Source organism: Rhynchophorus ferrugineus, unplaced genomic scaffold (assembly GCF_030347505.1).
Source record: "Rhynchophorus ferrugineus isolate W39M unplaced genomic scaffold, kcgeb_rfMv2 rfM6, whole genome shotgun sequence".
NCBI lineage: Eukaryota > Metazoa > Arthropoda > Insecta > Coleoptera > Curculionidae > Rhynchophorus > Rhynchophorus ferrugineus.
This window is the reverse complement of record NW_027472585.1, coordinates 27981548-28103443: the sequence shown is the minus strand read 5'-3', so window position 1 is coordinate 28103443 and position 121896 is coordinate 27981548. Positions and strand designations below refer to the sequence as shown.

Here is a 121896-nt window from a genome sequence, read left to right as displayed (position 1 = left end):
TTTTTAAGATAGTGCCTCTAAGACTGCAGAAAAAGTGTAGACAAATGGACTAGTGTTTGGAAAATACATCTCAATTGTTCGAAATCTGCCCATGAAAATTTTGCATTGTAGCGAAATAACAAAATTCTGATTATATCACTGAGATATAATACCCAATTCCTCAAGCAGAATCAGCGAAATACTTTGGCATCCATCTCGATGGCAGATTAAATTGGAAACATCATGTTAGACAAAAAGCATAACAGATTAGACTCACGATCAAAGAACTGTACTGGTTAATCGTAAAATACTTACAAATTTACTTAAGATCAAAGATATTGGTTTATCAGACAATTATATCGACGCATGATTAGATTAAATCATTTTTGGGAGCTCTTTATTTTTGACGTTCTTTCAGGCACCATTGCAACAAAGGAAGATCTTGCGTGATATTTTTAAATCAGGTACGAAATCAAAAAATATCAAAGAAATAAGAGACCATGGCCCTTTTGTTAACACCTATATATTTCATGTAACATTTGAGATATAGTCAGTTCCGTGTGGTATGCCAAAAAAATACATACCAAATGAGACGGGCTATACCGGGTGATCCCAAAATCATTCTCCTTATTATGTTCCCGGATATTTGGCACCGTAACGATTACTCATTAATAATAGAGGAGAACAAGGATCTCGATCCACCCGTATATCGTTACACTGATTCGAACGTTTCACTTTAAAGCTTAAATTGGATTTAATTAAACCAGTCTTTTAATCGTTTTTACTATCTCTAAATCAAGAACGCGAGGAACCGTACTGGATGCTTGTTGGACATGTTATAACCGTTTCTATCCTAACCTAATTTGTAATGTTATTTGGGTGATAGATTTATTTGTATAAATAAAAGTATTGAGCCAGAGATGTATAACTATTTTTAAGAAAAACAACAAGCATCCAATACGATTAAAGCTAAACATATATACAAGTAGGTGTGAAAAAAACTAAAAGAAGTATTTTCAGTTGACCTCGATGATTTTGTGCCCAATTTAAGGTATAACGTAAAAGGTTCTCCTTTATTTTGTTTAATATTAACATTCCATTTATATCTTAAATCTAATAGTTGTTACACTGAGTATTATTTACAGGTCTTATCTTACTACTTAAAGCATTTATGTCGCTTGATTATTTGCAAACATACAGAAAGATTATATATATGGTGTTCTTCGAATTGTTAAAAAAGGTAGAAATTGCCTTTACTACTTAAATGAGTCTCAACTCAAATTGTCTTTCTGTACATTTGCATCAATAATAATAAACAAACAACAATATATCACTGAAAAATAACAATAAATAGTTTTCAAGGTGAATCAACAATAGGATTAGCAAAGTTTCAAATGGATGATTAGGTTGTGAGGAGAGGAAATGGGGGAGTGCACAACCAAACTCATTATTGTACTAAATTTTCTTTCGAAAAAACGTTCCTCATTGAGCTGAAAAAGAGCACAAGAAACACAACCTTACAGAATGGATATAAGGTGATCCACTAATTTATATAAGATACGACAAGTATGCTTTGATGGACTTGGTACTGGTAGGTAGATCTTAAATTATTTGTACAATATGTTTTTCTATTTATATATGAAACTAAAGGAGAAAAAAACTGTTCAGTTCAGAGGATCACCCTATATATATTGTATGTACTTATTAGTCGTTTCTAAAAAAAGATGTACACATTTATACCAGACGAAAACCAACTTATTGTTTTCATCGATATAATATAATAACTTTTTCATAAATATTTCTTTTAATCACCTTTTGTCGGAATTGAGCAAACCGCATTTTAAAAACTCTCAATAAAAGTATCAACTTGTTATTAAAACTTATTCATTTTAACTGAACTGTATAAAATATAAATTATATAAACTCTCAAATGTACAGGGCCTTTATCACGTGCCGTTAAAATCAAAATCCACCGTCTTACTAGGCACCCTGTATAACAATCCCACTAAAACGTAATCGGTACCTAATAAGTTAGCTTACAGGGTTAATGCACAAAACTAACTCGATTACCCTGTATGTATGTCTTCATATACTCATTTAATACTTAAGAAAAATATATTCACAATCGATTTTTGCTTAATACTTCAAATGGAGGGGTTTCAAATTATTTTTCTCGGAGTGAAGAAATAAACCAGTCTAATTTTCTTCTTCACTCATTGTTAAAAAAGCTCTTGATTATCGAATTTATATGGATAATGACAACAGCAAACGAAAAAATGCATCTAGTTCACTAAAAGTGTAACCTACACTACGATACGGGACCAATGTCCCCTAAAAACTTAAAAACTCTTTAATTAAACCCTGTATACAAAATGGATACAGTGTATATTATATTTTTATTTTGCTTAATATCTAAAAAATTGGATGAGATATCCTACTGATGTCTTACATTCACATATGTAATTTTTACGATAAATATATCGGGTTTTGGGTATAAATAATAAATCATATAAACATAAATAATATTAATTAAAGAAACTAGTATAGCACTTTTACATAATCGATTCGAGATTCTAAAATATCAATATAAATATCTATATTTATAATATATTCAAAAATATCAAATATGGGGTTTATATTTTCAAGTCTTGATTATAAATAATCTAAACAATATATATTATTTAGTACTACTATCTATAATAAATTAACTTTTTTGCATTGTTATTTAAAACTTAACAACTAGTCATTTGATAATTTTTGATCAAAGAATATTATATAGAAAAATAATTTATCTGTATCGCCTTCGCCATTTTGCTCTGAAGTTTTCAACCCTTTCAATATAATTCAGAGTATTTTTTGATCATTCCGTATTACTTAATTTGTAGTGCATTTGAATTTCGAATCGTTATGTAAAATATATGTATGTACTACCCACTTTTTTAGTCACATAAAAATTAAATGAAGAAGAGTGTCTTTTTAGGAAAGGTCTTTTTCTTTCGATATGCTAATACCTATACGAATGTTTGTCATTTAACAGTTGATTTCTCCATTAGTTTTATCGATATATTTTATAGCATAACCACCGTTTTGTACTACTCCATTTTCGTCAATGTTGGCATATCGTTTAACCTGTTTTGGTGTCATGACAGATTTGGCGAGAGCGCTGGCATCTAGAGACACTCCTGATTTAACTGATGACGGGTCGTTTTTTAATACAAAGTTGTTGTTCTGGCCATTACTACTTGTTGCATTATCAATAGTTAGTAATTTGTCAACCTAAAATATATAAAAAATGATGATCAATTTTTAAAATATTTAAAAAAATTAAATTGCTTTTAAAAAAGAACCTTCACCGTTTTGTCACTAATATAAAAATTATATTAATATTTTTTACTCAATTTGTTTAAAGCATAACAATTTTTACAACAAACAGGTTTTTTAATTCTGAAATATAACTTACAGCCTGATTGTTTTCTTCATCTTTGCTGTTGTCAATCAAGAGAGGTTGTGTGGACTTTGAGTTGGGCATAATAAATGATGTTTCCCAGTGATCGTTTGAACTATCCGGGATTAGTTTCTCTACGGACGACGTCGATTCAATAGGATCTGGTGTGGTTGGTACGGTGTGATTAGGCACCAAATAGTCAGTGGCATTTGGTAATACCTAAGTACAGTTAATTGTTCTGATAAATAGACGTTATTGCTTGGCTACCTTCCATACTTGTAAACAGTTTTCGTTCGAATCACTAGGCCGAATCACCGTTGTGTCTCTTTCGCTTGAAACGGCTCTGTAAAACATTGGTAATGGCGCATTGATAACGTCGGGATCTTGGGAGCAGTATCCCAATCTTTCCATGATTGTAGCGAAGCTGGGTCGGTCCTCTGGTTGTGGATGCCAGCAAGATGTCATTATTCCGTATATGGGACCTTTGAATTAGGTCGGGTGATTGAGTATATTATGAAAGACAGAAAAATAATTGTCTAACCTGGGCAATTTTCAGGACGGTCCAAACGACCGCCTTGTATCACTAGATCCATTACTTCCCTGTTAGTGCAGCCAGTGTAAGGCATGAAGCCCATTTTCATGATTTCCCATAGGAGAATACCAAATGACCAAACATCTGTTTTCGAGCTGAATATTCCCTCAAGGAAAGCTTCTGGTGGCATCCATTTAACTGGAAGCATGGCTTTGCCGTCTTTCCTATAATAATCCGCCCTGAAACAAGAATAATTATGTTTATACTGGGCTCGTATAATTGGACTGCTATTGTGCTAACGTTTACCTCAGAGTGTATTAATATTAGATGATTGCATGTATTTTAATCAGCAATAATTAGTGAAAATTCGAAGTATCAATGTAAGAAATTGTTTAACAATCTAATCTGATTGGAAGATACGATACATTTTGACATTTATCTATATAAAATACCAGTTTTTTGTTTAGATTTATTGAGCTATTCAGTGAACGTAAACGCTTTTCATGGCAATCTCACAATTACTTTTTTGACATTCATTATTTTTGTTGTTTAATTTTAATAAAACAAAACCCCACTGGGAACTTTTATATAATTACGATGATGGTGCTATCATGTGGTCAATTTTGATATCGGTGACCTGAAGGACCAAACATGTTCGACTGCAAGATGTAACACATGAACTGAAAGGACCTGGGCGTAACACATAGATGGTGCTAGTTTTACTGAATTCGCCGCTTTTTCAGTGGATCAAAAACAATTTCGTATTTTAATTTTACACTGCTTCTGGATGGGAAAAATACTGTTCAAGTGAAGCAATAGCTTGAAAAGTATTATAAGAACTCCGTTCCATCAGAAACAACAGTAAAACGTTAGTTTGTTGACTTCAAACGTGATCGTAGACACACAGAGACATAAGACACCTATGATGCAGAACAAAGTGGATATCCAAATGAGATGAAAATACCAGAAAACATTACAAAATTCCACCTAATCGTTTTTAATGAAGTTGCGTGAGCTAAGATCGTAAAGATATTAAAAGAACGTGTTGGTTTTATATTACATGAGCATTACATTATGAGAAAGCTGTGTTTAAAGTGAGTGCCGCGTTTGCTCATTGTTGACCAAAAATAAAAAGGTGATGATTCTGAACAGTGTTTGGCCATGCTTACACGTTACAAACCGGATTTTTTTGCATCCATATATGACAATCGATGAAACATATATCTTTCTCCGGAATCAAAACGATCGTAATCTGAGTGGACAGTAACTGGTGAACCTCGTCCAAAGCGTCCGAAGACACAACAATCGGCTGGAAAGGTTATGGCCTCCGTATGTTGGCTATCATCGACTATCTTGATAAGGGAAATACTATCAACAGTGAATATTATATAGCGTCATTGGAGCGTTTTTGGAGCGCGGCCCGAAATTGCAATTGTCTTTATCAAGACAACGCACCGTGTCACAAGTTAATGAAAACAATCGCAAAACTAAATGAATTGAACTTCGAATTGCTCCCATATCCTACTGGCTCTTCGCAGACCTCAAAAAAATGCAAAAAAAATTCAAAAGAAAGCTATTAAAATTTCATGATATTCTATCCATAAGTTTGTAGTTCTGGTGCTAAGATCTAAAATAATTTCGTCTATTAATTTTACAATGCTTCTTGAACGGAAAAAATATCATTCAAGCGAAGCAATTTTTCTTTTGATAACATCTTTATTATTATTCACATTTAATTCACAATTAAGGCAAGTGCCAGATAAGTACATCAATATGTATTCCTCAATTATAAATTTATAACTTAAGCTATAGTTTACACTAAAGGTATACACTTTATATAAGTTCGTATGGTTTGGTTAGCTTCAATCTTCTGATTTCCTGTGCGTTGTCCAGTGGTTGTATTGCTTCCACGTTAGTATGATCTAGTAATCTTCTTTCGCGTTTTAAGACAAAATCTTGGATAACTTCGCAAATCCAATAAAATGTATTTTTCCAGGTCATCGTGCAGTTCGCTAAGCGAAGCAATAGCTTGAAAAGTTTTATAAGGACTCCGCACCATCAGAAACAAAAATAAAACGTTGGTTTGCGTAGGTTTGAAGTCAACTTGGTCGTAGAGACACCAATGATGCAGAACGCAGTGGACGTCTAAATGAGGTGGTAACACCAGAAAATATCAAAAAAAAATCCACAAAATCGTTTTGAATTATCGAAAAGTGAAGTTGCGTGAGTTAGCTAATCTCGTAAAGATATCAAAAGAATGCGTCGGGCTTATATTGCGTGAGCATTTGACTATGAGAAAGCTCTGTTCAAAGTGGGTGCCTCGTTTGCTCACCGTTGATCAAAGATAAGAACGTGTTGATGTCTCTGGGCAGTGTTTGGTCATGTTTAAATGTAACAAACAGGAATTTTTGCGTCGATCTATGACAATAGATGAAACATAGATCCATTACTTCACTCCGGAATCAAAACGATCAACAAGCGTCATCTGAGTGCACAGCAACTGGTGACAAGCCTATTTTGAGGCAAAAGATAAATCGTTCTACAAAAGTGGTATTGATATGTTAGAGGGGCGCTAGAATGATTGTGTGGCTCTTGATGGAGATTACGTTGATGAATAAAGACAATTCTGAACAAAAAACGCGTTTTCTTTGTTACGCCCGGGACTTTTCCTAATGTTTTCATAGTTTTTTATACTGTTTCAGCACTCGGTTGTTTTCATGATTTTAACCATATTCTCAACCATTGTCTGTCCTTCCAGCGCGTGTTGTATCTTTGTCATCAAATTTACCGAAACGGAACAGAAAAATGTATTTTTGAATGAAAAAAAAAGGCATTTTAAGGCATAGGGTTTTTCTCTCTTTGCTGGCTTTCGTCTTTGACGTGGGTTCAAACAAAATTGAGTGAACCATTCACAAGATTGGCAAGTAAATATTTTTAGAACGAAATGTCAGTTTTCTAATGCCATCTAACATAAAAATAGTGGAATATTTTTACTGAACCTAATATGTTTTTCAGACTATACTTCATCCGTACTGTTACAACTGGAATTACAGCGCAGATTCGTGATATTAGTGAGGAATAGGATATATCAAGAATAATAAATTACAGCTAAGATGCGACTTTCAAATATGTAGTGTTGTAGTGAGAAATTGAAAGCTTGGTTCGGCAGAGATATAAGTAAAAACCCCTCGGTTAGAAAATGATAGTTCCAAAAATAATTAAAAAATAATATTAATATTTAAATTGTACGTTACCTGTATATATCTCTAGACATTCCGAAATCAGCTATCTTTGTGACACGTCCCGGTCCTTTCGTCGTTAGTAAGCAGTTTCGGGCAGCTATATCACGATGAATAAATCTTTTCTCTTCCAAATAGCTGCACCCCCTAGCTATATCGATAGCAATCAGAACCAGGTCTTTCATGGTAACTGAACTGGGGCGATCCTAAAATAACGATAATAAATTATATACAAAAATAGCAAATAATTTTCAACATTTACTGGTTTTGGTCTGGACTCCCTGAGGAAGTTTTTCAAATCCCCTCCGGTCAGTAATTCCAAAATGATAAATTTAGGGTGTTTATCAAAGCAAACTCCAATGAAGTGGACTATGTTGGGATGATCAAATTTAGACATGATCAAAGCCTCCGTAATGAAATCATCTTCAGCTTGTTTGGTCGTCATTTCTTGAAGGGTTTTTACTGCTACTGGCATTTCCACAGTATCGCCAGGTCTTTGTCGATAAAAGCCTTGGTACACTTCACCAAAAGCACCTTGACCCAATGCCCTATATAACAGTTTCATTTAACAAGGTTTTTAATAACAATTGTTGTGTTTTTGTAACAAATAATAATTGTTAATTGTTATTATATATATATATATATATATATATATATATATATATATATATATATATATATTGTTATAATAATATATATATATATATATATATATATATATATATTGTTATAATAATATATATAAATATATATATATATATATATATATATATATATATATATATATATATATTGTTATAATAATATATATATATATATATATATATATAGAGAGAGAGAGAGAGAGAGAGGAGCTGTTGAAACTCAGTAAGAACTTGCCAACTCGTTAGAGTTTACTGCAGATTTTCGATAGGTTGGATTTTAACATTATTACAACCCTTGTTCCGCTTCTACATCTACGACGAAGCGAAATATTTGTGACCAAAGTATTGTTGTCTGAAAGAAACGATTAAAAAGGTTGAACGGTTGTTCAGAAAGGCCCACAAATGACAAATCAATACTGTTATATGAAAATGTCCGTCCGCGTGTGACTCAAGAGGTTAAAACTTATGTTGAACTGTTAAAATGAGATATAGAGCCACACCCGCCGTATTCTCTAGACACTGCTTTTTCATCATCATCATCTATTCCCTGTATCTGTTTCCGAAAGATGGGCTAACGTAGGCTTTTAATAATCTTCAACATTTTAAAGACAATGCTTCTATTTGTTTCTCACGATATATTTTTTTCAAAGGAATAGTCAGATTCGGCATATTAGAATCTCATGTGGCCATGTCAGTTAAATATTATTTGCAAAATGGCGAATACTCAGCGGCAAATTTGGAAATTTCGTTGTCAATTTGGAGTCGTTGTCAAGGAAAAAATATACATTTTTTAAATGATATTTATAATTATAATAAACTGCCTAGAATATGGGAAAAACTACGAAAATGGGTCTTCTATAGCTTTCGATGAAAAGACTAATTTAAATTCAAATATATTATTGAAATAAAGCCATATTTTCACGAAACATAGCCAGACTATATATAAAAAATGACATACGTCATTAACGTATTATGATTAACGTTCAAGGTCTTTATTCAAGCTTTTATGGAGGGTTCATTATGTTCATCAGGCATCAGCGGCATGACAAGTTATTGAAGAATATAAATTATTACATCATTGCGACAGAATGCTCATGACTTTCGGAGACAAATCCGTGAAACTATTAGGTTCTTATATAACCACCTATATCTATTGGTGAAAATGCTAAATATCAAGTATCAATTATTAAACAGATAAATTTGATGGCTTTGGCAGATAGAGAATACATTTTCGATCCTTGCCAGTAAACAGGGCCAGTAAAACTATTGATGACAGAGACAGTGACCTTTGTATGGAAAAACAAAATTGTTATTTTTACTCTCTTCCTCGAAATTATTCTATATTTTCTCATCATATATAAACCTTCCCTGAACTTCCATAATAAATTCTAGATTAAAATTAGTGAAATTGGGCCAATCGTTCTTCAGTTCACATATCACTAACTACTATTACATAATTAAATAAATACGTACTTAACCAGCCTTAGTTGATCTCGAGGTATGTGTTGCAGATCAGCAATGGTTGTAATGACACCACCAAATTCGTAAGTGGGGTTATACTGTGCCGTCATACTGCCTGAAGCTTGGCGTAATCTACTGAGCTGTAAATCAGGTACAGGACATCCTTTCCTACGTAACAGCCCGGAAACTTGTTGCTGATACCTATTATCTGAAAATACTAGTTGATTTTAAAGACTTATTAAGCATTTTTTTCTAAATGATAACTATACGACATGTCACAATATTAATGGAAAACATGGAGAAAACTTACATAGTACGAAACAGACCATTCCAAAAGCTACCGTCAGACAAAATACTGTGACAATTAATCCGACAATAAACCATGGCGGATACTGAGATTCCATTTGGACTTGGATAGCTGGAAATTACAGTGTTTGAATGCTTTAAACATACAATCATTTTTACACTCACGTATGCATGATTTCTTGTTATCGGCTAACCTCCAGGTATTTGGACATATGCAAATTGTTTCCGACATCTTTTCATCTAGAGCTAAGCACTGGTAGTCACAGTCGCATGCTTCTATGCCTGGTATTATGATGACATATCCCGAACCGGCATTGTGCCCCGTAAATGATTGGGATAAGCCCTGTTCAGTTATGTAAGGATTCACAAACGATATTCCACCATCACCGTTGGTAGAATTGGCGTTTCCACCAGCATATCCCCCACCACCTGTAACAGAATAATCGCAATCAGTGTGACATTAATAATTATCCTCCAAGACAGCACCTCCGCCATATTTGCAACCTCCGCCGCCGCCGCCAAAACCGCCATCTCCTTTTCCATCTGTTGAGTTATAACAAGCCTTTCCTCCGATACCGCCCATCATTAACGAACCTCCCATGGTTGCCTGATGAACTGAATTTGCTAAACCGGGATACATTCTCCAACCCCCTCCAGATCCGGCTAACCTGTATATTTTTAAACATTTTATAAATGTTAAATTTAAGTTATATAAATTAGGAAGCCAACAATAATAAATGCAATATCTAGTATGATCTATCGCCATCTATTGATTTCCTCTGTTATATTTTAGGGTCTCCTGTTTAGCATCTAGGGTTTATCTGAAAGGACCTACTGTCTGTGTCTTCGGTATTAAGCTTGCCATTTTTTAAATTAATTACACCTTACATTAGGTATGCTAAATACAATTTTAATTTACAAATTAATTTATTACTACTGGTCTGTTCTAACATTACTAGACAATCAATGCGATATTAATTCATCAGTATGTATTTAGCAAATTGAAATAAAACTATATTATTTAAGCAAAAGTTAAGAATACACTTATACACTAAACAAGTTCGTGTGGTTTGGTTCGCTTCAATTTTCTGATTTCTTGCGTGTTGTCTAGTAGCTCTATTGCTTCCACGTTCCTGTGATTTAGCTATCTTATTTCATGTTTTAAGGCGAAATCTTATATCGGTTCGTATGTGCACTTGATTTCGAGATCGTCATGCAGCTCTTCGTGGGTTACGCAGCGATAAGTATTGGTAATAAGTTAATCGTAGAACTTTGTTTTGGGTGCGTTAGATTACTAGTTGGTCTTATGTTTTAGTGCAATATCATATTTGCACCCATAGGACTACATTGGCTCTATGATTGACCAATACGCAAATACCGATTGACAGTTGCTTGACTTTGAGTCTAATCTGCTTTGATTTTTGTCTAAAAAGATGTTTCCAATTTTAAGCTTGCCAATGACAAGTGCCCAAAGAATGTAGCAGTGACAAGACTTAGAGACAATTTCAGAAAGAATTCGGTCTTAGCCAGTTTGGTTACTAGCGTGACTGAGATGGCTTTCCTTCTTGGATTATATACTATTTCCTAAGGAGAATCATAGTCACAACTAATTACTAACATAAATTGATTGCGTCTACCAAACCGACTGCATTGAATTTAATGCATTTGAGCATGATATTAAAACAAAAAACCTATTATATAAATAAAAAGACAATTTTTATTGTTTTTCGAGGTCGTCTCTTACCAGACATTTACATGCCCTTGTTTCAATGGTTACTTGGCAGGGCTTGCTTGACATTATCTTAATTTGTAAAATATGTTTGTGGTTTTATTTTATGAATAAGTTAATTCATATTTTAACTGCACTAATTGTTTATAAATGGATAGGAGTGAACATATATCCATAAAAATAGTCCAACAGCGTCAAGACCAATTTTTCATATCCATTTATTATAAATTAAATCTTAGACTATCGAAGATTAGACAGTTAGTAGTTGGACGGAGGTAAATCTGGAAAGTACAGCGGGTGCGATAAAACATCCCATCCAAGTGGTTTCAACACCTTTTTGATTGATGTTTCTGTATGAGACCGCAGGTTGTTATGTTACAAATTCACCTTCTCATGACTTTAAACGTCCTTTTTTTAACGTTTTTCGACTAATATGCAATTCAAATTGATCATTTGTTGCAATTAATATTAACGGTGTCTCCAGTTTTTAGCAGTTCATAATATACGACACCGATCTGGTTCTACCAGATATAGAGCATGGTGTTGCGACCAAGGCAATTTGGCGTTGCAGTCGATGGGCCGGCTACGCCAGGTAATAATCATAATTTTTTTCTAGGTATTTTCTAAATAAATCCATTGTTTATTACCCGCTTCTATTAGGTGCAGATATGCCTTCTTATCATAGCTCATGCCTGTCATTCAATTCACGTGGTACACAAATTTCCATCTTTTCGTTCTTTCATATTCAATTTTTGCGAATTATTTTCGAGCTTGTGTTGGGTCTTCATATAATAATTGCTACAATTCTGTATCTTCAAACTTTTGGCCTTATAGGGCATTCCTCGCATTGATCATTGAAATCACCGCATTTTGATTGTCGAAACCACGTTTCAGATGTTGTTCTTGTTGGAGTATGCTCGCTGACAAGTCTTTACTGGCAAACGATAAACTCCAGAACATTTTTTTAAATGAAACAAGAAAAGTATTTTGTGACACAATTACACGTACAAAACTGCACATTTGCAAGAAATTATAAACTTACAACGTTGTTATTTTGGCATACAAAATATTACATACTTATGGCTAATGAAACCTGTTACACAAACTGGAAATTAATTAGCGGTATAATATACACTCGCGAGTTTAGAATCTCGAGATTAGAAAAAACAAGCGGTATAGAATTCTCCATTTTTAATACAGTTAACTCTACTGTATGATTTCTTACTTTGATTCTGACATTTTTCCGGAATATGGTCGAACTGAAACATGTATTCCTTGTCCATGACGGCTTATATTATCGTCCATATATTTGGCCACGCCCAAGCCACCACCACCAGCAGCTACGGCGATAGGTATTTGGTGTTTGGTTCTGTTTCTCTGATAAAGCAATTTTATTTAGTAATCTTTGAATGTATCACGATATGTAACAAGATGTCTTACCATGAAAACAAAAGTACCACCTCCACCGCCTCCTCCAGTATCATTGACGTCAACTAGTAGTATATTTCGTACTTTGCTAGTAACTTTCCCAGTTTCGATAGATGAGCAATTGCTTGTATGTCCCAAAGACTAAAAATATTTAATTAAATTTGGCTTGCGTTTATTAATGAAATGAATATTTACCTTCAAGCATGCACTGTTTCCTTCTTGTCCTACTAATATAAATATTTCTTGGCCTCGTTTTAGTTCTATTACTGTCCGAACTAGAGCGCCTCTAGATGAACCCATTCCTAAGCTTCCTTTACCACCCCCTGCGCCTGCTAGTATAAATCTTGAAAAATAATAATCATTAACGTCTGTTATATTTCTGTATTTTTTATCAGTTGTACAAATATAATACAAATTTTTCTAGGCGTCCTTGTGTATTATGTATAAATAAAACTTCAGTTTTAATACAGGATTTTAAAAAGGTGTTTAGGATTTTTTAAGAATTTCAGAAAAATATTCAATTAATATTCCAAAGTTATTTTGGAACAAACTCTATAAGCATTAGTTACATTATACATTTATGTGTGTTACAGCCATGCTGGTTCATTTTCTTTTTAAAACACAAATACATTAAATTAAGCAACTGCATGTATTATGTGATATTTTTTCACTTTAAAAATCGTTCCAACCAATTTGGTCTTCGCTAGAATGGAGGTGTGAGCCGATGCGTTGTCATGGTTGAAGAGCAGTATTTTTTTCGTCAACTGAGGCTGTTTTTCTGCAATTCGGAGCCGAATCGGCCCAATAATTCGGCAGAGTACAATCCTGTGACCGTCTCCATGTAGTCGATGCAGATCACACCTTGTGAACACCAAAACTGTGATCATCATCCCTCCTTTTTGTGTATATCAGTGGATCTATGTTTTGTTGACGGTCACAACACAACTCAGAAACTCCTTTGAATAGCGCTTATACAGCATCACACACTGCCCTGAAGTGGTCTCGTGGTTGCGCTTGTTGTACAGAGTTAGAAAACGCGGCACCTTTCGCGCCGACAGCTTTCTCATGCCCACATTTTCATGCAGAATATGACCCATGTAGTCTTTTGAGATATACTGTCTCAGTTATCTTGCGCACCTTCAATCGGCGGCCTGCCAATACGAGATTGTGGACTTTTATCACGTTATCATCCGTGGTATGCCGTTTTCGACACACTTCGTGTGAGACATGGCTCATCTGAGGTGCGACTACGTTGAAACAGAAAGGTCCCCATACATTTAACCGCATTTTGATTTCAATGCGCGATTTCTCTTCCAAAAACAAGAAAATCCCTCTAAAATCCACGAACACGCCCATTTCAACACGCAGTTAAAGCAAAACTACGAGTACAAGTCGGCATTATGGCTATTAATATTGCGCTTCGGTGTCGATGTGGACAGTTCTCCTGTACTAATCCATGACCTTGACATTTCCCTACTTTTGTTTTGTTTTTATCGCATGCAAAATAATGGTTTATCAGCTGTTAGGATGTCTGAAGGATATTTGAGCGTTTCATCTGTATTTTCGTTCAAAGTCAATTGTTTTCAAACTATTTTAGTCCTCCAGGTCATTTTTTATCGACCAAAGATCCTGATGGAGCAATATGATGTGATATGATGAAGCAATATCACCATACGTTACTTAAACTGTTCTTACTATGCAGATAAATCGAAGACCATCTAATTTAACAGTTAGGTTGTGTTGTTTAACTATTGTTTATATATATACTTCACAATTTGGCCGATGATCAAATGCTTCAATATACATGCAAGAACTTAATATATTACGAGAAATTTAGACTCAAGCCAGGTTGGGTAAAACTAGGTGAACCAGGTTTATTGAAGAGAAATATGGTGGTCTCGACATTCATAATATATGATAAACTCATGATAATAAATAGGCCTGAATTTATTATAAACCAGTTTAATTAGAATCAACTAATTTTAGTATAATTGATCTGAACTGGGCCTTTGGTCAAATAAACATGCCTAAATACAGGTACATAATAATATTTGGTAGTACATAAATACACATTATTTTTGTCTAAAAAAAGCTGAATCATGTTTTTATACTTAGTTATCTCTCGTTAAATATTTAATAAAATATAATCTTACGTATAAAAACTGTCTCTAGGAACAATCCATTTCTGCACTCCACTGACGCCAGCATCATGAAGAACAGTTACATTTGTACTAGTATCCATGTAAGTCTTGCTGCAGTTTGAGTGACTGGGGCCATATCGACCTTTCGCGTTACATGTTGTAATTTTGTAATCTGAAATTTTTATAATTAACGATGTACAAATATTTGTAGAATAATATATACATGTCTTATTCTTGAAATCTTCTGCGGTTTCTTTCACAGGAGGATAATCGATCTTGGGATTCCAGTAGTTGTATCCTTGGAGCTCCTCTTCGGGAATATTGATTCCGAAACATTCCGGGCTCAATGATATGTCGTCGACAGCTAAGTCGCTTAAATATCTGTAGCCTTTTTTTGCTTCAAAACGCATAAAATATCTGTAACATTAAATGAAAAATTCATTAAAATACTTCTAATATACGTTAAGAAATTTATTTTATAAATTTTTAACAAAATTAGGTTACAAAACATAAACCGCTATTAGAATTTTTTTACATACTTATCTAATTTAGGTCGCAAGCCAGGTAAAATTCCAATTAAGTAAAAGCAGGAATTTTACCAAATATGCTTCTCACTTTATGATCACAGTATGATCAGAAACAACAACAAACCTTAGAACATAAGATCATTTGTTAATCAGCTCGTTACATATTTGGTCAAGATTTGGATCGAGATAACACAATTGAAATTCTTGACATTGAAGTGATCTTTACAAGAAACTATAAACCAAATTTTTTATTGTTGTTGTTATGATTGTTGCAACATGCTGACGATACAGCGGTTTATCATTACACGAAGGTCCAATATCAGTTACAAGAAACCTCCAAGTTCATCTTATTAAAGTTGAATCGTGGTTGAAAACGTGGCATATCAAAGAAAATGAGACAAAATCTACCCATGTGGCATTCACCCTTTGTAGAAGAATTCGTCCCTCAGTAAAAATGAGTAACTATAAATTCCCGCAAGCAGGCAACGTTAAATATCTAGGAATTCATTTTGATCGACTTTTGACTTGGAAAAGACATATAGTGACAAAACGCAAACAGCTTGGGCTTAAACTAAATCAATTGTATTGGCTGATAGGGCGTAAATTTAAATTATCATTAGATAGTAATATTTGGCTGTATAAGTCAATACTTAGGCCTATTTGGAACTATGGTATTGAACTGTGGTGTGCAACTAGTAAATATAACATAGCTATTCTTCAGAGGTTCCAGAATAAATTGTTGCGAGTCATCTTCGATGCGCATATTAAGTACCCAACAAAGTGATTCAGCGCGATATCCGCTTAGAACCCATAACTAGTATGATTCGAAGTGTTAGTGCGAAGTAGTCTGAAAGTGCATCCCAATGCACCCGCCAAACAGTTAAATGTGCGTGATGACAGTGAAGTGCGTAGGCTCAAACGAAAACTACCATACGAACTCAATAATAAACAGGTAGAGTGAGATATAATTATCTCTAGAATAAATTAGAATAGTCTTTAGAATAACTTAGGATAGATTTTAGAATAAGTTAGAATAGTATCTAGAATAAGATTTAGATTGTAAGTTTGTACATCAATTCACTTACTGAAGCGATTTTCTACATGTCAGAATAGTTATATTGTATAAAGGAACTCATATAATAATACTTGTTGCCCACGGACAGATTCCTGAAGTTCTAAGAGATTAATTTAAAAAAAAGTCTCTTGAAACTTACATTGAACTCATCAACGTCATACCATTAAGTTATTCAACGTGTGAATAGAAGTTTAATACCTGAATGTTCTGTTTGAAATTCCTCCCAATCATCATTCAGTTACTGTACAACCATTTACATAACAGGTCAATTGAAAAGTCCCCGGCCTACTATAGTAAAACAAATTTTTTTGGCAAAATTAATTTCCTTTCAACATAATTCCCTTCAAGGGTGATACACGGATTATAGTGACCCTCCAACTTTGCGATACCACTTTTAGTACGATTTGTCCTTTGCTTCAAAATAGGCCTCAGTTTCGTTCATTCGATAAAAATTTCTTCCGAGCGAGTATTTTTTGAGATCTGAGAACAGGAAATAGTCGCTGGGGGCAAGATATGGAGAATATGGTGGATAAGGAAGCAATTCTAAACCCAATTCATAGATTTTTGACACGGTGCATTGTCTTTGTGAAGCAGCATTTTCTTTATCTTCAAATGCGGTCGTTTCTCGACGATTTCGTCATTCAAATGGTCCTATAACGCTATGTAAAAGTCGCTATTGATGGTTCTTGCTTCTTCAAGGTAGTCAATGAAAATTATTCGATGCGCATCCCAAAATACAGACGCTATAATCTTGCCAGCCGACTGTTGCGTTTTCCCACGCTTTGGAGCGGGTTCATCGTGTGCAGTCCACTCGGATTACTGTCGATTGGACTTCCGAGTGAAATGATGGAGCCATGTTTCATCCACTGTCACATATCGACGCAAAAACTCGGGTTTATTATGCTTGATCATCTTCAAACACTGCTCCGAATCATCAACTCGTTGTTTTTGCTCAAAAGTGAGCTCGCGCGGCACACACTTTGCACCGAGCTTTTTCATACCCAAATATTCGTGAATTATATGATATATACTTTCAGTTGGTATCTTTAGAGTGTCTACTATTTCATTTAATTTTAATTTACGGTCATTCAAAATTATTTGGTGGATTTTTTAAATGTTTTCGTCGCCAACAACCTCTTTTGGGCGTCCACTGCGTTCACAGTCTTCGGTACTCATTTCACCACGTCTGAACTTAAAATACCAATCCTTGAAGATTCATTTTCCTTGGAGGGTGTACGGAAACTCGGCATCAAGTGTTTGCTTCAACTGTATCTTTCCCTACAAATAGTAACATTTTATCAACCAGCGAAATTCCTTTTTATCCATTTTTTTCACAATAACAGAAGTTGCTTCACTCAAAATGCTATAATTCACAAACTAATGATCCGACAGCTGTCAAATTTATACACGCATCTTTTGAGGCTTAGGGCAAACTAAAAACATATGGATTTAATTAGTAGCGCCATCTATGTGTCAGGTCGGAGACTTTTCAATTGACCTGTTAGAAAATGTACACAGCTAACGGATAACTCTGATTTTAACGTAAACAAATATTAATCGCATTTTTTATTCGGGGCCTTGATAACTGAAATACTGTTATCACAGCATGATATGTTTTTCAATTATCTAAAGAAAACGAGAATACCTAAACTTAAAAATATAACAAAATACCTGTGTTTAATATGGGGTAAAATGAAAACTCGTCTTATCCATTGATCTCCATGATCCTCCATAAAATTCCAATAAATATCAATCGTTTTATTATCCGTTAACGCTATTTCATTTACTTGTATCGAGATGGCGCTCTTGTGTTTACCAGTTTTGTGCAAATAGAAACGGATCTGAAAGATTAAATATTATGATTGAAATATTATTGATTATTAATAAATATATTGTGTTTATGATGTTAAGATTATCCAGTAAATTATTATACTTACAGCGCACGTATTGAAGTATTTCGATGATATATTACCATGTACACTAGGTGGAGGATTGAAGATGATGCTCTTCAAGACAGCTTGACTGGCAAACTGTTCCTTGAGCATGTCGACATATAAATAATTACCAGTTGAGTTCATATAAGTGTGATCGAAATTGGGGCCTGTGAAATTCTTAGGCGTGGATCCATTCCGTCTTGTCCATTGTAGAATGTTAGTGTCTGCATTGGTCCAGCCGCACCAATCATCCTCAAAAGTACAACGGGAACCGTATGGCATTAAGTCTGAAGAAAATAAAATCATTGATCTTCGTAAATACATTTCTTAGGATTTAATAATTTTCATTTGTTCCAGAAATATTTTTCTGTTTTGAAATTTAGAATTTCTAAAAACAACAATGAGATTGAATACTTCTTCTTTGTACTTCAAACTGCGGTTGGTTATTGAAGGTGATATTTAATATTATATAACGCCTTAAAATAATGGCAAATAAAACGAAATAAGGAACAAAAATAAAGACGCCAAGTGTTAGAAATAATGGGAAAGTGTTAAAAAAACAATATTAAAATGATAAAAAGCATTCAAACCAAAGTATTGTATTGATAGTAAGCATAGAAAAAATAAACTTAGAAAGGGAAGTTAAATGGGTGACCTTATAGAAAAAGAAAATATGTGACTATGTTTTGCGCTTCGAGACCACTAAAGCTAGAGGCACGCAAGTATTATAAAAACAAAAAATAATTGACCGATTTATTGTTTTTGGTTTTAAATTTTGAGTTTTTTTTTGAAAAATCTTTGGTTAGATTTCTTTTTTTCTTATTTTTACGTAATATTTTAACGAAATATGTTTTTATAACTTTATTTGTATAGCGTTTACATTGAAAATGATTTATTTAAATGTAAACTCGAGTGTTGTAAACAAAAGTGTTGTGTTCCGTGATGTGAAGGTTAAAATCATTGAGAAAAAGAGATTTAACTTTATAGGAAATTTTGGGGAAATGTTTCGCGACGTCCAACATGTAGATGTCGCTACTTTTACACTTGTGATATACCACAAATGGAAAATATTACGATGGCTACATTTGCTGATGATACTGCGATTATAGCTGTCGGAGATATTAGTGAAGAAACCTCACGAAAATTACAACAGGCAAGTGACAATATAAATAATTGGACACAAGCTTGGAAAATAAGAATTAATGAAAGTAAATCTGTACATGTGGAGTTCACCTATAAACAGACCGTACGAAAAATTGAAAAATGAATACAAGTTAGCAAATAAATTATTGTATAGGTAAGGAGTAAGGTTCTCAAACACTATATTTCTGATATTTTAATGCACCCAAATACTATCGGATTGATTACCTGCATCGAGACCTTCAGATACCCACAGTCAGCCAAGAAATCAAGAGAATTACAAGGGGGCACGAGGAAAGACTGCATTCTCATACTAATATTGAAATATTGAAACTTTTGTATACCACCAGAACAGGACACAGAATAAAAAGAAACAAACCATCTGATCTTTTGTAGTGTTGTGTAGTGATGTGCATATATTAAAAAAATGCAGCAGTGGCATGTATAAACATTATTTCACCAGAGACTGAGTTAGGGCCGATGGGTCCTCCTAGTTATATACCTAGATTTAAGTTAGCATAAAGACAAATTATAGGTTAGGCGGAAACGACCAGTACCAATGTATTAATTAAAGAATAAAAAAAAATATTTATATTTAATTGAATTTCATTTAATAATTTTATTTCAGAAAAAAATTGCTTTTTATTTAAATTACTTTGGTTAATTAAACATCACGTCAAGCCTGTCAGGTGCCAAATATTACTAATGAGCCAATTGAACGTCTTCACAGTAAAATATTTTTCTAAGAGGTTCCTATAATAGGGATTTAAATTGACCAATCAAATTATTTGAATGGTCAATTATGACATCTGGATGGCCCTCTGGATGTTGGGTAAAGCAATACTTTTCGCCAGAGTCCCCTATTGGGTGACATTTCTATTACTCTATGGTTAAAATGGTGTGCATTCTTTTCCTAAAAATCCTGCTCTAGAACCTGGTCATAAACTATTATTAATAGTGTACAAAAAACTTAAGGGAATGTCTTATGAGCTACTACATAAGTAAGGTTTGTTATTTGCATCTTGTCAGATTATGTATTGTATAGATCCAAACACTAATCATCCCAAATGTGTATTACTTTATCGGGAATGAGAATATGACCACATAAATTCAATAAGGGATGTAATAAGAATTAGAATTAAGTAGAAATATTTTTGAAAGCAATCTCACCAGGCAAAAAAGACTTTCCTATGGCTTCATGTGGCTGATAATAAAAAGTAGATCTATTACGACAATTTTATATACAATAAGTTATGGGTTCATCCGAGAGAGCCATTCATATCGACATCGAAGAGGAATATTTCTGACTATCACTTGTTCAGATTGATACAAAGAATTGAAGATTGAAGTGCGAAAATGGATCGATAATTGGATCAATGTTAAATCAATATAATTCTTTTGATACTGTATTGCCCAGGCTGTCAAAAAAATGGGGAAAAGTTATAGAAAATGATGGAAATTTTTTTGTTTAATATATATTACACTAGTTTTTCCAATAAATGTCGTATGTATATACGTATATAACGTTAATGATATATATTGGAAAATATGTAACTCATTCAAAATCCGTCAATAATAGTTTAGTATTATTTTATAGTTAGTCAATATTATACTTGTTTAAAGAAGGTATAAATAAAACTAATTTTAATTTTAGCACTATAATTTGAGTAAGTTACTTTGGGAGAGAGTATCCTGCTAATTTATACGGATCCAAAAACGCATTGGTGGAGTTTTAGCCGAATAAAATATATTTATTACCTCGATATGTGATGATGGATAAATATATATAACTAAGTTGACAGTAGTCAGTGAAAGTAACTGAAACAAATAGTTCTATAAAATGTATCGAAAATTAGGGAATCTCTAAAACAAATATATCGCTTTTGGAAAAAAATTGATGAATTTCTGAGAAAACATATTTCTTAGTTACAATGAGACTTTTCGAATGATGTGATATATAGGCAAAAACTGTATAATATTAAGTATTATTTACTAAAACAGTAGAAATATATGAATAATAGATAACTCTATCCGCAATAATAGTGAACATAAAAATACTTACGACAATTTTGTCTTTCATCATCTCCTAACGGACAATCGATGTTAAAGTCACAAACGCTTGTGGAATTTATACATTCTTTCGATCCTTTGCATTTATACTGATGTGGTGAACAAGTATCGTCGTTCTTAGCAAAACACCCGTAGAGTTGAAGATTGTCGAAAGCAACTGTAGCGTTAGGAAGTATGGTATCCGCTGGTACCACCTCTAGTAATATAGTAAAATTCGTAGTAATTTTTCCGATAGATAAATCATATTTCTTCCATCTAAAATGTAATATTACGTAAACTAATTTTTATGATGCACTAAATTGCGACTCACTTTTTAAGATTATTTCCATGTATAATATTCACCAACCATTGAGTGTGGTTGTTGAGTGTGTTAGCAGTGTCGGTAGTTTTGTCACCAACAATACGTATTTCTCCACCCTCCATGTTTTCTTGGTAAACATACAAGTTTAGTTTACAGGATGATGTTGTGGGACCTATTAAAGGACTGGTAACGTGAAATTCTGTTGATTTAAGTGGAAGCCGCAGTATCAAATAACTGCCTAGAAAACAAAAAATACATGTTAAATACAATCAGTATTAAGTCGTTACAGTCCAAAAATTAATTAATAACAATTGTACAGAGTACCTAAAAATGAAAATGATGTTATATATATATATATATATATATATATATATATATATATTTGATACAGCTTATGATATGCTTTGTTTTTCTTATCAAACTTGTATTGGAATATTTCAATATTTATTAAATAAAACATAATATGATTTTGAAATATATAATTTTCCTTTCTGTTATTTATTCGTATATAATTCAACACATTTTTTGTTTTGCACGGAATGCGCTTAATAAGTTCCCTGATTTATTTTCCATTAGTTTTGACTGGTTCTACAAAGTTGGGTGAATATTTTTTTTATTATTACTCTTAGTGGTTCCACAATCTTTCCAAAGGGCAATAAGTATTTATTATCTTTATATTATGTATACATGGGATGCAGAAAATTACTTCATTAAGTGATCTCCTGTACAAAATATTATTTTAATTAATTAGACTTATTTTAAAGCTTATTCTAAAGTGTTTATATGTCCAATAATCAGATCGGATGGTGTTGGACGTTTTAGTCTACGCACTTCACAGTCACTTTGTATATTTAGATTATTAGCATTGGGATGCACTGAGACTCTTTCGAAGTGCTTCACACAAACACATTGAGTTACACTCGTTATTGGTTCTAGAGGAATATCGCGTTGTATCACTTCATTTGGAACATAGTATGGGGAATCGACAATGGCATACAACATTTGATTTTGGAACCGTTGTGTGATGAATATATTAGAGCTGCTAGCGGTTCCCTATAGTTGGATTACATATGACCAAATGGGCTTGAGTATAGATTTATAAAATAATATCTTGTTATATAATGATAACTTGGATTTGCGCCCGATAAGTCTGGTATATCATTAGGTAGAGTTTAAGTCCAAGTTGCTTTCGTTTGGCGAACATTTTATGCAGCATTTGTTAACAATAAGGGGTAAAATATATCTGAATTATTTATTATTATAATAATAAGTTATTTTGGACCATCTGGATATAAGAATGTGCACTGAGACACCTGTTTTGAGGAAGAATAATATATGTTTTCATAAAGAGAATGTATACTGTCGCATAGTTATAAATAATTCAAAAAAACATTCAAAAATAATCAAAAAAATCATCTAGTTAAAAGTTTAAAACCGGCCACAAATATACTTGTTACATTTGTCCTTGTTTGATGTTCTTGTTAACATTTGTTAATAATGATAAATTTGGCATAATGATTCACACAGTTTCCTTTTTCAATCAAACAAAAGAGTGAAAATTATACAAACGAGAACTTAAAGGGTTCGTGCAGAAACATCATTCTAGAGCAGCAGGTAAGATTATATTAATAATGATTTGGCACTCCTATGGTTTATGTACAAAGTTTTTGCTATATATTGAATAGACTGGCCATCACTTTGAGCATTTTGGAAAGCTGAACATGTTCCTTTAAATTTTACTAACCATCTAATGACGATTCTATAGTGCGAAATCATTTATCGAATCCATAGTTCAGAGTCGAAGAACATGTCTTCTTTTCACTTGTTTTAAACACTTACAATTATTTGAAAAGTATTTAAGAAGATACTGATAATCTTATGTTCGCTTATGGTAGAGTAATATTCACTGTTATAGAGGTTGAGATTTCGGGCATTTTTCACGAGAGAGTTTTTATTCTAAAATCATGTGGCCTGACAAGAAAAAAATACCAAGTATTGACAACTGCTAGATCACCTTGTATTGTAAATATCAATTCCAAGTAAATCGAAGTAACACAGAAAATGAAAGTAGCTTATACGGATCAAGTAATATGCCTAATAAACCAAGTCTTTCCTCTTATCTAAGAGGAAATGATGAAAAGATGAAATAATACAATGAAATACCAAAATCCGGCTCTTTCGAATTCTCTGTTTTGACAATTAATCTGTATTCAAGTTTTGGCAAGTCTAGAAGCTTGATTTTTATATACGATGCGTAAAGCAGATTTTAAACAACGTTGTTCAATTAGGGTTAGTCAGTCAATGAAGTATACGATTTTTATCGTATGACCCATGTTACAATGTTTTCGATATATCTTTCAAATGAAAGGTGAACGAATTCTTGGCTCACCTTTCAGATGGAAGACACAACTAACAATTTAAAAAAATTGAAATAACAAAAAAATCGTTCAAAATCATAGAAAGCTATTTGAAAATAGGAAGAAGATAGAAATAGACAAAAAATGTAAGTTCAGAAGCCGGAGTGGTTGCGACTGGTCTTCAACACTGATGGAGACCGACAGCTTTATTTGGTGTATCCTATAGCAGCAACAGCAGCGTATTGGTATGGTTGATGATAATAATGAAGATTTTACAGATTTTATGAAACAAAGGAAAAGAAATTACTATATTTATTTGGTTTATTTGTTTATTCTTAAATTTATTTTTTGCCAATATTACATTATTCCCACTATTTTTTGGATATTTACTTAATCATAATTAGTCATTATATGATAAAAAAATGTAAAATAACAACTGAGTATTAATATAATTAATGAGAATGATGGAAGGAACGTACGAGAACTGTTACATATGTACCTTTATTGAATGTAACAAACTTAAAACGTTGTATGAAGTAATTAGACATATTACTTGTAATTAATATACTATTAGGATAGATAAGTTCCTTATTAGTCGTCCTTTCTTTTGGAATTCCTTCTATATTTTAATCCTATTAATAAAAATATATTAATTTATCAAAGAAAACTTGTATTTCGTTGTAAACTTGGTTGTTTTTCACAACACATAAATCTTTGCATGCCTTTCACCTGGAAAATAATATTTTCCTCTTAATCCTTCTTAAAATATCTTCAATTATGTGTCATCAAATCATCATATCAAAATAAACGTGATATAATATATATATATATATATATATATATATATATATATATATATATATATATATATATACACTAATATGAGCGAAACGTTTAATTTGATATGATGATTTGATACATATAACATTAACATATAATTGAAGATATTTTAAGAAGGATTAAGAAGAAAATATTATTTTCCGGGTGAAAGGCATGCAAAGATTTATGTGTTGTGATATACATGATATGTGTTATAATATATATATATATATATATATATATATATATATATATATATATATAAATCTTAAACATCTTTAATATTAAATAGTTCTCTCTTAAAATAGTCTTGTATGATGTTATGTAAATTAACATACGATGTACGATAGGAAGTGTCTCCTTTCTAAGAGATTGTGTAACATAAAGATTATTCAATAAAGCTTTATTACTTAATGACAATATAACATTGATACGTAAATTGTTGCTATTTTAAACGACCGCTCCTGTAGTAGGCTTGATAAAATGTTGAATGAAAATTTAAATGAATGGTAATTTTAAGCAAATGCAAAATGGTGACCGTGAATTTGATGATAGATTAATTAGGTTGGATTAGATATCTGATAAAAGGTACCAGATAATTACTCAGCCTTTTTCGTCTATAACCATCATGAAAATTGAAAAATGAATACAAGTTAGCAAATAAATTATTGTATAGGTAAGGAGTAAGGTTCTCAAACACTATATTTCTGATATTTTAATCACTTCAGAGTAAGATAGGACAAATAATGTATTTAAATCTCGAACAAAAGATCTCCACTATACTTTAAAAACATTAGGTTTTTAATATCATTATGTTAGTTTGAAGCTCAAAGTTCGATACCATCTTTTACAAATATCGATATTCAAAAAAAATCGGAATATATCGATATGTCGATCAAAAAAAGATCGACGAAGCATATCAATATATCAATGATATTACCATATTGACTACCAGTTATAATATTAACGCAGCTATACATACATTACAAATAGCTGTCAAAAACATTACTGATTTGACCAAGAAATCGCCCAAAAAAAAACTACTCCTGTAGGTACCTACAGAAAAATTGTAATCCCATATCTGAAGACAACAAACTACTTAGGCATGACAATGGATGAAGAAGAAACGAAGAGATCTTTGTAAGAATAATTAATCTATTTCCTCAAAATTTCTCTATCATCAAAATTTATGATGTTAGCATGTAGCAATGTTTCCGAATAAACTTAAAATTTAAATTTACAACTTTTTGCCGGCTTATAAACTCTAATTTTAGTCATTAATATTTTAAGGAACTTTTCGGAGATTTGGAAACATCCCAGTACTAGTACCAACCCAAATCATTACATTACATTCTCATCTCGTTTTAACTAGCACAAAAGAGAAGGATAAATTAATTCCACTTTTAAAACAAAATTTAACATTTTTACAAACTATAATTGGAAATATATTAAACATCATCTATAACGTGCATTGGTCGTTTTATTGGATGAGCTATGTGTGGAGTGCACCAACACTCACCGGTGTATCCATTAAGCAATAATTAAGTTTGGATCTGACATCGTATGATCTAGACTTGAAGAAAAACAATAAGTAAAATTACTCGACAGTAGTTGTCATGTATGTGTCATGCGATTTTTAAATACATATAAAGTATTATATCAATATATTTTAGCTGCTAATCATTTTATTATTCATATGAAACGTCTATATAATCGCGAAACTGTTATAAGAAATCGGTACTTACTTCATAGTATCTATAACTTTTTGATAAAAAATATGTAAAAATATTATAATTTCTATTTAGTATACAAATTAAATTTCATAAATATATGTATAAAATGTATCTGAGGTCACTGAAAAGGCCGGTTTTGAAAAAAAAAGATATTGCGACCACTAAGTCAGGTGCGTTTTCAGGGGTATTACACGTGTCCTTTAATTACATTTTTTATGTATTTGAGGAATTTTGTGGAAATTCTTTTATGAGTTGTTCTGTATATCACTGAAAAATAATGCCAGGCAATTAATACGATTTTAATTAAAATTTGCTAAAATAATAGAGATTTTCGTGTTTCCTTTGTTCTTGGAAAGCATAACATTTTGAATTGTAAACAATGCCTACTAGTACAAGGAAACTTGTACTTACCAAAAAAATACAAATCGTTAAATAAAGCATGTTCGACTATAGCCCATATCAATGCTTCTTATACTGAAGAAATGTAACTCATATACAGCGGGTAGTTGAAGAAAATAAATAGATAAAAAAGGACTCTACTGAATTCGCTAAATGACCTTGATCTTTCTGATTTTCTACAATATTAATATAATTTAAATGAAATACAATTTAGGAAAAAGTATTGTAAACAATAATTAATTCTGTCTAAGTTGGCAAAAAGTGCTATTTCACAATAACAATATATTAATATGTTGATTTTTGGCATGTTTTTTGTTAACATATTAATGATAATTGAAGATAAAGATGAAGATAAGATAAATTGAATTTACAGGTGGAAAAAAATTTAAATTAGAAATGAAATGCCTGCTAAAAAAATATTGATTTAAGATAACTTTGCGGATTATTGGGCTTATAGTTGGCAAGCAAGAAGACTAAATATACTAGAAAGTAAACCTGTGAATTTCCATAAAAATTGTTTATGAAACTCATCAAAAAGTGTCACTCCTAGTCACTGCTAGTCCATGGATCCTTGATACATGCATCACAGTTCAAGGTGTAAGGCCGCCAAAAATGAAAAAGTGGATTGAAGTTGCTGTAAATTATCATAGTCTACTACCAGAAGCTATTAGAACTATTGAAATCTGAAGTCATCAAAATTTGGAAGACCATTCCGTAGAGGGGTGCCATGGAAATTTGAATAGAAACGGTGTCATTTCGATGATCTTCAAAGGCAAACTGGAGGACGAAGGAACAGACGATACTCGAACAAAATTTTACAACTATTAGTTGTCCAGTAATATAGGCTACTACCTGAATGATGAACGAGCAAGTTTTACTTCAGTGTCTGTTTTACCTTCAGTGTCGCGTTTTACCACCGTTCAACAAGTCACCTCTTCTTTCCTTTAAATAAAATTATATTTTCAAGTAAATTAATATTTCTAAATCTTCCTACTAAACTTAAAATGGTAATAGTGGATATCACTACATAGTATAAAACAAAGTCGCCTTTTCTGTCCCTATATCCCTATGTGCGCTTAAATCTTTAAAACTACGCAACGGATTTTGATGCGGTTTTTTTCAATAGATAGAGTGATTCAAGAGGAAGGTTTATATGTATAATACATGCATAATATACTAAGACAACATTGCTAATTTTAGAGGTTTCTAACGTGATGTCGTAAATTAACCTATTTTATTGTTTACTTTTTACGTGAGAAAATGGCTTATTTACGAAGCTATTTTAAGCAATACGGCATTAATCCTTATTGAATTAAGTACCTTAAATACAGTGTGCAATTAATCAATATGGTTCCTTACAGCATGTAAATTAAACAAATATTTTCGGAGATATTACAAATTTAAAATTTGCGTTTAAAAATGTGTAATGTAATAAAAATTGTATGAATTTAGATATTCCAAAGATAGCAGGAAATATTCATAGTAAGTATAGGGGAAGAGGAATTGTTTTATTCCAAATTTAATGCGTGCAGGCCAAGGGCAGTAATGAATGAACCAAAAATACTGGATCGATTTTAATCATGTTTTCATTGAGTGACATAGGCATATATATTTTATGCCCGTGCAAAGTCGGAGCGGGCCGCTTTTTTTTTTTATATACAACAACGTTCATATTTTTTCTGTAGTGTATTTAATTTAGTATCAGCATTGCACCCCTGCAAAGCCGGGGCGGGTCGCTAGTATAAGTATATAAACAATATTTGGTAACATATATGATGTCTAACATGATGAATATAATTTTTAAACCATAAATCCTCGAATGTTTTTATGAAACCTGGCAATGGCGATTATATAGTTTGCATTTAAATGAAGTAAAGTAATAAGTCTAAGTAATAATATATTGTCATTGAGATATCGTAAAAAGATGAATGTTAGAAGGATTGGCAGATGCAAGACTTCAAATACTTGTGATAATTATGAAAAGAGAAGACTTCTGTGTAAAATTCAATTATTTAACATATTGTGTTTGGAAGAAAAAAAATATTGTGAAAGCTTAAATCGTCCAATCATTCTTTATTTTTCTAATACTTAATCATAAATACATTTTTTGAATGGCGGATGGATCAATTACAATGTACAAAAAACTATGTACATTAATAAAGCAGCTCTTGAAAACTCTAATGTTACATATCATTTACTAATTTAATAGGGCAAAAAGAATAAAATTTTGATTAATAAATAGTAAAATACTTTTGACTGTATTTATCTCATCTTGGCAACTATAGGTCTCCTTTTGATTGACCTTTCTAAGATTCTAAGTCTCTCGATGTTTCTTCCAGCTTTTTGAATGTTAAAACTTCTCTCATTGACGTTCCAACGAACCGTTAATTTAACATATTCCTGATTAACGATAGATAAAATCATTATTTTATTTAAAAAAGGTGCGATGATTTAATAGTTGATAAAGATTGATTGAGAAAATACCTGAAAAAAATTGGGGGGTCATTAATACATTCCGCCTACAATGAAATCAAATATATAAAATATAAAAATAATTCAAAATTAAACTATTCTCTACTCTCTGTTAATTGTATTATGCTCATGTTTCAATATATTTGTACAAATTTGCTTATTTATAGATGATAAATATTTAGCAACATATTAATTAAATTTTTATTAATTTATTGGGAATAATAGGAAAAAAATTCTTGAAATTGTGCTGTCAACTAATTTTCTTTTGGGATAAAAATAAACGGGAAAAACAATTGTGACGAATCGACGCAAACAATATTTCATCAGCAAGAGCTGCAAAAAGTAATTGGTGATTAATGAAAGAACTGCAGGAAATTAATTGGTCTAATTCCTTACCGAATTCTCGTTCGTTGGCATCTTGCCTTGGTCCAGAATCGTTCGCTTTTAGTTTTCCACCGGAGGTGATAAAAAATCCGGTAGCTATGTCCTTTCTCCATGTCCACTTGCAGTCGTTGTCGAAGTTGCAGTTGAATTCGGGCACATAATGTTTACCGTTGCCGAATTGGCCTCGCAGTTCTTTGATTGGATTATTCTCTTTGTTATAATCCTAGAAATATATCAAACAAATTCATTTTAGTACATATTGATATATTTTTAAGGATTATAAGTTACTGTATTTCCTATGTTATCAGTTTTTATCAATGGATTATATTGGCTCTAGTTTTATTAGCCCTTAATAAGTTTAATTTTCTTTCTGGAATTAAACAGGGAACGTAATATTTCCCTCAATTATGTTTCACTGACATTGAAAATTATTAGGTGCTTGTATGTATTTTAAATAGCTGTATCTACCATACGATATCTAAAGTAATAGTTTTCCATTTAGTATTCAGTAAATACAGCATATAAATAAATTACTTTTTCCGTATTCATTAATGTTGTTTGATCTATAGAAATGCCGTCAAAGTTCACTAAATACCTTCTCGTCAATTCCATTTGTTGACTATGACTTAAAAGTGGTGATCTTGATGTCAGTAACAAAGAAAGGTCTGGAGGATCAAAAAAGTCCGAAGGTAATGATTTGCAAGATCTATGGAGCAAGTACAGGAGTTCAAGTATTTTAGATCAGTAATGCGGAAGAGGAAAATGCCATCGACTGCTAAAATAACAATCGACCAAGCTGCAGAAGCTTTTGGATCTCTAAGATGCTGCGCGCCGAAAAGAGGAAGTATATATTACTTCCGCTTTTCGACTTTCCACGAAAAGCGGAAGTAATATAATCAAGACTATAATCCACCTCTTTCCAATGTTTATTTTATGAATCCTTCCATGTAGCTGTAAGGCTTGGACAGTGTTACAGTTTGATATTTGTAAGCTTGAAGTCCTTCGTAAGTGATACTTTGGGCAAATTCTACATGTTTCTGCCCAAAATGGTATTAGCAGCGAATTCTTCCAAAAAACACATGGATTAGTACCATACAAAATAGTCTGAAAATGGAAGCCCTAATATTAATGTTTAAAGCCAGAGCAGTTGCGGGTGATCAGCAACTGTAAAGTGAAAAGTGATTTAGAGAAAATTATTCGAAATCCTGCGGTACCAATAGCAGCATATTGATTGATTAGATTATGGATTGATAATGATGATGATGGGAGGTTTATGACGATGTGAAAATTACGTGAAAGACTAACTACTCTAATGTTTATGTTCAGTGTAAGGTTCTTCCTTGGCACCTTACAACATTCAAATCAGCTGATTAAAGCCCTACCATTCGAGGTAGGTAACTAAAATACGGCAATCCCAGTCGAGCCCCAAGGTTTTCGCAAAACCCAAATTTCCTTAAGTTAAAGCAACATCAGCAAAAAGCATTAGGTACTACCTAGACAATTTAGTTGATAAAAAAATGAGACTGAGGAGTAAATTCAAAATTAAACATAACGGTAGAACAGCTACATTTGTAAGCTTTTAACATGTAATAACTTACAGTTTTGTTATACTGTGCAAACTGATCTCGCGCTGTCTAGATAATATCACTAATGAAATTATTGAACCAATAATTTGATAACAGACAACAGCAAACGAAATGTTAACTTTATGAATCCAAAACCTATGATGTATTATATTCCAATGGGTTGGGAAATAGTAATTTCTGTTTTTTAATAGGGGACTTTGAATTCGCATATTCCAATTATCTATTCAATGAAGCCATACTATAGTGCGAGTGAAATATAACAATGAATAGAGTATGAATTCTATATATAATAGTAGTCATTTCAGTTTGATTTCGGGAAAAATACAGCACATACTCTTCGGAAATTGTAAGTGTCTTTATTTGATAAGTTTAATTCCAGACATTTCCATGATGAAAATATTCTGATACTTGGTTTTTATATGAATTAACACTGAACATCTTAATGGGCTGAATTTCTATTTGTAAAATACTGCTTACCCCTGAAATGAAAGAAAATCGAGACATTTTTTATGAATGTCTTATATCTCAACAACGAACAATATGTTAACAATGTTAACAACATCTGTAGTAACTTGGTAAAAATTGAGAGATTGACTGAAAAGTGTCTGACTAGTGTGAAACTAATTTTTTGACTGGTTGATAGATAAGTTGATAATCATAAATCCTTAGCTAATGTTTATTTCATATAGTTTGGAATATTTTTACTAACTAATCATCACTAAATCTTTCTCTATTTGACCTCAGTCATCTTCCATAATTTACTTTAACTTAATTATGAATTAATCAATCACTTTTGAGAACTAACTATTGGGTTTTCTCTATAGGTCTGTAAGGAAGTAGTTCACCCTTAATTCAAACATGCCTAACTCACTATCTGCATTTCAATAATGACCCACACTTTAATTGAATAACTCGGAGAGGAACTTCCAGAATTGTAGTTTAATAAGCTGTAATATTTCTTTTCTTCAAGCACAAGCACCATATGAGAGAAAACAAAGTATTTGCAAAAATTGAGAGAGATTGGCTGAGAAGTTTTCTGTCCGACCGGCATTTTTTCTGCTATTTACAAAACTGCCTTGATGCTGTAAAGAATGTTAATGATATAAGAGTCTTATACAAATCACCTGTTTCAGTTTTTTTTTGATACAGATATTAGAATAGAATAGAATTTTAACAATACTGAATATATTGTTAATTTATGCTTCAAAACAAGTAGGAATTACTTTCCCATTATACAGTATAACTAATATGTCCTTTAATATAAGGCAATATCTTTAAATAATTTAAATATTAATAATTTTGTCTATGAAATATGCTTGCCTGTTCAGAATTATAATCGCTGTCTGAATAATTCCTTCTCATTAGGTTGGTTCTCTCGGCTTCATCGGCATTCATTAAATTCAATTGCTTTTGATTATCTTTTTTCAGGCGAGCTGCCAAGTCAGCTATACTTCTTCCTTTGCCCACTGTTTGCCGTTTAAACCTACGAAAAATGGATGGTTTTTACGGGAGATCTCTTAATAACACTAAGGACTTACCTAATGTAATGAATATTGCTATTCGTTGGACGTTTTACAGTATCTAAATCTAAGGAGGTAGTAGCATTTTCTTGTGAATTATTTTGACAGATGCTGAGGCGTAACAAGTAGAACAGCAAATATAATAGCTGGGAATGAGTCGACGTTAAGGCGTACATCTTGGGTGGGTTAAGCCGCTTCTTAGTTGCGTCTTGATAATTTCGGTACTGTAGACATTGTGTCGGTTAAGTTTGGTCTCCTTTGTGGGTAGAAAACTGGAAAAAAGAAAAATATGTTGATTAATGTAAACACATTAATATGGTTACTTTAATATGAAAAATACACTGGTTATTCATTGTTGTATAGCCTTTCTTTTTATCGTTTGATTCTTCTAATATTTATATTTCTAAGTAGTATCTGTCTAACATATATGTAAGAAGAGTTTATGTACTTTAATTTTGTGAACATATTTAAGATATATATTTTAAACAACTCACTAGGTAAATTAGATGCGAAAGGAATTATGACTTGGGACAACAAGAAGAAAAGATGTAATAAATGGAATGCGAGTACAGAATAACTAGAATTGCTAGAATGAACTTTTCATGATTTTTGCATGTTAAAGGTTATATTAAGAATTATTTTGTTTTGAACGTTGTTAATGAATTGTTTTGTCCAATTTGGTGTTGCCAATTGATTATTGAATCATCAATTAAATCAAACAGATGTATCAGAATCACAACAACTACAGCATTCGCTAACTAAACAAAATATATTGGAATTCCACTTCGAACAACTTGGTTGTCAAATTTGATTAATCATCATCATCATTCTAGTTAGTATCCATTCATCAATTTATTCATCTATTCAAAGTGATAGATTTTCATCAGAAATTATTTATGGAATCGTATTTTATCTAAAATATATCGTAACTTAAACATGCACTAATAATTCTTCGCCATTTTCCACTTATTTTTAATCTTATCAGTTTTATTTTGTATTTTGTTAATTTATATGTGTAATTTCTTTTCATTCTGTAATATTAATGCACTTCAAGTATGTGTTGTAAAACTAAATTAAATTATGTATAACTTTTCTTAAGGAAGAGAGAAACTGCATTTGTTGTAATACTTATGGGAAGACAATGTACGATCTGATACAGAAGTCAACAATAGCGATCAATTTGTAATTGATTGCAAGACATCCAACAGTTATTGCAGAGGAACGATTCGGGCAGCTTATAAAACTCAGTAATGAAAAATCCTAACAAACACTTATTTAAATCATCGGGAGTTGACTAGTAGAATGGTAGAACAAAATAAATAAATAGAACATGAACTGTGATTTCAAAAAAAGAGATGCTTCGAAAGGACAAAACAATTCTTCATTCCGACATTGGTATGACTGTAACAGGTCAATTGAAAAGTCTCCGGCCTGAAACAAGTTTTTTACTAAGTGAACTAAGTTTTTTAGTTAGCCCTAAGCCTCAAAAGATTGAAATTGAATGAAAGAACAGACACTCTAAACATATCAACTGAACGTGTACATCATATCATTCACGAATATTTGGGTATAAGAAATCTGTGTGTAAAGTGGATGCCGCGCGAGCTCACTTTTGACCAAAAAGAATGACGAGATTCGGAGTAGTGTTTGAAGATGATCAAGCGTAATAAACCCGAGCTTCTGCGTCGATATGTGACAATGGACGAAACTCCGAATGGACTGCACACGATGAACCTACTTCAAAGCGTGAGAAAACGCAACAATCGGCTGGCAAGTTTATGGCGTCCATATTTTTGGATGCGCATGGAATAATTATCATTGACTACCTTGAAATAGGAATGATCATTAATAGGAACTATTACATAGCGTTATTGGACTTTTTGAAGAACAAAATCGCCGAAAAATGGCCGCATTTGAAAAAAAGAAAGTGCAGCTTCACCAAGATAATGCACCGTGTCACAAGTCAGTGAAAACGATGGCAAAAATCCATGAATTGGGCTTCGAACTGCTTCCGCATCCACCATATTCTCCAGATCTGGCCTCCAGCGACTATTTCCTGTTCTCAGATCTCAAAAGAATGCTTGCTGGGAAGAAATTTTTGTCAAATGAAGAGGTGATTGCCGAAACTGAGGCCTATTTTGAAGCAAAGGTCAAATCGTACTACAAAAATGGTATCGAAAAGTTGGAAGGTCACTATAATCAGTGCAGCACCTTTGAAGGGAATTTTGTTGAATAAAAAAAACTAATTTTGCGAAAAAAATATGTGTTGGTAGGCCGGGGCTTCTCCAAATCCGTCAAACTATCCTGTTAGAATTGCTAATTTACTGCTTATGGAGACTGCAAGAAATTTCTTTATTCATTGATTCTGAGGAATTTTTAGAATTCCCCAGAGAGAATAGAGATTCCTCTTGTACTTATAATAAGCAAAATAAGTTAATTATGAACAGTATAATTAGGAATTAAAATATTTCAAGAAGAGTGAGTCAAAACCAGAGTATAAAGTAGATTGAAATTGGTATGCAAACGCATCATTTAGAGGACCCAGCATTAAATCTGCTTCAAAATAGTGAGAATAAGACTAAAAATGAGATAATAAAGAAAAGAAAAATAAAATAAATGTAAAAAGGACAAGAAATATAAAATATTAAATAAGGTACTAGATAATATGGAAGGTCAGATATTTCTATTCAGATTTGGAAGATGTTTTTAATTATATTTTTTCATGTTTCTTGATGATAATCAAAATGGAGTAACAACTTGTCAACAACTTGTTAAGAAACAATTGTTAATCTAATAACTGGATATAACAAATGAATAAGTAAACATTTTCTGTTTATGTGTAAACTAGAAAAACAATGAGCAATCTTTGATTAAAACAAGTAAACAAAAATAGGTTCTCCACTTACAAAAAAAGGTCACGCTATCAATAGATACATAGAAAACAGATAGGTTCTAATATGTTTTCTATTAAACTTACTTCTTGTTAGATGATCTTTCTGTTTATATTGCAATGAGTTAACGTAAAAATAAATTAATTGAAATAATATTTCATCGCAACTTGTCGACTAGCCTTAGATAATACACATATCTTATTGGAATTTTGCCATTATTAGTACCTCGTACAGACGGGCCATATTATTTATGTAACCAGATATTTAACAGGAAGCTACCAAAGAGGTGCATTGCCCTTTCAGTTATTTTTGAACGTAAATATTTACAATCTATTAATATAATTTGATGATTTCATTTTATTCTACTTTAGTTCATAAATTACAATACATTTATCATGATATATCTGATATTTTTAGTAGATCCCATATATTTAAGAGAGTTAATTATTTAAATAAACGGGATAGTTTTCTTATTTATTTATATCTATATTATATATTATTTATATAGATAATATATAATTACCAAGAAATATGATATAGATAAATTATAAGGAATTTCATGTTTAAAAATAACAGCATTTAATAATTATCAGCAGCATTTGGTTTATTTGATATTTTGTGAACTGAAAAATATGTAATGTTTACATTTCAACAAAATACCACATGATACAGATATTTAAAGTAATTGATGATTTATCGTTCCGTTTGAGCTGCAACAGAACTAACAACTCTCGCAAAGGGTTGGCAAAACGCAAAGGGTCGAGTAAAGAGGATTACTTTGCGTATGGTACTCGCTATTGTGTAAGAACATATAGAACGGCATTGCTGATGAATTACGTAGAGGGCACCTGATGACTCATTCGTTAATCGATGCGGATGTGGTATCGGAACCGGTGGGAATGCTGAGATGTACACTTTTGGATATAAGGACCGACGCCTTGACTGGATATCATATAGTTTCTTAGAGTCTCTCGAAGAGTATCTTGCTGACGTTATTGATAGTCGATTGTTATTGTTATCACCGTTGTAACATCATGTATATTATCAAGATAGTGAGAATTATAATGTTTGTTGAATATTTGTATTTTATTTACCAAGAAATTAAAGTATTTCTTATAATTGCTGTTATTTTTGCATCATTTGATTTGTTCAACTGACGTGAGTAGATATCTTCGGCAATAGTTTCAACTGAAAGTTAGCAGTTTGTAACACATTACGTCTTGCACATTTTCAGCCATTTCGTCTGTAATTAACTTTCTCTCCATTTGGATCTTTCCTATCCTAACAAGTTAATTGAAAAGTCCCCTACCATAGTAAAATTAATTTTTTGCCAATTTTTTTTATTCAACATAATTCCCTTCAAGGGCGACACTAATTATAGCGACCTTCCAACTTTTCGATACCATTTTTGTAGTGCGATTTGTCCCTTGCTTCAAAATAGGCCTCAGTTTCGGCGATCACCTCTTCATTTGATGAAAATTTCTTTCCAGCGAGCATTTTTTTGAGAACTGAAAACAGGAAATAGTCGCTGGGGCCAGATCTGGAGAATACGGTGAACGAGAAAGCAATTCGAAGCCCAATTCATGGATTTTTGCTATCGTTTTCACTGACTTGTGACACGGTGCATTGTCTTGGTGAAGCAGCACTTTCTCTTTCTTCAAATGCGGCTATTTTTCGGTGATTTCGTCCTTCAAACGGTCGAATAACGCTATGTGATAGTCGCTGTTGATGTTCCATTCTTTCAAGTCAATAAAAATTATTCCATGCGCATCCCATAATACAAACGCCATAAACTTGCCAGCCGACTGTGCAGTTTTCCCACGCTTTGAAGCGGGTTCATCATGTGCAGTCCACTCGAATAACTGCCAATTGGCCTTTGGAGTGAAATGATGGAGCCATAATTCATCCATTGTCACATATTGACGCAAAAACTCGGGTTTATTACGATTGATCACCTTCAAACACTGCTCCGAATCATCAACTTGTTGTTATCAAAACGTCGTTGTTTTTAGTTAAAAGTGAGCTCGCGCGGCACCCACTTTGCACAGAGCTTTCTCTTACCCAAATATTCGTGAATAATATCATGTACACGTTCAGTTGATATCTTTAGTGTGTGATATTTCACTCAATTTCAATTTACGGTCATTCAAAATCATTTTGTCGATTTTTTTAATGTTTTCGTCGGTAACAACCTCTTTTGGGCGTCCACTGCGTTCATCGTCTTCGGTGCTTATTTCACAACGCCTAAACTTAGCATACCAATCCTTAATGATTGATTTAGTCCAATCAATATTTCAATTCGTTGTCTTCGAATTTTGTTGGCCTCCCGACCACTTCATCATTGACATTAAAATCGCCACTTTTAAATTGTTCAAACCAAAACCGATAATTGGGACATGATGAAGCAGCATCACCATAACATAAATTTCAATAAGTGTTTAACGGGCATCGGCAGCAGACGTCTTCAAATCAAATAACAAAAGTAATGAAAGTCAAAAATGCAATTTTGGGCGTTTCATAATGAAGAAAATAATAACATTAAACGGAAAATGGATTTTATGTTAAGAAATGTCAAAGCTATTGAATTTAACAGTTAGGTTAGGTTGTTTAGCGGTTGTCTACATTAATTATTCGTGTTGTCGCCAATACTACCAACCTCACCAAGCTGATCTATATGCAAGCACCTAGTAATAAGTTAAGTTATTTATAGTAAATTCCTTAAAATGGTTTGTTGAAGCTGATATGAATATATTTTAGTTATATATTTTTCAGGTACGTTGAGTTCATTCAACAGAAAAATATGCCAAATACAATATCTAAAATAATGTGAACAAGATAGTCGAGAATGCCGAGAGAGGAATTATTTTGTTTGTAGAGCTTAAAAGTAGCTATCAAAGAAACTTTTAAGGCGTCCGTTGGTCACAATAGCTTCAGTATAATTGCCTACCTATCTAATTGAAGAAAATAAACAATTTAAACGTTCCTATATATGACATAAAACTATTTAATATTTTACTATGTTTTTGTGATTCATTTGACTATATTACTTTAAATCCCATCTAACCTGTAATTTTAAATGACATATATTTTAACTGTTGCTTTAGCAGTCAAGCTCCTCAATAGTTAAAAATTTCGAATAAAAATAAGTTTTAAAGTTATTTAATTAGTTTAAGTTTTAAACACGATGCTTTTTTGTGATTTTTATCTTACTAATAAACCAATTTTTCTGCTTAAATTTAGAGTTCGTAAATAACGTAAATGGTTAGTACATAGTTTAAAGCTAGACGGAAGACGTCATTAAAGGGACATTAATCTTCTTAGTTTCGGTTCTGACCAAGATTGAGCGGTTGAATTGAGTGGTGAACTGAATACTGACGTCAACGAAACTCGATACAAAAAATACACCAACGTGAAAGGTCTAGTTAAATGGTAGTTAACAGTGATTTGCGATTTATGTATGTCTGTCAGTCTATAGTTGTCTATAAAAAATATAATTAATTTCTAATTAAAAATTAATCTGGTTAATTATATTTCAAGTTTATTTTTGAATAAAATAAGTCAAGTCACTCTAACTTTAACTAATGTTTTGTGTTCTTATTTAAGCGAATAAATTACCTTTCTTGTATGTATGATTGCAGTGGCGGCTCCTGATAAAAATTTTAAGGTGTTCTGCAACTTTTGCAAAAAAAGCCTACATATTTTTTATAAATTAGTTCATCCCACGTTCTTTTCTGTTCATTAAAATTGTCTATTTCGAAGATAAACTATTTTTACAAGATATTATGGAAGGAGCTATTAAAGGATTTTCGGTCATTAAATTTCTGAGAAACTTTTTGATGCGCTTTAGTATTGAGAAACACCTTTCGGCCTCTGATTTTGTTATTTGAGTTGTTACCACGTTTTCTAATAATTATCTAATCTCCTTTAACGTGTCTCCTAGATTGTTTGCTATCAAACATTTTAGAAGAGATAGTGCATCATTTAATGTTGAATAGTGATCAGTTGGTTCGATTTTTCTTTACTACAGTTGATTACAAAGGATATCTAGGTGAGGCATCACATGATGGAATAACTTAACCAAAAATTAAAGATCGGATCAATTAATGTACGACGAACAAAAGCTGCTGTACCACAGACTGTGTTGTTGGAGAATTCATCTTCTATTTCATCCAAACACTCAATAAAATTGTTTCTATTATCGTACACAACATTAATAGTCCGTATATTAAAGTGCTAAAGGGTTGGAGCGAGGTGGGGGTCCTTTTGTTTACAATTTTGTACAATGCTTCTACTGGTTGGGTGAATTATTAGAAAAGCCAGGAATGTCTTGTAGATTGCCAAAAAATACGAATACTTATTTATTTGTGGAAGCAGTTTTAATGAGCAAAATTATACTTTTTTTAAAGTAATGCTTGAACGCCTGCATGTTGGCTACTCCGCCATAATTTTGTGCGATCAGTTTGTTGGGTGAATTCTTAATTAAAGGATCCATAATACTTAAAATTATTTTACTAAAAGTTTCTGCATCACATTTCCAAAACCGGTCAGTCCGCTCACCATCGCAAACGTATCTAAAAATAACTACCAGTTGAGATTTTGCAACAACATCAATTTTCTCGTCCGCCATGATCGTAAAAAATGAAGAATTATTAATTTCCTCAATTATTAGTTCATGACAAACTTCCAGCGTATACCGTAACAGATCATTATGTATTTCTTTGGAGGTGCATTTTTTATTCTGGATTCTTGGATTCTGGGTAAGTATCGCTCTCATCATGTCCTCGAAGAGCCAATTCAAATGCTTCACAAAATTGACACATTTACACATTTTACTACTAGAATCCAATTGTGCTATAATATTAAATAACCCTAGTAATGCAAATTCCATACAATTATGGATTAAAATATGGTGTGACTCCGATTTCTGTCCAAGCCTTATCGCCACCAAAAAGTAAGCTGGGAAAACAGTACAACGCTTTTTGGTTGCACCCACAAATTCATTGATTTCTTAAATAAATGTCTCTATTAAGTTGTGTAGCTTTCCCCCCTTTTCCCCATTGTTACTATTAACTGGCCGAAAGTCGCGTAATATCGGTCTTGTTTTAGACCGTTTGGAAGAACACGCAGTGCCGCGCGAGTGTTTGAAGGAGCTCGCAGAGCACGATCGTGTGGCCCAGATATATAATAGCGATAGAGTGATACCGACGGTAGGTTATTCCACTGGTCCACGTTACTTCCGTGGCTCGCACTTCCTTTGCCGTTTTTTGTATCATTTATAACAACAAGAATTAGCGAATGCTAAGTAGGATTTCCTTTTCGGCATAATAGAAAATATTTCAGTACTTTAGTGAGATTACATAATTATTTTTTGAGAGCTTCTTTAGTTTTTTTTTGGGGGAACTCTGAAGCAATGCAGTGCTTATGCACCAGCTGTCACTGTATGCCACTGACTGAAAAACAATTGGCTTTGTGTTTGTGTTGTAACTGAATGTATCTTTTTTTGATTAGTTGCGGCTCAATATATGTAATTTGACTTGTTTACATAAACTCGTTAATAAAAATAGGCTTGGTCATCGCATAAAAAATAAAATAAAATAATATCTAGGGATCGCTTCTAATTGCAGTAGTGCGCGTCAACCATGCTTTTAAGGAACGGCTGGATTGCTTTTTATTTCAGTTCATCAATGCGGTATTGCTCCAAAGATCTATAAGTGACCTCGAGCAGTCTCAAAAAATATTGAGGCAAACCATTAACTGTTGAATAATCAATCATTTATAAATATTTGACAGCTGCTGAAATTAATCAAAAACGGGAAAATTGAAAGCAAAAAAGAAAATTTTGAGCGTTTAAATTGCTTCAGCGTTAGAGAAATAAAAGCGTGAAAGCGCTAAACATGCAGGAACCTCAACAAAATCTTAAATGTTATTCCAACCGCTGTATTCTCCATATTTTGTTTCATCTGACTACGACTACGATACGAGTTCAATAAGCGGATTATCGCTTTTTTCGCTTTTTGTCCGAAAAATGGGAAAAATTGTAACTAACCGTGAATATTTTCCAAATTTCATTTAATTTAAACTGTTCTTTATTAAAAAAGTTATAACCGTAACTTCAAAACCAATTATTTTCTGAATGCTGAACATTCTTTAACAATAAATACTGTATATACTATTGGTTAAAAAGTAAAGTTTTATTATATGTTAATACTTTCGCATTTTCCACATTAACTTTTACTGCCTCCAGTTAACAGCCACACACTAATAAAATTAGCTTTGCAGACAAGACATAAATAGAAATTAAATAAAGCAATGAAAATTACAGAATTTGCTTCGAGAATACAATAAAACTGGTACGAGGTAAAAATAAGTGTACATTGTTTTGCTTATGTAAGTGCATATTTGAAATTATTTTGCATTCCATAGTTAAACTTAGTTACAATGCCATAAATATAATAAATAATAGTTTATTATTTTGATTGTACCTTAAAGTTTTACAATATATTACATATTTTACATTCATATAATTTCATCATATCTACTTTTCGTAAACTGTTAACGGTAACAATTGTCGCTTTTATTATTTGATATAAACTGTGCAAATCATTTTACGGGAATCCTTAAATCAGATAAATTATTATAAGATTATACCGATTACAAAAAAAAATATATACATACTACTGCAAGTAGTTCTCAGGAGGAGCGATGTCTGTTGAATATAACGGATGTCCTATGCCTTTCTCTTTAAGAATTTTCGCGTTAATGTTTACGAACTTTGCCATATGCAATCGAATATTCTCCCGGTGCAAAATCAATTAATCTCAAATAACGATTACATTTGTTATTGTTATTGAATAATTAAAAGCAAAAGAAAAATACTGGGACATCAGCAAAATCGACGTTATAGCGGAGTACCTATATATTGCATAAATAATGCACCTTATCTTCTTGTCTCAAAAGTGTATGTTACATTATGAGTTACATAAATGAGAAACATCTTCAATAAATAAGCAAGCATTAGCCTAAAAAGAGACAAATTAGATGGCTTTTTGGACATTAACGAATAGGAACTTCTAGCACACTCATAATATATTCTAGAAATTGTGACGTTTGGATACTGATAAAAATGTTATGGAGGTCCAGAAAAAACCCTTTAGTTATTTATTCTTCAGACATCATAGCCAAATTGATAGCTAGTCTTCTGCAGTATTCATATTTAGCTGTAACATGATTACTACAAAAATATTTTAGTAAATACAGTTTTATACATTTACAATGCAAGTCAATTATTTCTTTTCTGGACCTACTGTATTGAACTATGGGATACTACTAACAATTCTAACATAGATATACTCCAGAGGTTCCAGAATAAAGTGTTGCGAGTCATTGTCGATGCCCCATATTACGTCTCCAACAAAATGATTCAGCGCAATATCCCCTTAGAACCCATAGCGAGTGTGATTCGAAGTACTCTGAAAGACTGTTAGTGCATCCCAATGCACTCGCAAACAGTTAAATATGCGCGATAACAGTGAAGCGCGTAGGCTCGAATGCAAACTACCATACGAGCTGATTAATAGACATATAGAGTGAGATATAATTATCTCTAGAATAAGTTAGAATAGTCTTTAGAATATGTTAGAATATATTTTAAAATAAGTTAGAACAGTCTTTAGAATAAGTTAGGATAGACTTTAGAATAAGTTCGAATAGTATCTAGAATAAGATTTAGATAATATGTTGTACAGCAGGTCACTTACTGAAGTGATCTTCTATATATCAGGATAGTTATATAACGGAAATCATATAATAACACTTATTGCCCGCGAGTAGATTATTGAAGTTCTAAGAGATTAATAAAAAATAATAAAAAATAATCTCTATTTGAATTGTTGATTGCCGAAGTCTGAAGATACATTGCAATTGGTTTTTTATATTCATGAACTGTGTGCATCTCACCTTGTGTCAGATCCCATATTAATTTTCCATTTTCTTGTAACTCTATGCTGAGCTCATATAAATATTTCATATTTTTCAGAAAACCTACCGCTAGTATTACAATCGTTTGTTATGAACTTCGTGAAAAAGTTCAAGCAACACTGTTACGTTGCTGTAAGTCAGAATATGCCGTAATTACAAAAAATATTTTTTCCGGCTTATATATATATATATATATATATATATATATATATAGGAAATGTTTAGTATATGACACTGATAAAATATATTGGGCCTACATTTGTATCTCTAATTCCCATTATTAACCCTTTTTATTTACCATCATCGCTAGAGTTCCGTAAATTAAAAGCCATACAATTTTATTTTAACATCCAACATGTCCCAATTTATTCTTGATATAAAATTGTTTTTGTAATACAACAATATGTTTTCATCCCTACACAAATTAATACTTATTTAATAATAGGTTGCTGGCCTTTGAACTTTATGCAGTAGTGCTTCTATACTGATTGAATACGCCATACTCCACTTGAAGGAAATTGATTGAAAAATTGACCCAATAAGTTTATATAGATGATATTGAAGACGACAAATTAAAAGTTTTTTTTGTGAAACAGCTTTATAATAAGGAAAAGTTATAGCTTTCAATGAATTCAAGAGATTAGAATAATGCATTATTTTTAGTAAAAAAATACCATTTAGTAATAATTTAAACATGTATATATAATTAAACTGGAAATTAGTATGTTAATAACGAAAGAACATATAAAAAAATACACAACAAACTAACCGAAACGCAATTTTGTAAAGGACAAAATTCTTGTAGGAACCTTTGAAGTGAGGTTTCCCATACTGGTTTTCCTGGAACTAATTTTAACTCTTAATTAACTTATAAACTATTAAAATTCATTTCATGTAAATATATATGTACCTAAACGTATTTACAATCTAGCCAACTTTAATCGAATCATTTTGTTAGTTAATAAACAGTATATTTTCAGAACTTGTTAATAATTAGTTAATAGAACTCTGAAATGTTTCGAGAATTAATTTTCTGGAATAACTCCGAGGCTGAAATTAGCGAAATTGGAAATGTATGGAATACACCTTTGGGAATGTAAAGAAAAAACATTTTGGAGGTGAATGTGAACTAACTATTAGAAGAAGCACTGGATATATTGAAAAAGTATAAAATTATTTTATAAAAATTTTATATCATAAAATTAACATATTAATTGAAAAGTCCCCGGTCTGACACATAGATGGAGCTACTAGAATTAAATCTATACGTTTTTTAGTTAGCCCTAACCCTCAAAAGATGCGTGTATAAATTTGACAGCTGTCGGATCATTAGTTTGAGAATTATAGCATTTTGAGTGTAGTTACTTTCGTTATTGTAAAAAAAATTGATAAAACGGAATTTCGCGTTTTGATAAAATATTGCTTTTTGAAGGGAAAAAATACAGTTGAAGAAACGGTGAACGCAGTGGATGCCGAAAAATAGGTTGTTACCGACAAAAACATGAAAAAAATCCACAAAATGATTTTGAACGACCGTAAATTGAAATTGAATGAAATAGCAGACACTCTAAAGATATCAGCTGAACGTGTACATCATATCATTCACGAATATTTGGGTATGAGAAAGCTCTGTGTAAAGTGGGTGCCGCGCGAGCTCCCTTTTGACCAAAAATAACGACGAGTTGGTTATTCGGAGCAGTGTTTGGAGATAATTAAGCGTAATAAACTCGAGTTTTTGCGTCGATATGTGACAATGGATGAAACATTACTCCATCATTTCACTCCGAAGTCCAATCGACAGTCATCCGAGTGGACCACACACGATGAACCCGCTCCAAAACGTGGGAAAACGCAACAGTCGACTGGCGTCTGTATTTTGGGATGGGCATGGAATAATTTTCATTGACTACATGGAAAAAGGAAATACCATCAACAGCGACTATTACATAGCATTATTGGACCGTTTGAAGGGCGAAATCGCCGAAAACGACCACATTTGAAGAAAAAGAAAGTGCTGCTTCGCGAAGACAATGCGTGTCACAAAGTTAGTGAAAACGATGGCAAAAATCCATGAATTTGTGTATGAGTCCATGTATGAAATCCATATTCTCCAGATCTGGCCCCCAGCGACTATTTCCTGTTCTCAAATCTCAAAAGAATGCTCGCTGGGAAGAAATTTTCGTCAAAGGAAAAGGTGATCGCCGAAACTGAGGCCTATTTTGAAGCAAAGGACAAATCGTACTTCAAAAATGATATCGGAAAGTTGGTCGCTATAATTAGTAAAAAAATGTGTTTTACTATGGTAGGCCGGGGACTTTTCAATTGACCTGTTAATCGAAAGTGAAATTAACAGTCTAAGTTAGACTGAAATCGGATCCTAGGGCGTGTCAATTTTTATTTTCTATCTAATTATGAGAATACGCAAATTATGCATGAATATGTGTTCAAAGCAATAAATCCAATGTTTGCCCTTTTTTGGATGAATATACCCAAAATCTATATCAACAGTTTAAAGCAGTTGTACCTAAAACTAGACCGTGCGTTGTTATTACCGTTAATGATATCATTTGCATTAACTTATTAAGCTTATTTTATGTCTTGTACTGACTTTGATAGCTGAATGAAGTTTATATGTAATAGGTATTTGCATATATTCTGATGATTGTTTCACTTCAAAAGGGTTTATTCATTGGTGAATTGTAATAATTTCGTAATTATTTTTATCAATATATTTTTCATAATTTTTGCAAAATGTTCCAATATTTTTCTGGTAAAATGGCGATACCCTGTTTAAAGAATGATTTTGTTTTGACAACTATACATTATCGCATTTCTTCAGGATTTCGAAACCATGTGCCAGGTAAACCATGCTACATCGATAAATGATCAGTAATCAGAAGAGCATTGCTGGTCTTTTGCGTATCAATAAGAGGTTTAATTGACGTTGGTAGACATTTACAGTAGCAATTTAATTTGGTTTTAACATTCTGTAATACGCTAGACCTTGCTGATCCCGTCATACACACAGCAATATTATGACAATGAATATTTCGCTACGGAGTCGATTTGAATGGCTCTACTTGACTAACCCTTTACTCTTTTTGCGTTTAAGATTGTGACAGTAGATTCATTTTTTATCGCTAATTAACTATGCCACAGCAAACTTCCTTTCTGGCTAACTGAATAATGGAACCCTGATATTGAAACTCATGTTCTCTTATGTTCTATCTTCCCCATTCCATGTGAACGTTTGGGCACATCAACTGCCAGGCTGAATGATGTTTCTCTGATAGTTTGAGTACGCTTCTCGTCGAATAAATCTTGCAATTTATTGTCTTGTTGGTGTTGATGTCACAGGACTACTTCACACTTCATTTTGTCTTATTATATTTTATTCTTCATAAATCTCGGCACACTTGGCGATTGGCCACAACTGCTTTAGCCTCCGATAACATATCCTCCGATAAATAGAAATATTTTCCTATTTTACAGATGTCAGACGAAACAATTTCCAAGTCTCGGAACCTTACAGGAGGATTGGCAAGATAAGCGTTCGAAAGAGGCATATTCTAGTCTTGATTGTAATATTTCCTTTCTTCTACGAGCCTCCTTTTTCTCCTCTATTACTAATCCCTAGTACTTGAACTCTTGTGCTTGCTCTAACTGGATCTCGTTTAGATTTACAATAATAGGCGATCCGTCAGGTGTCAATAATTTGATCCTTTGTTTATTGATTCTCAAGACATATGACACTTTAGTGCGTATTTATATATTTATATATATTTGTATATACTTTATATTATATATATTTTTACTATATCATAAGCGTCTGTACACACTGAATAACTCAATAATACTAAACGAAAAATTATTTTCTTATTTGGCATAAGTATAAGATATGTTAAACACATCAACCCTTAGATATCACTGATTAAAATATCTGCAAACCTAATGCTCTAATGGATGCACAATCTTTGTAAATAAGGTGAAAATAACGTAATGAAATTATGTATATGGTATATCTTTATTATATTTAACAACAATATCATAACAATCCATCTACAATATTTTTATATATCGAATTAAAAGTTTTTCTTTTAAAAAGGATTTTCTTTTCAATATAATATAATATGCTATTGTTATATGATCCCATACAGATTATTTCAATCAAATCCAACACATCATGTGTGTTTATATAAAAATTATTCATATTCTTAAATAATTAACAAATAATATTCACAATTATAGACTGCTTTGCTTTATGAAATATATTAAAGCGTTAAAAATGAAAACTTTCTATTAATATTCATTGAAATGACATATTTAAAATAACCAAATCCAGAGGTTAGACTACGTTATCGCTGTTGACGCTAAAAACTATTTGAAAAAGAATCTTACATATTCAATGTTGACAGTAAACAGTAACAAGCAAGTTGGAAAATGGATTGTAAATAGAATGTTTTGTCCTTTGACATTCCCGAAATATGGGAAAATGCAGTACAAAACCCTAAACATCGCCTTTGCGATCATCAGCAAAAGGGAGCTTGGCTTAAAAGATGTCGAAAAATATCGGCCAAAAATATCGATATTTTTTCCAAAAAATATATCATTTCTATTACTTTTATTTACTTGTTCGTCCGATTAATTATTCGTGCTGAAACTACTACTATGTTATTATGACTTTAAGTATCATAAGCAGGAAACACCGTGGTAAATTTATAGGTCGTGTCTTCACATAGTTTTCGAAATGCATTTAATATATTATTAACAACAAAAATGCATATACGCGCTGCTTGTTTCTGTTTATGATATATGACCCCAGTCGTTCGAACGACCGCAATAGAAGGGCATTAATCTTCTCGTGTGATATTTTGACTAAGATTGAACGTTTAAATTGAAAATTGCATGGTGACGTCAGTGTGGAATTTAATACAAAAGCTGACGCCAACGCGAATACTGCGGTAATTTGGTCAATGATATGTCTTCGTTGGACGTAAAAAACGATTTATATATTTAGGTGATATTAATTTCAAAATAAAAGGATTTCTTTTATCTAGGTAAATTTTTTTATTTCAATGTGATTGGATTTGGTAACCGATGGTTTGAGTCTCAACATTTTGTTATTAACAAGCCCAGGTTATTAAATATTTCTTTCAGTAAAGGCTCGTAAATAGCAGGTGAATTTAAATAATTTTTTTTATTATTTAATGATTACATTGTTACTAGTTGTTTCCCACTAACCTACAATTTGTCTTTATCATAACTTTTACATTAACTTATCGAAGGCTTGTGGTATATCTAAGAGCATGGCTGAGCATACTTTTTTACTTTCGTAGGCTTTTTCAATATCATCTGTTATTCTGTGGACCTGGTCAATTGTTGAATGCTTGTTAATAAACCCAAACTGGTGTGTTGGTATTGTGTGATATAGATCCATAAGGTTTTATTTCGTTTGGTGACTTTCCAGGTTTTGGGATCATTATAATTTCGGCCATCTTTCAAATGCCTGCGACAAAACAAGTTGAGTGAGTTTTATAATTCCCTTTCTTGGTAGTTTTTACAGTTATTCTCCTGTTATTAAATCATAACCTGGTGATTTCCTGGAATTAATGTCAGTTTTAATAACTTTGGTTAGCTCTTTCAGCATGACTAATTCAATCATCGAATTTTCAGCTTCTATCTCCGGCAAGTTATAGTCAATATTAGTTTCATTTGGTTTAAAAGTTTTTTTTCTAGATATTCCCATCTGGATCCCCATCTTGTATTTTTTGCATTGAAATCACCTCCATTTATACATTTTTTCCCCAGGTCGCTTAGAATATTCAAATAATTTTCTTTTTTTTTATTGTACCTTGAATCTAATTTAAAAATTAATTAATTATTATTCTTCTGTTGTACTTGCATCAATACGGAGGCAAAGCGAATGCAGGACAAATACATCAATATATATTTGCCAAATTAAACCATTTAAGCTTAAATTAAGAGTGACATTATATACCATACAGGATCTTGTGGTATAATTCGATTCAATCTTCTGATTTGATGCACGTTGCCTACTAACTCTCTTGCTTTCACATTTCTGTGGTTTAGTACCCTTCTATTATATTTCGAGCCAAATTTTTGTATAACTTCGTTGATCTATTCGATTTCGAGATTATCGTAGAGTTCTCCATTGGTTACGTAGCGACGAGCAATTGGTAATTAATCGAGAAGGATTGATTTGACAGCTTAGTGCAACCTTATCTGTATCTCCTTGATTTTAGGTGAGGCTAGGTACTGGTTAGTTGAAAGTACAGTTCTTTAATTTTGAGTCTGATCTGCTCTGATTTTTACTATCGAAGTAGGTGTCTCCATTTTGATTCTGATTTCGCTGATTCTGTTTCAGGAATTGGGCATCCCTGAAGTGATATAATTAGCCTTTATTAAGCTGTATGTTCCAGTCTTTAGTCTGTTTGTGGCTCTTGTTGACTGCCACTTATGCTTTTTTAATCCCTAAGTAGAGATAGGCTTGTGAATTTTACCACGATAAGTATGTTGTCGGCAAATGTTCTAGGTACTGTCCCTTTTTGTTTTTGAGATATCAGTAGTACTGAGCAGATACAGAGTGCAGAACTCCAGCAGAAATAGTTTTAAATGTTGAAAACGCCCCAAGCGAGAATAAATTTTCGTTCAAAAAGATACGACTTTAACAATTAATAAAGGCTCCACGATAACAATTTGCTCATCTTGTGGATTAGTCCGAAGTATTATATCCGGTCAAATGCTTGTGAGACACTCAAGAAGATTCTTGAGTGGTATTTCTTTTCTTCAAGTGCCTTTTCAATAACCGCTTTTCTTGGATAACATCGGAACAGGATACAGACTCAAGAAAAAAAGAAGAAAGCACAAAAGAAAAATCATCCGCGTGATATAGTTCTATTTGGGAATTTTCAGTTTGTGCTTATATGTGAAATTTATTTGCGAAACCATCAATACGTTTAGCTATAAAAAAAATTAATTTACATCATTAATTTATCATATTTCATTTAATCATCATCATTCCCTCCAGTTTATTCTTATTGCTGACTGTTTGTTGTTTGCACATTTTATATTTTGGATTGTGCATATGATGTTTTTTGTTTAATTGAATAGGTTGGACGGATTTGGATATGGATTATCCCTGTTACTGTTGGTTTCTATTTTTCCCTTAAGTGGGAATGTTTATTGCTACAGTTGCTTGGAAGAATCTAATCCTAATATATATATATATATATATATATATATATATATATATATATATATATATAACTATAGACTGCTATGTTATATAAAATAAATTAAAGCGTTAAAAATGAATACTTTCTATTAATATTCATTGAAACAATATATTTAAAATAACCAAATCCATAGGTTAGACTACGTTATCGTTGTTGACGCTAGAAATTATTCGAAAAAAAATCTTACATATTCAATGTTGACAGTAAACAGTAACAAGCAAGTCGGAAAATGGATTGTAAATAGAATGTTTTGCCCTTTGACATTCTCCAAATATGGGAAAACGCAGTACAGAAACATAAACATCGTCCTTTCGATCAACAGCAAAAGGGCGCTTAAAAGTTTTTGTTATTCGAAAACATTTTCTGGCTTTAATAAATAATGATATATTTTACGGCGTTTCTTTGCTTTAGTTTAATATCATTTTACATTATTATAGAATATTACTTGTCTGAAAAAATGAGCTTATAAATGTTATAAGAAACATTTATAACGATTTCAAAAATAAAAGTATGTTGTACATTCGAGGACCTATCAATAAGTTCCAAGAAAAAATGTAAATTGTATACGTATAATTGATAAAATATTATAAATTATTTGTCTTTAGTAAGTATAACAATTCACTAAACATATATTAAAGCTTATATTTAGTTGTATTTATCAAGTGATTATGTATTTATTGTTAATTAAATTCAGACAAAACAACTTTACAATTGATCAGGTCCATAAAATAACGGATTATTTAAAGTAAAAGTTCCTTGGAATAAAAAAATATATGCTTTGCAATTTTCCTAGAGGTAGCACAAGCCCTCGAAAAAGTTTGACACGAAGGCTTGATATATAAACTAACGAAAATAACCAACAGACCAGAACAAGATGTTGCACAACTGTGTGAGCCACACCATGGTGTATGTACACAATGAATACTTGTTATATTGCACGACCGATACGGTACTGACTGCGAAGACTATGTACTCAACGGAATGGCGTGATGAGTGGAACGACTAAGGATAGAGGATTGGTTTATGTTAGAATATATTGAAACCCTCAGTATCATTCTGTATAGCTATTCAACAAGTCACCCTTTCAATTCGTGAAATAATACAGTTTTTGAAGTATAATAAAAGTTGTTGTTGCTCATAACTCAGTTAAAACAGTTGAAACTGCCACAGTATCTTGTTTTCCTTATAAAATGTTTAACACCTAAATAGAGTGAAGCTGAGTTGATAGAAGAACATGATCCGTCGGATTCTGATTTTTTTTCTTTTCAAACTCCAGATACCTTCACTGTTTTCAAGTTATTATAGCTCCCATGTTTATGTATCTCGTGTTCCTCAGTAAATCGTTTAATTTCCTTATTGGCTTTGAGTACTCTTGGGTTTTTCCGGATGGCCCCAATTTGTATATATTATGGAGCGTTAATAATACTATGAAGGACTTTGTATTAATATGTTTGTGAATTACTTTATGAATTACCACAGTTGGCTACTAGAGCTTAACCAATATTATTCCAAAATATCCATGTACTTTCGCAAGAAATTCTTCAAAAGCCAATTGTAGCCAATTGAGGCCAATATAGAGCAATCAATCTCTCTTTTTCTGAAAGAAATTCAATACGAAATATATTTTATATCGTTTCAGGTTCTAATATTTTATTGTGTGTAATTTTATTTGGCATTTTCCTAACTCAGTCCGTAATGTGATGCATATTTATGCACATATAAGTTACAAAGTTTGTAGTATCATCAACGAATGTAACTGTTAGTTCATTTAGAATTATCACAAGTATATATCAAGTGAAATATTAGAATAGGTTGGAAATACCATATTTTTGGGATATTTTTGAAATCATATACATGAAAAAAGAAAAAACAATAAATGAGTAGTTAATAAATAATGTTCTCAATTAATAAATGGCTACATAATATTTAATCAAAATAGAACGTAGTTGCACATATACGTACTTAGTTTGGAAACATAAGATCCCAACTAAGCGTAAAAATGTAAATTATTATAATATTCCGTACCCACCAGATTTGGCCTTTGGTGGTTTTTTAAATTTCTATAATTAAAGAAATGATTTACGTTTAACATAATTTGCAGATCATTCAGAACAATATACTTTTAATTACTTGAGTTAAAATACGATAATTTTGTAGTATGATCGAATGTAACTGTTAATTTATTTAGAATTATCACAGGTATATTGGTCCAAGGATATTACTTTGTTGTATAACCGCAGTAATGGATTTTAGCTATGAATAATGGTCGCCGTATCTTAGTTTAAGGCGAATCAAAGAGAGAGAATTGGGGAATCTGGCTCATTTGTCTAGGTAATTTATTTGCTCAGTTGTATTCGATGTCATCGTGTCCCACTTTACCGAAGGCTTGGCATCTGCTCTACTGTTTTGTGTAAACAACGAATCAAAATGATACAGCATTTTAAGAGAAAAATGGATTATATAGTCGACTTTTGCGTTTAGTGGAGAATAATCGCAATTATGTTATCAATTTTGAAAACATTTTTTTGTTACAGCCTTTAATAGTCTCTGCATTACACAGAGCGATGGACGATATGTGAATTTACATATACACAGGAAAAAACGAGCTAGAAGACGAACACTCACGTCACTGAAAAATGTAAAGATATTGGAATCAGTCGGATATACTATATTATTTGGGACGCTCCTTATATAATATCTACAAAGAAAAAGGAAAAACAATAGGTGTGAGGTATTGCGCGTCGTTGTTACACTGATGTTAAGCGAATAAGTTAATAATATTCTAAATTCTAATATAATTAAAAAAATGGATACATAATCTTCAATCAAAATAGCATATAGTAATTATTCGTGCTACAAACTACTATACCAAGCATTTTAATTTCTATAATTAAAAAGAGTGATTCAATGGAAAACGAATTTGCGTTTAACTTATTCTGAAGAACTTTCAAATTCACGCTCTTTAAATTGCTTCAAAAATAGAACTAAAACGCAATAATTTTGGAAATTAAAAAATAAACTACTAAATAAGTGTTTGAACAATCTGAATTTTACCGTGGAAGGTATTCGGTCATACACAGCCTAGTTACTGAAATGACAAATTTCAAAGGTTTATTAAAAATATATTTTATTTGACGGCTTGGTGGCGCAGTGGTAAAGGCGATAGGACGGTCCTTCTACTGTTGCAATAGCCGTGGGTTCGAATCCTGCTGGGACTGGTCGTAAAGGTATGTTTGTGGTTGTTTAAAATTTGTGATTGTCCTAGGCAAGAGTGTAAAATCGGACAAGGAAAATGATCCCAGTCACGCCAGTAACCAAGCTGGGTAAAACCGGATGTCTTGTGGGATGAAAGTTGGTCACTCGCCAGTCGGTAGGCTTAATGCTGAAGACCGTGGTACGGAGCCCACGTTAAACTGTAGGTCCAGTCGAGATAAACCCCTAGTTGGTAAAAGGAGTTTAAAATATATTTATATATATATATATATATATATATATATACATATATATATATATATATATATATATATATATATATACATATATATATATATATATATATATATAAATATATATATATATGTATATATATATATATGTATATATATATATATATTATATATATATTATATATATATTATATATATATAAGGCGAAAAAGTACTATTGCATTGGTCTAAAAATACTTATCAATTTTAACACGGAATGAAAGGTATGTTAAGAGATGTAACAAGTACTGAAACCGTTCAAAAGCATGACAAAATCTAATCGTGGTGAGAACTGGTTCTTCGGGCTCTTTAGTACAATTGACTCGTGCAATATTGCCATGAAATTGTTAACCAATTTATTGTAAAGCGAAAAGCTATACTTCCTGAATGATTTCAATATAATAGAACTTATTGATACAGTGTGTCTATAAACTGTTTGTATATAGAACTTTCAAAAAAGTCAAATTCTTTCTTAAGAGATACTTGGAAGATGATGATCTCATAAGTTATATTATTTATAGTTATATTTAAATATACTATTTCACAGCAAGAGTTTATATATATAATATGATTTTCAAACATGCAATTTGTTATTGTTGGTCTCTTCTCAAAAAAATAGAGGAGGAGCAGGAGAAGAAAAAAATAGGAGCAATACATATTAAAATCCAAAAAGTAAATAGCACTAACTTAGCAAGTTACAAAGAATACATTTTTCAAACAAGTGAGTGAAGTAATGTAAGGGTGAAGCACTATAGATTGAAAATATTTATAACATTTACATGTTGTCTGAATTATGGGAAAACAAATGATGAGGACATATCGACAAAAATTGGTACAATAAATATCAATTAATATATCTTCCATCATTTCTATAACTATTTATTTCCAATCTCTCTGATAACACGCTGACACTATAATGAATGAATGATGTTGGTTTGACAAGGATTCAATAATCGATTCATGCTGCATCAATCTGAATAAGGCAGAACTTTCTATTTGAACTATAACAGTATACAATTCTTGTAACGTGTGGTTGAGCGTTGTTGAAATTCCTTTGGCAACATTACGTCCTTCAAGTTGTTCAATTGATATCGGTAGACATCTGCAGTATCATTTGCATTTAACTACTCAAAACATACTATACCTTGCTAATCAAACTATATCCAGAACAAATAGCAATGTTCAAAAGTTCGATGTGAAATTTTCACTTAATTCGTATGATAATCATTTATCCTCTATTTAGATCTTTTTCATCACATATAAATGTCTGTGAACAGTAGATTCATCAACTGCTAAGCTCTATAAAATTACTTTGAGAGTCTATCATGGCCTTTCGTCCAGTAATTTTTCAATTCATTGTCTTCTGACCTTTTTTGTTCAATCCCCATAGGTTCCTAATAATGTTTGATGTATTTCGGTAGCAGATTTCTTTCAGAAGAGTAATGAATGTCGAAAATTCAATTCAGAGCGTCTCATAATACAAATATACACCATTTGAGGAACCAAAAGCTGTGGGGTTGAATCCAAATCAGCAGTCAGATTCTTAAAATTAGTTCTAGTTTTCGAAATATTTAGTACATTTATTATTTTACTATATTTGGTTATTAACGGCCATGTATTAAATTAAAAAGTATAAATTAGAAATGAACTGAGTATTTTATATTTCTTGGAATCTGTTTAACGCGCTGGGTCTATCAGTAATCACTCAACATGTCTTCGTCTCACAATCCTTGGTATCCTCTTTTAATTTTCCCTATATCTTAGTTTCGCTCTATCTCTCCTTGTACGTCGCTCGTGTTGCTCACATTTTGTAAGAATAATCAAGATATGAATGATTTTTTTTTTATTTTTGCGTATGATAGTTTTAGAAACAACTTGTTTAAGTATAAAAAACTGATCCTTTGCGATTTGACCACGTTCATAATAAGGCTAAGTTTAAAGTCAAAAGGGGGCAACAAAACGTCCGGTGGGTTCACAAGTATTACAGAGGGCACGTTTTGTTGTCCTGACTACACCTTTCTCATATGATGATGATCTATTGCTGTCTAACAGACGCAAAAAACAGCAAAATTTCATAAATCCAGATTTCATGCCTACCAATAGACCAATAATCTGTAATGAATATGTAAATCAATTAATATTTGGAAATTAAGTAAAATTAATTTATTTCTCAGCCTTTAGATCGCCAAACATTTTTATTGATGCTCATTATATTTGTCCATAACGTTGGTATAGAAAATTAAAGTATACATTTTCACGAAGTGGCCACCTGTACAGCTTTGTTCTATACGCGTTACCAAATAATTTTGGTACTCATGTCTTATCATTGTTTACTACAGCAAAACTAAAGTATTCAAATACGTATCTTGTTAATAATTAGTGCATTTGTCGTGATTTCTTAGAGTCAGCCAATTTTTCATCTATCATGAAAGATCAATAAAAATGATATTATAAACTGAAAAATATTTAAATTATAGTAATATTTCATTTATTCACATCTATCCCTTAATTACTATACCGCACAATTACAAAGTTCAAAGTCTCTTTACTATTCTAATAAAAAAGAAAAGAACAGGTACAAGAAGAAATCACAACGAAATGTTTCATTGTGTGAATTGTTGACGTACGCTACATTTAAAACGCATTGACTGTGTTGATGAATGCGTGACATTTTATTGGTGCATTATATGTTTTGTTATTTCTTCCTATCTATGGTGCATCAACCCACACAGTATTCCGTGGGTGTTGTAAATGGCATCGCTACTTAAATTTTATTGCCTCTGGAGCTCTAAACGTTTTATTATAGTTATTTATGTGTTTACCCTTCTCATTTCGTGGTTGATTTCGTGAAATTTAATTATCGAAGTGTAACACGTAAAATTATTTTTTGAATATTTATCATGATTCCATGCAATAAAATAAGACATATACGCAAACAACTAACATATACTAACAATTTATTTAATCGAACTAACTTTTTCACTGATACTCTATTCGCTAATGGTATTTGCTATGGTACTTGCTATGGTATTTCTATGGTATTTGCTGATACAAATGTTGAGGCTTTTAGCATTCTTCATGATATAGTTCGCACTAAATGACAGTTCAGTTGAAAAGTCCCCGGCCTACCATAATAAAACACATTTTTTTAGCAAAATTAGTTTTTTTTATTCAACATAATTCCCTTCAAGGGTGATGCACTGATTATAGAGACCCTCCAACTTTTGTATACCATTTTTGTAGTACGATTTGTCCTTTGTTTCAAAATAGGCCTCAGTTTCGGCGATCACCTCTTAATTCGACGAAAATTTCTTCCCAGCGAGCATACTTTTGAGATCTGAAAACAGGAAATAGTCGCAGGGGCCAGATCTGGAGAATACGGTGGATGAGGAAGCAATTCGAAGCTCAATTAATTGATTTTTGCCATCGTTATCACTGACTTGTGACACGGTTTATTGTCTTGGTGAAGCAGCACTTTCTTTGCGCGGCATCTACTTTACACAGAACTGTCTCATATTCAAATATTCGTGAATGATATAATGCACACGTTCAGTTGATATCTCTAGAATGCTGCTATGTCATTCAGTTTCAATTTACGGTCATTCAAAATCATTTTCTGGATTTTTTAAATGTTTTCGTCAGTAACAACCTCTTTTGGACGTCCATTGTCCACACCACGTCTAAACTTACGTATACCGTAGTATACCAATCCTTGATAGTTGATTTTCCTGTGGCAGTGTCCTGAAATTCGGCATCAAGCCAATATTTTGCTTCAACTGTATTTTATCCCATCAAAAGGCAATATTTTATCAACACGCAAAATTCCTTTTTATCCATTTTTTTTCGCAATAACAAAAGTTGTTTCACTCAAAATGCTATAATTCACAAACTAATGACCCGACAGCTGTCAAATTTATATACGCATCTTTTGATGGTTAGGGCTAACTAAAAAATATATGGATTTAATTCTAGTAGCGCCATCTATGTGTTAGGCCGGGGACTTTTCAATTAGCGATATATTTTGTGAATTAGTGGAAAAAATACTAAAGTATTGATAACTAACGGATCGTCTGATATTGTAAATTTCAACGGGATTCGGTCAGAGTAAGTACAGGAGTTGAAGCTCTAGGTATTAGTAGAGGAAAAAAGTGGCATTTATAACTGTAGTAATAAGTCGGTAGAATAAAATCAGTTGAAATGGAGGAGCCTTTGTTTATCTATTATTGTCTATCTTTATTGTTAGATGATGAGTGCGAAATAGAGAAAATCTTACAACACAAACTAAAAATCCGCTCTTTTGAAATCTTACTTTGTAATCCCTTCTGCCTTCTTTATGGCTTCAAGGCTTGGACAATATTACAGTTAGCACCAACTATGAATTGATGATGATGATATACATTTAAAAACTTAAACATGAATAAAAATAACACCATTGCCAATAAGCAGTTAAATAAAACCTGTTAACTGCGAATTCGTTCGTGTTTAACAAAAGTTAGCTTTTACAGAGATAGAAGTGTTATAAGGCGTAGGTGATAACAATATTCTATCATTTTATCCAGTGATGCATTCTCAATAACACAAGTGTTATTAAGCTTTCAATTCAGTATATTTTATTTGATAATAAAATAAGCTCTAGTTGATCTAGTTATTAAAGAAGCATATTTGTAGGACTTCTTATTTAATGAAACATGCTATAGCAGTTTTGAAAGGTCTATAAAACATTCCATATGTAAAGGTAGCGTCGTTTGTTTAATTAACTAAGATTTACCGCTCTTAAAGAGATTTCAAAAGGTCATTTTTGTCATATTTTGTTTTTTACTTCCCAAAAGTGAAAAATTCGGCGCTGACCTATCAAAAATTGCACAGCAGTGATGGTAACGAGTGCTTAAGTGAAGGCCAATGGTATAATCTATCCAAAGAAGCAGTGAACTTACGTCATGAAGATGTTTAATATATTGCATGCTGCAATTTGTAAATTCGTTTAGAACCAGACAATATTTTCCTTCACATTTTATTCCAGTTGAAAAGAGATACAATGCTGTCTGATACGTTCGAACACATAAACGAATGAGCTTATAAAAGTCGTTTGGTTGTCAAATGTATACAAAATTCTTCGAAATATTAATTATAACAACTACAGGTTATAAACCAGCAAACGTAGTTGAAGGGCCGAAGCCAGATAGAACAGATTGCGTTTCTAAATAAGTTACTTCGGACAGGAACGAGATAATGGAGGCTCCTTCATGCCAGTAAAATTTGTTAAAAAGTTAAACATTTTTACTGTTCAAGTTCCAACTGGTTTTATTGAAAGTATGTTTTAAGTGTTGCAGTTGCACTGAATATTAGCACGGTCATTAAAATAACTCAAAAAATGAAAAATATAAACTTGGATTCCTAAGAGAAAAGGTCCTCATACGAAGCGGATGACGAATCAAGATCAGCTTGATGTTAGCTCTATCAGATATCAAATATATGAAATGTATGAACAGTGGGTAGTTTTTTCAATATTAACATAATTTAATACAATTATTTCAGAGGAAACTGCCTGAAAAGTATCCATCGATAGCTTAGAGCTATGAGATAAGGTCTTTGAGGCATATAGAATGGTCTAAAAGTAACCCACGAAGAGGTTTAATACAGACATTGCTTTTTAAAATTATACAATTTTTAAAAGCATATATTAAAATGAAAAAAGACTTATTATATCAATTTGTGTATTTAGACGAGACATGGATATTTCAGAAGGGTCACTTATGGCAAGAAGATAATAAAAATTATTAAGACAATAAAAGTTTATGGAAAAAGGTAAACTTTGGAATAACAATTGTTTAGATATTATTAGTAATAACATTTATTAATAATTCATTGCAGATATATTGCTCTTGAAATTGTTGAGTTAAAATTATTTTTTGAATACTTATCATGATTCCATGCAATAAAATAAAACATATACACAAACAACTAACATATACTAATAATTTATTTAACCGAACTAACTTTACTATCGAACTACTTCACTGATATTATGTTCGCTGATGGCATTTGCTATGGTATTTGCTGATACAAATGTTGAGGCTTTTAGCCTTTGAAAAGTCCCCGGCCTACCATAGTAAAACATATTTTTTTAGCAAAACTAGTTTTTTTTTTAATTCAATATAATTCCCTTCAAGGGTGATACACTGATTATAGCGACTCTCCAACTTTTCTATGCCATTTTTGTAGTACGATTCGTCTTTTGCTTCAAAATAGGCCTCAGTTTTGGCGATCACCTCTCCATTCGACGAACATTTCTTCCCAGCGAGCATACTTTTGAGATCTGATAACAGGAAATAGTCGCTGGGGGCTAGATCTGGAGAATACGGTGGATGAGGGAGCAATTCGAAGCCCAATTAATTGATTTTTGCCATCGTTTTATCGGTGTATTGTCTTGGTGAAGCAGCACTTTCTTTTTCTTCAAATGCGGCCGTTTTTCGCCGATTTCGTCTTTCAAACGATCCAATAACGCTATGTAATAGTCGCTGGTTATGATCCTTCGTTTTTCAAGGTAGTCAATGAAGATTATTAAGAAAAAAGTAAACTTTGGAATAACAATTGATTAGATATTATTAGTAATAACATTTATTAATAATTCATTGCAGATATATTGTTCTTGAAATTGTTGAGTTGGAATGGTTAATAACACCTTTGGTTTAGATGACCTTGATCAGACACATTGAAGAAAAATTGACAAAAGATCTGTACAAATCCTGCACAAATGTGAGTTAGATTGAAAATTAACTGAAATTAGCTTAGTTATTCTTGAATTAAACTTTCTGAATATGGGATTATGATTCAGGGTGATAGGAGTGGAAACAACTAAAGGCGAGTATACATTTAATATACAATAACTGTAAGAAGTTGTATTGTAGAGTGTAAAAGAGATTTATGTGCTATAGATATGTGTGTAATTGTTCAAAATTATACATGAGGATTAGGTTAGAACGTATGAGGAGAGAATGAATACTAAATGTTTTGTAGATGTGGTAAATGCATTAGAGAGTATTAAGTGATTAATTTTATCAAGAATGGTGTACATTGGTAGTAACAAAAGAAACAAAAAAAAGGGATATAAAAATTACTTGACAAGGAAACACACCAACGAAAGAACTAAACATAAAAAGGTAAATATGCTCTCTGGAAGTAAAATACATTAATTGGATATATAATTGTTAATTAGGTGGATTAGGCCTCCAGGCTATATCATTACATATAAACACCCCCTAGAACTCTACCTCGTGGGGAGAGTAAATGTAAATATAATAAAACAACTCTAACCCATAAACTATTGTGGCTGTATAATTAACTGTAGTTTAAATTATTCGATAATATATGCATTAGATGTACTATAATGTTAAAATATATTATGTTTAATAACTTTTTTTGTTTCATTACTTTATATAAACTAGAATTTTGTTATAGATCAAAGCCAAAATAAACTAAAACTCAGGGTTGATACGGCAACATTGCGACGTTTTAACGTCATAAATTGAGATGACATAGGTTCACTGCTACTTTGGATAGACTATATAATAGGTTTGCTAGTTTTTGTTGCTATTAGTTTCTAGTTTGGACCATAAAATATTTTTAAATCGTTTAGCATAAGACTTGATATCATAATAAATTCGATACTTGGGTTTCACATGAACTAACAGTGACAAATTTAATAGCTCGAGCAGCTAATTGTGAATCGCTGTTAAAACTCAACAAAATCGGGTCATTTTTGAGACTGAAAATGATGATTGACCAGATAATTGACTGATGGTGATGTTAAGTATTTGGTAAGATTGGAAAGAAATTACTTATTATGAGCTTCTTGAACCTAACCTAACTATTAATTAGATTTTTACTATCAATAATGAATGGGATTAGAGCTGAAGGTTAAAAGACAGCCAGAATAGGTCTATAGGAAAGGCGTTACGATAACACTACACCTCACACATTTTTAGTAAGTTGACAAAAATTAAGTATGACAATTTAATGCAATGACCATCGAATCCTGGCCTTTCCCTGTCCATCGATTATCATAAGTTCCGGTATACAAACCCCTTTTAATGGCGAAGTTAAGTTGGCGGTGAAGTAACTTATGAAATGATCATGGTGGATCATGGATCAGGTCATGGTTTTATGAGAAATGTATCAAAGATCATGTATGAGAACCGCACATATCTTGTTAACTAAAATTCACATGAAAAACATAAAATAAACAAAATTACTTATTATATTAATACTAAGTCAGACATATTGTGTGTGGAAAAATAGAAATACCAATGTTAAAAATACAATCCACATCCCTCTGTAAAACGGTTTGTTGTATATAGTAAATTTAGTAAAACAAATAAAATATACAAAACATTCCATCATCATAATAAATAATTTTACCTCGTTACTGCATATGGAAATTAATAATTTTTAATATTCTTGAAAGCTACTGTTAAAAACAAGGCTCAGTTCACAGTCTAATAGTTGTGCGTAATGTAATGCGGTTGCAATGCCTTCACTTTTTCAGGTTAGCTAACGAACATTTGCGGGAGTGAAAAACATTTTGCAGACTGTTTTACGTAAGTCAGTTGTATTCGGCCATTTAAACGATTTGGTAGTAAAGCTCTACTTGAAAGACGAGGTCGCCCAAATCAACCAAAATTAATTCACATACAAAGACAATACACCTTCTCAGTTATAGACAGAAAAGAGCTTAAATGTTGAAAGGGTTACCACATCAGCTAGACATTAGACTAATAGAAAATCTGAAAGCAATATTCCAAGTTCCTTCTGTTTGAAAGAAATACGTTCTTATACCGTAATTGATGTGTTGATAATATACGGCTTTTATGGAAAGGTACATATATATGAACACGAGCACCAGGGAAATGGTAAAAATGTCTAGGAAGTGATGCTCCATAATTGAATAAGCTGATATCTCATACAAGCGAAATGTTTAATTAAATATTAAAAAACAACTAAACTGAATAAAGTTGTAATAAAGTTATTAAAATTATTAAATTGCAGATAACAAAAATAATGTAACTTTATATTATAATATAATACATATATTATAATATATAATAAAATTATGATACAACAATTTATTAAACAAGAATATTAAAGTTATAAATGTTTTAAGTTAACTAAATCAGAAAGTTCTAAAATAGAATCAATACAATATATGTCTACATAATGATATAGACAAATATTGAAAATGCGTTACTGTAATTTATGATTGGATCCTGTTATGTATGTTAACACACCTATATGATGATCTCAACAAGTATGGATAATGTTTGGTTGTCGTTCTTAATTGTAACCGATGCTAAACATGTAAACAACAGTCCACGGGAAAACAATCGCTTTTGGCACAGTTATTCGAATTGAAACGAAATAAAATCATACCCTTATTATCCATTTTGTTTTCAAACAAAAAATATGTTGTATCTGTTATTCGTCGATTTACATAAAACATATACGTAAAACGATCAACGTTCATTGGGGTTTTTAGTTATATTTCTGTTATGATAATAGGCGAGTAAGATACACCTGATGGTTAAGTAAAGAATGATAATAACAATATTACAGTTTATTTGAAAGTAATTACAAAATATAGAAAATTGTGAATTTTAACAAGGTATTTACTAGTATTTTTGTGGAGATCACTGTCTTACAATAAAACAGATTAGCTAAACACTTATATGACAAAGTTAATGCTAGTACCAAGGCAGAAAAGTGTCAACATAGCAACCTTTATCTATGTCATAATATTAATAGGTATTTGGTTGACACCTATAATATGAATGACGCTATAAATATGAATACCTATATGGCAAAACAGTTGTTTTTGACACGTTTATTTAAATTAAAACAAAATGAAAACTTAATAAGTTAAATATACGCTTTATTGCAAAATAGCTTAAAGCTATATCGTACTGTGACTCCATTTTCTTTTTTTCCACGCCGTACATTATGAAACATTTGTATAGAACAATATATACAAAAAAAAATTAAATGCTCATTAAGTATTATCGAAAATCATATTTGGTAATGTTATAAAACTAAATAAAAAAGATGAATAATGATAATACACAGTAAAAAAAATTGAACCGACTTCAAAAAATAAATAAGGAACTCACTAAAAATTAAATATTATCAAACTTAGATATTTAGTACAAAAAAAAAACATTTTAAAAAAGCATGAACATATATGCATAAATAATTGTTGTAATAACTAAATAAAAATAATTAAAAACCTTATTTTAACTACTACACGTATTTTATTTTCAACTATATGATTGTATATTGTATAGAGCTAAATACCTACCTGAACCTATTTATCTATTTACAATATTATTTTAACTACTACCAACTGACTACTTTGAAGTACATGTACATATTTTGAATGTATATATTTTATTTTAAAATATTTTTTTTGTCAAAAATCAAGTCAAAAAAAGTTTGATTATTTTTTAACATTTACTAAGTTGATTATTTACTTTTTGAAGTCGGTTCAATTTTTTTGTTCAAATAAAATATTTTTTCACTTTTTGGTGTTATACATTTGTTTCAATAAATTACACAGTTATTTTATTTAATATTACAATGGATAGGCCAAGTAAAGGTGCAGCCCATATGAGGAAAAATAGGAATAAAGACAGAATGATTGAAAATAAAGAGCGCTTCAGACCCCAGAGTCCGCTACCCAGCCTAGGTGATTTGACAAATGTTGCTAACTAAACAACAAAAAGTTATCGTCACCGCCGGGATTAGTACCCACGATCTCCATTTGGGAGCTAATCGTTTTAACCATTATAGCATAGAAGAAATTGTCTACAACATTTTTACGAGGTCTTATATGCTATAGTTAGTGCTTAAAAAGCAAACTGAATGGCTTTTGCACTGAACGACTATACCTAAGTATCTGATTATTTTAGGAAAAAAATGTCGATTTAGTGGAGTCCTTATAACACTTTTCAACACATTGCTTCGCTTGAACAGTATTTTTTCGCATCAAGAAGCAGTGTAAAATTACAAGACAAAATTGTTGTTGATCCATTGTTTTGAAAATAACCCAAGTAGTGTCACTCTTAGCACAATAACTCACAAACTTATGAGTAGAATATCATGAAACTCTAACAGCTTTCTTTTGAAGGTTAGTACAAACTGCAAAAGCGTGTGTTAGGCCCGGGACTTTTCAGCCCATCTGTTATATAATAATAGCAACAAGTATTGATAATTATTTTTTTGTTTTCCTCGTTCCTTAATTGTAACCGATACTCAATATATAAAAAATATTTCATGAGGAATCAATCACTTTTAACACATTTATTGAGACTGAAACGAAACGAAAACATACCCATGCTAGCCATTTTGTTTCCAAACATTTTAAAATTACATTATGTCGTGGTCTTATTTTTAAATAGTGCTTACAGTATCTGTTGTTTTTTTTTCATTTTTATTATGATAATTAGCGAGGCATGTAAGGCGAGGAATAAAATTAAGTAAATTCAACAAACAATATAAAATATACTACGAAAAGTACGTAAAATCAATGTAATTAGGAAAAAAATAGTAATGCACAGTGTACTATATCTACTTAATGATATTGACGTGTATTGATAGTATTTGGATGTCACTCTTAATTGCAACCGATACTAAAAATATAAATAATTTTCCCAGCAAAACCGCAGTTTTTGACTCAATTATTGGAATTGAGACGAAATAAAAATATAATTGGTTAACTATTTGCTTTATTCTGAAATATTTTTAAATTATATTGTATCGGGACTCTGATTATTAAATTATGATTACAATATGCTGTATTTGTTATCCATAACTGCACAGAAAAATATTTACCAGTATAAAATAAATTAAATTTAAATGAATAACGTTCATTAAACATTGACTAAGTTTTATCAAAAATCATAGTAGAAAACACAACTGGGTTGCTTAAAATGGGTAGTAAGCATCATCCTTTGCCCTTTATTATTCGGCTAAAAGGACTAGGCGAAAGCAATGATATATACATGATGATTAATACAGCTAGCTATATATATGGACAGGTATTGATATTGTTTGGTTGTCACCTGTAATTGCGTCTGGTACTAAAAATATGAACATGCCCAGCAAAATAGTGGCTTTGGATACATTTATTTAAACTAAAACAAAATAAAAACATAACCAGTTAATGTTTATACGATTTGTTTCAAAATATTTCAAAGCATTTAATTGTACCATGGTTCCATTTTTATGTCATTCCATGCGGTATTTGTATCAAAATTCACAGCTAATGATTCTATAAAACTAAATTACTAAAAATGGTGCCAAACGTCGTGCTTTAGCTCTTCAGGTTTAACAAAAAATATACTACGAAAAGTAAGTAAAATTAATGTAATTACGAAAAAAAGTAATAATGCGCAACGTCCTATATATACTTAATGATATTGACGTGTATTGATAGTATTTGGTTGTCACTCTTACTAAAAATATAAACAATATTCCCAGCAATACCGCAGTTTTTGACACATTTATTGGAATTGAAATGAAATAAAAACATAACTGGTTAACTATTCGCTTTATTCTGAAATATATTCAAGTTATATCGTATCGGGACTCTGATTTTTAAACTATGATTACAATATGCTGTATTTGTTATCCATATCTGCACAGAAAAATATTTACCAGTGTAAAATAAATCAAATTATCGTCAATCGTTATTCATTTATAACGTTCGTTAAACAACGACTAAGTTTTATCAAAAATCATAGTAGAAAACACAACTGGGTTGCTGAAAATGGGTGGTAAGCATCATCCTTTGCCCTTTATTATTCGGCTTTATTAAAGCAATGATTGCAGGCAAGTTAAGTGTAATTTGATCAAAAGCGTCACATTCAACAACAGGAAAACATCTAATATAGGCTTGTGTTTTGAACAATACCTGTGTGTACCAATAAAGTGTCGATAGAAAACATAGATCATATGTATCTAAAGTGGCATTAATACGCATATACCTATTTTACTTTTATTATCGTAATTAGCAAGGAAAATGCAGCTAAAAAGTAACTATCAATCTTATTAATTTAAGGTAATAATAAATCATTATAACTATATAGACAATAAAGTATTGCACTTTCTTTAAAATTAATTATAAAATTAGAAAATCATAACTAATTATTTTTAACAAGGTGTCTACTTATATTTTCATAATGCGGATTACTGTATTAATATAATATAAAATAGATTAGTTAAACGCTCCATTGACAAAGTTAACTGCAAGTACCAAGACACAAAAGTGTTAATACAGCTAACTATATATAATATTGACAGGTATTGATATTGTTTGGTTGTCACCTGTGATTGCATCTGGCACTAAAAATATAAACATGCTCAGCAAAACAGTGGCTTTTGATACATTTATTTTAACTAAAACAAAATAAAAACATAACCAGTTTTAACCATATTTAATTGTACCATGGTTCCAGTTCCATTTTCTTGCTATTCCATGCGGTATTTGTATCAAAAAATGACAAACAAGACAAAAAGAACATCAAATTAAATAAACGCCCATTAAGTATTATCAAAATTCACGGCTAATAATGCCATAAAACTAAATTACCAAAAAATGGTGATAAACGTCGTCCTTTACCTCTTCAGGTTTAAAAAAAAGAGCAATGCGAAATAAAATGAAGTTAATTCAACAAACAGTATAAAATATACTATGAAAAGTACGTAAAATCAATGTAATTACGAAGAATGGGATAATACATAGTATGTTATATCTACTTAATGATATTGACGTGTATTGATAGTATTTGGTTGTCACTCCTAATTGCAACCGGCGCTAAAATATAAACAACATTCCCAGCAAAACCAGAGTTTTTGACACATTCATTGGAATTGAAATGAAATAAAAACATAACTAGTTGACTATTCGCTTTATTTTGAAATATTTTAAAGCTATATCGTATCGTGACTCTGTTTTTTAAATTATGCTTACAATATGCTGTATTTGTTGCCCATAACAGCACAGCAAAATATTTACGAGTACAAGGCTAAAATAAATCAAATTTAACAGACAAACATTCGTTAAACATCTACTACATTTTATTAAATTTCATAGTAAAAAATGCTGCAGAACCGGGTTGAAAATGGGAGGTAAGCATCATCCTTTGCCCTTTATTATTCGGTTCAAAGAACAAGGCGAAAGCATTCATTGCAGGCAAGTTAAGTGTAATTTGATCAAGAGGGTCACATTCAACAACAGGAAAATATCTAATATAGGTTTGTGTTTTGAACAATACCTGTAAGTGCCGATAGAAAACTTAGACCATACGTATCCAAAGTGGCATTTTAAATGGAGCCCTTTCCTGATCTGTTTGGAAACGGAACCGGCGAGCAAAATACTGCGACACTGGAAATCACCAGCCGACGAAATCGCGATCGCGTGTAGATATTTTTCAAATGCGAACGAACGGCCACCGTAGGTAAAAATATCGTAGTCTGGTACAACCCATACGTCGTTGTGTGCGCGTCGAATTTTGGCAAAGAACGGGGCGAGAGAGTGGGACGTGAAGCGCTATCGATTTTTCTCTTATTGTACGGATTCGGGATCCAGATTTGATGCTGGAAAATGGAAAATATCTCGAACGGCGACCGGGCACCATCTGACGGGAAGCTGTGACACCGCGGGCGCGCGACGTCAAGGATTCCGACTTAATCCGAGGGCTCCAGATGGGTTATTTTTGTCCAAATAGCATTGAGATTATTTATATCGATCAATTCTCAACTGACATGTTAATAACACTTAATATATAGATCTAAAGTATTGTTTAATATTTATTTTAAAATATAACAGTTTTGTTAAAATGATCACATAGTGAATTTCCTTAACATAGAACATATTGGGGTAGGTTTGTCCACAAACTCCTAGGGAAGGAAGAAAATAATTAGATTCCATATGTTTCTACAAATGATGTCAACGGATTTATCTGATACTTCTGCACAACATATTTACACATGTATTGTAATAGAAAAATGTTTCTATACCTATTATTTCCAATAGAGATACAAATGTAAACAACTGTTCAATTCGATGGTTATGACAGTTCTGTACATAAAATAACAGTTCTGCATTTAGTATTATTGATTTATTTAGTGTATATAGAGGTCAATTATGGAACGCTCAGTGTTTCGACATTCGTTACTCTTTTTAAAGAAATCTGCTGCCGAAGCCCATCAAATTTTTAGATAATTTATGGTTTTGCTGCTCCTTTATAATTCAATTGTCGGTTTTCTTTTCAATCATTTAAAAGTGATGATTTTGGAGTCAATGATTTTTGAGAATGAACGTGAATGACAAAGAACGTCCTAAAGGATCCACGAAGTTTTAACAACAAATTGCTAGACTGATTGAACTGAAACTCAGCTCACACTCAAAAACTCAAGAACCTTTGAACTCAAGCTTACACTCAAGAACTTTTGGAGCATAGCATGATAGAAAGCGATAGAAAGATCCAATAGAAGGAAAAATTGCTGTAACATGAATTGACTTATAGTTCCTTCTGATTACCACTTGTTCAGATCGATGTAGAATGGCTTTGCTGCCATACCGATTTCGAAATACGAAGAAGTTCGAAAAGTGATCCATGATCTTCATCCATTCTATCAAATCAAGATCATTCGTTGACACGGTACCGCTGTTGTTAGAAAGGTGGGTAGAAGATGATAAAAGTATTTTGATAAGTATATATGGTACCAATTTTACTTGATAAATTCAATATTTTAAAGTTAAAAATATATATCACAATATATGAAAACACCTAATATTTACCTCCGTAATAATTAATATCATCTCCACAATATTGAAGCATATATATAGACTCAAATTGATAAACTTACAATAAACTAGGCTGACTTATTCATCAATAAATTGCAAAAAATGAGGGAATTATTTATGAAGCCGAATTTAACATTCTCTTTACAACATACGAGTAGACAAGAAAAAAAATTGAAATTGATGTTAGCCTCAAAATTTGAGGTATGTGAAGTATTCTAAAATACTCCTGAATTAAACAAAAATTATTGAAAATAGCTAACTGTATAAAACAATTGATATTTATTAAGTTAATAAAAAATTGCAATCTTATATTTCTATTTCCATAAAAGATTTTCATATAGCGATTTTAAAAAAGGTATTTGCTACATTTCCATTTTATAGGTCGGAATATATGTTTGATATTAGATGATTTGATAAATTGCCATTACATAAAATGTGAAAAATTGTTTAGCTGATATATTCAGTAGGGTGTCAAAAGACCTTCAGTGTTTAGATTAAAGAAAACCACCTGTCCCTTACAAAGTTTAATTTGCGGTTATATAGTTTTAAACCATTATTACAATTATTCTCAATTATTAATAAATGATAAATAAATAAATATATGCAACTAAATGAAAAAAAATGTCATAAAAACAGCAAGTATATAACAAGTAAGTAACTTCAGTTACTTGAAATATATCATAAAAATATTTGTAATAGTAAAAACATCAGATTATTACTTAGTACCCCATTAGGTAGCATTCTTCAATTTTACTTACAATATTAAATGATTTTTAAGAAATTGTATTTCAGTGTATTTAAAAAAGCCTCTAGTTAATGGTTATCAATAAACGACGGCTCTCATTAACTACAAAAAAAAAAACAGCACTCGAGTGGTACGACTTCCGCATCTCCACCGAAAAATACTTGTAACGAGGTGGAAGGTGGATTATAATATTAAGCTTGTTGTTGGTGAAAGACAAAGAACATGAAGGCCAACTTTTGTATTCGTGCTCTTCCCTAGATACCACCTATTCGTTTTTGCACAGATATACAATGATGCTGAAATATAAACCATAAGTTATTTTATGTTAATTATAGCTATTATAATTCAGGGTCTCCATGTAGATTTATGAACTCATCTGATGAACAAATAAAACCCTATCAGTCTCAAGACCTCAATTTATGGAAACTGATAGTAAATCAACAATATTGATCCTATTATACAAATGATAGTAAAATACAGACATACTATTATACAAATAATCGGCTGTAAATAATAATACCAGTTTCAAGTATTCCTTTATTTCATTTTACAATATATATATATTTATCAAATAAAGAACACAACTTTAACCACAGCCCAAAAAAAAATTAAGTACAAAGTCATCTATGAAGAAATATCTTTAATTAAAAACTAAGCTTTTTAAGCTAAGCCTCTAGTTTTTAAGTACTGGGCTACTACTAGAGTCATCATAGTTCCAAACAAAAAGAGCCCACATGGCAGCGATGATGCTATACTTTCTTCAGCTAAAATCAAAATATATAGAATAACATATGAGCACCATATTTATTTCTTGTGTTGAAATGATATTGGCCGTATTAAAACAGTCTAATATATGAGGTGTTATTTCCTTGTGTGAGATGTTAATTCACTACCACAATATAGCTAGGACAGAAGTGTTTTTAATATGGATGTAATTGTGTGTGGATAAGCAAACAGCATAAATTAATTCAACCTTGGCCATCATCAAAATATATTTACCCCGATTAAAATATTATTTTTAATACGTTAATACCTCCTTTAATAATTCTTAATAATAATACATTTTTGAAATTTAAATAACAGAACAATAATCTATTAACAGTTTTAGCATATCTTTAATAAAAATATATTATTATGTTGAAATAATATTTTTAAATAAATCATCGTGCTAAATCAAAAACAGTGTGATCAAAAAATAATAAGGTTTCATTGGATTGATAATTCTTCTTGGACGTAGTGAATATATAATAGGATTTTGTTCGTTTTTTTCAGTCATGTTTAGGTTTTAATCTCCTCAATCGATGTCCTCCAAGCCGTTTGTTAACGATATCCGATGAGGTTAAATCAAAGTGATATGATGAATAATAATTCAGTTTGGAATAACAACAATTTTTTTATAAATCAATGATATTGTGAAACCTTGTGATGAAAAAATCAACCGTGATTAAAAAATCCTATAATTTCGGAAATACATGAATTGATGACAGTTTAATAAAAAAAGTGGGATTCATAGCGAACATGATGATTCTTGTGTCATACTATTTTTCGATCACAGTACATAGAGTCGGATATTTTGATAATGGGTGTACCAAATAAAGTTGCAAAAGTATAAAGAAAAGTTCACACCTGCATGGGGATCCTCATCAAAAGATAGATGGGAAAAATCTAACACAAAAACAAAATATTTAAGGACATTGATGGTTTTTACCAGTCACCAGTATTAAGACTACCAAATAATTTTAAAAAACAAATGCAAATGCTCACATGATTTTTGATGATTACTTGTATCCTCAACAGCCCAACCCATGCTCCGTTTAATTGCCATTTTCCATCTGGTGTATTTCATATCTCTCACTGAAATAAAACCAGTTTAAGATTGAAAATGAATATGATAACTTTTTGTTAAACAAAAACTTGCCATTTTCTGAGATTGATGGTACAAAAATATCATTAGGTGTAGCTTGAATTTTTTTTGCGTCCCATACCTCTACTCCTTGAGCACTACCTGCTGCTATAGCAGCACCCAGTGCTGTTGTTTCCAACATTGTAGGTCTTACTATAAAAACCTTGTTAAAATATTTTTATACACTGGCAAATAGAAAACCAACCAACTGGAATTCCACAATAATCCGCTTGCATTTGCATGAGATAATCATTGATGGTCATTCCGCCATCAACAAGTAGTTTTTTTAATGGTATTCCACAATCTAATGACATAGCCTCCAGAACATCACGTACTTGATAGCATACGCCTTCCAGTGCTGCTTTTACTAAATGCCCAGGCTTGGTTTCTTCTGTTAAACCACATATGACGCTACGGAACACAATACATGAACTTAGATATTTTATATAAAAGAAAATAATGTATTTTACCTTCTAGCATCCTTTCGCCAGTATGGGGCATACAATCCTGAAAAAGCTGGTACAAAGACTACCTCACCTGTATCTCCCACTTCCTGTGCTAACTCTCCTGATTCACTAGCATCTTTGATAATTTGTAAGTTATCTCTTAACCATCTGATAGATATACCTAATAAAACATTATTACATATTTAAACTGTTATAAGGCAGATGTAAATTGATATTTTAGTTCGACTTAATATACCTAAAAATTAAACAACCTGCAATAGCTACTGAACCCTCCAAAGCATATATAGGCGACTGATTGGGTCCCAGTTTGTAGGCAACTGTTGTTAAAAGGCCATGAGATGACTGTACCATCTTTAAGAAATATAAAAAATGAACTTATTTTTTTATATGTATGAACTTTTAGAATAAAAAATAAATTATTTAAATGCATTTTGAAATAGATTGGTAAAAAAGTAATGTCGGCTTTTTTCAAAATAAATTTTAAATATTAATCAATGGTAAATGTAACGTTTTGATCAATAGTATATGATCTTTTGTAATTTTTCTGGTAAACCCATAATTCTGTTACAGAAGACCTTCTGATTCACATTTTCTTTTAAAATTACCTTTACACTATTAACAGAGATGTGACATGATGGAAAATATTATTCTTCTGAGTTCTGGCAGTTTTTTATATAGCCTACTTTAATGATTACACCAACTCGAGTAGCTTATGAATAAAACACCTACTACCACCTTCCTTGGCGCAAATGTGAGCTCTGCAACCGTTTGTGAAACTTCTTTGTTTTTCGCATATTATTGTTATATGTAATGGACTATCTACGAAATTGAAATGAACCAAATCCATGAACCTAAATATTGAGTTTCTTTTAGTACCCAGATTTATTTAAATGGTTCAAGACTGTTTTATGGTCCATTTAATTCTGTAGTGATGTTCCGAGATGAAACATGTCGGTTTACCTTAAGAATTTTATTGACTAACTCGCCAGCTATAGCACGTTTCACCTTTAACATCGAAATTTCCCAAATGAAAATGAAAAAAACACACTGGTGCTCATTTAACAAATTATCACCATAAATAATTGTGCTGCATTTCTCCCCTTCTCTCTCTCAATCTCCATTTCCAAAGAGTTATAACTTGTGGACCGAGTAAATGAATGATGCTACCTTTATATTCAGAATGTTCTATGAACTGTTACTCGTCATTATAAAATCATTACTAAAGATATGAGACTTTATAGCAATCTATTAAGAAAAACCAAAATTACTTTTCCTTCAACTTTATATTTCACTATAATATGCGATATTTTAAATATATATTAGATAAAATAAAATATTTGTGATACTCACACTTGTACCCGTATTATATAAAATAAAGCATCCAGTTCCATAAGTACTTTTTGCTTGGCCTATGTTAAAACATAATTGTCCAACTAAAGCCGCTTGTTGGTCTCCTAAAACCTAACAATAAACCCCTTACTAAACAAACAAAATATTTAAATGGTCAAAAATACCCCAGAAATAGGAACTCCAGATAATATCAGACTTTCCGCAATATAACCATAGATTTCGGACGAACTTCTTATCTCTGGAAGGATATTCATTGGAATGTTAAAAATTTTACATAGCTGTGGATCCCATTTTAAAGTTTCAATATTCATCAACATTGTCCTAGAAGCATTCGTACAATCAGTTATGTGTAACCCGCCTTTAACACCACCAGTCAAATTCTGAAATAAAATTATTATATATATATATATATATATATATATATATATATATATATATATTATTTCAAATTGAATTTTATATGAATTGTTATAATTAAAATGTTCATATTAACAAAAAAAAAAAAAATAAAAATCTAGATAATGTATTATTATTAGATAATTATTTTTCCAAATATTCATAAAAATAGAAAGAAAAAAGAATAAATATTAGATGATATATCAATTATATTGATCTTGAAATATATTGATATTTGAGTTCTTATTTCAATGCCATCTTTATAAGATCTTATGCAATAACAAAACTTTAATAATTTTTTTCAACATAAATATATTCTAGAGTCTTTGAAATAAATTCATATTAAATTAGATCATAAACAAATAAAATAGCCATCATAAACATTATAGGAAAGGTAAGATTTTTCAAGTTTTGCTAATTTTAAGAAATATATTATTCTAGCATATTCATGAAGTGACTAAATAATGATTTAAACTAACTTAACTTACCCAAACGAGCCAACTGTCAACATTACCAAAAAGGCACCTATTCTCATTCATTGCTTTTTTCACTTCAGGAATATTATCCATCATCCATTTAATTTTTAAAGCACTAAAATAAGTACTAACAGGTAATCCACAAACATTTTGAAGAAAGTTCTGTGACTTTTTGCCATTTTGTAATATTTCATCAACTGTACTTGAAGTTCTCATGTCCATCCAAACTAATGCATTGCAAAGGGGCTTACCCGTAAGCTTATCCCACAATAAAGTAGTTTCCCTTTGATTAGTAATACCAATAGCAACAATATCTTCATGGTTTATATTGAGTTTTTTAAGATTATCGCATGTAACTTCAATTGTTTCTTTAACAGCTTGAAGTATTGTCATTGGATCTTGTTCAAACCATCCTTCCTGTGGGCATATATGAGGTACTTCCTTTTGGTGATAAGTTAAAACCTCAGCAGTTTTAGAAGCAAATACCTGTTATTAAGTAAATCATAATGTTTATACAAAATATATAACTGAAAACTTACTAAAAACCGAGTACTGGATGTTCCTTCATCTATAGCCCCTATTAAGGGACCATATTTCTCACGAGTTATGCTCATTTTGATACAATTAATGAACTAGGTTTTAAGTATAAAGATCAAATTCCGCTGAACTTATTTTTAATGCCATTTTTTAAAATTGATATAACCTTAATATATTTACATTATTGCTATGTTGCCACAACTATGACTTTAATATTTGTTCATTCTGATTTTATAAAAACATTAACGTTTTTAATAAAGAAATGTAATTGACATTAAAATATATAAATCATAGAAAAAAATATAAATATACAATTTATATATTTTTATTTTGGAATTTCCTGCCTATAATATAGCCTATTTTAAAGATTATCTGAAAGATGTCACCACTAAGAGATATTTAGGAACATATATCTATATTATTTGGATCTTAACACAAAAAGTAGTCTTTATAATAGATTTCTTTTAAAAATATTTTGTTTTGGAACTTTCTGTCTATAATATAGCTTATTTAAAAAACTTTTCTTAAAGATGTCACCACTGATAGCTATTTAGGAAGAGATATCTATATCTGTTATCATCTCACAAAAAGTAATCTGGCATAAATTTATAACTTTTTAAATAGATTTCTTTTAAAAAGTTTCAATAAAAAGTAAAAAATTATATTGTATTTGCGCCTTGTGCATAGATAACTAATTATACTAAGAAGAAAATTTGAGTTATATACAGAGTTATGGGTTTACCAGAAATATTACCTGTAAGGTCTTATATGACATATGAAACCAATAATAGATAACTTTTAGTAATATTAATTTTTAAGCGTAATTTTATATATAACCTATAAATTTAAACTAAAATATATTAACGTAAATAAATAAAATTTGTAGTTCTTTTGACTTTGGTTTATGTTTCAAAAAACTTCGGTTTATTTTTCAGAATTTTTGCATATATTTGTTTACATATATTTAATAATACTTAATTTTGTTTTGTTCTTTGTTTATAATTAATAAATAAAATATATTTATAAAATATATATTCATTTGTGTATGAGATTTTAAAATGTATACTGCCATGAAGTGTTAAAGAAGCTTCATCTTATTCTCCGGAACAAAGAGCATTTAAACACATCTTGGACGACGAGCTTTATAACCCTCGGTGAAAACTCATAAAATACTCCCCTTGCAAAAGGGAAAAATACATTTTTTATCTGGTTATCGGTCCGACGCTTACCAGCAAAGATATACTGCCCCATCCATATTTTCTCGGTTTTCCCCTTTAACGATGATGCATGCAACTTTCTTCCGTATAAATAATGTTATAATTGTTATTTATGCATCTGTGATATAATAATAGAACACTCCAGCATATTCTAAGGATAGGCATTTTAATAACTCTAAAAGTGCTTCAAATACGTTTACTTTAATTTATTTTTCATAATATTCTAGTTGTATCATTAATCACTCAGTTTTAATTTAAATACTCATACATTAGTTATTATAGTCTATTCAAAGTTTATTTGTATATGCGTTATCAATATGTTTAATGTATTGCCTGCTGCAAATTGTAAATTCATTTAGTTCGATTAGTTCGGACATGTAAACGAATGAGCCTGTTAAAGTCGTCCAGTTGTTAGACGTATGCAAAATTCTTGAAAGTAATAGTGATAAGATATAGTGAAAGTGATAGTGGCAATAGTAGTTTATAATTCTAACCTTAAACTATTGTGGTTGTATAATTAACTGTGGTTTAGATGTACTATAATGTTAAAATAAATTATATTTGATAACATTTTTGTTCAATTATTTTATTTGGATTAGAATTATGCTATATGTCAAAGCTAAACTGAACTAAAACTCAGAGTTGATGCGGCAACATAGCGAGGTGTTGATTTCCAAGTTTATAGAGAGAGAGAGTGAGAGAATCCAAGAGAAATAGAGATTTAACTTCATAGGAAATTTTAGCGAAATGTTTCGCGACGTCCAACATGTAGATATCGCTACGTTTAACATATTACTTGTTTTATTCGCTATTCTAAGAGCCGCGACGGAATCTGATTGGTTCATTTCGTTCTATGATTTGTTTATTTTGTACGCCATTTTCAATATGCCCTATATTGAAAACAGTGTGGTTGGCTTTTTATAACGTTTTTACATTAAATTATTTTATTTTATTAGGAAGTGTTGTGTGCCCTGATGCACAGATGGTGAGGAAATGCATCATCGTTTTCCATTAAAAAAGCGATCTTTAAGAAATGAGTAGAAAAGATTAAAAATTCTAAATTAGTTGGGTTAAACATGAAACAGATTTATGATCATTACCATGGCAGAAATTTTTGTGATAGATTTAAACTTTCCGTTAAGTACTTATGAACAATTTAGTGATGGTGAAAATAATACCACGAGCCCAGAATATGTACAAATGGAAGTGGATCAAAATCAAAATTATATAGAAGGTAAATTGAAGGAGTCTGTCTTACTATATCTATATTTGTAGTGCTTATTTCCATCGTTCCAGGCCCACAACGACGGTGTTCGAAGCAAGTATCATCGACATTTGAACAAACTCCAGAAGATAATGGTAAAGTTTGTATTCATTCAGCCAGTATCCTTCTTTCTGCTCATTCTTACTGTTAATTACTTGACTTTATAACTTCAATAAAGATGTTCCTATAAGAGCAAACAAAGTTTTACATTATAGCATAGTACACATCTCAGGTTATTTAGTAAAACTTTTTAAAAAAGAAATTAAGTGTGATTTTTGTTTACAGATAATTATGAATAAATCAGTAGACCCAGAAATTGAGACTGATTTTATAGAGGCAAGACAATATCTCGTGCCCCAGACTCTAACAAAATTGTTTTATTATACTGTCGGTGGGTCTTTGAGCTATGTCTTATTTTATTCAGCGATTTTGCCACGTTGATAATATAACAACATTTTTGTCAAATATTTAAAAAAAAAGTAAATTTAAAACCCTTCAATTGTCCATTCCATAATGATCTTTCGGATAAAATATTAGAAGTACTAACGGAGAGATGGAAGTGATCATTTTGATTTGCAATGCACCTAAGTTTTTTGCTTATGGTTTTATATATATGTATATAATATTTATATTTTATATATATAGTTATTTTTATATTATATTTATATTTTGTAGATAAATTTACATTATAAATTTATATTTATTGTTATAGTTTATATTTATATTTATTTATTTTTAAATATTATGTTTATATGTATATTTAATTGAATTTAAACTAATAAATTTATTTCAGAAAAAAAATGTTTTATATTCAAATTTCATTGGTCAATGAAACATGACATCAAGGCCCTCAGGTGCCAAACATTACTAATGAGCCAATCAAATGTCTTCAGAGTAAAATATTTTTCTTACAGGTGCCTATAATAGATATTTAAATTGGCCAATCAAATTACTTGAATTGTTATGTCTTCCTCTGGATGTTGGGCAAAGCAAAACTTTGCGCCAGAGTCCCCTATTGAGTTGCATCTCAATTATTCTGTGAGTTTAGATGACGTACGTCTTCTAATCCATTCATTTAGTTGTTTGTTTACTATTACTCCAAGATGTGAGGTACTTGAATGCATTTTAATAAAATATATCCATTGGTAAAACTGCGTCAAAGCGAATAACAAGTTGAACTAAACTCAAATTCGATGGGTTTATCACCTCTATATATAAAAGAGTATTGTATTTAATAATCATGGAACGCTCAAAAAGACATTTTCATGGAAAATTACTTTTGTGGTTTGTTCTGAAGAAATCTGCTGTCGAAGCATTTCAATTACTTTTATAAACTTACGGTGATGCTACCAACAAAAGCCTGGATGTCCAAAAGAGCCCAAAGATAATGAATTGTAAAACTTGTTGCATGAAAACGTAGCTTAAACTCTCAAAAAAATTGTTGACAGCTTATCAGTGGATGAATCAGCTTTCTTCAGACGTTTGGGATTGGAAAACTCTAAAAGTAGGACAAATGGATATCTGACGAATTAAAATAAAATGTTATTGAAAGATCTTTCAGTGATGACTTGTGAGTGAAAATGGAAATTGAATCTAGTATGACAACCTCAACCGTAAAAAGATATGAGTTAATTCAGGAAAACCATGCATATAGACACCGATGTGGAATATTCATGGCCATAAAGTTTTACTGTGCATAGGGTGGGTTCGGTAAAGTCTAGAGTATACTCTGCTAACCGATGTCAGTTGAAAAATGGAATATATTGTTGAAAAAAAGACTAGCAGCTCAAATGGAAGGAAGTTTTGCCGCACCCAGTTTATTAGCCAAACATATCGCTATCTGACTACCCTTCGCTCAGATCTATGCAGTATTGCTTGGCTGTCACATTGTTTCGAAACGCTGAAGAAGTTGGGAAATGGAGCATCATTTTACCGGAAAGGTGGGAAAATGCCATCCAAAAAGAGTTGGTAATCAGTGTTGTGCAATCATCTTTGTATTATTATTATTTATTTTTTGTTAAGTTGTTGATATAGTTTTAATTGACTCGTATGGCAGTAGTCCCTTCAGTCAGGATCTCATTAAAAATAATTTCCGTATTTGATTGGAATTTGGTCGAACATGTCATCATTATATTTGCAACTTGTGTTTTTTAGAATCAAAGGTTTTTTAACACCAAATAAAGCAGATGTAAACCTTTTTATTGCTCATAGCAGTGTTGTAGCAGAGCTTATAGGCAGAATACTCTTCCCTCGTACCAAACTCTTTAAAAACCCGAATTTTGTATTTCCTATTGGATTTTCTCTGTGTCTTTTCAATTATCTGTGCCTTATGATTTGCTGTAGAAACTTGAAGAGAATCCCTAGTCTATGGATCATTTGGCTGATTAATCTACAGTTTATTCAAAACAGTAGTGAACTTACGTTATCTGAATTGATGACGTCAGAACGTCGCAATATTGCCGCATTAATTGTGAGTTTTAGTTCACATTGGTTTTGACATACAACAAATTTCTAATATAAATAAAATAATTAAACTGTTAAAAATACAAAATTGTAGTATTAAATAAAATATTATTTTACAAGAAAATTGAACTGACTTCAAATAATAAATAAGAAACTCACTAAAAAGTAAAAAATAATCAAATTTAAATTTTTAGCACAAAAAACGTTTTAACATAAAGTACGTACAAAATAATCGTTATGATAACTAAATAAATATAAACTAAAACCTTATTTAACCTATCTAGTACACGTATTTTATATTCTAGTACATATGTTACACAATTTGTCTTAATAACTACCTAATCCTATTTATCTATTTATAATTTTATTTTAACTACTACCAACTAATTACTTTGAAGTCGGTGCTGAGTAACAAATTAGATTTGCTTTTGTTCAAAATTATATTATTATTTTTGTATTGTTAATAACTGAGCTGTTGATTTCCAATCTATTTAAAATTTGTCCACAATTCTATCATTTGTCTTCTTCTCTTCTTCAATGTAGCCGATCTAGTTCATTCAAACCGATATATATATATATATATATATATATATATATATATATATATATATATATATATATATACAATGGATTTTTAATAATTGTTATGAAATAATAAAATCTAATTGAGTTTTATACCAACGTTTACCGTTTTTCAACTTTTGTTGTGTTAACACTATTTTTATTAACATCTTGCCATGAGTGACTGGCGAGAGTTCGGGTATATTGGTCTTCTTCTGAAGTGTTCGTGTCTCCTATAAATACACATAATGAAATAATAAGTCCTCCTTGATTTTATTGTATGCTTTTAAAAATTATATTTTTTTAAAAGCAATGTCTGAAAAGTTCCATCCGACCTCTTTGTAAGTTACCTTCAAACCATTTAAATCCTAAATTACCTAGCAGTCTCTGAAAGGATGCTCTACATCCGTCAAAAAGCGGCATATCTCTAAGATTTCTATGGATACTTTACAGTTTTTCAGTTTCCTCTGAAATAATCGTATTAAATTATGTTTATGCCCATAAAACTCTTCACAATTTTTATACATGTCATATATTAGACCTCTGATAGAGCTAACATCAAGCTGATCTTGATTCGTCACCCCCTTAGTATAAGGTCGGTGTCTTTTCGGTGACCTAAGATTATACTTTTTATTTTTTGAGATATATCAGTGACTGTCCATACTAATATTGAGTGCTGCTGCAACACGGTAAAAATATTTTTAATAAAACCCTCAGCAATTTAATAATTATTATGTAAATTATAAATAATTATAACAGTAAAGATGCCTACCTCTTTAAATCAAAATCTCGAAGTAACTGATTAGAGATGCAATCTGTTATGTCTGGCTTCGGCATTTAGTGTACAAGTTAAGTGTTTAGATAACATTTGCTGGTTTATATCCTCAGAATAACTAATACTGATTTTGTAACTTAAAAACGAATATTTTGCAGACGTTTGATAACTAGACGACTTGGCAGGTTGATTCGATTAGATGCTCGAATTGGTCAAACAGCACTCTATCTCTTTTTAAATAGCATAAAATGAGAAGGAAAATCTTTTCTGACTCCAAAACGAATTTACAATTTGCGACAGGCACATATTGATGACGTGAGTTCATTGATGATTTGAATAGTCTATTTAATATATAATCTTGACTGCTATTGCACTATTGACTGCTTACTTAATTTGATAGAGTTACAAAGATTGATTGTAGCCAGCCAGGTGGAATTTCGTCAGTGTCATATATTTGATAGAATCAGTTAGTTAGCCAGCTATCAGATGCGGACCGTTAGTTGTGAATGTTCAGGCTGTCATCTTGTTGCTATTTCCTAATTTTTGTTTGTGTTCTATTATTATGAAATAGTTTGTGAATGTATCCACGTATCTAGTATCTCTTGTTTGCTTATTGTCAGTTGATTGGTGTGGTATATAAGTTTGGAATAGTCGATTGGATGTACTTGTTTCTAGATTTTTTAAGCTTCATGTGCAGATTGAATTTTTAGTTTGCCTGGTACTTCGCTTTCTGCACATTGTTCATGAAACCATTTTTCCTTTACTTTTCAGATTTCTTGCCTGACTTGTTTTCCTCAATAATTAATTTAAGTTTAAGTGAAGTAAGTAAATATATTTTCGCGTAAACCTAATATTATAATGACAATATATCATGTTTTTAAAAATTGCAATTGCTTATAGATTTTTATTAACATTTCTCGACATCAGATTTTGCATCATAAAATATATTCACCATCGTTGCTATATATTATATCGCTTTGGTGCAAGATAGTTTATACCGTCAATGACCATTGATAAAATGTCTACTGAATCTTTTTTAAAATTTTTTTTTAACGCTGCTATAAAATATGTCTGGTATAATATTTTCTTTATAGCTTTTTCTTTATTTGTTATATTTATGAAATATATCGAATCATATTTTTCAAAACATTTTTATTATGAATGTGAAACTTTTGTGACACAAACATGAACCGATTAAGTATTTATCGTGCGAAAATGCAATATATATTCATATTATTTCAGCAACATTAAATGAACTATGTATAATGAAATATAATAGTATGACTCTGTATTAATATTGACATAAGTAAATTAATATCATTTATAAAAATTAAAAATGTTATATTTTTTTCAGCCACGTCAACCTCTTGGATTTTTTAGTGACTGGACCTACAGCTTAATGTGGGCCCCAACCACGGTCCTCGGCCTTAAGCGTACTGACTGGCGAGTGATCAACTTTAGAAATTATCCCAGAAGACATCCGGTCTTACCCAGCCTAGTTACTGGCGTGACTGGGATCATTTGCTTTCTCGGTTTCTACACTCTTGCCTAGAAAAATCTCAAACATATATTTACGACCATGCCCCAGCAGGATTTGAACCCGCAACTATTGCAACAGTAAGAGGACCGTTCTGTTGCCTTTAGTTATGCTTTATTTACTTTCTCTTTAGTTTTGTATACTGAACTATTCTTAGTTCTTCTATCATGTATTTTTCATTGGTTTAGGTGTAATATCAAGGAAGGTTTTTAAGATCAAATTGCAACCAAATATGTATTATTCAAAAAGGAATGTAGATGTGGTATTTATTGAACTCACAGTATTTCAAGATGACCATCGTAGTTTTTGCTCGGAATTTCACATTTTCATTTCACTATGTAAAGTTCTCTTGAAAGTAATCTTTTTTAGTTGAAATTATGGCTAAATGTATCGAAAGTAGATGAAAGTTCAATAATAAAGGGGGGAAATGCTCGGTGAAGCTTTTGTCAAATACTTGATATTATCAAATACTTGGAGGTCATTGGCTCAGTCCCGTGCTAGCTCTCGAAGAGAACGGTCATGTTCGGTCCGCCGAACCTACTTGCGCTTCCGATATTTACCCGAAACTTTTTCTGAGACGGTCTCTCCGTTATCACGTTTCACCAGTGCCTACGCCAAAAAAGCGTCTGTAAGCGCCGAAAAGGCGCATATACAGACAAGGCAATGGCGTCATGTACGTCAGAGTCAACGTCGCCTCCTGACCACTATCCCAGCCTTCCAAATTCTAATGGACCATCAGAATTATCATTTCTAATGAATCAGAAAACAGAATGAAGCAGCTAGCCGAACTAAAAATGTTCGCTGAATGCTCAGACAGACGCCCTGAACAAGCAGACGGAAAAGCTGGAAAAGAGCGAAAAGGCTTCCAAAGATCTTAAAGGAGAAATCAAAATTCTTACCGCTACGATTGCAGACTTCATGAAGTATCAAAAAGATGCCATGGAAATAAACACTCCCGTTGCTACCGCTTACGTGGCCTTTCAATCTACCCAATCGAAAGCCAAGGCTAACGTACAGCGTTCGATTACCAAATTTGCAGACCAATGCAAAATAAGCCGATCACCAGGACGGTCCCACATCCACTACTGACACAAATTACCACAAGACCAACCCAGCCTGAGCAGGTAAGTAGCCAGGCCAGTAAGCAAACCTTAACCTCCACTGCAAAAACAGTGCCAATCGCTTCAGCGACTGTTTCTCAAACTCGGTCGAGGTCCAGAGGGGAAACGGCCAGCCAGTGCAGTGCTTCAACTGCCAGCTTTTCGGGCATTCCAGTTCGTATACCTCCACGGTGCGTCAAAATGTGCTGGGCATTACGACACCTGTACCAAAATCTGACTCCGTACCACCTGTACCATTACCTGTACGTCTGTACCAGAATCTGACACCTGATTCCTTAGATCCTGTACCAAAATCCCAGAAGCACCTCTAAAGTGTAGCAACTGCGGTGAAATTTATACCGTAAACTTCACGGGTTTCAGCTGCCGTCCTGCTCCAAGAAAACCAAAAATCCAGGCCTTCACAAGGTTCTGCAAGGAGTAACCAATGTGGCAGGAAGCTAGCCCAAAAACTAGCCAGTTCCAATCAGCCTGCTCCAACTCAAACTCCTGCTCCAGCCTGCTACTGCGATAACAAATATGGAATGCAAACAGCTTACGCGGAATGCAATCAGAATTGGAAGACGTCAAACCTTCGCAGCGCCTCTCTTTCTAACACTTTTTTGTCTACAGAAACGATAGGACTCCAGGTCGAGGCGGTGGAATCGCCATTCTCGTCAGAAAAGTAGTCAAACACGAGCTCCTACCCTCGATATAAGTAAACAACTTCGAAACAATCTCCATTAAAATCAATATCTAGAAACGTCCCTTCGTGATTACATCCCTGTATAGGAAATCTTCTGCATTCAACTATACCGAATACCGATCACTCCTCGAAGGATTTCCAAAAATAATAGGTGGCGATTTCAACACCCACCACCCCTGGGGGTGTTCCAGAACGAATCCCGCAGGTAACGCCATCGTAGCTTTAAGTGCAGATCTGGGCTACGGTCTTGCCCTGCCAGATGAACCCACCCATCACCCCAATACAGTTTCTCAAGGCGCAGCAAGAGTCCTTGATTTCTTTATTCTTCAAGACGTAAAGCGCCCTTCCGAAGTTTGAGTTCTTGACGAACTAGACTCTAATCATCGTCCGGTCCTTCTCAAACTCGGAAACTGCGCCACCACTCAAGTCCCACTCACAAGATTCAGGAAAAAGATCGATTGGAAAAATTCTCTTCTCCTGAAATCCGATCCAATTCCGAAAATTAACACCAATCCAATGTGCCATATCCCCAAATTTAATGCACAGGGGTCAACTGTGAGGAGGTTTCGGTTTAGTGTATTGGTAAGCCAAGAGGTAGTCTCATATAACCCGGTCCAACTTGTCACTTCAGGGCAAGTCTGCGTCATGCATTCCACCGCCTGGTTTTAGGCAAGAACAAAAAAAAGGTCATTGGCTCCTTTTCAGATTGAAATTCTGAGATATAAGGGGCTTCGGTTTGCTGGAGAGCTTTGTGTCTGTTGCTTTAACAATAAGGAATTTAGCAATTTTGAAATCAGTTTGTCACTCGTGTTTAAAAGCCAATTACTAGAAAAATGGGAATAATAGTGCTAGTTATGGTACATACATTATAATTGTTTCATAAAAAAAGCATTATAATTAATTATAATACATCATGATCCGTAGCTTCTCTATCCTAGGACAAGTACATGAAATAAGCTTCGTATATAAATATTTGTATAAAAAATTTAATCAACATTAATAACACCAAATACAAAAAGAATAACTGAACTACTATTCTTAATTAAATGTCTTTTTTTACTTTAGTTATAGTAAATTGACTTTTCTGGTTAACAAATTTTATAACTCTGCCAGGTCATAAAATGGGCTCCCTAGAGTTTCATTTTTGTTATCTGTTTATATCTTTCACATAAGCTTTCAGAGCTAATGGTTATAGATAAAACCATCACGTATAGATTATAGTTCCTTTTTACATTTAATGATGATGCATTAGTTTTTAGGTTCTGTGCTCTATTAGGTTTGATTATCAGTGTTTATTATGTTGCGGTTATATGATATCTTAAAACATATTAGGCGACATTGCAATTTTGCAATGCTTTTGGACAAATCTTAAACATTCTTATAAGAGTTTACGAAATATATATATTTCCTGGAAGTTTATATTTCTTTTAATAATTTTATAGGTAAATAAATATACGTTTAGAGAGATGTGTCGAATATTGTTGATGAATAGTCCTTTCTCAATTTTCCCCAGCTTTGTTTTATAAAATATATATATTTTAATATGAAGCTTGTAATATATTCTAATTAGTGATACCAGCGTGAATTAACTCTCAAATAATCTAACCTAATTGTTAAAATTTATGATTCTGACATTTCTCTATATAAATAATAGATATCCCGTTAGTGCTATTAAGTTATTTAGTATGCACATGCATTAATCTCAAATTGCTAGTGCTCAAAATGTTCGACATCGACTGTTTTTATTGTTTGATTTGAGAAAATCTGATGTCAACCTAATCAGGGGTCTGCAACTCCAATGGTAACTAGTGGGGCAAAGTTTTGCTTAGAAACCTGTAAGGAAAATACTTTACTTTAATTGGTCTGCCATTTCGCCTGATTATTTTGTGACGCCACATTTATTGGCCAATAGTATTTAAATGAAAATCAAATTTAATTATTAAAATTAATTTATTAAAATAAAATCCTATAGAAGTATACATAAGTGTAAATAATATAAATATAAATAATCAAAAAGCAGAAAAAAACTATTATGAACTATATTCTAGGCAAAATTAAAATATCTATAATTATTCTATAACGCCTTCCCATATTTGTTTAGTGCCATTAATTTTATGAGATCTATTAGAGTTCTAACTTATCTTGATATATTGAAGGTAAACTTTAAATTGTTCCCTGTTGATATTGTATTAACTTCATTAAACCAAAAATACAATCACCTCATAATAACTTTTGAATTTTGGTCTTGAAAATCATTATGGATTGGATAGTTGAAACACTAAAAATGTATGTGTTTTTTTTAAGATATTTAGATTTTAGGGTATTTAATCCGTGGAACTACTTAATATAGAATGTTGACAAATATTGCATGTTGTCTCTTTTCAGAAATTTTGTTAAATAGCCTAAAATAAAACTAAAATACAATAATAGACTCTTGTTTTCTCAAAGCAACGTTCTCTGGAACTGAAAATATAGACTCAACTGGTGATTTAACAACCTCAAGTGGTACTAGATCTCCTGTTAAAAAAGATTGTAATGTAAGTTATCTAACATGTTCATCTTCTTCACGATTTTCTCCGGGAGATTGATGTGAATAAAATGGAGTTATTATGTGCCCTTTTAAAGATTTCTCGAACATACTAGGTAAATGATGCTGTTTCTACCTCCATGACCTCTAATAGATCCAACAAAATTTTTTAAGCAATCTTGGTTAAGATTTGTTAAACAAATGAGGTTATTTGCAAAATTTAGACAAAATAGATTTCTTTAAGGTAATAAATCCCCTAAAAGTATCAATTCAATTTTTAATTGATGGCACCGTAACAAATATCTTATTAACAAGATAATCAAATTTAAATATACAATAGCTCTACTATAAAATTATTGAACACTGATTGTTCTAAAAAGTTAAAGTATTACAAATATTTTAGGGATATTTTACAATTAAAAGTAGTATTTATTACTACTAATTATCCAGTTATCTTAATTATTACCTTCTTGTAAGATTTCTTTATGTAGAGACATCATACTGACAGCATAGGAACAACTTGGTAGATTAATTGAATTTTATTACTACTAACATCTTCATAAGTAGGTTTTGATTTTCTGTAAACAAACAATATATAAACAGATATGTAGTAGATAGATAATTTTATATGTACCTGATAAAACAATGTTGGATATGTATTTATATATGTATACCCTAATACATGTTCGTAAAGGAAGGGTAATTCTAAATTTTTCACTAAAATGTCCGTGGCACCATGATGTTGATATATTTGCATTGTGGTTTATCCAGGTAACTTACTACTATTTACTTGATCAACCCATTTTTGGAAAGGAGCGAGATCATTCTTTGGAAAACGATGTCTAATTTCCGCAGTAGATTTTTACCCCGGTACACTACATCTTTTACTACACTGATGCATTGTCATAAATTTTTATATTATTACTCCATAATAATTAATGTAAAACAGAAAATATGCACAATGTAAAACGAAGATTTATTGATGTTAACAGAAACCAAAACCTTCAAACAACAAACTTAAAAATGGACGCCCATAGAAAATGTTGACTTCACACAATTTGATCAACCAATCACGTTCTATCTTAGTGGCGGCACCAGGAATTTAAACTAGCCAATTACAATTTGCGATCGCAGCACTAGCGTTGATTGAACTAAACAAAACACTTCTCCAAGGTCGCTTATACACCGTCGTGAAACTTCTATTTTTTCTATGAACATCATCAAGCACTTTTGGAAATTTATAGTGATGTTTTTCTCTCATATTTCAGTTGTCGGTTTTAGTTTCAATTATTTAAAAATGTTGATTTTAATATCAATGACATAGAATAGCTTGCAGTGTTAAATATTTCGATAAAAAGATATTTTTTACAAGACTTATTGGATGAAAACCCGGTTTAAACCTCCAAGAAACATTTTGATAACAGATAGTTTAACAGATGCTGATTCAACTGCTTACAGATGTTTCAACAACTTTCAAACCGTTTCAAATAGGGGTTTCATTGAGATGTTGGTAAAGAAAGAAGATGTTTCTGTGGCATATTGTGAATGTGAATGAAGAGCAGATCGACTACAACAATCATAAGTTCAAAAAGTCATAGATTAGTCCAGGGGAGTTCTATATTATTAGTAAAGTGGAATATTTATCACAATTATTGGTTACAAGTAAGGTATATATATATATATATATATATATATATATATATATATATATATATATATACCAAATTTTAAAAGTTATTATGAGGTATGATTGTATTTTTGGTTTATTTAAGTTAATACAATATTAACAGGGAAGGATTTAAAGTTTACCTTCAATATATCAAGATAAGTTAAAACTCTAATTGATCTCATAAAACTGATGGCACTAAACAAATATGGGAAGGCGTTATAGAAGAATTATAGATATTTTAATTTTGCCTAGAATAGAGTTCTTAATTGTGTTTTTTTTACTTTTTGTTTATTTATATTTATATTATTTACACTTATGATTACTTATGATTATTAAATTAGATATTGGAAATATTTAGAATGACATGATAAAGTAATATTTTAAAGTGATAATTCTCATCTGCGTATTCACAAGATTAAACATATCTGGAATAATAATAATAATATATATATATATATATATATATATATATATATATATATATATATATATATATATATATTTCATTATTTCGTAATAAAAAACTGTGGTAAGAAATCAAATACAATTTGAGATGCCGCTATAGCTTTGGCGAACATCAAAGCACATCCTGACCAACAGAATTTTACTGCCCCAGCTAGGAGCTCATAAAACACACACACTCTCCCCTCCATCAGATAAAAAAATATTTTCTTTTATCTGGTTATCGGTTCGAAGGTTTTCTCGTTTGCCGTCGAATTGCCCACCATGCGGATTTTCCATCTTAAGGATGATGCATCGAATATTTTTTCAGGTCTGTCTTTTATTACATCGAATTCTTGAAAGGCGGGAGCAAGACGGGGAGTCCCTGATGCGAAGGGACAGTAGGAAGTATTATTAGCCTGTATACTATATATTTTCTTGCGCTTTTGAGTTTGTCATTGACTGTTGATCAGGTTTGTTTTAGGTTTGTGATTGAACTGGTCAAAGTTGACATGTCACTATAAAATAACTTTTTCAAGAGTATTTTTGTTTTAAATGTCTTCGAAATCTAAAGCACTAATATAGCATTTTGTATAAAATTAACTCATCCTTACTTTATCAAGAACAGATTTTGACATTTTCATTCTTCACTGTTTTTTCTTAATTTGTGAATATATAGACATGCGAAAATAGCAATGGAAACAATATCATACATATATAGATATTTGTTAGATATAATTTGATTTTAAATACAACTGAGTTTATTTTAACCTTTTAAATCCTTTTACTATAATATCTACATTTTATGTGTACTTAACATAAAATAAGTGATCATTTTGTGATTTCAAATTGTTTTCGTTTAAATATCACAAGCATTTTGGAATATTTTATTTAAATTTGAAGTCTAAAGGTTGTATAATCAACATCTATGTTGTCTGAAGATTGTGACTACAAACTTAAATCATTTTATTGAGAATTGGAGAATAATGTATTTTAAGTAAACAAATAGTCCTAAAAATATATTAAGGATCTCCAACTTTACCTTTTATTAAAATTAGAACACGGTAATGAATGATTTGAGAGTGATATACAGATTAGGTGGTTAGATGTCTAACCATTTTGAAGATTTCATATTATATATAACAAAGTTCTTGTGAGAGTATTAAAAATAATGGAAAAATATATGATTAAATTGATGTTCATAAGTTATGAATTCTTATGAATCAATCTATTATCTTATTTAAGAAAAATCATAGAGAGAAAAACCTAATACCAACACACCAGTTTGGGTTTATTAACAAGCATTCAACTATTGATCAGGTCCACAAAATAATAGATGTTATTGAAAAAGCCTACGAAAGTAAAAAAATTATGATTTGCTATATTGTTATATGTAGCACAAGCCTTCGATAAGGGTTGGCATGAAGGCCTTGTTCATAAACTACAGAAAATGCTACCAAAACAACATACCGAACTATTAAAATCTTACATTACAACCAGAATGTTTAGAGCCAAACAAGAAGAAGCTTATTCTACAATAAAAGAAGCCAAAGAAGGTATACCACAAGGAAGTGTACTGGGACTAGTGCTTTATCTACTCTACACTTGTGATATATCACAATTGCAGAATATTACGATGGCTACATTTGCTGATGACACTGCGATTATAGCTGTCGGAGACAATAGTGAAGAAGCCTTAAGAAAATTACAACAGGCAAGTGACAATATAAATAATTGGACACGAGCTTGGAAAATACGAATTAATGAAAGTAAGTCTGTACATGTGCAGTTCACCTATAAACAGACCGTACACGCACCAATAACATTAAATAATACTATCATTCCATAAGCAACAACGCTAAATATCTCTGAATGAATCTCGATGCAAAACTTCGCTGGAAGGAACATATAAAGAAGAAAAGAAAGGAACTGGAAATTAAATAAAATAAAATCTACTGGCTAATTGGAAGAAATCACAATTATCGGTACATAATACATTGCTATTATATAAGCAAATACTGAAACCTTTATGGACATACAGAGTTCACTTATGGCAATGTTCTGCAAAGAGTAACATAAATAAAACACATTTTTGAGAACAAACTCCTGAGAGGTATTGTGGGCGCACCCAAATACTATAGGACTGATTACCTACATCGAGACCTTCAGATACCCACAGCCAGTCAAGAAATCAAGAGAATTGCAAGGGGGCATGAGGAAAGACTCCATTCTCATGAGAATATTGAAATATTGCAGCTTTTGGATACCACCAGAACAGGACGGAGGCTCTAAAGAATCAAACCATCTGATCTTGTGTAATGTTGTGTAGTGAGGTGTATATATTAAAAAATACAGCAGTGACATGTATAAACATTATTTGACCAAAGACTGACATAGGGACGATGGGTCCTCCTGGTAGGTTAGACGGAAAAGACTAGTAACAATGTATTAATTAAATAATAAAAAATAATAAATTATTTGATATGGAAAGACGGCGACTTATTGATCGGCGATAAAAATTAACACATTATAATAGTCGTAGAGAGTAACTCGAAATGAAAGGCGTAAAATGCAATGAGTTTGTGTACATCAAATACAATAGCGAGCACGAAATAATAAAATTGAGACATTCTGCGGACGCAGTGCTCCTGTGATTCAGGAACGAGTAGAATTCCTCTACGATCATGACGTATATTAAGGTCCTAACAAATCAGTTTAAATTGAGGAAATTACAATAGTTTGTCAATATTGTAAAGTCAAAATTAAAATACAGTTGTGAATCTACTGAGTAATGTTGGGCAGGTGGAAAAATAAAATTGTCACAATTTTCGGTAATAGATCACTTCGTGATCAACATTCCAAGATATAATAATTGTTTCCAGATGACGTCGTTTGGTGCAATGCATATATGTCGTATGATCAGTTCTATTCCCACCGTCAACCAAGTATTTTGATGATAATCAAATTTGTTTAACAAACAAGTTAACAAAATATTAAACTACTGTAGATGCAAAGACAAATCTGTCACTTACTAGGAGCACAGATCATTAATTTTTTCTCATTTATATTATTCCAAATTTGTCCATGTCAATTTTGCGTTGCGGCGAAATGATAAAAACCTGGTTATATTACTTGACGGATGACCAATTTTTCTAGCGAAATCAGCCAAATACCTTGGAATATATCTCGATGGTAGGTTAAACTGTAAATATCATGTTAGACAAAAACAGACGAGATTTGACTCAAAGTCAGGCAACTGAACTGGCAACTGTAAGTAATGGGAAGATTGTTTCAACTTGTAGATTTTTGACTTATGGAGTGCAAATATGGAGTTACACTAAGACATCAAACCAATCAAACAATTAATTACCAATGCTTATCGCTACGTAACCAATGAAGAGCTGCACGATGACCTTGAAATCAAATGGATATACGAAGTGATCCTAGATTTCGTCTTAAAACATGAAATAAGGTTACTAAATCACAGCAACGTGGCAGGAACAGGAGTAACCGTTGCCGTACAAGAGTACAGCTACAGGCCAATACGAAAGAAATCAGAAGATTGAAGCAAATCACACCACTCGAACTTGTTCAATGTATAAGTGTATTCTTAACTTTAGCTTAAGTAGATTAGTTTTATTTTAATTTGGGAGATACACACTCATTTTTTTTTATTACTCTTCGTGAGTCCACAATCTGCCCTATTGGCAATAAGTATTTCTTCTGTTTATATTATATATACATGGCATGTAGAAAATCACTTCATTAAGCAATCTTCTGTATAAAATATTATCTTAATTAATTAGTCTTATTCTGATGCTTATTCTAAACTCTACATATGTCCAGTAATCAGATCAGGTGGTGTTAAACGTTTTAGTCTACGCACTTCACTATCACGTCGCATATTTAGCTGATTAGCGAGTACATTGGGATGCACTGACACTCTTTCGAAGTACTTCACACAAACACGTTGGATTACACTCGTTATAGGTTCTAGAGGAATATCGCGTTGTATCACTTTATTTGAAATATAGTAAGGAGCATCAACAATGGCACGCAACACCTTATTTTGGAACCGTTGAATGATGGATATATTAGATTTGCTAGCGATACCCCATGGTTGAATTCCATATGTCCAAATGGGCTTGAGTATAGACTCATACAGCAATACCTTGTTATCTAATGATAACTTGGATTTGCGCCCAATGAGCCAATACATTTGATATAATTTTAGTCCTAGTTGTTTCCGTTTAGAGAGTATGTGCTTCTTCCAGGTTAGGCGTCGATCTAAATGCATACCAAGATATTTAACATGCTCTGCTTGGGGGAGTTGACGATGATTGATATTTACTGGTGGACATGTTCTTCTACGCAGGGTAAACGTTATATGCGTGGATTTTGATTCATTGGCTTTAATGCGCCATGTCTTCAACCATAATTGTATTTGCTCCAGGTGGGTTTGTAGGTTTATTGATGCTGTGACTGGATCTTCATGGGATGCTAAGATTGCTGTATTGTCTGCATATGTTGCCACAGTAGTTATTTTTGTGGTGGGCAGATCAGCCGTATACAGAAGATACAGTACTGGACCCAGTACACTACCTTGCGGAACTCCTGAATATATGGGATTTAATTCGGTATGTTCATCGCCTTGATTTACAATAAAATGTCTGTCAGTGAGATACGATTTTAGTAGCTGATAGTCCGGATGAGGGAGAAGTTTCTTTAGTTTAACCTGCAAGCCCGTATGCCATACTTTGTCAAAAGCCTGAGATATGTCTAGGAAAGCAGCCGAACAATATCTTTTGGCATTTAGGCCAGCGTTTATTTGGTTTACAAGTCTATGCATTTGTTCTATAGTCCCATGCTTATTGCGAAAGCCAAACTGATGTTCTGGAATAATTTTTCTTTTTTCTATTATATAGTTTTTATGTATAATTTCTCGAAAACTTTCGAGATTATTGGTAATAAACTTATAGGTCGGTAGGAGGTCACATTTTCTGGTATTTTTCCTGGTTTAAGTATCATTAATATTTTAGCTACTTTCCAGATACTAGGGAAGTAATTAATTCGTATCATAGCATTAAATGTATATGTTAATAGTTTTATAGCCTTTTCTGATAGTTCTTTTAAAATTTTTCCAGTAATTAAGTCATAACCAGGAGCTTTTTTAATATTAATCTCTCTCATTATTGTATGTTTAACTTTTTTGACCGTTAATTTCTCGTGCGGTAAATCCATTTGAAATGGCGAATCTAGAAAGCTAGTAATTTTATTTTCGTCATCTTTATGAAGCTGAGACTGGAAAGGTTTAAAAACATTTTTTAAGTGTTTTGAGAAAATGTCGGCCTTCTCTTTATTGCTTCTCGCCCAATTATTTTCGCTTGTTTTAATAGGTGGGTTATGCTGCTGGGATCTCCTAAGCTTTTTTATTGCTTTCCACAACGAATAGTCTGTAGCCTCAGTTGATGTCAAGTTTTCTAGGTATTCTTGAATGCCTTGGTTTTGTTCAATTTGGATTAGATCTCTCAGCTCTTTTATGGCCCTATTAAATACACACTCATGTATTAATTCTCACACTCATGCGTTGCTTATGTATTAAGGCAAGTACAACACAGTGGTAATAAATTAATTTGTAAATTAAGATTGAACTAAGCATATCCAATGTAAAATGTAATTTATAAAAAAAAGATATTATGGGTATTCCGGATGCGGAAATTGATAGGTGTTGTGCTCATGATCGAGTAAAGCAAACTGTGGTCCAAGAACTACAAATGTCTTTCTAATCAGAACAACGAGCAAATCGACTAAACAATGACTAAAGTCAAAATTCTCAAAATTGCATCGGACTAGATGCCATTTGGCAGTCATAATATCGTCATTAGACCGGACAAAACAACCAGTGAAGACGCGAGTAAGTTTAATTCTACGACAATCGACAAACTGGCTATTGCTATAGTTGGAAAACATTTCGACGGACATTTTATCGTACATTTAGCGGAAAATTATTTATTGTTGTAAAACTTTTAGGAGACATATATGGTTTAAAAACATATAAGGAATCTTACAAACTTATATAAAATATATTGTAAATATTACACAATATGTTGTCAATTATAATAAGAATTTTAATGATTTACCTTTCTTAAATTTGCATCTCTAAACAAGCAATAGTTATTTAGTGCCTTTGACATTATCAAGCTTCATTGCAACACCGTGCCATATTGTCATTATACCGTATTATATACGTCCCATTACTTTTTTAACAGTTCCATATGATTCTTTACAGATTACGGCTGTATTGTTAGGAAGGGGAATGGTAAAGCCGTACCGTTGCCGAACAATGGCCCTCAGGCCCCGGGCGAGACCAAAGTGTATTTAAATTCGTCAGTGTCGGAGTGTACGTTCACGGGGGTCGAAGCCGGTAGTTGTAGCTTTCATCCCTCCATTCCCCATATTAATATCAGTGATTTATGTCTCTTGTTACGTGTCGAATATCTTATGTTTAATAGGCTGTAGTTTGGCTGCGGCCTCGGGACCACGCCTGGTCTTGTTTTGTTCGAGGAGAGATGGATGAAATATTAGCTGAATATTTGCAAACTGTTATATTTTGTAATAGAAAATCTATTCATCGTCTTCTCATCGTGGACATAATGTAACAAAAATGTTATGTATTATAATTTATTTTAACATTATAGTACGTCTAATGCATATTATCGAAGAACTTAAAACTACAATTAATTATACAGCCACCAATAAGAAGAAACCAATAAATTATACGTTACAGTTGTTTTATTATATATACGTTAAACTTTTTTCCACACTAGTATAGGTAGGGTTTTAGGAGCGTTTTTGATGTAGTGGTATCCCCCGAAGTTACTTATAAACAATGTATACATGTAAACTAATTGTTCATGTATATTCTGAATAATAACACACATGCTCATAAAGCTCTCTATAATACACATACTCTATAATACACATACTCTATAATACAATTCCCTACAATTAAAGTATATTAATTGTATATTGCCTTTTAGTTGTTTCCTCTTTCATCACTCGTCTTGGTAATTGTCAGTATTGAATCATTAACCAACATTCATTAAGTTTTATTCAATCACTGTCACTTTCAGAAACACTAATCAAGTTAATAACTAAGCTGTTTATTTCCAATCTATCAAGAACTTGTTCAAGATTCTACTATTTGTCAATTTCTTCTTCAATGTGTCTGATCGAGCTCACACAGACCGAATGTGTTATTTTCGACAATGCCTCTTTGAACGACTGCGACTTGAAAGTCTATTGCAATACCCCATATCAACTCAATTGGATTAAATATGCAGTGATAGGGAGGAAGACATAATACTATGTGGCCATAACGTTCAGTAATCTGGTCTACCATGTATCTTTTCTCAGGCTTATTTCTAAAAAAGTAAATTACATAAAATGCAATTAAATATTTCATATATATTTACCGAGTAACAATTTGAAATAGTTCATTCTTTAACATGGTTTCTTCGAATCTTATTTTATATACTTTAAGCCATTCCTTAATTGCAGTCTTTGCTGGTGTACTTATTGGGATTTTCCCCACCAGTGTATGATTGTTCTTTGAAGTTCTTTGAAAGCTGATTTTCAAACTACTGTAAAAACAAATTATGGCTCATTTCTCCATGGTAGTCACCCTTGGACTTAGAGGAAAATACTAATTCTGCACTAGGAATAAAAGCACTCCTGTTTGCAGCATTATGAACTATATATTTGCAATTAATTATTAATAAATGTTAACACTAATAAAATCTAATCGATAGTTATTCCAACGTTTACTTTTTTCCATCAACTTTTGTTGTCTTTAAACTATATTATCATCTTGTCATGAGCGACCCAATGTACCATTCTGAAATATTTCTGTTTCATTTGAATATATAAATAGATAAAATAATTCTTCCTTAAATTTGTTATGTTTTTCAAAATTGTATTGTTTTAAAAGCAATCTCTGGAAGTTCCATTAAAACGCTTCGTGGGTTATCTTTACACCACTTAAGTCCTATATTACCTAATAGTGTATGAAGGGATGTTCTACATCCCTCAAATGGAATGATGCCAACTGACATGAGGTTCACCAGGTGATCAAATACCTAAAAAGTTATAGTTTGGTCCAAATGTTTTTCTGTATCATGATGGATATTTGTCATTTTACTGCACTATAGATTTGGAGATATATTTTGCAGAGGTAAATTGGAAATCAAGATTTTGACTCCACTAAACTTTTCCTTGGAAGGTTTTCTAAAGTACGTATATACGTATATCAACAAGTCGGAATCAACGATGCTAAAATATTTACATTACCCATCAAAGGATCAACCATTCATCAAATTTAGCAATATATAGTATCTGAAGTAGTATTGAAGGAAGTTAACTTCCATACATAATGACATATATGGGACATAAAAATAAATCACATTTTCTTAATATCTCGTACACAGTTTGATTAATTGAAGATATTCTGCCAGTTTTCCAAAATATGATTCTTTTATCGTATCAAATTAAAAAGGTCATAATAGAAAAAATAACAATATTTTACCATTTTTTGGTATTTTCGATATTTTTAAACGGTAAAAATTTTGTTATATCTTTACTTTGTGCGATAGAAGAATATATTTCTATATATGTAGTGTTAAGTGTTAAGCTTTGACAATATGAACAAATAAAATTTCTAGACTAGAATATATTTAGATTAGAATAATAAGCGAATTATTTGCAATTTTTACATTAAAAAAATTTAACAATTGTATAATTATTATGCCAACAAGATATGCTTTTGAATGATATGCTACTTATATAATATCCAAATTTCCAGATAATATTCCAAAGATGAAAAATTAGACATATTTTAAAGCGAATTATTTTCTCTTCTCCCTATTCGACACTAAAAAAGGCTTATCGTTTCTTTTCCATTGTTTAGCCATAATAGAGAAGAGCTTTTCATGTCTCCACCCTGGTAAGTATCAATCATAACGTTCCCATGCAAGAGCTCTAAATTTGGCAACATGCTAAATGGGCCATGTCAATGATAGATTGGATTTTAATACTTGTATTGATGTCAAAACTGGAGAGAATGTATCGGATCACCCTTTAAAATGTGCCGGAGTGTCTCCGTGTAAACGATCGGTAACCACGTTATAGTAAAGTGGTTGATTTTTATATTGAGTTATAATCGATAAGGGTTCACACGTCTGAATCAGAAACCACTAAGGGGGCATTTGGTTTCGGTTTAGGTAGGTTGGTATGTTCCGTAAAAGGTTAAGGGGGAACTCAGGTTCGAATTTTCTAAGCTGATAAATATAGGGTGTTTTAGAGGAGGTTCTACTGAGTTTCTAAGAATGTTGATTTTTGATTAATATTTGTTGTTGAGTAATTAAAGTAAGTTAAGTTATTCTTAATTTTAAACATAATAGTTCCTTTTACTAAAAGGTCATTTGAAAAGTCCCCGGCCCGACATATAGATGGCGCTACTAGAATTAAATCTATATGTTTTTTAGTTAGCCTTAACCTTCAGAAGAAGTCTGTATAAATATGACAGCTGTCGGATCCTTAGTTTGTGAATTATAGCATTTTGAGTGAAGCAACTTTTGTTATTGTGTGATAAAATATTGATTGAGAAAAAATACAGTTAGAAAAAACACATACAAAAGCAAAAACTTGACCTGATGCCGAATTTCCGGATACTTCCTCAGGAAAATTAACCATCAAGGATTGGTTGAGGAGGAAAAAGGGGTTGCTACCAAGGAAAATATTTAAGAAATCGACAAAATGATTTTGAATGACCGTAAAGTGAAATTGAATGAAATAGTAGATACTCTAAAAATATCAACTGAACGTGTACATCATATCATTCACGAATATTTGGGTATGAGAAAGCTCTGTGCAAAGTGGGTGCCGCGCGATCTCACTTTCGACCAAAAACATCGACGAGTTGATGATTCGGAGCAGTGTTTGAAGATGATCAGCATAATAAACCCGAGTTTTTGCGTCGATATGTAACAATGGATGAAACATGGCTTCATAATTTGACTCCGAAGTTCAATCGACAGTCATCTGAGTGGGCTGCGCACGATGAACCCGCTTCAAAGCGTGGGAAAATGAAACAGACAGCTGGCGAGTTTATGGCGTCTGTATTTTGGGATGCGCATGGAATAATTTTCATTGACTACCTTGAAAAAGGAAGGACCATCAACAGCGACTATTACAAAGGAAATTTTTGAAGGAGGAAATCGCCGAAATACGGCCGCATTTGGAAAAAAGAAAGTGCTGCTTCACCAAGACAATGCACCGTGTCACAAGTCAATGAATATGATGGCAAAAATCCATGAATTGTGCTTCGAAGTGCTTCCTCATCCACTAGATTCTCCAGATATGGCCCCCAGCGACTATTTCCTGTTTTCAGATCTCAAAAAAATGCCCGCTGCGAAGAAATCTTCGTCGAATGAAGAGGTGATCGCCGAAACTGAGACCTATTTTGAAGTAAAAGACAAATCGTACTACAAAAATGGTATCGAGAAGTTGGAGGGTTGCTATAATCTGTGTATCACCCTTGAAGGGAATTATGTTGAATAAAAAAAAACTAATTTTGGCAAAAATTTTTTTCACTTTGGTAGAAATACATTTTTAATATCAGGTTTGGGAAGATATATGACCCATTTTTATTGACACTGTTTTACAATTTTTATCTGCAATCACGAAAGATAGTCACTAGTTGGCCGTAGGTAAAAAGATGACAGATTTTTTCACCTTATTTTGTATTTGTTTTTTATATATCTCTGTGTACAATTTTAACAAAATGTGTTGTTATGACGTTATTTTTCTTGCATTTAAAGTAAATGTAGAAACATAAAGAGAGTGTTGTTTTCTAAGAGTGAAGGTTTAAATAAAATTAATTATTTTCGAAAGGATTCTAGACTACCGCAGGAACGGTATTTATGAGTAAACAATTATAAACCTTACAAAGCCTCTTTTGATTTACATCAAGATTTTGAACTGTAAGGCGTATTCTTTGCGGAAGATGCAATTTCTAATTGTAATTTTAATAGTAATTTTTTATTATTCATATAATAAGTCCTATATTTACAGATCATTCCTGTTAACCTATCGAAGAGAAAAATATATAAAGTTAAATATTGAAATCAGCAGTTACGCAGTCCACATTACAATTTTCAAAAAGAATTAGAAGTACAAATATAAAAAAAATATAACATGTTTCTCCTAAGATGCTTTTGAAACAGACGAATCTGTGCCTTAACTAAGTGCATAGGTGCAAGCAAGAATTGTTGTTGAATATTGCAAGCAAGAATTGTTGTTTATGACTCTACTGTTATTTTGTTGTATCTAAATGTTATTTAACGGTACTAGAAACCTATTTTAATTCGTTTGTGTGAAGCTATATCTGGACATTTTTATTTGTTGACAACATTATGTACAAAACTAAATTTTACGAAGATATCATGGCAGTAAATGGTGATCATTTTTAAAATCATTAATTGTGTATAATATCCTTAGCAAAAGCAACGTATTAAGAATAATTATAATTATGTGTTGCTTGTTCTGGCTGATAAAAAAATAAATGGGATTGCAAAGTGCAAACATGAAAAATTTTACATGGTTACATACAATATACATAGTGTCTAATAAAATATTTTTAAATTAAAATATAATTAAAATATAAATAATAAATAAATAATATAAATAATAATAATATAACAACCATGTAGATTTAGAAAGTAGATTATCAGATGTCAAATTAAATGTTCCTTTTATATGTATTTTGAAAATGTTTTATTCAAATGTTAACTAGTACTTAAATGAAATATTTTATTAAAGTTCCATTTTTTAATTCCCCTCTATAATAAACAAACCCCCTTGGCGCGCCCTCAGGTGGTTTAGACGAGTGAAACATGGCTAAGACTTTATACATAGGGGATCGCATTCTATGCCTTGTAATTATTATTATCAATTAGTCAATCAACCAGTCTTTTGTTATTTTTGTTTATTTCCATAATCATATTTAACAAATTGACAACTAAAAACATAATCTTATAATTAGCAATAATAACCTTAAGCAGATGTAAATTATTGAAATGCGCATGAGCAAAACAAACCAAACATATCGGAATCTTGTTAGTTTCCCTATAGTCTCCTATTTTGAGAGTGGAAATAATTAATTTTTTGAAAAAGACATTGAAAACTTAGAGGAGCGTTGAGATAATTGTACCGTTATTATTGTTAAATCATAGGATAGTCTCTTGGACTCCTATATTTGTTCTCTGCTGCTGATATTCCAACAACAAACTAAACAGTACTTGGGACATATGCCGGCGACACAATTTTCATGGCAAAATATATATTTTCTGCCTAAGACTGTAGAAAAAGTATAGGTTGCAGTTAACAAGATTTACAAATAGACTAGAGATTGGATACAGCTTATTAGCTCCAAATTTCCAAAAGTCTATGGTAATGTTGCAACGCGACGAAATGACACAAACCTAATTATATCACTTGACGCATGCCCGATTGCTCAAGCAGATTCAGCTAAATACCTCGGTATACATCTCGATACAGAGCAGAGCAGATAGGACTCAAAGTCAAGCAACAATACTGGTTAATCGGAGGATACTTGACCTAAAATCAAAGAGATTGGTTTAGTAGTCCATTATAAAGCCAATTTGGATGTATGATTAGTAAATCAACGCACCCAAAACAAAGTTCTACAATTAATTACCAATGCTTATCGCAACGTAATCTGAACAATGATCTACAGATCAAATTGACATACGAGGTGATCCAAGAATTCTGCTTAATACATAATATAAGTTTGCTAAATTACAGCAACGTGGAAATAATACTGCTATTGGACAACACGCAGGAAATTAGAAGAATGAAACCAATGAAGACATACGAACTTGTTTAGTGTATTAGTGTTTACTTAACTTAATTAGTTTAGTTTTATATTAATGTGTGAAGTACATAACATACTGATGAACTAATTCCATGCTCGCCTTACTTGTGTATTAATGCTAGTACGGCAGAACAGTAGTAAGCATATGTAATGTAAGATTGTTGTTTGATTTTAATTAGATTTTTGCATTGACGCCTCTCATAGTAAATCCTTGCCCTAAAAAGCACCGTTAAACAATTCAATTTTTTTCTTCTGCCATTCATCTATCTCATGTTCAGAAATTTATTAAATACTACATTATTTAAAAAATAACTATAGTCTATTCAAAGTTATTTTGTATATACGTCATCTAAATTTGTGACGTTAAAACGTCGTAATGTTGCCGCATCAACTCTGAGTTTTAGTTTAGTTTGACTTTGACATACAACAAAATCTTAATCTAAATAAAGTAATTGAACAAAAATGTTATCAAATATGATTTATTTTAACATTATACTACTATGTACATCTAACAACTACAGTTAATTATACAGCCACAATAGTTTATAGGTTAGAGTTATAGATAGCTTTCAAGAATTTTGCATACGTTTGACAACCGGACGACTTTGACAGGCTCATTCGTTTACGCGTTCGAACTAATCAGACAGCATTTTGTCTCTTTTGAACTGGAATAAAATGAGAAGGAAAATATTGTCTGATTATGAAACGAATTTACAAATTACGGTAGGCAATACATTAAACATATTGATGCCTTATATACAAAAAGCTTTGAATAGACTATATATGTTTTGCATAGGTAACTAATTTTTATCCATAATTGTATATTAATCCTTCTATTAAAGATTTTATTGTTAAATAAAATAAGAAAATTGGCCGAATGATTCAAAACTATTAAATAATAATCATATTGATGTTACAATGTTTAAACATAATATTTCAGTTTCATAGAAAATTGATTTTTAATACAATTAAAATTTACTGGAAAACTTGATGGTTTGGACGAAATTACTTTCCGCAAAAAATTATACGAGCAAAGCCCTTGTTAATATTATTTTCGTTAAAATCTGGGAAACTTTTTATGCTACGTACCATCATCAATTACTTTCAGGATATCTGTTAACATCATAAATAACGCGGTATATAATAAAACTTTTTCGTATTTTCTCTAATGAAGACATCGACAACGTTTTCATTGTAATCTAAAATGATATACGAGATCCACATAAGGATTATTAATTTTTACCTTACGTTTCATACCGACTGACGCCTAGGGGAGGCTTTGTTAGTGACCCCTCGGAAGCGACAAAAAACTTTCCTTGTCGCGGGGGGTTCCTGCGAAACAAATCGATTTCGCCGTTGTAAGTTTCGGATTCGAAGATGGAAGTTGCAGCCATCGGACCGAAAGTTTGGCGACCATATCCGTTTTCTATACAGGCGATAAAAAAGGATTTTTAATATAGTTCTTTTCAATTCAAATATTTGCTTGGTATCGACGTGCAATTTAAACTTTTATAAAGTTTTTACTTCTGGTAAGAGGAATATAGAATAGTTTGAGAAAGTCTCACTAAAATTCATATTCAAATACGTATAGCGAGAATAGATGTTCCGGTTTAGTATTTATTATTATATTTCGGATAATATTTCGCAAGTTGTTGGTAAAAGCGCTCAAATGATGTTTCTAAACTTTTTTATTCCATTATTAGAATCTAATATCATAGAGAGAAAAAACCTAATACCAACACACCAGTTTGGGTTTATTAACAAGTACTCAACAATTGACCAGGTCCACAGAATAACAGATATTATTGAAAAAGCCTACGAAAGTAAAATGGTATGCTCAGCTATATTTTTAGATGTAGCACAAGCTTTCGATAAGGTTTGGCATGAAGGCCTTATTCATAAACTACAGAAAATGCTACCAAAACAACACATCAAACTATTAAAGTCATACATTACAACCAGAATGTTTAGAGTCAAACAAGAAGAAGCTTACTCTACAATAAAAGAATCTAAAGCAGGGTACCACAAGGAAGTGAACTGGGAGCAATGCTTTATCTACTCTACACTTGTGATATACAACAAACGGAAAATATTACGATGGCTACATTTCCTGATGATACTGCGATTATAGCTGTCGGAGACAATACTGAAGGAGCCTCAGGAAAATTACAACAGGCAATTCACAATATAAATAATTGGACACAAGCTTGGAAAATAAGAATTAATGAAAGTAAATCTGTACATGTGCAGTCCACCTATAAACAGACCGTACAAGCACCAATAACATTAAATAATACTATCATTCCATATAACAACAACGCTAAATATCTCCGAATGAATCTCGATGCAAAACTTCGCTGGAAGTAACATATAAAGAAGAAAAGAAAAGAACTGGAATTGAAATATAGGAAAATGTACTGGCTAGTTGGAAGAAAATCACAATTATCAGTACATAATAAATTGCTATTATATAAGCAAATATTGAAACCTATATGGACATACGGAGTTCAATATAGGGGTGTTCTGAAAAGAGTAACATTAATAAAATACAAATTTTTCAGAACAAAGTCCTGAGAGGTATTGTGGGTGCACCCAAATACTATAGGACTGATTACCTACATCGAGACTTTCAGATACCTACAGTCAGTCAAGAAATCAATAGAATTGCAAGGGGGCATGAGGAAAGACTCCATTCTCATACTAATATTGAAATATTGCAACTTTTGGATACCACCAGAACAGGACACAGACTCAAAAGAATCAAACCATCTCATCTTGTGTAGTGTTGTGTAGTGAGGTGCATATATTAAGAAATTCAGCACTGACATGTATAAACATTTTCACCAGAGACTGAGTTAGGGCCGATGGATCCTCCTAGTTATATACCTAGATTTAAGTTATCATAAAGACAAATTGTACGTTAGACGGAAGCGACTAGTAACAATACATTAATTGAATAATAAAATAAAATATTATTAGAATCAATTCTGTATTTGTTTTTTATCAGAGTTATCAATAATACATAAATTGTATTAATCAATGTTCAATGTTCAATGTTCGCTGGGTTCTCTAATAACGTATCACAATATCTAAACAAAATTCGTTTACTTTTCTTAAATTTCAGTTTTAAAAACGAATCTTTAAATAAAATTTTTAATTCTGAGTGAAACGAAATCAACTGAAGGAAAATCTAAAAAATATCGAGGTAGACTGACATATTTCATACAGCGATATTACTACGGGACTAAACATCCTTTCCCGAAATAATTTTGTAAATATATTTGCAGATCATGTAGAAGACATATTCTATGCAAACCAATATTATAACATGCCTCAATCCCAATAAATGTTTTGAGAGGATTATAATGCTTACTCCTAGGGAAGTTCCAGAAGAAATTAAGCATTGCTTTAATTTGAAAAATAGCGCCAGGCTATTAGTGACCTAAAAAAATTCTTAAAAAGTTTCCAAGAATGCCCTTGGTTAAATTAACCAACCTATTAAGCTATGTACCAGGTGTATAGAAAACTGATAAAGTCATAATGAAACCAAAAGATGGTAAAAATCTAAGTGAAGTTGAAACATACTGCACTTGAATATATCATACCCGTTGAGTCATACATATTCCATTCTCGAGACAATTCATCAATATCAATCATAGCTGATACCGTTTCACCAGTTTGCTTTCAGGAATGCCCACTCTACAATTGAGCAACTAGTACTCTGCTGTCCTTTTCGACATTACACAGGCTTTTGACAGAGTATGGCATGAAAGTTTTCTTTATAAAACAAGCATTTCTAATATTTCTATCCCTAAGAATTTCTAGCTGATTCTTCTTTATATCAGTGATATCTCCACGATATTATATAGCACAACTGCTACCTTTACTGGTAATACGGCAATATTAGCAGTAGCAGAGACTGTAGAGAGCTCAACCCGGAAATCAACCAATCTTCTCTTGAAAAAGCTGCTATCTGGGCTAAAAAATGGCGACTCCTATTAAATCAAGCAAAATCTATACGCATTGAATCAACAAATGAGAGGATCGCACGGTAGCATATTTTTATTAATAGTATGTAAATTCGATATGCCAATACAGCAAAATACGTCGGCATGACCGTGGATGCCAAGCTCAGATGGAAGGACCATATAAAAAATAAACGTGATGAACTCAACATCAAGTTTAGGAAGATGTATTGGTTGTTTGGGCGAAACTCCGAGCTCCAATTTCAACAAGTTTATTTTATATCATCAGATATTGACATCAGTGTGGAGCTATAGAATTCAGCTATGGGGCTGCACCAGTGTTTCCAATGTCCAAGCGATACACATGTTCAAAAATAAGATGCTGAAGTGTATCGTGAATGCGCCTTGGTACGTATGCGTGTGTGGCCATCACGTCAACACGGAAGCGGCCCGACTTCTAAATGTGTATAATGTGTAGAGGATGCCATTAGACGTCTCGTACGAAAAAAAAAAATCTGATCTTGCAAATGTTTCAACACTAAGGGATTCAGTGGAAAAATCTTTGTTGTAGTTGTTTATAAAGCTTGATATTTAAGTTCTACATAAATTAACAGCCAGAGCTTTAAATGACCTTTTATTTGTGAGTCTCTGCTGAAACGAAAGATATTTTTGAAACCAATAATTACGGTCGATGAATAGTGGATTAAGTACGACAAAAAAGAGCATAAAAGATCATTTGTTCCAACAGACCACTCTTAATGGTATAAAGTTGACATGAAAACAGGTTTGTGGAAACCACTTTTTGGTTTAGAAATCTCACAAGCTATAATAACTCTAGAGGGCCATCATTTGTTGTACCATAAAAGTGACAAAATCTTGGTAAAGGTATCTTGGTTTAATATCATATAATAATAATAATATATTGAATTACATGAAAAAAAAAGAATTCTTTTGTTCCGAACTTTTTCTCTAATCTTATATTTTATTGTATATTATATACTCTAAATTACGAATAGTGTAATCCAACTATTAATTGATCATTTTTCTGTTTATTTCAATTTTTATTACGGTTTGTATTTGAATATTTAAGATTAAAATATTTATATTTGACTAAATTATTTTAAACGAATTTTTGTCTAAAATACTTTTTTAAACTGTTTTGTACATTTTTGTGTTTTTCAGAGTAAACGAACGAAGCCTTTTAGGGCGATGAGTACTTGATGAATACAATGCTTGTTAATTTTGGAGCAGAATCACTATATGTGGATAAACTTTACTTTCTATACAAGAAAAATATTTAATTAATTCGTTTTCTATTGTTTGTAAAACAGCTGATTTGTTGTAACAATTGTATTGGCTTTTTGTCTCATTTTAACCGACTTCAAAAAAGGAGGAGTTTCTATGTCCGGCTGTATATATATATATATATATATATATATATATATATATATATATATATATATATATATATATATATTAATGTATGTTCACCGATTTCTCCGTTAATTATGGACTGATTTTCAAAATTCTTTTTATTTATTCGAAAAAGTGCCCATTGGAGTCAAGTAGGGATCTTTTAGGGAGAAAGGGGAGAAATCGAGGGAAAACCTCAAATTTCAAAGACCCATGTAATGTTTTCACATATTTTTTATCTAAAATAATGAGATATTGCTGTATAATGTTATTGCTGAACTGATGTGGTGAAAAATCGGAAGTAGTTTAGTGTAAAAGTCATTCAGTTTGCTTTTTCAGCACTAACTGTTTCTATGGTGTAATGGTTTAGACGTTGAGCTCACACGCGGGGGTCGCGTATTCGATTCCAACAAGGCAGCAACTTTTTTGTTTTAGTTTGATTGGATCATTTGTCAAATCACCTAGATTAGGTAACGGACCCCTGGGCCTCAAACGTTCCTTATTTTCAATCATTGTTTATTTATTTCTGTCCTATTTATTTCTAATTTCCATACAGGCTGTACTTTTACTTGGGCTATCTATTGTAATACTTAATAAAATAACTGCGTAATTTATTGAGTGAATATTTAATACTAAAAAATGAAAAATAAATATTTTTAACAAAAATCGACTATAAAAAATAAATAAGGGACTCGCTAAAAAGTAAACAATAATCAAACTTAAATTTTTAACAGAAAAAAAAGTTTTAAAATAAAATATGTATATAAAAATCGTAGTAATAACAGATTAAAAATAAACGAAAACTTATTTAACCTATCTCCTACACGTATGTTATGTTCTAATATGCACATACAATTTAGCTTAATACCTTCTTTAACTAATGCCAACTGATTAGTTCGAAGTCAGTGTCGAGCCTAAACAATACAAAAATAATAATATAATTTTGCCGTGGTGGCACAGTGGTGAAAGCGATAGTTACTTCCTACTGTTGAGAAAGCCGCGGGTTCAAATCCTGCTGGGACATGGTCGTAAATTTTTTGTGATTGTTTAAAATTTCAGATTGTCTTAGGCAAGAGTGTAAAATCCGACAAGGAACATGATCCCCATCACACCAGTACCCTGGGTGGGTAAGCCCGGATGTCTTCTGGGATGATTTGTAAATTTGGTCACTCGCCAGTCGGTAGGCTTAATGCTGAGGACCGTGCTTCGGAGCCCATGTTAAACTGTAGGTCCGATCCAGATAAACCTCTAGTTGGTAAAAGGAGACTTACTTAAATTACGAACAAAACAAATCTAATTTATTGTTGATTAAGTTTGATTGATTTGTTTGATTGATTGTTTACTTCTTAGTGATTTCCTTATTTATTTTTGAGGTCGGTTCAACTTTTTTCGTAAAAATATTTTGTATGTACTACTTTTTACTCTTTTACTTTTACTAGATTGGGTAAGATTCTGGATAGGCAGAAGGATGATCTGAAATAGAAAAAACTGTATCTAAAAATTAAAAGTGTCTCTAATATTATATATAATTATAAGTGTATAATATAAGGTTGATGAGATGATTACATTTAATTTAATTTAAAAATTATGTTAGGCTGTTTGTACAATGGGTGCTGTGTTTGTTAGTAATGGCTCAGAAGCACATTGGAGCGATTAGTTTAATAATGATTAAAGTAATTTTGAGAATATTTTTATTGTTATTGATAATATTTGAATACATAACTTTAAGTGAAAGGGATAGGCTGAATTATGATGATTGGGTTCTGGATTTGAAAGGAGTTCTTGTTCAGAAATCGGCTATGAAGTTAGCGTTAGTTTCTTTGGGTCGCAATAGTAAATCAACATATAACTTGACAGATACCCGATTTTCTGAACCAGAATCAGCTATATACCTTGGCAGCCATCTGGACTGTGCGTTAAATTGGAAACATCATGTTATACCAACAGTAGAGTAAATTAGATTCAAAGTCAAGCAATTGTATTAGACTGGAGGTACTTTAAACTTGGTCTAAAATCAAAGATATTGGTTTATTAAAGCCAGTGTGGACCTGCAATATATGGTGTAACGTGCATAACGGTGCAAATATGGGGTTGCACTAAAACAACAGACGAAATAGTGATCTAATGCAACTAAAATAAAGTTCTACGATTAATTGCCAATGCTTGTCGCTACGTAACCAACGAAGAGATGATTTCGAAATTAATTGGATTTACGAAATGTACTAAGATTTCGCTTTAGAACATGAAATAAGGTTCCTTAAAACAATAATAAGTTAACTCACGGTAACGTGGAAGCAATAGAGCTACTGGACAATACGCTGGAAATCAGAAGATTGAAGCGAATTAAACCAGACAAACTTGTTTATAGTATATTGTATAGTGTGTAAGTGTATTTGTAATTTTAACTTGTATTAATCACGTATATTAATGCAATGTATATTACGATTGTATTAAGGATATCTAATGTATGATGTAATAAATAAAAAAACAGTAAGATAATAATTCGCATAAATTGAAAAAAAAAATAGAAAAAAATATAGAATTATTATTATCAAATAAGAATCAACATAAAACAAATAATTTTTTCGCTTCGGCTTTGGGATAGTGAAGTGTTTTGCGGGCGACAGAGACCATGGATTACGACTGGGATTGTAGTAGTTGGTTATCTTCCGAGGTTTGTGGATGGATAGGAATTTTATAAAGGTGTTGTGTTCTAAGGCGCTTAGGGAGAACCTTACACTGAGCGTGTTCGTGAATTTCTTTAGGAACGGAATGCCTGATTCGATGAGTGTTGACGTACCTCATAAACCATGGGGCATTGAGTAACGCGCGGACTTTTTTTGGATTGGAACATTCGAACTAGTGCAAGTTGTCCCTCAGAGACGTACCTGTACTACATCTATGTTCCGAAGAGGCAGACTGGACGGACTAGCATTTTATTCAGAATCGGTCTCTGGGGATTGGTAGTTTACATTTTCTTCAGAGGAGTGGGAAGAGTAGACTACACACGCTATTGCCTTTGCAGATAGCGTGCTGGATTTGGGCTGACCATTGGAACCTGCGGCCGAACTATAAACCGAGGTATGATATCTTCTGGAGCCAGGGTATAGGAAGTTTCTCGATATGGAGACGATAGACACGGAAGTGCTTTTTACGTTGGAACAAAATAGATAGCCTGGTTTGTCTGTAGTTCAGTTGGACTTGAAGTCGCAAATAGCGTCGGGTCTGTAACCGGTTGTAAAGACATAAAGCTGTATCATCTACATAAAATGCTGTGTGTGAATGTTTGTGGAGTGGGAAATCAGCCATGTTAACTTTGAATAGGACAGGGGCTAGTGGAGCACCTTGCGGGACTCCTGCGGAGGTTTGTTTTCGAGAGGAGACTGCGTCACCGATCTTCACTTGAAAGGATCTACCGTCCAAGTATGAATCTATCAGGGAGATTAGGTCATTCGTTAGACCAAGCTAATTCGCTTTGAATATGATACCGTGGTGCCAAACTTGATATTTGTATTATTAATAATATAAAATCAATAAGGCACAAATTTAAGCTAGCAAACACGATAAGGTAAAAGACTCCATCCAGATTGCGCAGGATAACATTTAAATTGAAATGGCGAATGATGGTTTGATGTAATACTAATTTTGGTATGGGCTAGATTCTGTAAAGATATTCAATATCTCGCAGAAATTCAAGGAGTTTAACGGTACTCTCTCCTGTTAATGAGTTCCTGTACCATACCTAGAGTTGGGTGAAACATGAACAGTAGCCCAATACTTGATAGACTGCGATAAGAGTAAGATGACAAAACTCATGGTAGAGTTACAATATGGGGTCAAAGAGCAAGGGGAAGGGACATGAAGAGAACATTCAATTTTAATTCTATTAAGTTTATTGTGGATGGCCTCTCGGGTTCAACGTCCTGTACCTTGTTTCTAGTAAAAGTTAAAAGATTGGATAATATCAGTGTAGATATAGATACGATAATTTACTGGAGCTAATAGTCTTCTCGCTGTAGATTGGTTTTCTAAGTTTTGGTAATTCAATAGTCCATGAGTAGTCGAGCTACTTTAGTCCTTGGTGGACGTATACCCTGAACTGTGATGCTTTTATCTATTTTAAAATAACCTAAAATTAGAAAGTGTTACTTCCACTTAAGAATATCCAAAGTCCATGGAATATTTTTGTCCCAAATTTCGTCAAAAATGTCTGCGTGTATCTTCGTAGCGATTGTATTATTGCAGTTAGTTCTTACGACAGTTCGCCTTTAGTATATGTTCACTTTCCGTAATGTTTCCATCCAAATTCCAAGATGAATGAAACAACTTTTTCTTAAGAATTTGTTTGATTCCGGGTAATTTAATAAATACAAAGGAGAATAGATATAATATATTTTTTGTATGTGAATCAATTACCTGCGAATTGTTGTAATAGCGCCAGTTGAGAAAATTTAATACTAATATATTTGTCAATGTGATAATATGATAGCAGTTCCATGGTTTTTTAACTTTGATTAACATATTTTTATATTAATATTGATTAACATATGTACATGAATTAATTGTTAAAATTATTGAATATTAATTATTTTTCATTATATTATATTTTACTCTAAACTAAGAAGGTAAAAAGAAAGAAAGAAGAAAGCTAACATATTTATTATTATTATTATTATTACTATTATTACTATTGTTTTCCAGCAATTGTGTATAGAGCAATATGAACAAGAATATATATTCATAGAATTTATCCATATAACTTTTAATTATTTATTTAGAAATTTTCATATTTAACTTGTTAATGACCTGAAAAATAATTGCTAAATCGCTTACGTTTATTGGACCCTCTGTAGAGCTAACGGTCAGGATCTAGTTCGTTTTGAATCAAAAGGTCGAAAAATTTAGTTAATGGAATAGTTTGAATTCAGTGGGTTGGAGTAAAATGCACGGAAGCCTGTTATTTTGTGTTCACGGTAATTTGGGATTTATTCACGTACAGGAAATAGCTTTGTAGTTGTAAAATGACCAACATAAACACTGAATAATTATTTTATCTAAATAGTAATGCCTACAACAGATATAACGTTAACTCTGTACTGTTATTTTTCCCAGTTTTCAAAAATATGCCTAAAGATTTATTTTTTAAAATTTTTCTTTAGAATAGTTTAATATTTGCGGAAATTTTAGAAAACAGATTTGGTTTTTTCTCATATGTTGGTTAAATGGTTTATATAGGATATTTGAATATTTACTTAAATTTTAAATGAAATAGAAAACAGTTATTTCTTCGGAAAAATCACTTAGTTTGTGCTAGTAATTGATACCGCCATTTGAAGGATTTGATTGGTTGATTTAAAGTTCTACTATAAGCGTCTATAAAAAAATATTTTTTATGAATGAATTTTATTCCTAAACTCCTAAACAGCATTTACTGAGAAGACGCGACATTATGTTTGGTTTATGAAGCAAATGTATTAAATAATATTAAATAAAATCATAAAAAGTATATGTGGATATAAAGAACATACAAAATAATGCAGTAATAGGATAATTTCAAAATAAATGCGCTAATATAGTAAATGGTATGATCTACCCGATATATTGTTTTCGTATAACTTTTCATATATTTTCTAAAAAGGTCTGTTAAGTATATTTTATTTAGTTCAAAAGTATAAGTACATGTTATTATTATTTGTAACAATTTATCCTGAAAACTGTTATATAGTGTGCAATGAAGAAGTTTAAAATTGTGCCGTAAAAGCGACAGGACAGTCTTTCTACTATTGCAAAAGTTGCAGTTCCGATTCCTGATGCCATATGCTTGCAAATTTATGTTTGTGGTTGTTTCTAGTCGTATTTGTTCATGACATAAGAGTTTAAAATTTGGGAAGGAAAATCTATCCCAATCACGCCAGTGTCCATACTGTCTTTTGGTCTGATCTGAAAGAGGTGTCTTTTGGGATGGTCTTTAAAATTGGTCACTCTCCAGTGGGTAGGTTTAATGCCGAGTAACTGGATTCAGTATTCACGTTAAGTAGTAGGTCTAGCCTAGATAAACCTTAGTTTGCAAAGAAATAGATTAAATTATTTAATATTAAAAAAATAAAATAAAGAGAATATATTTTTAAAAGGAACGACCTACACAGAGTAAAATAGAATATCAATGAAGAACATTAATGTAGAATAGCACAATCTTGATGGAGTGCTAAGACGGTCATGAGATACTGTCTTTCCTATTTAAAATTATACTAATTTTATTGATCTACGGAAAATGCTAAATGTATTTTCTTTTATGTAATGCATACATATCTGTTAGCCAAAACAAACACACGTACCATTGACATTAAATGAACCAATTAAATGTTTTAGTTTAGCAATTAATTTAAGTAATTAATTTTATTTAAAATTAAATTTAATGCTTTTAGCTAAATGATACAAATAAACCAATAAAATGGCTTTAAAAGTGTTTCCTGTGAAACAATTAAATCTCTTTTTACCTTTTGTCATATGCACACTCTTAAAATTTTTCGCAAAGATTGAATTTGCCTAAAAATCATTTGAAGCATTTGTTGTTTGATATTCAATATTTCATTAAACTAACTGTTTTCACTGTGCATGATAATTAGGCTTCAGACCTTGTGTTATTTGAACTTTGTGAAAACTGAGAGGCATATGAGAATATGCTGCTGCTGAATATGCTTGTAATTGTTTACGCATTGCATTTGCTATCTATATATATATATATATATATATATATATATATATATATATATAATAATATATATGTATATATATATATATATATATATATATATATATATATATATATATATATATATATATATATTGTTAGCGACCCATTATTGGACCTGTCAGTTTGGATGAACTGACTACCCTTTCCACCCTTGGCATCGATTACAAAAGGACGCGTTTGGGCACATTCCTCGATAGCATCTCATACAGTTCACATTTCTCTTCTAATAAACATATCTCTTAATATTTACGTGTTTATTGTATCGCCCTTATTGTCTCAATATATTGTCCACAATCGCCGCGTAGAACAACTCATTTTGGAGGACCGTAGGATAAATTTGTAGTCTATCATCCACAAACACCTTCAAGATAGCAACATAACGGCGCGATGGGTTCCTAAACTGTTCTTCCAAAAATGTACGCGGTTGGTAGTTTGTCGCCGTTTGCTGACGCGGTACGAGGCGGAGGGGGATGGTTTTTTTTAAATATATATTTTATAGTCTCCTTTTACCAATTATAGGTTTATCTGGACTGGGCCTAAAGTTTAACGTGGAGTCCGAACCACGGTCCTCAGCATTAAGCTACCGACTGGTGAGTGACCAACTTTAGAAATCATCCCAGAAGACACCCGGCCTGGTTACTGGTGTGATTGGGATCATATTCCTTGTCGGATTCTACACATCAACAAATCATTCACAAATTTTAAACAATCACAAACATAAATTTACGACAATACCCTAGCAGGATTCGAACCCGCGGGTATCGCAACAGTAGGAGGACCGCCCCATCGTCTTTACCACTGCGCAACTAAGCCGCCGGGTTTTTGAACGCGAGTATTTACTACAGACGAGACATGGGTACTCTATTACACTCCCGAAAGCAAGAGTCGTCTAAAGAGTGGAGGAACAAGGCGGAAATGTGCCAGGCAAAGCGAAGACAAACAGGTCTGCGGATAAGGTTCTGTATACGGTGTTCTGGGACCGGCAGGGCGTGCTGTACGTCAATTTCTTGAACAGCCAACGTACCATTAAAGCTCCATATTACTCTAACCTTCTGAAAACATACGTGAAATCCGCTTATCGCTCGAAATAGAGGAGCATTCCAGCACGTAGTGCGATTCTTCTCTAGGATAACGTGCGCCCTCATACAGCACGTCTCACGCTCGATGTAATATCGGAATTAAGGTGGGAGGTACAGGAACACCCCCCTACAGTATGAATTTATCATCTTGTGACTACCACATGTTTGGATCACTGAAAGAAGCCCTCGGAGGTCAAAGATTCAACACCGATGACGAGGCGTTCGTTCGCACATGGCTGTTCGAGTTGCCCAAGGAATTCCTTCATACCGGCATCAAAAATCTTCTAAAAAGATGGACAAAATGTGTAACCAGTAAGGGGAAATACCTAGAAAAACTGTACATTTTTTCAATAGTAAATAAACGTGTCAGAGTATTTGTCTGTATCATATTTGAACCACCCTCGTAATATAATACAAATATCAAGATATTGGTTTCCTACTAATTGTACAAATTATGAATAACAAAACTGAAATTATATTTGATTTTGAATTATTAAATTTTGTTAAAAGTCTATTAATTCATATTTAAAACTATATAACAGAATAAGAGATGAACTAGTAAGGGAGAAACAAATACGCGTATATGTTTATCATTAGCCAATTCAAACCATATTATAATGTCACACTTCAATTCAATTATATTCAGCAAGTGACAATTGGCTAAAATAACTCATATTTTTGTAATTTAATATTTGTTATATTTTGTTTTATTTCCATTCATGTATTATCTTTTTATTGTCATAACTATATTAATCCGGAATCCGAATAATCCCAATTATATAAGCTTTAATAGTTACTGAAACCATACTATAGCGCATTTTAGTCCACGAACCATTTAGATTCAAATTCTATTCAAAATAATAGTAAAATCACGTCATCAAGTTGTTTAATGTATTCTCTGCCCTAATAGATTTGGTGTAGAATCAGACAATATGTTCCTTCTAATTTTATTACAGTTTAAAACAGACGTATTTCTATTTGATACGTCAAAACATGTAACCGAATCATCCTACAATTGTCATCTGGTTGTCAAAGAGCTGCAAAATTCTTTAAAATATTACTTATGATAACAACAGGTACTTGGTAATAAATTTTAAATCGCTGCTTATTATTGCTCTTGTTGAAAATGCCGAAGCCGTTAGATAGTTATAGTCAGAAACAGATTGCATCTCTAATCAGTTACTTCGAATAGGAATGAGATAGTGGAGGCCGCGTCTTAAAAGTTGCTGCGGTTTTTATTCAAAATAGTTTTAGCGTGCTGCAGCTGCATTAAATATTATATGGACACAATCACTAAAATATTTTAAGATATGAAAAGCAATATAATCTTGAATAGAAACTGTCCTCGAATAAAGTGAGTGGCTAATCAAGATCAGCTTGATGTTAGCTCTATTAGGGATCAAATATATGACATGTATAAAAACAGTCAGTAGTTTTTGCAATATAAAAATAATTTAATGCAATTATTTCAGAGGAAACTGTTATTCATAGAAAGCTTATGGATATGGAGCTCTTTGAGGGAAGTAGAACGTTCTTTAATACACTGTTGGGTAGTATAGAATTTAAATGATGTAAAGATAACCTACAGGGAGGTTTAATGGGACATCCAGACATTGATTTTAAAATAGTACAATATTTAAAAGCATATAATAAAATCAGGGAATACTTATTATTTCAATTTGTGTGTTTAAATGAAACACGTGTATTATTTTGGCAAGATGATAATAAAAATAGTGTTAAGACAACAACAGTTGATGGAAAAAGATAAACGTTGACATAACAATTGATTAGGTTTTGTTAGTCATAAGATTTATTAATAATTCATTGCAGATATATAGTTCTTTATGCTCGAAACAGGAATGGTTTTAGTTCCTGTTTTAAAAAAATGCAGCTCATGTATATTAACAATTATGTGATGTTATGGCGATGAAGGTTTAAGTGAATGCTTTTCTCTCGATCTGGACAATTGCTTGTATTTATTTGTTCAACAATTTGTTTCTTTTTTTGTTTCTTTTGTTTCTCATAAAAGTAGCAAAAGGTTAACAATCAAAATTGTCAAATATATCATTGCCAATCTCTATTGCCATTTATTAATAGACTACTATGAGATTTGATTAATTAAAAACAAAAAAATACAAAAATAGACTAGAGAATATGTTATGTTAAAAGTAGATTATGTTGAAAATTAAAACGCTTTTGTTTAATAGATAGCTTTATTTCATTTCGGTCACTGATCTTCTTTCTAACACATAATTTGGAGAAGAGCAAAATGAATCCGAAAATAATAAAGCATATTTAATCATTTATTACTTTTTAATAATTACGTAATAATTAATAGTTACGCTTACTACTATTATCTCAATTGAAAAATTGTTTTGAATAAGGGAAATGGAAATATAATATTATAGGACAAAATATTTTAAATCTGCTTATAGTGCCTAATTAAATACTTACGAAGGAAATAATTCGTTTTGTAATATTAGTAATGTAATTTTAATAAAATTATATAATTGGAATTTATTAAAAATAATTGATATATTTTGGCCATAAAGACTTATTACAAAATTCTTTTAATATCGTACAGCGTAAAAGTTTGAAGTAAACTTTGAAGTTCGGTTCGGGAAACTTATCAAGTGTCATGGCGTTCAATATACTTTTTATGGTGTCGACAAATCAAGAAATACTCAGTGATTGGTCCGTCCATCTCGGGTTTTTCAATCTAGCTGGAACGAACCACCACGGTTTCGTCAAGTAACAAAGGCCAATTCTGCGCGACCGTCCGAGAAAAAAACCGACCGAATTGGAGTTTTCAAGAGGCCCCAAAAAGAAAGGAAAGTTGTCGAAATGGGAAATTTCGCCGATGGCTTTAGACTAATCATCTCTCGTTTGCCAACTATCGCAGTTGCAAGTTTATTAATAAAAATAAACTTTCGAAATCGTCTAATATTTGGCTCTATCCTAACAAGTGATGCACTAAATGTAATTTAAAATCAAATTAGATGTAATTAATTCCTAGCGTTTTACAAAGGATGGTGTAAATAATAGAGCATGTCATTTTAGCAGAGCGTGTAAAACACTTTAACAATTACTTAAGTTACTAGAAATTCACATATCACTAATGTTGTTTGAATGTGAGAGAAGGAAGTAAATTATCTCTCTCATAATTTCAAACCTAAGGATATAATATAACAGGTAAATTGAAAAGTCCCCCGGCCTGACACATAGATGGCGCTACTAATTCTAATAGCGCCATAATATTGCCATTATATAAATCCATATGTTTCTTAGAAAGCCCCAACTACAAAAAGATGCGTATATAAATTTGACACCTATCGGATCATTATAGCATTTTGAGCGAAGTAAATTTTGTTGTTGTGAAAAAAATGGATGAAAAGGAATTTTGCGTGTTGATAAAATATTGCTTTTTGAAGGGAAAAAATACAGTTGATGCAAAAACTAGGCTTGATGCCGAGTTTCCGGACACTGCCCCAGGAAAATCAACCATCAAAGATTGGTATGCTAAGTTTAGACGTAGTGAAATGAACACCGAAGACGGTGAACGCAGTGGACGCCCACAAGAGGCTGTGACCGACGAAAACTCTAAAAAAACAACAAAATAATTTTGAATGACTGTAAATTGAAATTAAATGAAATAGCAGACACTCTAAAGATATCAACTGAATGTGTAATACATATCATTCACGAATATATGGGTATGAGAAAGCTCTGTGCAAAGTGGCTGCCGCGCGAGCACACTTTTGACCAAAAACAACGACGAGTTGATGATTCGGACCGGTGTTTGAAGATGATAAACCCAAGTTTTTGCATCGATATGTGACAACGGATGAAACATGGCTTAATCATTTCACTCCGAAGTTCAATCGACAGTCATTCGAGTGCAAACGTTGAATCCGCTCCAAAGCGGGGGAAAACGAAAGTCAGTGAAAACGATGGCAAAAATCCATGAATTGAGCTTCGAACTGCTTCCTCATCCACCATAATGAAGAGGTAATCGCCGAAACTGAGGCCTATTTTGAAGAAAAGGACAAATCGTACTACAAAAATGATATCGAAAAGTTGGAGGGTTGCTATAATCAGTGTATCACCCTTGAAGGGAATTATGTTGAATAAAAAAATTGCCAAAAAAATGTGTTTTTCTATGGTAGCTTTTCAATTGACCTGTTATATAGTATATCCAAAGTAACAGTGGACTCACGCCATCAAAATGTATAATGTATTTCCTATTGAAATTTGTAAATTCGTTTTAATACCAAGGAATATTTTTCCTCACGTTTTATTCCAGTTAAAAGAAGATACAATACTGTCTGATATATTCGAACATGTAACCGAATCAACCTGCAAAAGCCGTTCGGTTGTCAAATGTCTCCAAACTCGTCAAAGCATTAGTAATAATAAGAGGTTATAAAATGGCAAATGTTTTGGCGCATTGTAATATTTGTGATTACTCTGGTCGAAAATATCGAGGCCAAATAAATAGTTAGTCAGAAACATATTATATTTCTAATCAATAACTTCGAACGAGAACGAGGTAACGGGGACCCGTTCTTACCAGTAAACTATATATAAAGTAAGAGGTAAATATTGTTATTATTAATTGCTGTTGGGTTTTTCATTGGAAATATACTTATTGTGTTATAGCTGCGCTGAATGTTAGCATGGACGCTGTAACTAAAATTTCGTAAAAAAAAGAAAAACAATATAATTTTGGAAGAAAGTATCATATATACCTTGGTAAATTTATAAAAAGTAAAAAGGCACAGATCAGATGGCTGAGCAATATAGTCGTCTGTAACCATAACTGTCTTCCTTCATATAACTGTATATTCAGTCAAATATAGTTGTTATGGGATATGAGAAATAATTATTATACTATATAATTATATACTATATAT

At 31.8% G+C, this 121896-nt stretch overlaps 2 protein-coding genes across 6 annotated transcripts; both read right to left on the bottom strand.

Annotated features, from left to right (window-relative positions):
* Positions 1-484: 484 nt before the first annotated feature.
* Alk (Anaplastic lymphoma kinase) lies at positions 485-69453 on the bottom strand. 2 transcript variants are annotated; one of them, XM_076406654.1, is made up of 23 exons: positions 69155-69453; positions 33240-33493; positions 33022-33184; positions 30128-30338; positions 21961-22189; positions 21643-21905; positions 18444-18727; positions 18178-18347; positions 15128-15321; positions 14917-15076; positions 12959-13106; positions 12776-12904; positions 12561-12712; positions 10093-10274; positions 9772-10035; positions 9611-9718; positions 9313-9517; positions 7458-7743; positions 7211-7401; positions 3966-4195; positions 3701-3906; positions 3440-3643; positions 485-3255 (listed from the first exon to the last, which is right to left on the bottom strand). In XM_076406654.1, exons 2-23 carry the CDS (start codon positions 33395-33397, stop codon positions 3010-3012), a joined length of 4383 nt encoding a protein of 1460 aa, XP_076262769.1. In that variant the 5' UTR covers positions 33398-33493; positions 69155-69453; the 3' UTR covers positions 485-3009. The 2 variants fall into 2 exon arrangements, with proteins under 2 accessions (XP_076262769.1, XP_076262770.1); XM_076406655.1 differs by having other exon boundaries at positions 9313-9508.
* A 2504-nt stretch (positions 69454-71957) lies between these two features.
* On the bottom strand, positions 71958-76839 carry LOC143197882 (glycerol kinase 3). Of its 4 annotated transcripts, none has more exons than XM_076406664.1 (11): positions 76566-76839; positions 76039-76512; positions 75319-75534; positions 75155-75265; positions 74056-74155; positions 73808-73964; positions 73543-73748; positions 73353-73490; positions 73199-73288; positions 73061-73099; positions 71958-72198 (listed from the first exon to the last, which is right to left on the bottom strand). In XM_076406664.1, exons 1-11 carry the CDS (start codon positions 76638-76640, stop codon positions 72095-72097), a joined length of 1710 nt encoding a protein of 569 aa, XP_076262779.1. In that variant the 5' UTR covers positions 76641-76839; the 3' UTR covers positions 71958-72094. The 4 variants fall into 4 exon arrangements, with proteins under 4 accessions (XP_076262779.1, XP_076262778.1, XP_076262782.1 ...); XM_076406663.1 differs by having other exon boundaries at positions 73199-73284; positions 73349-73490; positions 76566-76833; XM_076406667.1 differs by lacking the exon at positions 73061-73099.
* Between the last annotated feature and the right edge of the window lie 45057 nt (positions 76840-121896).

Excerpts from the sequence above, each read along its gene's own strand:
- LOC143197882 (XM_076406664.1), bottom strand. The coding sequence starts at position 76,640 with ATGAGCATAACTCGTGAGAAATATGGTCCCTTAATAGGGGCTATAGAT. Across the intron at positions 75,535-76,038 it reads TTGACAGTTGGCTCGTTTGG|AATTTGACTGGTGGTGTTAA; the intron begins GTAAGTTAAGTT and ends ATTTTATTTCAG. Across the intron at positions 72,199-73,060 it reads TGATGAGGATCCCCATGCAG|CTGAAGAAAGTATAGCATCA; the intron begins GTGTGAACTTTT and ends TTTTGATTTTAG.
- Alk (XM_076406654.1), bottom strand. The coding sequence starts at position 33,397 with ATGTACGCCTTAACGTCGACTCATTCCCAGCTATTATATTTGCTGTTC. Across the intron at positions 18,348-18,443 it reads AATACTTCAATACGTGCGCT|ATCCGTTTCTATTTGCACAA; the intron begins GTAAGTATAATA and ends TTAATCTTTCAG. Across the intron at positions 15,322-18,177 it reads TTACCCCATATTAAACACAG|ATATTTTATGCGTTTTGAAG; the intron begins GTATTTTGTTAT and ends TTAATGTTACAG.